Raw genomic sequence first — 144,179 nt, forward strand, 5'->3', positions numbered from 1 at the left:
TGGGATAGTCACATACCGTAATATATGTCGGGGTTAAACATACATGTTAGCCGTATTTTAACCCTTCTCTAACCAGGGACAGTGGTGTTACAACAAAATATATGTCAAAAATATATTGAACGGATGGATACAAATAGAGATACATCTAACAAAACACACAGTGGACGTGGCCGGGTACTTGTACATCCCAATAACAAAAATACATTTGTATTACAGATCTGAGAGTACTCGCAGTTACTGACAACTAGCTCAAAGGCAATGATAACTAATAAATCATGCATCTAAGACTAAAAATACACCGAAAAGCAACAACTGTACTATTTACGTAATGGTATAGAAAGGAGAAGATATGGTATGAGTGAGTGTCAGTTAGACGACTCCACATCAAAGTCAGAATTTTTTAAAAAGTAAACCATTATAGGTCAAAGAACAGCCTATTTAACACGGAATCTGTAGTAATATAGGTCCCTATGTCACTGACCGTGATTGTTACGTACATCCTTTATACCCTTATACTCCTCCCCAAAAATAAAATATTAACACTTCCCCGTCTGAGATGCATTTTTCAATAACCTTCGGATCTATACATATGTCCATATATCCAAGAAATTTTATTCAAGAAATCGTAAGAACCATCAAAGGAGTTACAGTAACTATATAGCTGTATGCTTATTAACATCTATACATTAATTAATATAATAAACCTATAAATATCTCTGTGCAGACAGATTTTCGTTAACGAATAACCATATAATTCTTGCCTGAGTTTGGGATGTCTGGAAAAAAAAGATGACATTGGTTACCTCTTTGAATACTTTAATCCTATCATCATGCCATCAAATAATAAAATTAAATTCATCTTCAACCAGATCATTCTATCTGTCTCTTTCTGGTTTGAGATCATTGGCTACATGTATTCTCATTTCACACCGAAAGTGGTTTAACATGGATTTTTCTTGAGAGAAAAAATGTTGCTTGAAATTAATCTAATTTTAATACCACGCTTGTTACTTTTTCAAGTTCGAAAATATAATAAAAGTTTTACTAAGTTTTTTGTTGAACCGAGCAAAGCACATAATGCATAGTCGGCTATAAAATGCCAAGAAATGACAAATATAGAGAAATTAACAACCTAACTAATTTACAAAAAAAAAATGAACGAAAAACAAATTTGTTGTAACACAGAAACAAATGACAACGTTATATAAAGCTATTAATTTCTGTGTCATGTTGGTCACTTGTGGAGAGTTGTATCGCTGGCAGTCATACCACATCTTCTTTTTTACAATTACCACTGAATTACGGACAGACACTTGCATACAGAATGTGGCGGGGTTAAACAAGTGAACATGATCCCTACCTTGAATAGTGTTGTAACAGTACACTATATAAGAAAGAACTAAAACAAATCAGTTCATCAATTAATAACCTTTGTAATTGTATTTTCTTTGCAGAGAAAAAAAAGAAAAATCTTCGTAGGGATCAGTTGTTTTTGTACGCCTGTTTTATTAACAATAATTTCGGGTTGTTACTTTGTATTCACGTACCTTTGTATGTATCGATGGAGAATGTTTTACGCTGTGTGACATTTACGGGAATTAATTGTGGCTTTAATGTCATTTTATGCGTATCTTCTTGCGGAATCGATAGCTGCGTTAAAAAGAAGATGTGGTATGATTGCAAATGACATAATTCTACAAAAGATCAAAGGACACAAAAATTAACAACTATAGGTCACCATACGGCCTTCAATAATGAGCAAAGCATATACCACATATTAGCTCCGAAATGACAATGTGAAACAATACAAACGAGAAAACTAACGGCCTATAATTTATGTACAAACAAGAATGTGTCAATAGTACACGGATTTCCCACTCGCACTATCATTTTCTATGTTCAGTGGCCCGTGAAATTGGGGTCAAAATCATAATTTGGAATTATAATTATAAAGATCATATCATAGGGAACATATGTACTAAGTTTCAAGTTGATGTAACTTTTACTTCATCAAAAACTATCTTGACCAAAAACTTTAACCTGAACTTCGCACTATCATTTTCTATGTTCAGTGGACCATGAAATTGGGGTCAAAACTATAATTTGGCATTAAAATTAGAAAGATCATATCATGGGGAACATGTGTACGATATAGATTAGACCGTTGGTTTTCCCGTTTGAATGGTTTTACACTAGTAATTTTGGGGCCCTTTATAGCTTGTTGTTCGGTGTGAGCCAAGGCTCCGTGTTGAAGGCCGTACTTTAACCTATAATGGTTTACTTTTTAAATTGTTATTTGGATGGAGAGTTGTCTCATTGGCACTCACACCACATCTTCCTATATCTAAGTTTCAAGTTGATTGGACTTCAACTTCTTCAAAAACTACCTTGACCAAAAACTTTTACCTGAAGCGAACGCACGTACAGACGGACGAACGAACGAACGAACGGAGGCATAGACCAGAAAACATAATTCCCCTCTACTATCGTAGGTGGGGCATAAAAATGAGAGAAAAACAAATATGTAACACATAAACTAACGACTGCATATTTTCTCTACGAGCAACGATTGTCTTCTTGAAGATAACCCGTTGTATTGATCTGTCGAGGAATTTAAAGTGTCTCGGTCCGTATCGAGGTTCAAAGCAATTTCAAATGTGCTACCTAATATCATCGTTCAAATAGTCGTAGACTCGCTTCGCTCGGCATTATATGTTTTCAGGAATTTACGTACCTTTTAAAAAAATCTAGATCCTTCCCTGGCCTTTATGATGGAATTTTATCAAAATTGTCATGGTAGAGAAATTTATAAATTAACCTCATGATTTAATTAGCATTGAGCTGTAAATTACGTGTTAATAAAAAGAGATAACATTTATCAGTGAATGTCAAATCGTGTACACTTATCTCACTAGACATTGGGTGTTATATAATTTAAGGGTTTTCTATTAAATAAAACAGCCAGAGAACCATGTATTTGTGTAGTGGATTGTTTTAGGGAAATTAAAAGGAATTATTCGTGAACCACGGACATAGATTGTCGCATAGATTGAGCTTGATAAGATAATCTGTTTTACTTGTTATCAATTCTAAAACAATGCAACTAACGGTGTGTCAAACTGCACTTATTTGATGCGTTCGACTAATTGATAGTCAATTTTGACAAATTAGTACCGCACCCCATCGCTGAAACATTGAATTTTTCTTCACTATATATAACCATTGCACAACTGTTGAGAATTCTGTGAGAAACGGTGTTTTCCATTAACAAATATCAAATTTCACTACAAAAATGCAATCTGTATATTATTAATAGTTCTGATGAAATGGTACCTACAGAGTGAAAAGATAAACATCCATGTAGGTAACAAGTCTAAACACAGATAAATAGTTTATTTGTAAGGTAAGGAGGATTCATCTTTTTCGTTTATAGTTTTAAATAATATTTGATTCATAATAAAACAATCAAAGCGAACACTTGTAAGAATCTTGTAAATGTAGAAGATGTATATTTATTTTACAATACAGGAACGGTAATCAAATAGATATTTCTTATACTTATTATTACATGTTACAATGTTATTGCAATTTTATTGAATGGTACTCGACAGTTAGTACAAATTCAATCGCAAGGTACGTGGACTCTTCATAATTGATAAAAAAAAAAAAAAAAGTTTATAATTATTTCTATTTTGATTTATCTGAAATCAGATTTCTATGTCTTGATATTAATTTATAAAAATTGCCGTCATAAAGGTGAAATTAAAACATCTGCTTCCATCCACGGTCTGATGATAATATCAATAGGGATAAAGCTACTACTACATGAACTTTGTTATTTGATATAATACTGTACTTAAGTACAACTTTAACTAGTATTTATCATTTCCTCTTTCGTCAATTGGTTTGTCTTCTTACTACATATATATTGTAAAATTACGATATGGAACATTAGTAAATTAGTACAAGTTATCTTGTCCTCCATAGTGGTGGAATAATTTTCTATATTGCGACAGTTATAAAGCTAACGAAATGTTTTGGGAATTTCATCAGATTATTTTTGGATTAGCAGTAATGATCTCGAAGCTCGACAGTTGTTAGGAATGATAATTAATTAATCGCTATTCGGAACAAGATGATTTCAGGCAATTTTCATCAATTAAATAGTATCTTTTGAAATTTACTACTGTACAAGATTATTTCAAATTTGTTACGATAGAAACGAGAATAATGCAGAAATATCGATATTTTTTCTTTGCACTTATTGAATAGTAAGATATACGAAAGTAAACGCGCAGCCTCTGTTCGACCAAAGAAAAATAATGATTACCGGTATCGCCTGTGAAGTATAACAGTTATCAAAGAACTCGTGTTTGCAGTTTGGCTACCTGTCTCTTTGAAGTGTCACCTGGAAATTTTTATGGCGTGTCTCAATCATAAACGTGAAAGTTTATATTTGAGATTAATATTTCATACACATGTGTCGCAGTAGTATTACAGTTGTACTTCAAGATTTAAAACATATTCGATATTTGGAGATGAAAAACTAGTGATGAATTTCATTGTAGAAATTTCAAAGTGTTATTTATTCGTTGACTGGATTTTTAAGCGAAATCATACTAAATATGGATTATTCAGAGTAGATATTTAAATTCCTGACAATCTGATCAGAATTTTTATTTTTTTTAAATTTCAGTGGACAAATGTAATGAGCGACCTCTATCTGAGGGTTATCTTAGATACATACACCCACTTTGACATATTGTTGACGGGTAGATGTGAATTGACGGGTAAAGCATGGTGTACTCTGTGAAGGGACCGTACAAACTTTGGCCATTGAGACAGGAATGGGACCAGTTACTTGCTCTTTACAGCGTTTTGTCATAGTAGTTATATTATTGTATGGTAAGTAATTGTTTTCATTTGATAACAGTATAACTCATTTTGAAAAAAATATTTGATTTTTATAGAAAGGACTATTGGGTAACAAACCAAAATTCAGGCCAGACATGCAGAGGGAACTGAGGGGACTGTGATACAATTTCCTCTCCTTATCCCATCAGTGTATCCCACTCCTACCTTATTTGTCTTTTTTTTTAGAATGGATTTGCAATGTTTTACTTATATTTACTATAGAAATGCTGTTTTTTTAAATAATTATTTTTGGCTGCCTAAATTTTTTTTTTTTTAATAAGTCTGGTAGACTGTCCCCGAAGATACAATCAGCCCAGCAGTCATGGCAGCACTAACGCATTATCATGATTTGAATCTATGATTTAATGTACCTCGGGCAAACTCAAAATGTGCTTACACACTTTGTATTTTTTATTTCAACTTTTGATCCCGGCGACCGTACTTGTTGAACGTTATTCCAGAAATAAAATACATACCGTACGCAATAAAATCGTTAACATTCGTTAGTACTGATATAATAGTCTCATGTTAGTATTACTATCACTCTGTCTTTACAGCTGACGATGATTTGTAAGTCGTCGTAAGAAAATTAGTCAAATCTTCAGTATTCGCCTGATTTAAAAGGTACATATTGGTACAATTTTTAGTCTGTATTTCAACTGTTATTTAAAGGGGGTTGTCCCTCGGTTGTTATATTAAGGGTCATTTATGTTTTTGATTTTTCTGCTTTGGTTCAAAGATCTAACTAGAGGCTATTCCAGAAATACGTGTAGCTCGCAAAATCCCACATTATTCTTTTGAAGCCCCACTTGAAAGTATAAGCCGCAAGAACAAAATTGGCAAATGTGATCCGGCTTTTCTTCAGCTTAATTTCAAAACTGTATGCTACGCTTTTTCTATGTGGCGAAACTAAAATATATAATTAATCATCGAGTCGGAATGAAAAAATCAAGTTAGCAATTAAAGCCAACAAAGTGCCTCTTCAAAGTAATGGATAGAACATATGCACGTTCTGATAGTCAACTGACCAATGGTGGTTAAGGTTTAAAAAGCTAGTTAACCTAGCCACCCCAAACTAAAGTGTCTCCACAGTCAGACATCTCGTCAGTGGTTTTCTTGCTCTATCCATTTTTTTGCCAGTTGTCAACTAGGGAATTTGTCATAACTGGTGGTTCTTAGGTATAGAATCTATATTATCGTTTTCACACTTCAAGATTCGAGGCGATCTAAAGTATAGTATAGACACTACTCGTTTGTTGAAGACAACATGTTGATCACTAGATGTCTAATAGTTTGATTTATGTGTTATTGATGTATTGCCCCATATTTCGGGTCTATACATAGCCCTTGTTCTGGTTACATGAATAAATATGTCCACGTGCACTGAATTCACAGAAGCAAGTCAAACACTTTTTCAGGAGAATTTTCAGGATTCAGAAATATTTATGCTGGTGAAATGTTCTTATCGAACTGTGAAAAGACATTCGTGTTATGATCTCCGAAGTATATAAAATTCAATATCCAACTTCTTTGAAGTATAACATGCTTAATTACGTGTACATGTATTTGCTTACATGTAAATATATGGAATTCGCAACCAATGATTAAGTCAGCACATTGAAAACAAGTGGATCATAATTCTTTCAATTATGCGACGATTATGATGCATCTCATCTTTTAATTAGTTTGTCATACATGTAGGTTTCAATAAGTACTTTGTTGTTTACATGTGAATTACGTAATGTTGATTTTATGAGAAACTATTTTGTATTACAGTGATACATATTTTTACGTTAACCTAAATGGGAAATGTAACAAATAGATGCATATTTGTCTGATTCGTTGGCAATACGAATCACACACAGACCCTTTTCATGTTTTAACAAATATCGAGATTTTGCAATTGTATGTTCTGATTTTGTTTAGAAAGAATTGTCGTAAATCAGACAGATGAAAAGCGACTGGTCGACTCTTTTCCTGAACATAAACGCTGAACGGAGAAACAACTAATACGACTTATGAAACTTTTTGTTAAGGCGACTATCTCTTTTACTTTATGCGACTCGCGGTAGGCCAGCCACCACCAAACCCTATAAAACGATTCTACTTAATTCAGGTCGAGATCAAAATAGTAGGCCAGGACATTGGAATGTGTATATTATCATGTCATAGACGGAACTTTACTTTGTCTTAAAGGGTGCCTTGTTTAAACATTATTGAATGGCAACTTTTCGAAAGAGAGCCAATAAAATCTTCTTTGAACACGACTGTCTCCGACAGCAATCGAAAATTTCGTCGAAGTCCAATTAACGGCCAAATATAGTTTTAAGTGGGTACATTTATTCGTATGATCAATTGATAAACTATTTGATTACCTACATGTTATCTTTATTGTTGTCAAAACGTCTTATAATTTCATCTTATCACCGGTCGTGTCAATAGTTAGTCAATTTTTGCTTATTTATGATAAGATTGCAGACGATTACTTTTGTTTATAATATTTTCTGGGTTTGGTCTCCTATGAGTAATAAATTCAAATATACCCTTAAAGAAAAAAATATTCTGTTGTCTTAAAAGAGACAAGTCAATCCATAGCATTTAGCCTATCAGAGTTAAACTATATATCATAAGTGTTATATATTGAAACAGAAAGCATGGACGTTAAATAAACATTGTTCTTATAGGGTTGAAATTTTGGGAAATCTACTAAACTACAGTGTCAAACCAGCCTCTAAAACAAATATTCTGTTCATCGTGACATAATTAAGAACAGCATAAACTACAGCATCATGCAAAGAAATATGTTGTCTATACCCGTAAGGCACCAAGGTTAGAAAAAACGGTTACTCCGGCAAAGGTAATCATGCCGGAATAAAGTCTTAGCCTCAACAAAAGTCGCCTTTCATTGAGAACATGAAACTTCAAAAGGGTGAAGTCGAAATTGGCAAATACCAGTATACTGTTTTCTCAAGATTTTGCAATTCGATAGTCATTCTACTGTTAGAGAGATATTTCTTTAGTATTCCTTATGACGCACCATTCCAATTTTCTGAGCCTTTTGATGTCTCATTTCTCATTTAGAATATAGAGAGGGTAATGAACATTAACCGTTAACAGTATTGTTTTTTGTATGAAATATCAAGATTATCAAGTAATAACCTTTGCTTTATTTCAAAATCGGCGATTCAGCAGAAGCAAAAAAATAAATAAATCAATAATAAATACAAACAAGAAGCAAATAAATATATATATAAATAAAAAGGTAATAAGTAAAAACAAGAATGTAAATAAATAAATAAATACTAATTTCACAAGTTAATTGATTTTTCAGTGAAAAGGTGTTACATTGCTCGTACAAGATATGTTATCTGAATCAATTGGCCGGAGATAAAAAGTGTTATTTATTTACATATATATACTATACAAACAAACAATATTTTCTCTATAATAACGAATATTTGAAATAGATTACCAGCAGCGTTAAATCATATTCTCTGAGCAATAACTAATAGCATTGATATAAAACTTCGATATTTATATGATATTCATTGCAGACTTGAACGACGGTTTTTTTTATGTTCCTTTATTCTATTTCACAAATGCGACAGATTTGCAAGAAATGTGGAACAGCTGTCCAGAAAAGTCTGAACTTTTGTATCATAGAAAAATAATCCAGGTCATGGATAATTTTTAATTAAACTAATACAATATGTATATCTTTATTGTATTTATACCTGGCACAAGGGGTCATAAGAGCTAGCTACTGCAATAGACGCTCTGTTGTCTGAAAAAAAAATTCAGTACAATTAGATTAGTATTGTAAAAAGTAATAGGAGGCATAAAACTTTGCTCAGTGCTTGAAACATGAAATCCAGCAATTTGATTGGTTGATTTTCGAGTCTGAGTACAAACATCATGCTCGAAAGTTTTATGACCGTGAGACCTGTACGTGTTCACAACTACTATGTGAATGTCAGGTCGACAATATTAGTATTGTGCATTTGATGTTTTAGAATGTCATAGAATCGTGGCTTAATTTTAACGCTACAATGACCATGGTGTCTTTATGTTAGTTCTTCCAAACTGCATTCTTTGGTATAAGAACAGGACATATGTGTATGCATGTATGTTGAATTGACACAGAAACTTTTCTTGGCTACAGGCTACATATAGAGACCACCAAATAGTTGTTATGTCGGCTCTCTGCGGCATACCAAACCAATCAAACCGTCCCATTCCAACCGGACGCGACTTTGTATAAATATATCCAAAACAAACACTTACCTTAAGCTTGAGTGTCAGTATATTTCTTAAACACCTCAGCCATTTAAAGTTTTGAAAATAGACATCATACTATCTTCATAGCCTTTGATTTATGCTATATTTTTGTGAATCAACAAAAAAGAATTGCTATGCTGGAAAAAAAACTTCGCGTAATAATGCTGATCTAAATGCACTACAGCTCAAAGAGCTTTATCATCAGACTGAAATAGAATGCTCATGCTGGGAGCAGACGATTATATTGCAGTAATGTGCATTGTTGCCAGCAATGTTGGATCACACACTTAGTCCAAATATCCGTCCCAAACAAAACAGTTCACATTCATATATACCAGCGTTATTCGAACATATCACTGGATAACCACAAAACTGCAAATTAGTGTATCATTGATCATCATTCCATTCGGAATCTGTTTAACCCTGTCACATTTTTGCACCTGTCCAAAGTTTGGAACCTCCAGCCTTTGTTAGTCTTGTGTATCTTTTTAATTTTAATTCAATTGTTTGTTTCGGATTTTAGTATGACGTTCTTTTATGAACTAGTATATGGTTTAGGGGACAGTTTAAGTGTGGGATTTTATTGCTGCATAGAAGACCCATTGCTGGCCTTTGTGTGATTTCTGCCTGCTTTTAAGTCGGGTTTTTGTCTTTTTGTCTCTTTTGACACATTCAGTGTTTCCATTCTATATCCTATGCTGTAAGATTTATAATGTCAGGGGCGGATCCAGCTATTTATAAAAAGGGGGGGGGGTCCCAACCCAGAGTAAAGAGGGGTTCCAACTTTATGATCCCATGCAAATGCATGATCGGCAAAAAAAAAAGGACCAACCCCCGGACCTACACCCCCCCCCCCCCCCCCGCTGGATCCTCCAATGAATGTACAATATGCAATGTCTGTGACGATCTGATTGATTACAATCTTGAGATATCAATTATATATGTAAATTGACTATAGTTTAACATTCAACTGTGACTGTACTCTTTAAAAGACACATTCCTTCAAGTGAAAATCAAGTGACACAATTGCATTCTCTGAAATCTATCGTTTATTTGCAATGAGCTAGACTAGCACAAGACAAATTGAGAACTTTCCAACTTATGTAGACATTCTGCAAAACATCATATATCAGCAACTTTCTAAATGGCAAACAATTAACACAAGATTTATTAATGTGTTTCACTTTGGGTGTCTTATTTTCAAATTAGTGTTGCTTTTCTTCCAATTGTTCGAATTAATTGATTCTAAAAAGAAAATTGTTCTGGTAAGACTCTGTTATCTTAATGTTATTATAATACACCAGAGTTCACATTTAGACATCGAAACACTGATGCTTATACTTTTCATGTATAAATGTTTATTTATCTTGACTAAAATTACGGATATTATAAAGGTCCAAAAAGTAGCCGTAATCGTTATTTTGTGCCAAATGTAGGTAACCCACGCCTCAGTGTTCGGGGATTTCTCGCTGTGTCGGAGACCCATTGGTGGCCTTGTTCTGTTTTCTGCTCTTTTGTCTCTTTGACACATTCCCCACTTTTATTCCGAGTCAATTTTACACACTTGTTCAACGTATCCCTTAATTTGAATATAATCTTAAAAGGATGACAGGAGTGCGAGCATATTGATATGACCGGACCGGATTGCATGTCAATAAGTGGGGGAACTAGCTGACATTCTGCGACCCAGTTCCTATCATATTATTTTGTAGGGGAACTAACTCTGAATAGTGATGGTAGAGCATAGGTATCTCATTGTCTGGTTTTCTTCATATAACGCACAAGAAGTCAATAAAACACTAAGTTCAATGATAGTATATTAATTATTCTCGTATAGATAAAGCATTCTTATTTTACAACACAAGAAATACATGTATAAGAATATGCAACATTGCTGCCGATATCCAGGCAGGCCGGGATCGACTGACACCTAGAATATCAAGAAACTCGCTATTGATTTCATAGCGGCTTAATAAGTTTAAATACTAAGTTCTGAATGTCCTAGCAAGTAACAAACAAAAGAATGTATGATTTATGAGTTATCGACAAAATGTATAATACACAAATAAAGTTGCAGATGTCGCTTGACCGTTGTCCGAACTTTTAAGATGCTCTTTATAACTTTACTAGACATATATATAATTTGGTAACTGCTGCAGTCTCATTGTCCAGACAAGATCAATAGTTTATAAAAGTGCTTATTTGACATTGGTTGAAGTATCCTACGCTTGAAATGTATAGAACATTTAAACAATAATTTTATGTAAAATAGTTTACAAAGTAGAACCCGCATACATTAACTAATAAACCATATGAAATAAAATAAACTACATTTTTCTATTACAATACAAAACTATTCAAAAATATTGCTAAGGAAAAATACCTCATTTTTCCTTGGTGATATACTCTCCCTTCTTCCACAAAAGATTTTTTTTTTCTTATAGAAAGAAGAAATAACAATAAAAAAAAAAAAATCTTTTCATACATGTGCATAATAAATATACTACATGGTAACACACATTATTTAAATTAACATTATTTCATTAAAGCAAATTATTCTACAATAATTGAAATATCCTCATTGAAAGTAAACACATCCTGAATTATGTACATGAATATCATTATTAACGTCATTGAACAAAAAATGTATTGTCATTCGAACACAGTCTTTTGGTTTTGCTTCTATTGATACGAATCTTTTGATATGAGTCTTTTGATACGAATCCTTTGGTTTAATATCTCATTATAACGTAATGAATAGTTATTTTAACACAGTCTTATGATTTGAATCTTTTGTTATGAATCTTTTGATACGAATCTTTTGGCAATAGTCTATTGGTCTGAAATTTTCTGGAACATATCTGTTCTGTTGCGCAAACACGACAAATCTTCTGGAAACAAACAAACCTTCCTCTCAGAAGAGAGTGGTACCTGAAGGATGTTTTATTAGCATAAACCAGTGGCCTGGTTTGAAGTCTCAATCCACATGAAACTTCTGAATTCCCATTTCTGCATGGCGATTCATGCCCCAAAAGTTGTGCTCCACACTAACCAGTCGCCTGGTTTGAAGTTTCACTCTGCTTGAAACTTCAGGATTTACATATAGGCTAGATGTATGTAAATTGTGAATTCCATATTTGCATGGCGATTCATAGCTAATATATGGTTTTCTTGACCTTCGAAGTTTCAATCCGCATGAAACTGAAGAAATTTACATATGACGGATGTAAACTGTGAATTCCATATCCACATGGAGATTCACCTGATCCACTGATGTTTTACATCAACGAATGTAAAACTTTGAAATCCATATCCACATGGAAGTTTAAAAAAAAAACACACAATGAAATGTTACATATTCCGAAATGTAACATGAAATCCATAACCTAATGAATTTTTCCTTTATATAATATTTGACAAGCATGAGGAACCGACACTAGAATGAGGCTGAATATATCTCTTTTTCCCACGAGCAAAGCACAGAACTTGATTGCTTAACTGCAATTTACTTTGAAAATGTCTTGTATTCTGGTTCTTTTCTGTACTAGAATCCTCTGAAATAGTCTAATTTGATAATCATAAATGTTATTGAAACTTCTTCCATACTACTGAGTATAATGAGACACAGCTCACTAAAATCACCTTGTGACAATATATTTTGGCCTTAATTCTTGAAATATTAATATCCTATAAAATTGAGAATGGAAATGGGGAATTGAAAAACTTCATTCTTAGCCTTTTGAAAAACAATGAGCCAAGTCTATATTTAATAGAGAAACGTTTAGTTTCTACATGTACATAGCATTAATATTATTCTTTAGTTGATCTTTGAATTTATTAAAAACTATAAAGTACAAACCCTTGGGATTAACTAACACATTACTTAAGAAATATAGGGTAAAAATAAATTTTCGGACTTTTATAACTGACTGATTAGATATATAGATATAGGAAGATGTGGTGTGAGTGCCAATGAGACAACTCTCCTATATATATTAATATATATTAATACTTCAAAAACCAAAATTAACAATGATGTATCATAATCTTAAGAAATCAATGAAAATGAATTTCCCGAATTTGATAATAATTCAGCATGGAGTCGTCACTTCCATACTAAACTGCCTGTAAGAAGTAAGGTTTGGTTGACGAGACCAACCCTTACTCTACAGTTTAAAAATGTTTCTAAATATTTGTCATCACATTAAACAATCATTGTTATTTTTAATTTATGTCTTATTACTTTATTTTAGTGTTGAATGATAAGAACAACAAAAATTACATGACTATTAGAAAAAAAATTGTATTCCATGGTCTTTGTCTAGGACAAGAACATGAACAATGCTGAAATAAGTATATAGATCCTTAAAAACTTATACGAGCATGTCTTTTTAAGAACAAAAGCTCGATTAAAGCAGAACCTATAACATACCCAGTTTTGGTAAGGAACTAGTACAGACTTGGATCATTGCCATTAACCCTTGCATAATGTTCAATAAGTTTTAATCTGAACCTGTTAATGCCATGACCAGATGAATATTGAGTGGGTATTGCTCTTCGTGTTGTAGGTGTAAAATGGTGCATAAATTTCATTGTTTCAATATCAAACTGGGATACTGGCACAAAATCATTTGGTTGTACTGGATTTTGAGATTTTGCACATATATTTTCTTCTTGTTTTAGGACTTTTAAGAACTGCCTAAACACATCAGGTCTTAAATCCTCACTCATAAATAGAGTACTTCTTGGACCTTGACAGACATTACCATTTGAAAACTTTACTAAATATCTGGACTGTTTTTGATCTTTGTCTAATAGAACGCTTACAATTTTTTGATTAGGTACTTGACTGAATTGTTGACTATTTCCCTTGTTTTGAAATGAATTTGGATTTGTTTTGGGAAATGCCTTATAAGTTTGTATGACTTGAACTGACGGACTTTTAGTTGACTCAAAAAACTTGTGTTTTCCTGGACGTTTCCGCTTTCGTCCTTTTGCATTGTATTGTCTATGGTAATCCTGTTTTAAATTTTCTGGAATACGTGAACCATCTTGCCAACTAGTTCCTGGCTTACCAGTCAATTTTACTTTGTATATAGGTTTACCCTGATAAAGACTATATTCAACAAGTTTTTCAATTTCATTGGACTGAAATGTGGTATGCTGAGTGTTTTGTAATCTGTTTTGATTTTGTGATGCCCCTTGGTTTGCCTTTTGTGAATTTTTGACCTGTGAATTATGTTTGTCTGGAATACTTGTATCATTTTGAACTGAACTTTGAGTCTGAACTTCATTTTGTGTCTGATTATTGTCTTCATTTTGCATGTTTCGTGAATCAATAAGGTCATCATTACGCTCAACAGTTGTGGCTTCGTTATCATCTTGCTCCTCTGCATCAAGTAGAATGTCTTCATATTCAGGCAGCAGATAATTTGGACGGTCTAGGGGATTATGGTAGTCTTTCAGTCTCTTAGCGTGTACTAATGCCTTAACCTCTTTTTGTGTTTCAGTATTTTTAATCTTAAAGGTATTATTTGGCCCTTTGTACAGAATTCGGTAAGGACCTGTCCATCTTTGAACTAATTTGTGATTCTTGCCTTTTGGTGTTCTGCTACAATATAGCCATACTTTTGCCCCAGCAACGAAAGTTGGTTGAACTGCTTTTTTGTCGTGTTGAAAGGTATATTTGTCTTGTTTTTCTTTCGTGTTTTTAGCAGCAACTTCACGGTAGAGTTTTAATCTGTTTACCAATTCATTTACATGTTGTTTAGTTTCCCTTGGCATTGTTTGTTTTGGTATTAAAGACACATCAATAGGCAGCCTCATTGGTTGTCCAAACAGTATTTCAAATGGTGAGAATTGAGTTGACTGTGTTGCAGGTGTGGACCTGTAAGCCATCATGATTGGAGGTATAAAATCTGGCCAATCTGTCTGTTCTTTGTTACAATATGAACGAAGGGATTGAATGATATAAGAATTCATTCTTTCACAGGCTGCATTGGTTTGCGGATGATAGCTACTTGTATAGTGTCTAGTAACATCACATAACTCGCAAAGAGCTTGAACAAGCTTGGACATGAAATTGGCACCTCTGTCAGATATGATACAACGTGGACTTCCCCAGCGGCAAATTATCTCATTGAATAATACTTTAGCAACCACCTTCGCTTCCATTGATTTCAAGGGAAATGCCTCACACCATTTCGAGTAACTGTCAACCACTAGTAGCAAGTATCTGTGTTTGTCAGGTGTTGTTGATAGTTCTAAAAAATCCATATGCATTCTTTCAAACACATTTTCAATTGGCAAAGGAGTAAGGGGTACTGGTCTCTGATGTTTAGAGTTCTTTGATTTCTGGCACTGTTCACATGTTCTTACGTACTTGTCTATGTCGGAATACATATTTGGCCAATAGTACTTTAAACGTAAGGATGCATGGTTTCTCTCAACACCTGGATGAGCTGCCATTTTACTATCATGGTAACATAACATCACATCACGTCGTAGGACAGCTGGAACACAAAGTTGTTTTACGAAATTGTGGCCTGGAGGAAGTTTTCTTGAATTTTCGGAAACCATATGGTACAAAATGCCTTCAATAATTTCATAATGGTACGCCTTTGCAACAAGAGATCTTGCCTTTTGAGCCTCATCTGGAACGAGTCCTTTTAGTTTATAATCAAAAATTGGTTTGAAGTCTGGACAGTTTCTTTGTAGCTGGTACAAGGTTTGACGTGTTGGTAACATCTCATCAGGATCTTTAGGTTGGTCCTCTTCAATAGCTAGAACTTCAGGAATCCGAATGCTGTTTTCCCAGCCAAACTCAAAGGTGACTGCTATATGTTCTTTCCTTTCAGCATGAAGTGAACCAATCTCTGGAAGGTCACCATCAGATTGGTATTCTTTGTCTTGGCTATCTATGGGATAATCTCTTCGTGACAATGCATCAGCATTTTGGTTCTGGGTGCCTGGTCTATGAACAATGTTGAAAGTGTACTGCTGTAAAAACAATGACCACCTCCCAAGTCGTCCAGTAGCGTCCTTTGAGTTATTTAGCCATCGCACGGTTATACTATCAGTGTAAACTGTAAACTGATTGTTTACTATATACGGTTTGAAAGTTTTTATAGCTTCAATTAGAGCTAACCCTTCTTTGTGATTGATATGCCAACGTTTTTCCTGATCTCTTAAACCTCTACCTCCATATGCAATAACTTTTTCTAGTCCTTCATGATGTTTTTGACCTAATACGTAACCAATTGCTGAATCTGACGCATCTATTGACAGGAAAAACTCTTTCTCAAAGTCAGGAAATGCAAGGATTGGTGCAGATGTCAGTTTTTGTTTTAATGTATTGAATGCATCATCTTGTTTTGTTGTCCAATCAAATTTTACATCTTTCTTTAATAGTGTTGTAAGAGAGGAACAAGTTTTACTGTAGTTTTGAATAAATTTTCTGTAATAGTTGCACATACCAAGAAAGCTACGTAATTGTTTGACTGATTTTGGAATGGGATATTCAGAAACTGCAACTGTTTTAGATTTGTCAACCTGTATGCCATGTTCAGAGATAATGTGTCCTAAATATTTTACTTGTTTTGCCGCAAAATGACATTTTGAGGGTTGTAAAGTTAACTTTGCTTGTTTTAATTTTTGAAATACCAGATTCAAATGTTCAAGATGTTCATCAAAGTTTTTGGAAAACACTAATATGTCATCTATGTATATTAGTGCAACCTTCCAATTTAGTTCTTGTAAGACTTTAGTCATTAACATTTGAAATGTTGCAGGTGCATTTGTTAAACCAAAACACAATCTTTTAAATTGGTATTGACCTTGTGGTGTCATGAATGCTGTTTTGTGTTTTGACTGTTCATCAAGTGGCACCTGATGAAATCCACTAGCAAGATCAAGCGAACTGAAAATTTTAGCTCTTGAATAGCCAACTGTATCAACAACCTCTTCTATTTTAGGAATTGAGAAAGAAACTTTTTTAGTGACCTCATTCAATTTTCGAAAGTCTAAAACGAATCTGTATGTATTGTTTGGTTTTTTCACTAAGATTACACTGCTATGGTAAGGAGACATTGATTCTTCTATGATGTCATTTTCTTTGAGATTTTTGATTTGTGTCTCCATAACTTCTTGCATTTTTGGTGAATATTGAAACCGTTTAGACCTTACTGGTGCCTCATTTGTCGTTTCAATATTGTGATAATGCAAGTCTGTTTTGCCTAATTCAGACGCATCTTTTGCGAAAACATTCCTATTTGATCCTATTAACTTTAGAAGTTTTTGGTGTTGTTCTTTAGTAATGTTATCGGAATCAATTGTAATATTAAGATTTAATGCCTCTTTAATTGGGTCTTGAAATTGAACATCAGATTTTGATTTTTTTTCTACGGCACAGATTGGTTTTGTTGGTGATTTCCAAACTTTTGAAATTGGTGAATTTGCCTTTATAACAATGTCTTCATTTGTTGGATTTAGCACTCTGTAGTAAACTTTTGCATTTTTAACTACACTGAGACAATTTGAACCTAATATTTGTCTGTTTATCAAATTATCGTGTGGCTCTAACAGCACTGTTGTATTTGTTGGGAATTTATTGATAGAAAGTTGTATATCATTCTCTGTATATGCTTTTAAAGTCAGCGTTTTGTTTGTGTTTGCTATGAAATATCTCTCTAAATTCTTTCCAGACTCCAAGGCAGCAATAGTAAAATCATTATGAAATGAAACACAACCATTTGAAAAATCAATGTTTGCCTTATGAGTAGTCAAAAAATCTTGACCAAGGATTAAGTGAAATCCAACATCTCTTAAAATATAAAAAGAAAAGGGCATAACTAATCCATTGACATCTATGTCCAAATCAATTTTCCCTTGAACATTATGTACAGTATTGCATACTCCACGAATTTCATGTAAATCTGTAGTACTTATGACTGGTAATTCTTTCTTATAAAATGCTCTTCTAAGCAATTGCTCATTAATAACAGAAATTGTAGCACCAGAGTCTACAAGAGCATTAATATAAATATTACCTAATTTAACCCTTATTTTATTACTATTTACAATGGCTGTTTCTACATTAGCCATGAAGTTGTTCTTGAACTCAAAAGACTTTGCCATTTTAATAATATAATTTTAGACTTCAGGAAGGATGAAAAATATAAGCCTTATCACTTATCAGACCTAATTATATGTTCAATAAATTAAAATTATTATTATATATAAAAGTGTCACAGGTGATTTAATAGTAGCAGAGACATATAATACATTATATGTCTCTGATAGTAGGCTGTACTCACCCTCTGCAGTTACCAAGGAATAAGTAAATAGCTAAATTCCTATACGGTTTCCTGTCCTGGAGGTCTTCTATATTATGGCACTAGTCCTTAAAGTTCAGCAAGCATCTTCTTCACGAGAAACGAAGCCGGGTCCTCGAACCACTCTATGACCGGACCGGATTGCATGTCAATAAGTGGGGGAACTAGCTGACATTCTGCGACCCAGTTCCTATCATATTATTTTGTAGGGGAACTAACTCTGAATAGTGATGGTAGAGCATAGGTATCTCATTGTCTGGTTTTCTTCATATAACGCACAAGAAGTCAATAAAACACTAAGTTCAATGATAGTATATTAATTATTCTCGTATAGATAAAGCATTCTTATTTTACAACACAAGAAATACATGTATAAGAATATGCAACATTGCTGCCGATATCCAGGCAGGCCGGGATCGACTGACACCTAGAATATCAAGAAACTCGCTATTGATTTCATAGCGGCTTAATAAGTTTAAATACTAAGTTCTGAATGTCCTAGCAAGTAACAAACAAAAGAATGTATGATTTATGAGTTATCGACAAAATGTATAATACACAAATAAAGTTGCAGATGTCGCTTGACCGTTGTCCGAACTTTTAAGATGCTCTTTATAACTTTACTAGACATATATATAATTTGGTAACTGCTGCAGTCTCATTGTCCAGACAAGATCAATAGTTTATAAAAGTGCTTATTTGACATTGGTTGAAGTATCCTACGCTTGAAATGTATAGAACATTTAAACAATAATTTTATGTAAAATAGTTTACAAAGTAGAACCCGCATATATTAACTAATAAACCATATGAAATAAAATAAACTACATTTTTCTATTACAATACAAAACTATTCAAAAATATTGCTAAGGAAAAATACCTCATTTTTCCTTGGTGATATTGACACAAAGTGGCACTGTTTATGATTTATTTTAAAACGACTTAAGTCTTTTGCTCTCTCTTAGTACCGTCTATTCGTGTTATACAGATCCCCGTTAGGAACCTACTGATGTTTTATTTCCAACAAAATTGCTCTATCATTTGGTTTATTTTCAAATTATTCTTGTGAGAATAGATTTGAAGATTTGAAGGCACTTTATATTTGCAGTCCCTCTGTGTGTTCTTATTTTCTAAAAACCCTGTGCTCTGCACAATAATTGCATAATGCATATACATGCCTAGCTCTTTTCAGTTTTACTGGTCGGTCTCAATCACTACATTTAAAAAGCTTGACCAGAGTGAGACTCAATATAAAATAAAATATATAGATAAAAAAGATCAACTTCATGATTTTCCCCTCTATCAATGGTCAAGCTTGTATATGAATTCAAGGATAAATGAAGTATTCCAGTACCAAAGATCATTAAAACAAAAAGGCGTTTATATAATTCTTATGTATACAGCATTCCAGCATGTGTTTTGTAAGCAATTACTGCTTCAGACAATATGGCCACTTTTTAGAAGTATACAGACAAAATCACTAAAAGTGCAAACTCTGTGTATGGCTATAAATAACAGAACCGAGTAAGCTCTAAAGTCTAAAGAAAATGTCATCAAAGAATAACTAACACAACCACTCAAAGGACCGATATGTTCCTTGCTTGGTATAAACACATGAATAAATGACTATAAGTAAGACTAGTTTGTATGTGTGTGTGCAATAAATGCATTTTATTTTAATCTCGATGATTGGAATAAAATTTCCCAATATAAAGCACATAGCTTAGAGAAACACTACAGTTATTCGAATCCGTCACACGCAGGACTCTTTATATCTAAAAAGTAAAATCACAAAAATACTGAACTCAGAGGAAAATCAATTTGGAAAGTCCATAATCACATGGCAAAATCAAAAAACAAAAACAAAACGCATCAAAAACGAATGGACAAGAACTGTCATATTCCTGACTTGGTACAGGCATTTTCAAATGTAGAAAATGGTGGATTAAACCTGGTTCTATAGCGCTAACCCTCTCACTTTAATAACAGTCTCATCAAATTCCGCTACATTTACATGATGCGTTAAATAAACAGTCACAATTAATAAAATAGTCAAAATATGGGTACATCTAAATTGGGTATATATGGGTATATCTAAATTGACTAGGGTTGTTAGTTTTCCTGCATGACAATGGCTAATAGTCTACAAGTGCCATTACAAACCAACCAATAATATAAGTCGGTATAAAGACAGCACTGAAATATCAGATCTACAAACAAAAAAATATCATGCAATATGCCGCATGACTATCAAATTTTCAATGGGCGTGTGAATTAGGCCACACTTCAATTAAAGGTAGATTTGGTAGCGGAGGGGGTAACAGAATAGTAATTTAAAGTTGAAATCATGAAAATAAGACATCCTTAAGATGAAGAAAATGGGTGCGATGCAAAATGAGTTTGCTTTGCTTAAAAGTTCATTTTAATTTCATTCAGGAATATGTACATACAGGTGCTAACGAATTCATTCGGTAAAATCAACAATAAACAAAGATTTAAAGTTGCATAACACAAAATGTTATTAGCTTTTTATATTGCATTACCGATTCCTTCAGCAAAGAAACCACCTGTTTATATATGCAGCAGCAGCAGACAATACTCAATGTACCGAGTTTCTCAGTAGACGAGATAATCTCGGTCACGTGATGAGTCAATCAAAAAAACGAATAGCGTAGATCTCTGGGAGGATTCTTCTGCTTAACTGCATTTAAAGTTTGTTTAATTCAACGAAATTATGTTTAATGGCAGTTTTGTCGCTAATGATAGTATACTGAATGTAAATGAATGATTTTTTTCTGGAAAGATTCTCCAGGAATATCTTTATCAGCTTTAGTTATGTAAGATGCGTGGGTGGGACATAAATGTATTAGCGGTTTTTTGAAGTGATAGATATACAATGTAAGTATAACTAACTTGCATATCATCAGAAGCGTTGTCGAGTTGGGTTTTTTCGGCACCAGAAATTGCAACAAAAGTTACTTACGGTAACGGGTTCTAAATTTATGAAACGCGAAATCTATGTGCATTGAAAGTTTCTGATTTTAAGCCCTTCGACTTAGTTGACAAGTCGAAGTACGAGCGAAGTACAACTTTTCCACCATGGTAAAAATATAACCCAACACTTCAATGAAAAGTTTATGTATTAGGTATATTCTCAGGGTATATCGACGAGGCCGTTAGTCCGAAGTTGGGTGTATCTAATGTACACCGGCCAATAGTTTATGATTGATGCAAATTGATAAAAAAAAATCAATTGATTTCGCAAAGGGTCTTGCAACCATTTGACCTTGTATCAGGGAAACCATGATCAATGCAGGATATCCTATTACAGTTAATCATACACCTCAGTAGTGTTAATAGGAAATCGATGTTAATTATATACAACTTTGTATAATTTTTATACGGGAAAATAAAATGCACTAATTTGTAAAATTTTTGAGATATCATCATTAATTAAAATCTATAAAAATTCAAGGTTAAACCCGGTAAAGAACTCTTCTCAGAATCTTTGCTTACTTTGAAAAGTTGAGTTACAATTGCTAGCCTAATTTAGTCTGAAAAATCCTTGTTGTTAGTGTAATTTCATTTCACATGCTAATTCTAGAAAATTTGTTAAAGTTAAGATAGAGAAATATTTGTGTCAAATGTCATGTTGCAACATAAAATAAAACGATAAAATTGGGACTTTCATGTAAATGATTTCATTTAGCAGACACTGTTGTCACGCCAGCCTCGTTGTGGTTTTCCTTAGTTGGGAGAATTAAGCTATTGGCATTAGATATCATTCAACTTCCTGTTGGTATTTTTGACAGACGATATTTGATTATTGCGACATCAGTCTCGCACCAATGTAGCATATACTAGTAGACAAGTGTTGAACTTCATTCCAGAGTAGATTGTACAATAGATGATCACATTATAAGAGATGGGAGTCTTCAAAGTGGTTAACATAAACAAATTTGTCAATTTGGACACAACCCCATGCCAGGGCTACTTGACAACAAAAAATAACATATCAAGGTCAAAGGTCAAGGTCATAGTATGTTTCCGCTTAGTCTAAGCACAACAGAAGTCAACAATTCCACATTATTGTGCCTGAGTCACAGAGTGATACAAATACTGATGATTTGTTGAATCTTCATTACTTGTATAAATTTGCCCATGAAATGCGGGCAAGACGAAAATCTGATGGTTGTACCCCATGAACATGGTTGCTATGGAAACCAAAATTACAAAAAGGAATTAAGTTTAATTGAAACCTTCAATGTTCAGTCTTAAACCATTTTTATACGACCGCAAATTTTGAAAAAATTTTCGTCGTATATTGCTATCACGTTGGCGTCGTCGTCGTCGTCGTCGTCGTCGGCGGCGTCGTCGTCGTCGTCGTCGTCGTCGTCGTCCGAATACTTTTAGTTTTCGCACTCTAACTTTAGTAAAAGTGAATAGAAATCTATGAAATTTTAACACAAGGTTTATGACCATAAAAGGAAGGCTGGTATTGATTTTGGGAGTTTTGGTCCCAACATTTTAGGAATTAGGGGCCAAAAAGGGCCCAAATAAGCATTTTCTTGGTTTTCGCACTATAACTTTAGTTTAAGTTAATAGAAATCTATGAAATTTTGACACAAGGTTTATAACCACAAAATAAAGGTTGGTATTGATTTTGGGAGTTTTATTTTCAACAGTTTAGGAATTAGGGGCCAAAAAAGGGCCCAAATAAGCATTATTCTTGGTTTTCGCACAATAACTTTAGTTAAAGTAAATAGAAATCAATGAAATCTAAACACAATGTTTATGACCACAAAAGGAAGGTTGGTATTGATTTTGGGAGTTTCGGTCCCAACAGTTTAGGAATTAGGGGCCAAAAAGGGACCCAAATAAGCATTTTTCTTGGTTTTCGCACCATAGCGTTAGTATAAGTAAATAGAAATCTATGAAATTTAAACACAAGGTTTATGACTATAAAAGGAAGGTTGGTATTGATTTTGGAAGTTTTGGTCCCAACAGTTAAGGACAAAGGGGCCCAAAGGGTCCAAAATTAAACTTTGTTTGATTTCATCAAAATTGAATAATTGGGGTTCTTTAATATGCCGAATCTAACTGTGTATGTAGATTCTTAACTTTTGGTCCCGTTTTCAAATTGGTCTACATTAAGGTCCAAAGGGTCCAAAATTAAACTTAGTTTGATTTTAACAAAAATTGAAACCTTGGGGTTCTTTGATATGCTGAATCTAAAAATGTACTTAGATTTTTGATTATTGGCCCAGTTTTCAAGTTGGCCCAAATCGGGGTCCAAAATTAAACATTGTTTGATTTCATCAAAAATTGAATAATTGGGGTTCTTTGATATGCCAAATCTAACTGTGTATGTAGATTCTTAATTTTGGTCCAGTTTTAAAATTGGTCTAAATTAAAGTGCAAAGGGTCCAAAATTAAACTAAGTTTGATTTTAACAAAAATAAAATTCTTGGGCCTCTTTGATATGCTGAATCTAAACATGTACTTAGATTTTTGATTATGGGCCCAGTTTTCAAGTTGGTCCAAATCAGGATCTAAAATTATTATATTAAGTATTGTGCAATAGCAAGTCTTTTCAATTGCACAGTATTGTGCAATGGCAAGAAATATCTAATTTCACAATATTGTGAAATAGCAAATTTTTTTTTAATTAAGAGTTATCTTTCTTTGTCCAGTATAGTAAGCAAGAAATATCTGCAAGAATTTTTTTTAATTGGAGTTATCTTTCTTTGTCCAGAATCAACTTAAATCTTTGTTATATATACAATATACAATGTATATTCACTTTTTACTACATGTACCAACTGATAAATTTAAATAATCTTTACCATTCAGTGATAACAAGCAGTTTTTTTACATCATGTATTTAAATGAGTAGTAATTGTTGCAAACTCCATTAGAATATTTTAATTGAAATTAGTTTTGGAATAAGGGAAAGGGGGATGTGAATAAAAAATTGGGTTAAATTTTTCTCATTTGAAATTTCATAAATAAAAAGAAAATTTCTTCAAACATTTTTTTGAGAGGATTAATATTCAAGAGCATAGTGAATTGCTCTAAGAGAAAACAAAAATTTTAAGTTCATTTGAATACATTCATTCTGTGTCAGAAACCTATGCTGTGTCAACTATTTAATCACAATCCAAATTTAGAGCGGAATCCAGCTTGAATGTTGTGTCCATACTTGCCCCAACCGTTCAGGGTTCAACATCTGCGGTCGTATAAAGCTACGCCCTGCGGAGCATCTGGTTTTTTTCAGAAAAGGGGGGGGGGGGGGGGGGGGGGGGGGGATTCTTCAGCTTATTTATAAGGAATTATAAAAAAAACCTTCTTTATTTTGCATAAACGTCTAGGTCAAGGTATTTTCAAAAAAAAAAAATTTAGTTGTCATTTTAAGAAACAAGGTGACAGAGAACTGAAAAGACCAAGAAGATTCTATTACTGCTATCTGTATACCATTGGGTGGCAGTCCTTTACTGCTATCTGTATACCATCGGGTGGCAGTCATTTACTGTTATCTGTATACTATGGGTGGCAGTCATTCACTGCTAATAGTATACCATTGGGTGGCAGTCATTCACTGCTAACAGTATACCATTGGGTTGCAGTCATTCACTGCTAACAGCATACCATTGGGTTGCAGTCATTCACTGCTAACAGTATACCATTGGGTGGCAGTCATTCACTGCTAACAGTATACCATTGGGTGGCAGTCATTCACTGCTAACAGTATACCATTGGGTGGCAGTCATTCACTGCTAACAGTATACCATTGGGTGGCAGTCATTCACTGCTAACAGTATACCATTGGGTGGCAGTCATTTACTTTTTCTTTGCACTAATAGAGTACACATAATTACAAAAACCAACATTCCTTACTAAAAAAAACAGAAGTGAAACAATAAAAAATTTAGATTTTCCATGACAACAAACAGTCATTAATCAATTATTGATTAGGACTGACAGGGACTTTATTATAAGGCTGATGTAGGTATGGGTATCACATTAACACATTTTACCTGACATTTGGAAAAGTCATAACACAAGATAGACTACAGACATACTGAATGGTAGCATTACCTTTGATGTTTTACTTACATTCATAGAAAAAGTGATTATGTCTGTAGCTATTGGTATAATGGTTGTCTGATTTCGGATGTTAAATCCAAGCCAAGGTTAAAAGTGATGAGAATTGAATTTGTACAGGTAATGGAATACTTTTGGCTTATATACTTGATAAATGCTCGTAGCAGGAAGTCTGAGTTGTTGTATATCCAATGTATACAAAAATTGTGATCTTTGCTTGTTAGTATATCTATACTCTTTAAGCAACTGTATAAGGCTAACATTTTGATTCAATGTGAAAGAAAGTCTTTCTTGTTGGCCTTATTGATTTATGGATTGATGGTTACTTATTTAGTGTCCAGTCGCAAATATTTCATACATGTTCAGGACAGAACTGATCAACAATAAATACAATAGTTAGTCCCATAAAAGAAGCCATCCTGAGGATGAAGGTAATGGAAATTTGGACTGTCACAGGAAAAAGGGGGCATATTTGATAGGGACAGAACTTCAGCCTCATAAATGGCCATCCATCTATGGACACCTTAAAAGAGTTGTTGTAAGGGTTCTGAAAGAGCAAAGAATATGGCACTGTCTTAACAGGAGCACACATATCAGGTCACTCTGAGATCTAACCTGAAGCTGTTTCTATCTGACAGAAATATGTAAGGGTCGTCTTTTCTCAAACAACCCTTTCTGGCATACTTTCTGCTAGCATATCTTTTTCCTGAACAATCTTCTTCCTATACTGTAAAAGTATATATTTGACTTCCTTAGTTCATATTGTAATTTTCATTCATAATATATATATATCAGCAGGAATACCTGTAACCATCTGTTACAGAGAGGTCATAATAAATACTTGACATCTTTGTTAAAAAATCAATTTTGTTGTATGTATAATATTTCTGTCTGGAGGTTACATTGTATTTTTGAAGTACATGATACATTTAACATTGTCAATTACTTTAAATACAACAAGTACTATTCTTTTTCTGAATCTCATTTTTCATCTCATTAACTTCTTGACATTTAAAAGAGATACAATCAAATTTGGTAAGATGTCACTTATTAGTCCATTTAGATGGGTTTATTTACTGGTTTAGGTACTGTTTTGTATATGAATGCATGTATTTACACTGAATTACACATGTCAGTTTAACAAGTTATTTCCTCTATTAGATAATGCTTATGAAGCACTTTTCTAAATTTGCCTTCATCAGGTCAATATTAAACCCAATTCTGAAAGCCAAGGATGTATAACCACTTGTTGAAATCTGTTTTCCATAGTGGACCGTTATTTTTTTATACAAATAAGGCTGTTGGTTTTCTCGTTTGAATTGTTTTACATTGTCATGACGGGGCCTTATATAGCTGACTATGCGGTATGGGCTTTGCTCATTGTTGAAGTCCGTATGGTGACCTAATGGTGTTAATGTCTGTGTCATTTTGTTCACTTGTGGACAGTTGTCTCATTTGCAATCATACAACATCTTCTTTTTCATACTCTAAGCTAACTATCTTGGTACCATCTTTTTGAGAATTCTGAAAAAGGTATCTAAAAAGAATAGCAAAACGTGTTTGAGATTAACTTTGTCTGAGGTAGTTGGAACAGTAGAATAAATGTTAATTATCTTGTTCCTCAGAGAACAGTTGCAAATGTGTATATAATTCAACACATGAGACTATTAGATGTAGATCCATTCAAATTTGTGTCAAGAACTAAGTCATTACATTCAAGCTCTGTTTGACTAAAAGAGAAAGGAAATGCAAATCAAAATGTAGCCCAAACAGTGGAATTTCATAAACATAGAAAGAAACTAGTATCTCTGTAAAAGTGATGTTTTCGAAATGTACTTTGTACGACCTTTCGTTTGATATACGACAAGCATACCTTCTGAAACTTTTCGCTTTTTACACTTAATGACCTCATCAGCCTACATTTTAGAGATCGGAAGTATGATGTATGTAACACAGGATAGATGAGCTTTCATTTGATATGCGACAACGCCATGTTCTAGAAAGTTTGATTTTTGCACTTAATAACCCCATCCAACTAATTTTTGGAGGTCAGGAATTTGATATTTCAAATGTACACATCATGACCTTTTACTTGATATACAACAACCCAATTGTAAAAGAATTTTTTTTGCACTCAATGACCCCATCCAACCAATTTTCGGGGGACGTGAATTTGAAATTTGAAATGTACGCTTTATGTTCTTTCATTTGATATGCGACAACATTACCATCTGAAAAATTTGAATGTTTGCACTAAATGACCCCACCCTTCCCCCTGGGATGAAAAAGAGGTTTAAAATTTTCATTTTTAAGCAGAGTTTATTGAGACCTTCAATTTGATATATCAGTTGACCCCATTTGGCAAAGTGTCAAAAATGATGCAATATCAACGATATAAATAGAAGTTATGAAACTTACAAAGTAAATGCAAAACATGAAAATTTCAAAATGATTTTTTGGGTGTTTTTTCCCATGGAATGATTTTGGTATTTGGTCAAACATATAACTATGCCAACCTCTTCAATTTCTTAAACATTTTAAGTGGTTACTAAGCTGTTGTTGATTCAGAAATACATGCCGCCGCTCGCAAAATTTCAAACTGCATTATCTCTAAAACGACAGCAGATATCTCAAATCTGTTAAATGGTAAATGATCTACAGTTAAAGGACAACATCATAGAAAAAGAATTGGGACAATTTCAATGTTCACCAAGGTCACAATTAATCATCAAATATATGATGCAATACCAAACTTGAGAACCGGAAGTCGTAGAGACATCGGACTATCACCATTCAACTCAAGACCACTTGACCTTTCAAATATCACAAGGCCAAGGTCATAGTATAATGTGAAAGTCAAGGTGAAATTTCATCATGACCTGACATTGACCTCAAATTGAAGGTCTTGAATTACTGATCATCTTTTCAGTTTATAGTAGGTTGATATCTGCTACCTTTAAAAAGATATACACAAAATACTATACTTTTAATAATCATCCCGTTGTAACTTTTGAACAGACGGTCGGACATTTTTGGTCTTATTATATAAAATGTAGAGTTCGTCGAGAGGAACATTTTATACGCTGTATGTAGGCGGCAAAGTCTTATCGTTTTCCTAATATGTAAGCTTGAAATTGCAGCGTAATTTTTTTTTGCACTCTGTGACCTTTGACCTTGGGTGCATATTGAAGGTCACATGAATTAAAGATTATTGGTGAAGGTCCCAAGTCTCTACAACTTCCAGTTCTTGAAATATATTTTTTCTAAAATTGTATACAATTTTTCAAGGGGAATAACTCCTTATAAGGGTTAATAACAAAATGATTGTATATGTTCATTAACATTGCCATCTGTTCCTGTACATGTTGCCGTTTTCAAATCGATTCTATCTCTAACATTTTTTGAGAAATGAGCAAAGGAAAGAAATTGTTTCAAGGGGAAATAACTCTCAAAGGGGATGATGAAATTCTATGCAGCCTCATATGGTAATACATCATGATGAGATGTACCTATTGTCCAAATAAGATCATGATATCTTTAAAAACAACGAGGGGGGGCCATGTTGAAAAAAATCAATAAAAGGGAGATAACTTCTAAAGGGGATGATGAAATCCTACACAGCCTCATCTAGTAATACTTCATAATGAGGTCTACCGATGGTCCATATTTGGTTTTGATAACTCCAATAGAAACGAGGGGAGGCCATGTCAAACAAATGCTGGATGAAAAAAAAAAATGAAAAAAAACATGCGAAAAACAATAAGGTCTTTCCTCGCGGAGAGGAAAGACCTTAAAAACAACCACTATATGGCACTTGTAAGTCAGCTATAATGGTTATTATCACTCATACAATGATTGTCCCAATTTCGTTATCTTAAATTATCTTTTAATCCATCAGAAATTAAACAAATGATTGATCAAAATGATGAATAGAACCTAAGGTAACATTCATCATTGACCCAGCAGCCATTGACACCTAGCACTGGTAACTGATAACCTTCCTTCAGATCTCAGAGTACTATTACACTATTATATGTAATAGAAAACTGTCTTAGTTGAAAATTAACCTTTGTTTACAATCATTCATTCATTTACCCTACAATTGGGTGATTCGAAATGCCTTTTATTGATTGCACTTGCTTTGAGGTGATACAACTTAGAGCAGGGGGGTTCCAAACAAATGTCCACATTCAAATGTATTGATCGTCCAAAAAAAAGGGGGTGACCAACCCCTGGAACCCTCCCTCTGGATCAGCCACAGATTGTTGGAAATGAAAATTATAATGAAATAAAAGCTGTAGTAACCCTTCAAGACACATTGCGTTGTCACTTCCTTCCATGAATCCTGCATTTCTGTGCATTGGTGAAAGCAAGGATTTGTATAGCAAGTCTTACTGTACAAATCCTTAATGAAAGCAATTAACTTGTGCAGAAATGCATATTTGTTGATTTCTTAAAATTCTTCAATTTTGTTCACTTGCCTAAAAAGCAGAATGAAATTTCTTAAATGTATTATTTTCTCAATTATTTAATTTAGAACATGGGATTTTGTCTTGTTTTCTCTATATTCTGTTTCTACTGTAATTCATGATAATAAATATGCCTTTGACTTTTTCACTTTCAGGTGCCACTTTGGAACTGCATTCAAGGGATGTTTTGGACCTTATACCTTTTCTGAATACAACACATCAAGGATTAACATTTACTGCTGGCGTTGATAACACAACACAAGCTTTAGTTTTAACAGGTATGTACAGTACATGTATGATTCAATTGACTACAGGTAGAAAATAAAAGGGCAAATGTTTTGTCTATTTAAAAACCTCACCTACCCTTTAAGGCCAGTGTGTTTGATGTGTGCTTTTCAACTGTTAGCCTCTGTTTTGTGAGTTTAACAATTAAACTTTTCTTCTGAAACCATAAAAGCCATTTAAAAACCATTTTGTGCACATACTGTCCTTAGGATGTAAGTTTTATATTGATACACATAATATGACAGGTGCTCTCTGAAACAAACAAACATTTGGGCTGAACAGACAAATAATACAGATAACCTTTAAAATATATTTCCCTATAATAGTTTGATCTACTGTAAATTAACAAATCATTGTGTGCATTTATTATTATGCATTGCCATTTTATCATTTAAGACTAAAATGCAATTATTATTTTATTGCAATGTTGAGGAATATCCTGTTTAATTCATATAAAAAAAAATTATTTCGATTATAACCATGTTGCATTTTCACCTTGTTTCACCAGTGAAATAAGTAGTTACAGATCAGATGTGTATTTCGATACCTATTAATGACAATTGAATTAAAGAAAAATGAAAAAGATTTTTTTTTTTTAAATCAATGTTACTGGCAAGTAAGGTCGTTTGTGTGATTCTTTTAAATTTTTCGCTCACTCAATTTTATTATAAAAAGAAATGCACTTTGGGATGCATATTTACATGATCACATTATGTTGAAAAATTACCCAAGATTTCCATTTAAACTGCACTAAATTTTAAACTGAGTTATCTTGTGCACTTGGAGTACAAAGGTCTTTTTTTAATTTTGACAAGTGAATGATATGATTAATAGACAGGAAACCAGTGTGTAGAGGTGGTCAGTGATCTCACCCTGGGCAACCAGTACAAAAAACATTAGTTTGTGATGGCAAATTGCATTGTAGCAATATCATCTTTAATTTAATAGCTGTTTGATGGAGATTTCAGTTAAGGAGGATTGAAAGATGGTACTTTTATTACTTGAATATGCCTTTGATTAATTAACTTGATATGGTTTGTTAATTAAGAGTATAATATGCTACAAATGTATATGGTATGTACCGGATGTATATATTTTTTTTTCTGTGGCTGTGTATTCAGATGAGTGCCTTGTTCTGCACCTTAAAGAACCCTTGCAATTCAACTCTAAGGTATCTGCAGTAATGGCCTGCTACTATGTATATGTAGAAAAAATTCTGTCTCTATCCAAAATACACATTTTTCCAGTAGCATTCTAAATTTACTGCTCTTCTTCCTATTGTCGTAGAACCTACTTTTTGCAGACATTTGATAAGTCTCAACTAAACCTGTCAGCTCAGAATCTTGCTATCATGTTATATTATCCTTAGGAATATTTTAATATATAAATTTACTATTTTTCTTCATATCCAGAGTCCTCAAATAGTGGTGGTTGACCAAAGGTTTCAACATCAAAATTTTGTAGAGGACTTACATTGATTTTATGCTTTTTTGCAATATAAATAAAAGGGAGGACAAGCCGATTTTCGAATATTTATTATATAGATGATTTTCTTCTACGACAATCAGGGGGAAAAAAGATTTGAAGAATTCTGCATGGTATCCTACAATTTGTTAATGTCAGATATTAGTCTGTCCTACTGTTAATTGCTACTTTATATTGACTTGCATCTACAAATACATGCAGACTTGTCTTTTTTTAGTGTAATGCACTTAGTAACACATACCATTGTCTAATTATCTTGATGATTTTTTGGTATCATAAAATGTGCAGTGTCTCATCATTATACTTACAGTCACTTCTAACTTTACATAACTACTGCACTTATATATGCATCAGAAATTATATTGAGAATGCAGCAAAACCTTGGGAAAATCCACTTTGTAATGTAAGAGAATTGAACTGTGTTTAGATGAAAGTGATTATTTTTAGTGTTTTGGAATGTGGATTTTCTACTCAAAGTTGCAAGGGTTGTTTTAAAGAAGTGACACAAAAGCAGTTTCTTTTTTATGTCCTACCTATCCTCCCTATGCTAGTAAGAGGCATTTTTTTTCTGTCTTTCTGTACAAATACACATGATCACTATGATGTGAAGTCTAAAAGTAAATGCTGAAATAAGGTTTTGACATAGATTTTGCTGAACATGGAAATGAGCCAGTGTGGTCTCCATTGTAATTTTTTTCTTATTTAATTCCAAGTAGAGATTTTGATGCTCTTCTTTCCATTAAAGTTCTCTGAATAAGCTGCCAATGGTAACAATGATACTGTTATAGGTTTTAAAAAACTTTCCAGAAAATATGTTCTTTATAGCATACTTCAGATTATTAATTAAATTGTCTTTTGCACAACAGTACTTTATCAAACAGAATGCACAGTACCCCTAGCTAGCTCAGAGATTAAACACTGTATTAGAATAGTATAAAAAGGAAAAAGATTGTGTTTTACATTCGCTCTCAGCAAATGTTTCAGGGAGGTCAAAAGTTTATGCTTATATTTGATTTGCCATGATAAGTTGAAGTTCATTAAATAAATTATGGAAATGACAATGGCTTGAAGGAAATTTCTTTCAGATTTAATTAAAATTTTGTCCTAAGAGGCTAAATAACTAAGCCACGCTTACTTTATAGTATTTATTCCAGCATTTTTTTCTCTAAATGGATTAAACACACTTTAAGCATGAGTAGTTCATGTAAATGAAAGATTTTGAGATATGCGTATTAATTTGTCTTTCAAGTCAAAAAGCCGATGACAAAATGATTAAGATTTAGTTGTTCCGTCAAGTTGTTCTTCCAATTTGCACAAATTATTAACTAAGCACTTATTGTGTTTTACAAATTCAGAAGTAATTTTCAATCCAAGAAACCAATAAATCCATATTGTTTGAGCATGGGAAGATGTGATTAAAATCAGTATTTATTCTGTTAAAAGTACAAAATCACACATTATTAATATTTCTAGGCTGGTTTAAAGACAGATACATTTATTATTAAGTTTTGGTCGGTAATTTCAGAATTCAGCTGCTATGAAAGTAGATTCATCTGTGTTATATATGACACTATTATAATGTTTTTTTTAAAACATATTTTGTCCAGTTAACTAATATGAACAAACACTAATAAAACAGTTTTGGTAGCTTAAATTAATATTTAAATTAGTATATTAATGATCTCAGTTAATGATAGTCTGCAATTTCTTGTATGATTATTTAACATACACAGTCATTACAACTTGTTAAAATGCAATGAGTTAAATTCTTTGATTTTGTATTGCAGCATAACCCATTAGAAAGTGCGATAGCACTTATTCTAAGGACATATACACAAGAGTAGCTTAGACCAAGAAAAATCATATCAATAAAATTGATACCAGTTACGATGAAATTATAGATAAAAGATGCCAAAAACATGTTATAAATATTTTAATCCTTGAACAAAAAGTACAGCAGTAAGAAATTGATAATAAATTAAAATTGGCATAAAATTCATTTATTTTAAAAATTTTGCTTGATACAAAACTTTGTCTTTATCTCAATTATCAGATGAAAAATAAATAAAATTAATCGTTTTCCATAATTTTATATCATTAGTCACTCTGTGATCACGCAAGTTTGCATGCCTTAAGGTTTATGTACCCTTCTGTAGCCATTTTTGTACGAATTTTTCAAACCTCAATTGTATCAACACTACAGATATAATGAATAAAAGAGATAGGCCATTTAGTACATATTCCAAGGGGAAACTTAATGCAAAGCATTATATTTTACTGTTTTATTGCATTTGATAGAAAAAGAGGACTTTGCGCCAAATAAATCAAGATTTTTGTAGAAAATCCACAGCCTTTAATACCGAGATTTTTGTTTTAAAATTTGAAACATGAATTACTCCCTTAATTTTCTATGATGTGCTAGTGTTTATTTTTCACAAAAAGTTCTAAGCAACCTATAAATTCTAAAACACCTCGTGCTGATTCACTAAAGTCGAGTGCACCCTAAAGATTTTGACCATATTTATATTTGTTTTCACCAATAACTACATTAATAAACTTGTTTTAAGGAAATCAATGCTAGCACTGCATGCAATAATCCTATATCTATCAGCTATCAAATTGCCAAATATGAGAGTACAAGGATAAAGGCTGTGGATTTTCTATAAAAATCTTGATTTATTTGCCACAAAGTCCTCTTTTTCTATTAAATGCAATGAAACAGTACAAAATAATGCTTTGCATCAAGTTTCCCCTTTGAATATGTACAAAATGGTCTATCTCTATTATTCATTATATCTGTAGTTTTGATACATTTGAAGTTTGAAAAGTTCGTACAAAAATGGCTGTGCTTTCCCCAATGGCGGATCCATCCATTATAAAAAGGTGGGGTACCCAACCCAGGCCAAAAGGGGGAGATACCAACTAAATGTCCCCATTCAAATGCATTGATCAGCCAAAAAAAGGGGGTCCCCCCTACCTGGATCCACCACTGGTTCCTTGTCTTAATCTTGTTCCTTTCACACCAAACACTTATTAAAATATAGTCAATGCAATATATGATTGTTCAACTAATTATAATTAAAAACTAGTATCTCAATTGTTTGTAAAACAATTGAAAGGTCTTTCCTGTAAAAGTGATGTTTTCGTTATGTTCTTTGTACGACCTTTCGTTTGATATACAACAAGCATACCTTCTGAAACTTTTCGCTTTTTACACTTAATGACCTCATCCGCCTTCATTTTTGAGATCGGAAGTATGATATATGAAACACATAGTAGATGAGCTTTCATTTGATATGCGACAACGCCAAGTTCTAAAAAGTTTAAATTTTGCACTTAATAACCCCATCCAACCAATTTTTGGAGGTTGGGAATTTGATATTTCAAATGTACACATCATGACCTTTCATTTGATATACAACAACCCTATTGTAAAAGAAATTATTTTTTTTGCACTCAATGACCCCATCCAACTAATTTTTGGGGGACGTCAATTTGAAATTTGAAATGTACGCTTTATGTTCTTTCATTTGATATGCGACAACCTTACCATCTGAGAAATTTGAATTTTTGCACTAAATGACCCCATCCTTCCACCTGGGATGAAAAAGAGGTTTAAAATTTTCATTTTTAAGTAGAGTTTATTGAGACCTTCAATTTGATATATCAGATGACCCCATTTGACAAAGTGCAAAAAATGATGCAATATCAACTATATAAATAGAAGTTATGAAACTCACAAAGTCAATGCAAAACATGAAAATTTCAAATTTATTTTTGGGTGTTTTTTTTCCATGGAATGTTTTTGGTATTTGGTTAAACATATAACTATGTCAATCTCTTCAATTTCTTAAACATTTAAAGTAGTTAGCTGTTGTTGTTTCAGAAATACTTGCCGCCGCTCGAAAAATTTCAAACTGCATTATCTCTAAAACGACAATAGATATCTCAAATCTGTTAAATGGTAAATGATCTGCAGTTAAAGGACAACACTATAGAAAAAGAAATGGGACAATTTCAAAGTTCACCAAGGTCACAATTAATCATCAAATATATGATGCAATACCGAACTTAAGAACCGGAAGCCGTGGAGACATGGGACTACCACCATTCAACTCAGGACCACTTGACCTTTCAAATATCACAAGGTCAAGGTCATAGTATACTGTGAAGGTCAAGGTGAAATTTCATCATGACCTGACATTGACCTCAAATTGAAGGTCTTGAATTACTGATCATCTTTTCAGTTTATAGTAGGTTGATATCTGTTACCTTTAAAAAGATATACACAAAATACTATACTTTTATTAATCATCCCGTTGTAACTTTTGAACAGACGGTCGGACATTTTTGGGCTTATTATATAAAATGTAGAGTTCGTCGAGAGGAACATTTTATACACTGTATGTAGGCAGCAAAGTCTTATCGTTTTCCTAATATGTAAGCTTGAAATTGCAGCGTAATTTTTTTTTGCACTCTTTGATCTTTGACCTTGGGTGCATATTGAAGGTCACATGAATTAAAGATTATTGGTGAAGGTCCCAAGTCTCTACGACTTCCAGTTCTTGAAATGGATTTTTTCTAAAATTGTATACAATTTTTCAAGGGGAATAACTCCTTATAAGGGTTAATAACAAAATGATTGTATATGTTCATTAACATTGCCATCTGTTCCTGTACATGTTGCTGTTTTCAAATCGATTCTATCTCTAACATTTTTTGAGAAATGAGCAAAGGAAAGAAATTGTTTCAAGGGGAAATAACTCTCAAAGGGGATGATGAAATTCTATGCAGCCTCATATGGTAATACATCATGATGAGATGTACCTATTGTCCAAATAAGATCATGATATCTTTAAAAACAACGAGGGGGGGCCATGTTGAAAAAAATCAATAAAAGGGAGATAACTTCTAAAGGGGATGATGAAATCCTACACAGCCTCATCTGGTAATACTTCATAATGAGGTCTACCGATGGTCCATATTTGGTTTTGATAACTCCAATAGAAACGAGGGGAGGCCATGTCAAACAAATGCTGGATGAAAAAAAAAAAAAAAAAAAAAAAAAAAAAAAAAAAAAAAACATGCGAAAAACAATAAGGTCTTTCCTCGCGGAGAGGAAAGACCTTAAAAACTGAATTGAACTATTGATGAATTTATAAAAAAGAAGATGAGGTATGGTTGCCAATGAGACAACTGTCCACAAGAGACCAAAATGACACAGACATTAACAACTATAGGTCACCGTACAGCCTTCAACAATGAGCAAAGCCCATACTGCACCATTTTGGCCATGAACAGTCAAACCTTTACGACTTCTTATTACATGTTTTATAAATCATAATTATACTAGTATCTCAATTGTTTGTAAAACAATTGAAAGGTCTTTCCTGTAAAAGTGATGTTTTCGAAATGTTCTTTGTACGACCTTACGTTTGATATACGACAAGCATATCTTCTGAAACTTTTCACTTTTTACACTTAATGACCTCATCAGCCTACATTTTTGAGATCGGAAGTATGATGTATGTAACACAGGATAGATGAACTTTCATTTGATATGCGACAACGCCATGTTCTAGAAAGCTTGATTTTTGCACTTAATAACCCCATCCAACTAATTTTTGGAGGTCAGGAATTTGATATTTCAAATGTACACATCATGACCTTTTACTTGATATACAACAACCCAATTGTAAAAGATTTTTTTTTGCACTCAATGACCCGATCCAACCAATTTTCGGGGGACGTGAATTTGAAATTTGAAATGTACGCTTTATGTTCTTTCATTTGATATGCGACAACATTACCATCTGAAAAATTTGAATGTTTGCACTAAATGACCCCACCCTTCCCCCTGGGATGAAAAAGAGGTTTAAAATTTTTCATTTTTAAGGAGAGTTTATTGAGACCTTCAATTTGATATATCAGTTGACCCCATTTGGCAAAGAGTCAAAAATGATGCAATATCAACGATATAAATAGAAGTTATGAAACTTACAAAGTTAATGCAAAACATGAAAATTTCAAAATGATTTTTTTGGTGTTTTTTCCCATGGAATGTTTTTGGTATTTGGTCAAACATATAACTATGCCAACCTCTTCAATTTCTTAAACATTTTAAGTGGTAAGCTGTTGTTGATTCAGAAATACATGCCGCCGCTTGCAAAATTTCAAACTGCATTATCTCTAAAGCGACAGCAGATATCTCAAATCTGTTAAATGGTAAATGATCTACAGTTAAAGGACAACATCAAAGAAAAAGAATTGGGACAATTTCAATGTTCACCAAGGTCACAATTAATCATCAAATATATGATGCAATACCAAACTTGAGAACCGGAAGTCGTAGAGACATCGCACTATCACCATTCAACTCAAGACCACTTGACCTTTCAAATATCACAAGGTCAAGGTCATAGTATAATGTGAAGGTCAAGGTGAAATTTCATCATGACCTGACATTGACCTCAAATTGAAGGTCTTGAATTACTGATCATCTTTTCAGTTTATAGTAGGTTGATATCTGTTACCTTTAAAAAGATATACACAAAATACTATACTTTTAATAATCATCCCGTTGTAACTTTTGAACAGACAGTCGGACATTTTTGGGCTTATTATATAAAATGTAGAGTTCGTCGAGAGGAACATTTTATACGCTGTATGTAGGCAGCAAAGTCCTATCGTTTTCCTAATATGTAAGCTTGAAATTGCAGCGTAATTTTTTTTTGCACTCTGTGACCTTTGACCTTGGGTGCATATTGAAGGTCACATGAATTAAAGATTATTGGTGAAGGTCCCAAGTCTCTACGACTTCCAGTTCTTGAAATAGATTTTTTCTAAAATTGTATACAATTTTTCAAGGGGAATAACTCCTTATAAGGGTTAATAACAAAATGATTGTATATGTTCATTAATATTGCCATCTGTTCCTGTACATGTTGCCGTTTTCAAATCGATTCTATCTCTAACATTTTTTGAGAAATGAGCAAAGGAAAGAAATTGTTTCAAGGGGAAATAACTCTCAAAGGGGATGATGAAATTCTATGCAGCCTCATATGGTAATACATTATGATGAGATGTACCTATTGTCCAAATAAGATCATGATATCTTAAAAAACAACGAGGGGGGGGCCATGTTGAAAAAAAATCAATAAAAGGGAGATAACTTCTAAAGGGGATAATGAAATCCTACACAGCCTCATCTGGTAATACTTCATAATGAGGTCTACCGATGGTCCATATTTGGTTTTGATAACTCCAATAGAAACGAGGGGAGGCCATGTCAAACAAATGCTGGATGAAAAAAAAAAAAAAAAAAAAAAAAAACCATGCGAAAAACAATAAGGTCTTTCCTCACGGAGAGGAAAGACCTTAAATATGCTAACAATACTGATAATGAAATTTCCTAGATGAGAACGGTAAAAGAACCACTTAGAATTAGTGGTTTGCCATGACTAAGGACTCACAGTGGCTCTTCTACAGCAGTTTGGTAAAAAAAATCTGACAGTTTGATTTAAAAATGATACAAATTGAAATTGGGTCTGAATTTGAATCAGAACTGCAATTGGTGGAGTAAAAACAGTCAAATCACTGTTACATCTTTTACCTGATATTTAATTTAAATATAAAAAGAGTCGTATCTTAACTATAGCTTTGTCGGTTTATTTTCGATCTATGAGTTTGAATGTCCCTCTGGTATCTTTCCCCCTTTATTAAGGAACAAGCCTATGAAGGGACTTGTATCTAATACTTTTCATTAAGACTTTGCCAAATTTTGTATGTTAAAGAACCAATCAAAGAAATGCTATGTTGGGAGGTAAAGAAGGTGTAGATTTTGATGGGCGATGACAGTTTTAAAGAGAATTGGTTTAGTTGTGGTTGCCAATTTTATATTTTCTCCTAGACATTACAAAAAGTTCAAGGTCCCAATCTTTTCAATATAACTAAGCAAATTATTTCATTCTAAAATAAGCTATCAGTTCTTAGATCTGTTTGAACTGGCTGCCCCTGTCTTCCAATAGTCTAAACAGAGTACATGTGACCCAGTCGTTTGTCTTGATTTAAGATATAACAGGTCGACATAACATTTTGTGTTGTATAAACAATATCAAGGCTTGTTACTTTTAAAATTTAATGTTGAATCAAAGTTACAATGCATTTATACTCAATCATAGAATTTATTTGATGTATATCAGTCAGTAACTTGGATTATCATTTCTGTTACATAATTTACAACTTTTTCTTTGATTGTATCTGGGTAAAGGTTTAATCTCATTAGGCTGATATACTCATTTCAAAAGATAATTTTCATATTTATTAATTCATTATGTTCAACTAATTTCTAAACTGAAAATTTATTGTTCAATTAAGATAAAAAATGATAGCAATTTATACATATCATTTTATTTATTAAACATGGAATTTTCCCCTCTTTAATCATTGCTTTCATAGGTGTCGCTACTTCTTTGAGTTATTGCTGATTTCTGTTCTTAATATAGTTTTTACTGGAAGTAACACAGACATTTTACATTATACTGACGAAAGTTGGTCACATATATGTGATAATTTGCTATACTCAGGGATAATTGCATTTATATGAGGCTTTTTTCAGTTTAAATTATTTCAAGAGCAGATTTATGGGTGCATTCTTTCTAAATCTTGGAATCAAGATTCTTTTTTTTAAGATATCTGATTTTTCTAAAATTAATTTAAATTTGTTGGGTACATGAGCAGTACTGTAAATTTTTGCTTTAAAGGTCATAACGTTTGTTGTCTGCATTAATTTTATTGATTTAGCAGTTTGTATACTTTTATTTCCGGTAGTTCAATGAGGAAGTCCCTTTAAGATGCTGGCTTTGAACTTAGTAACACTTCACACACCATAAGGCATGCTATGTATGACCTTGACCGAAGGTTTGTTTTGAATGTCAAGGTCAAGGTCAAAGCATGTTAACTGTATGGTGTACATATCATATAGTTTTGTACTCCTTGTCCCTGTTAGGATCTTGCTAATTATTTCTTACTGAACCTGATGTGTGTCATGACCTTGACCTTTGTCATGTCGTTAGGGTTCAGATCATAGCAGAAAATGTACTGAATTCTTACTTAAATCTAGTTAATTCTGTTAAAGCTTAACATAAATTCTCCTTTATACTTTATTACACACAATTTAGGGTAGTATGTGAACTGAGTTTGTAGTTTGTATGTCAAGATTGTAACCCAGTTACTGAAGAGTAGAAAATATTTATAAGGGGTTAATTTCCCCCTATTTGGTGAGAGGAAATTGAACAGAATTATCCTTAGTGTTGGATTTTAATATTATTCATATTACATGTATTGCCTTTACTATTTCAGATTCAAAAAGAAAATTGGCACTGCCAGATTTAGTTTCACAAGAAGCTTTAGTCATGTTGAAGGAACATAGTGAGATTACATTTTTAGCTACAATAAAACAAGACATTGGAGATTCTGGTAGTATTATAGCATTCTCCTCTGATGTAATGAGGTAAGCACATTAAAAGCTGTGGATTTTTACTCATCGTAGATAGTCATGGCCTAAAAATTTATGAAGAGTTTAATGACTTTAAAAGCCAATATCTCATTACTTATAAGGGGCATTAAGTTTTACCCGTATACATGTACATCTGTTATGTAGTCCATACATCCTAAATTTGGTTTCTGTTCTCTAACTTATGTTTGCCTCAACCAAATGTTACGAAACCTATACACAATACTTATTACCACAAAACTCAGATCAAATTTAGGTTGCATCACTTTTACCGTTCTAACTTCTTCAATTATAAAAAAAAAAGATGTGGTATGATTGCCAATGAGACTACTATCCACAAGAGACCAAAATAACACAGAAATTAACAACTATAGGTCACCTTACAGCCTTCAACAATGAGCAAAGCCCATACCACATAGTCAGCTACAAAAGGCCCCGACATGACAATGTAAAACAATACAAAACCGGAAAACTAACAGCCTTACTTATATAAAAAAATTTGTAAGGGTTCCGCGGAACCCAGTGTCTCGCCTATTTTTGCTGTAAATCGCAGGCTCAACAACAATGAGGAAAAAAATCAATAAAAATATTCCTCTTGTTACTATTTTATGATTGTAAGAAAATCTTAGTCCATTTAAAAGTAAATTACAGAAAAAACGGAGTAATCTTTTTACAAACTTTACTTCTGGATACAATCTTATGATCATAAATAAGCTTCTGTTCAAGTTTGGTACAAACCCAGGATAGTTTAAGAAAGTTATTAAAATTTTAAAAACTTTAACCACAGAGTGAATGTTATGGTTCCCCGCAGAAAAACTAAGTCCATTTAAAAGTAAAATATGGAAAAAATGGATTTATTTATTTACAAAATTTACTTCTGGATACTATCTTATGATCATAAACAAGCTTCTGTCCAAGTTTGGTACAAACCCAGGATAGTTTAAGAAAGTTATTAAAATTCTAAAAACTTTAACCACAGAGTGAATGTAATGTTTCCCCGCAGAAAAAACTAAGTCCATTTATAAGTAAAATATGGAAAAAATGGAATTTTATTTTTCCAACATTTACTTCTGGATATTATCTTATGATCATAAACAAGCTTCTGTCCAAGTTTGGTACAAACCCAGGATAGTTTGAGAAAGTTATTAAAATTCTAAAAACTTTAACCACAGAGTGAATGTTTTGTTTCCCCGCAGAAAAAACTAAGTCCATTTATAGTAAAATATGGAAAAAATGGAATTTTATTTTTACAACATTTACTTCTGGATATTATCTTATGATCATAAACAAGCTTCTGTCCAAGTTTGGTACAAACCCAGGATAGTTGGAGAAAGTTATTAAAATTTCAAAAACTTTAACCACAGAGTGAATATTTGTTGACGCCGCCGACGACGCCGACGGAATGTAGGATCGCTTAGTCTCGCTTTTTCGACTAAAGTCGAAGGCTCGACAAAAATGAATGAAAAACAAATATGTAACACATAAACAAACGACAACCACTGAATTATGTTCCTTTTATATATGATATTCAATCAGGGCATCATCTGTGTTTCATGGACAAACCTAATATGTTTTATTGAAGATCTATTTTAAGTTATATACCCTACATATACAGACATTCAGAACCAAAAGACTTATCATTAAGTCATAAAATCATCATATGTAGAGTTATTGCCCTTCCCAGTAATATAACCCACAGTACAGGTGAGCACTGACCTAATCCATTAAATTATAGAAAATCAAAATTGTTTAAATAAGAGAACATCTGTAGGCAGAGATCTAAGCTACAATAACCTGTTAGTGGTTCCTGTTATAAAACAAACTCAAATATACAGAAGTTGTATATTTTTATAGGCTAAAAATAGGAATTACAGGATCAACTCAGGAGTGGTCAAATAACTTTTCTTTGATTATTTCTGTTTATAATCTCACTCTTGCTTTTAGTTGTGGTTTTCCATGGGTCATCAGATATGTTTGATTAAATAAGTCCAGGACTTAAGGTACAGATTAAGTAAAACAGTTATTAGTATGTAAAGGTATAATGTTTTCCTTTTTACCTGTATCAGAGGTAGGTCCAGCCATTGTTAAAAGGGATTCCCAATCCAGGAGAAATATGGAGTTTTAACCACATATTCCCATTCAAAAAATGGACTGTCCAACAATAAAGGGGGGTTCCAACCACTGGAACACCCCTTTTGAACCGCACTGTGTATGGTATTTTGAATATTTGTGGATTTAGAAAATAATGTATTTTCATGAATATTTGATTTTATGGTCTTTGCAAAATCTTGCCTATAAGTATATATACAGTATAGAAACTTTATACTTCATTGACATTTAAATTCATGGTTTACCTTTACCCACTAATGCCACAAAAATTGGTATCTAATGAATGAATAATGTTGAAACCACAGTATTTATTAAAGCAAAAATTCCATTTGTATTTTATCATGGGGTTACAATAATTTTCATTGAGTCCATGTGTTAATTGTTGAATGAAATGTCTCCATTGACAAAACTATCATGTAGGCTATCATAACTGATTATACAATGCAGTACACAAATTTATCTCTTTACATTCTTTTACTGTAGATTCTGATGTAAAATCATCGCATCGCTGCAGACCTTCTGTTAAATAGGAGTTACACAGCTAAAAAAAGCAAAGCTATCTCTAAGTTTCCGGTACTTATGACTGTCAAGGGCGGAATTTCTCACGTCTGAGAGTGCTGTTATTGAATGAAAGAAATTTTTGCCCTGATAACATTTCAAGAGCAATAATTAAATATATATATTGAAAAGATCACCTCCAGGGAGTCATATATTAACCTAATCACTTGAAAGTTTTTTCAGAGGTGGTAATGTTAGCTAAGATAACACAGGCTAGGTAACAAAACAAATATATCATTTTTGTTTCATTTATTAGATTTCTTTTTCATCAGTTTGAACTCCTCCTTTGTAACTGATGAGTTGAGTCATTCAATGATAGAAAATATTTAATTTAAAGAAATGTTCAATTTTTTTCTTAACTCTAAATCTTGAGATTTGAAATTTATTTGGAAAAGCACTCTACAGACTGCCAACAGATTTTTTTCTGCAGATATGGTTATAGATTTAAACAATTATTTTTTGAAATTTAATTACTTTGAATAATACATTTGATGATTTGAAAGAAATTACATAGAAAATAGACATCATACACTGCATAGTAACTATGCAGCTGAAAAGTAGATTTTATATAAAATTCATTTGTAGTTACAAAAATTAGATTTGTCTGCATTACCAGCAGCCAACAAGTTTCTGAAAAAAATGTAAAAAATCAAGGATTTTATACATGGATTGGATTCTTATAACAAGAAGAAACAAAATTAAAAACCTTTACTACTTTAGTATGGAGGCTGAAGTGAAGTCAAATAGAGTTAAAGGATAAAAAATGTCATGTGCTAATGTTTTTGCTCTTTATTCTGAATCATTCAAATTCACAAGAAAAAAAATATTGTCTGACAGACTCAGACCTTGGCATCATGATTCTCCTATAGCTACTAAATGATACAAATAAGAGACAGCATCTATAGCCTCTTGCATCACTGACATATTTACTATAAACGTATCAATGCTCCCCCAACTTAACAATGTCTATAAAGTCAATGTAAAATCCTTATTTTGGTTATACAGTGTTCAATCAAATGCATGCATCTGGTTTTGGTTAATGATTTGGATGAGAAATTGTAAGAAATTACTTCCTGTATTAACTTCCTGCTTTCTGGATACTTGAATGTGGGGAATCCAAATAGTCCATAACTTTACATCAGAGTGATCAGACACACATTGTCAAGTTGGGGGAGATACTTGAATGTGGGGAAACTAAATAGTCCATAACTTTATAGACATTGTTAAGTTGGGGGAGCATTGATACGTTTATAGTAAATATGTCAGTGATGCAAGAGGCTATAGATGCTGTCTCTTATTTGTATCATTTAGTAGCTATAGGAGAATCATGATGCCAAGGTCTGAGTCTGTCAGACAATATTTTTTTCTTGTGAATTTGAATGATTCAGAATAAAGAGCAAAAACATTAGCACATGACATTTTTTATCCTTTAACTCTATTTGACTTCACTTCAGCCTCCATTTCCCCTTTCCATTAATTTTAAGCCCCCACCATAGCCATATAAATCTAAAAAAAACTTTTATTCTTTCTGATTCCTTCTTTCATTTAACTTCAATTCCCTTTTTCTTTCATCTTTGATTCCCTCTTTCTTTCAACTTTTTATTCCCTCTTTCTTTCACCTTTGATTCCCTCTTCCCATCTTTAATTCCTTCTTCAACTTCAAATTGTTTCTTTGATTTTCAAACTCATTTTCTGCATACCTTGGTAACATAACTTCCAATTGTACCCTAAAACATCTGAATGAATAGCCTCTAACACTAAACCATCTGAATGAATAGCCTCTAACCCTTAAACATCTGAATGAATAGCCTCTAACCCTTAAGACAACTATTTACCCCACTCATTCATATTTTACATCAGTTCTAAAAGTATGACCTATTATCTGAATACCACATCTGCTGATGTTTGACAGGAAATAAACATTATCACCCTACATCTGGTTCTTGATAGACGGCACACCACAAAACAAGTACTGTGGTATTTCATTTGCTCCAGAAGTCAAATACTCTGACATTAATTGAAATTTAACAAGGTGATTGGGTTTTATGAGGTTGTAGTGCGGTTTGCAGACACATGCTCAATTAAATTTTGTTGCATTTTTGTGTGTTGGAAGTTATGGGCTTTATTATAATGTGAAAAAATAGAAATTATTATTTTTCAAGTCGTATTGAACTAAAAATTATATATTTTTATTTTGATATGCAAAAGCATGCCAAAAAGTTTGAACTTTATGTAATTTATAACCACGAATTATGTTATGAAATTCCACATTTTACAAGTGAGACAACAACCCAACTACACAGTAAGACTATTCAGAGCTAAATTTAGGGGTCAGCATAAGGTCTTGTAAAATACTAGTCCCTTTACCACATGTAAATTTCTAAATCACCCTGATTCTAGACAAAAGAAGTCAACAGAGAACAAACAACCAAGAAAACAAATCAATACTAAATTATCTAGTGAAAAAAAAGAAATATTTAGGATAGGTACATCAACATTAAGCAAGATTTATTTATTGAAATGCCCACTATCATCGCAGAATAAAAAAATAAAATGTTAAAAAAAAACACATGTACAATTCAATTCAGAATAAAATGCAATTACCGGTAACTCAATAAATATACATACACTAGATGACCAAAATACAGCTACAATATTATACAATTCTGTATAAAAAAAAGGGTGATATCATACACCAGATGACCAAGATACAGCTTCAATAATAACTGTATTCCAATCATATTCAGTATTGTTACTTTACGCTGAAATGGTGACGAACTACGTCTCATGAAATGCCTCACAGCTCTTTGTTTTTATACTTAAAAACTGTATATCTGTGTTTTAAAAAATTATATGTTTGTTTTTTTCCAGGTTTTTAGAAATTGAGAGTAGTGGTAGGAAGGATGAAATTCGTTTCCACTACACTCACAACCGACAGATTCGTGTTGAAACATTCCCATATAGACTTGCCGATAATCGGTGGCACAAGTTAGCTCTCAGTTTATCTGGAACACATTTAACTTTATTAGTAGATTGTGTTAAAATATATGAACGTGTTATACAAACTGTTGATAGAGTACCGATCTTAGGAAATATAAAATTATACGTTGGACAAAGAAATGGTCAACTTGCACTTTTTAGGGTAAGTATCACTATGGCTGGTTATTGTGTATTTTGATGTCACTAATAAATTTAAGTAGACCACATTTATTAGATATTAACTATATTTATTCTGTTTATTCAGAAATAAGAAAATGAGTCTTTTTTTCTGTAAGCAGAATTAAAAGCAAGTGTTTATATGTTGAAACAAGAAAGATAATTTGTACTGTAGTGATTTAATTATCTCCCTTGTTTTTCAATGAAATACTTTTTAAGATAAAAATCAGATAATCGACATACTATTATCTAAATAATTATCAATTAAGATTCTATTTTTTCTTTGGTCACACAATAAATAGAATTTTGTCCATTAAAATGCAGAAGATTCAAAGAAAATTCTTTAAACACTTTAAACTGGCTAAATACAGTATACAGCAATGAATAACATATCTTTTTAGAAGAAAATTTGATATTCAACTGGTTGCAATGCAAGAGAATTTTTCAGTGAAATTGTAAGTTGAAAACTCCAAAAGTATAAATGATATAAGTCTAGATAATTTCTATTTATAAGAATATAGTTCTGAGGGGGAAATCTCAAAACTCATTAACCTAAACTTACATGTGACAAAAGTGTCAAACAGCCATTTCAATTCAGCAAGAATTCACCAACCATCATCATGAATGGCCTCTTTTAAAAGATCTACATATTGCATTTACTATAAACTTGTTCTCATACTGAATGTGCATGAAATATTTGCCACTGGATGTTAAGCAATCAATAACCAATCATTCAGCAAAATTGTCTTTTAGTGCTTAATGTAGGAAATTAAAGGAAATAATAAAGCTTTTTTAGATACATGCATAGAATCCACATTACTTGAAGAAATAAAAATATGCTATAACATATTGGAATGTTACTGGATTCCTACACAGCATTTGCTACCATCCAGATGATGTAGTGATGATTTCATCCAGTTCATCAAAGAAATGACTGTGTTGTCGTATAGTAATTAGTATATTATACCACAAAAAAACATTTAAAAGAAATACCTCCAACACTTCAGATAACATGCATTCTATACTTTGTCTGCTACTAGACAAGATAGATTAAGAATTTAATTGACCTGTCCTTACTTTGATTCATATAACTGATTGGGTCTAGGATCAAAGAGATATTATGTAACGGCAGAAAAAAGGCTAGGTTCTATATATACTCAATTCCAAACTAAATGATACATGTATGAATTCCAACTACTGTGAATTCAGAGATTATTGCAATGTTTTTATTAGTGCAAAAATGTGACTGGATTATGATTGCAAAAATGTAAACTTGCATTTTGAAATTTTTTTACATGAACACGACAGGATTTTTCTGAATATTCCAAAAATTAAAATCACATTTTAGACTGAAATGACTAATTCGCAATAATGAATGCAGGCAATAATTTCTTAATTTACAGTAATAAGTAATCTCAACTTTTCTTTTAGTCACTAGATTTATAGTTAAGATTTATCAGTTGGTTGGTATTGTTCTGCATCATCTAACTAACAGATTGCACTGACCATGAATTAAATACTATTAAGGTGGCTCAGGTGAATAATAGGTAGCTAGAGTGTGCAAGCACCTGTCTATAGTTGATGACCTTTGTTGACCTTTAGAGACTCTCTTTCTGTGTCATTGGGTTACTGTCTTATTGACGTGTACCATACATCTCTTCTTATTCTATAGGTTGATGTAAATTTGGCAGGTGCTTAATCCTGTAGGAGAAGTTATATAAATAGTTTGAAATCATCAGCTTGAATGTCTATAGTATTCTATGGTGGTCATTGCTATTCACTGTACTGATGTCACAAATAGAGAAACAGAGGCGGATTTAGGGGATGAAGACAGGGACCTGGGGCACCCTTTTGAGAACAAAATTTGGTTGATTATATAGGGAATCACTGAAGCGTGACAGGAGAGGGTCCCTTCTTAGGCAGCCAGTGGGCCCCCACTTTTGAAAATTTCTAGAACCGCCACCGATTAATAATTCAATTTTTATAATGACAATTCTACCTTTGTAATACAAGAGTGCATGTATGAAGTATATTTTGACCCAGAAAACAGACAACATTTAAATACTGCATTGGCATGCTTTCTATGTTATCCTGTGTTTCCCCAGTACAGTTGTAAAACATCTTATATTATAAATTCTATTTCTGAATTCCAATTGATAAAATATCAGTTTCACCCCGAATTAACCAGAATTTAATAGTCATTTTATGTAAGAAAATGTTATCAAGAGAAACATATATCTTTGGCTTAATGTTCAAAATGGCAAGTTTGAAAGTTAGATAACATCAAAAACATGAAGTTAGAAGTCAAATAAACTGAGATTTTAGCTTAGATCATGTCTTGTCCAGTCAAGATAAGCTTTGAAGAATAGATTGATTTTGAAAGATATATCAATTTTTCTGGGGTCACAACCTCAGATCACCAATCAAAATCCTTTTCATGTTTAAATGAAATTCTATGTTGAAATCAGTCAACAGAACAGCTTGTTAAGCCAAGTGGATGTCTTCATTATTGACAGCCAGGTTCAATCATAATTTATATTACTGAACATACCTAAACATAAGTAACAATAAATTCGCTGAAACAAAAATGAACCTAAAAAGAACTAAAGAATTGAAAAATTTGATGTTTCAATAAGCTTGAAAAATTCAAAGATTAATTAAAAAGCTCATGATCATATGTCGAAAATCTATATGCTGGTATAAAAAAATAGACCTGTTGATTCTGTATGTTAATTATTTATATTAACCATACTGGAATGACTGTTTAAGCACACATCAGATTGAGCTTAATTAACATTCTGAAAACCAGAGGAAAATCAAAATTTAATCAACCTGTGTTGTTATATTGCTGTCACAATGATATTTTATCTAATATTTCGTAATCGACCTATTTCTTTTCTTTTTTCTTTTTTTGCATCTGAAGAAAGTACAGACGAATTTTTTTTTGTGTTATCACTTATGCAATGAATGCAGGATATTATGTAATGCTATTTATTGTCATCTTTTATTGACAATGTGTTAAGTATTGTCATGTTATGTTGACAAGGTGTAACTTTATTGGCATGTTATAATGACAAGGTGTAACTTTAACAAGTCTAAGTATTTATTCCTTCTCTTTAGTCTGTCTGCTGGAAGAGTTCTTGGACAGAAGATTGATTAGGGTCTTATAATTGGATATGCATTTGGTGTCATTTATTAATGCATGTCAGTAGCCAAGTAACAAATACCATGTTATATTTTAGGAAAACTATCAATTTTAATACAAGTGGTTGCTTTTGTCTTTTAACAGGGCCAAAGTGTTAAGCTCATTTGCCCCTGTGTCTAAAAATAGAACAATTTTTGACAAATTTAATTGTTTCTGTCCATCCATCAGACTGACACTATAAACTCTAACTTTAGTTTGCCTTAAACAAACTTTACTTTTACTGTTCTAGAGTTATGCCCCCTTTACAAATAGAAAAAAAGATGACTTTTTTGTTTCTATACTTTAACGTAAGTCAAAATGTTACAAAACTTATACACAATATTTATTACCTTGAAAAACTTGTATCAAGTACAAATTTGGGTAGCTTCACTTTTACCCTCCTTCAGTTATGTCCCTTTATAAATTCATATGATATGCAAGCGGGGGCATCATCTGTCCAATGGACACATTCCCCATTTGTTATGGGTTATTTCAACATTTCTGTTACTTTGTCTGATTAAAAAATGTTCATTCTGTCTAATTACAAAATGTGGATTTTTTGGTTCCATTTTTACCTGGTTTTCTTTGATGTCCCATGCTCTATGAGTGTTTTACATCATTACCCTAATTACAGGTAACCAAGAATAATATTTACTGCCAAGACCTACCTGTTAGAAATAATAGGTTTACTGTAACTGGTAAATTACTCTATTATCAACTAATATTTCATATGAGAAAGGTGGTTTTGAGACAGATTTTGTGGTTTTCAGACAATCCTTGGAACATATTGCACCTAGTGATTTCTAACTGATTTTTTCGTACCTGGCCACACAACAATATAAGCATTGTAATGACGATCTAATACAGTCTGTTTTTGTCATTAGAAAGATTTGAACCAACTGAAATGGTACAGAAGACATATAGTACAGTTTCATTTCTGATGAATCAGAAGGATTTTTTTTTAAATCTTATCAACCCTCCCACACAGAGATCAAAGAGTATACCTGCAATGATACATTTTTTTTAACACTTTGAAATAAACAATTACAAACAAAGCATTAATGTTTCCAGAAATTTAACCATTTTTTTGGTGTGAAAATCATGTGTTTCTTTATTTATAGCAGCATAAAAAGTGTCTGAACATCATTCAGGTTTAGATTTGTTTACAATGCAGTTCTAATAAAACAAATATGCAGGTTTAACTAAATATAATCTAACATTTTGTATCACTCTCAGCTTTTGAAAAGATGTTTTACATAGACCATTGCACACTTGCCATAAAATTAACTCAACAACTAAAATTTTAAAAGGGGAATCGGTTAGATTTTATTTATGAGATTGTATTATTCAGATGAAGAACTTTTTAAAAAAGTATTGCTTAAACTACCTTCAAAGAAATGCATAATATTGGAAGGAAAATCCTTTTGGCTAAATGTTCATTTCTTAAAAAAAATTTAAGTACTGATTAATATAGTGTAGAGAAATCTTTTTATTTTATCAGAGTAAGATATTATGAGATCAGATTTATCACATCCTATGGTTTTAGTATTTCCTTCTCAGTAAAAAACTAAGTTTTGAACAAAATCCAGAAAATTTCATGCCATGATTTTAATGAAACTTTAAAAGTTGGTCCTAACAGCCTTTTAACTTGATAGCGAAGGGTTCAAGGTTATAGCAAGAGTACAAAATAGAAGCTCTTGTCCATTAAATAAACCTCGTACCCCAGCCTCGTACAGTTGTATAATGTGTTAAGATTTGTTTTATTTTATTTGGCTGGTCATCAGAAATAAATGTTAAAGTATGAATGGGCAGCTTCACGGTAATAACTTCCATATTGTTGGCCAAGGCTTTTGATCGGAGCGGATGGTAACCTCATCTTTTCAGTATTATTTATATCATATATATTGTTATGTTTATATATCTGGATAATATAATGCTATAAACTTTATTTAGTTAAAACGTGTGTTTGGCATAAAAAAAAACTTTCGCAAGTTATTCTCTCAGCAGAATTGCTTACGCTTAACCAGGAAAACTAAAAATTGGAAAAAACAATAACTGTTGTATTTACAGTTCCCTCAATGATATGATAGCAACTATTTTATTTTATTACAGGGGGCTTTACAAGATGTACAAATAGTAACACAGACACATGGGTACCTGTTACAGTGTCCTAATTCAGATACAGGTATGTAATGTACTAAAACTGTTATGCACCTAATAAGTCAGAGGCAAAAATAGGGGGGGGGGTACCTAAGTTGAACAATTTCATTACTTGTATAGATCTATGATATAGGTCATTAGTCAGTTGACTTACGTGGAATAATTATATAAGGGCTTGCCCCGGCTGATAAAAAACTTTAGAGAGAAAAGTTTGCACAGAAAAAAAACCACCCAAACAACACTTTATTAACTTGTTGAGTTAGGCCACGGTTTTTATATTTGTTGGTTTACGGATTTTCTCCATGAAAAAGTCGGGTCGGTCGGTCGGAAAAAAAAAGAAAAAAAAGATCTTTCAAGACAGAAAACTGATATGCAAAATAAAAATATATATATCACCTTTCTAATAATATGTTTGTCATACTATTTTTTCATCGTTCTTAAATTTTAGTTTGATGAAATATTATTGCTCAGCTGTAAACATCGCATGCCATTGTCTAATAATTTCCCGTAAAAAAAAGGGGGGTACACTGACAAAGACGAAATTAAATCGTCATTTCACGAACAAGAAAAAAAGATTTACGTCAGTTATTTGACTTAGCTTTTAATCAAAACTTGGTGAAAAATAATAAGCACGAAAACTGATAAAGAAAGAAAAAAGTAAAAACGTCGTACGAAAATAAGTTCCAACACACTAGTCAAAAACGTAATAGACTCGTCCACTGGAAAAACGAGAATATCAGGTTAAATAATCTGTTGTCATGCATTCCCGTTTTTTATCCAAATGGACGATATTTTTTTATTATCTATAAAACAAGAAAATTTCAAATGATTTGTTAAAATTCAGTATTTTAACTTGATGTCTTGAACTTCCACCTGTCCACATTTGGACAAGTCTATTTATATGAGAACATGCATCTTACGGACTGGTGACAAATAAAGGGAAACGAACTTATTATGTATTTGGTTTTAAACACAGGTTTCGTTCCGCAAAATTATTTGCGCAAACGACATTTCAAGGTCATTAATAATTGATTTGTCTATTTTTAGAAACGTAAACTGAAAGTTTCATTTTTCACAACAGAAAGTGTCATCACTTCTGTTAGTGATTAATGCATTTCATTTCATAAAAAAGGATATTTTAATTATTTTTCAGGGATAATGCATTTGTTAGGGTCGGCGAGAATTAAAAAAAGCCTGAAAATTCGATTTTATTTTTATTTTGGAAATCGGCAAAATCGGGTCGGCGGATCCGTAAACCAACAAATTAAAAAATCCTGGCCTTAGAAGCGCTTTTCTATATTTACCATTATTGCTCATACCTAAAAAATGGAAAGTAAAGGATGTAAAACTTTCTTAACTTATACAGAGCTAAATGAATAAAAGAGAATCAAAAACTTTTTCAAATGATCCTCAGTCACATGGACCAATAGACAAGCATTGTTAAGATCAAGAGGTATATACAACTGTACAAAATGAACAAAAACAGATGAACATTTGTTGATTTAAACACACAGTCAAAATCTTCTAATAATAAATAATTTCTTTTTAAGTTGATGTAATTTGTCTTAATTTCAGCGTGTCCTACTTGTGCCCAATTCCAAGCCATGGAGCAACAAGTGAAAAACATTTATTCCATGTACCATAATCTTTCATTAGAGGTATGTAATATAAAACAGAATTATTCATTAATATTTAAGAATACTTTTTCCTAATATTTATGCCCCTGCTGTAGCAGAGGGAGCATTTAGTATTACCCTTGTCCCTCTGTATGTATGTCGGTCTCAAAGTTGGTTTTCGTTCTCAAACTTTAGTCAGTACTTTATCTATTTTAAAGTTATGCCCCTTTATAAATGGAAAAAAATTGCTGAATTTTTTATTCGGTTTTCTAACTTTACTTTGCCTCTACAGAATGTTATAAAACTTATACACCATGCTTATTACCACAAAACACAGATCAAGTTTGAAATTTGGTAGTGTAACTTTAACCTCTAGAGTTATACCCTGTTATAAATTGAAAAATTGCTGAATTATTGGTTTCTGTTCTTTAATATAAGTTTGCATCAACCAAATGTTATCAAACTTATACACAATACCAATTACCACAAAACACAAAAGAATCAAGTGTAACTTCTGCCGTTCTTCAGTTATGTCCCTTTCTAACTTTATATTAAATGCAAATGTGGACATCATCTTTGTCCCAACCTACCGTGCTAAGGCTGAAAAGCCAGTCAAGTTCGTAAATCACTTCCATCATCTGTGTCCTTATGGACTCATTCCCCATTTATTTGTGTTTAGCATTAGTGAGACTTACAATAATTACACCCATAAGAAATAATTGCTCAGTCTAGAAAAGGGGTGAACAATTAAGCATAAGCTGTTAGAGATTTGCTATCTTACACACGATTCCCTAAAATGACAAAAATACATCAATATAAGAAAAGAAACTATTCATACAAATAAACGAACAGGTGGTTGGGCTAAACTTATTTTGTTCTAGACTCTCCCAAATCTTAAGCTTGTATAATTAGACAAAAAATACTGGCTGGTTAGTTGCTATATGTAATATTTTTCATAGACATTCAGATTTCATGTATATTTTAATCAGAATTTGTAGTTTCATTTACATCAACTTTGATCATAAAAGCAATACCTCTTTGTTACCCATAATTAAGGCATGATAAAAATAGATAATTTCTTCAATTAAAAGACCACACCAGTTGAAAATATTACCAATATTGTTCAAAAATTTTCTGTAAACACAACAGGTTTTAAATCTATACCTCATAAACTATTGTCTGAATTTAAAAGACCAGACAGCGCTCTAATTCATTTTGAATTAAACTAAATTCAATTTGTCTGATAGAACAAATGAAATTATAAGCTTTTGCTTTTAACAGATTCTATAATGTATAATTTATTGCCTAGTGGTGTCTGTATCTTAAAAAATATCAAAGTGATAAAGTATTACTTATTCAGCGGTAGTCAATTTCATTATGTCTGATTACATCAATAATCAAGCTTGAAAAAGATTTCCCTTTGAATTTCAATTGAAATGAATTATCTAATGGTAGTGGTTACATTAGGAAGAATAAAGCAGCATACTCCTGTGTCTGAAGTGTGACTCTCAAGTCATAGATACCCGAAAAAAATGGCAAAACATGAGAGTTTGCACGAAATATACGTCAGTGATGTCAGTAATAGGTTTTCCTTTGTAGCTATCTGCAAGATGTCGAGAACAAATGAAAGAGAAAAGACGTTTTTTTTCCACATTTCGTATGTGTTTACAGTGCACATTTATAATATTTTTATACACCAATTCACACTTGTAATATTTGTATATACCAATTCACTCTTGTAAATATTGCACTAAGTTGCTGTTAATACTTTGTACTTTATATATATACCCATTCATACTTGTGAAATATTGCACATTCAATTCAGATGTGGAGAAATTAGATGACCTTGACTTCTCTTTGAAAAAAAAATCAGTAGTGCCAATGGGACAACTCTCCATCCAAGTCACAATGTGTAAAAGGGTAAACAATTATATGTAAAAGTATGGTCTTCAACACGGAGCCAATGGTTTAATCTAAATAAAATAAAAAACAGGGAACACTTATAAATGACACCAACAAGCAACAGGTTCATTTATTCATATGTCTTTTTTTGTGAAGTTGCTGTCTTGACTTATATCTCTGGATTCTTCATTCATGACTGAGTGGTTTTACTTTTAGCTCTTTTAAATTTGAAGATAACATATCATTTATGTTTTCTACACATATTTAATATGTTCTACTGTTTGTATTTTAGCTTCAAAGAGCAAAACAGAGAATAGCAGAACTTGAGCAGTGTGAGTGTCATAGGAGTTGTATGTTTAATGGTACCATGAAAAAGGAACAGGAAGTTTGGAATCCTGATCCCTGTACTGTCTGTATGTGTAAGGTATGTACTGGTACCTATAAGGCTGTTTGTAAAGGTTTTATCCTACTATGGGATAGTCAGTTGTCTGAACACATCGCCATGAATAGCTTGATGTTTGATACCATCTTAAACATTACTGCTCTATTTTCTTTGCATCAATTAATATCATTGGCATTATAAGAACAAGTTTTATGATTTCCCCATATCTCTATTTATTCTTATGTGTAGTGAGTGTACACTCTGTTTTAGATGAGAAAAAGAATTAAAACTCTTAATTACACCTTAGGCAATCAAAGGCATTTTATTTTGAAAAAAAATCTACTGTTTGTTAGGATAACATATTGTTCACACATACACTCATGCACAGATTTGTAGAAAATAACAAAAACTAAAGTTTCCAATTAAAAGGTGTCTTTTAGCAGAATATGGTTATATGATTGCCTGTGATAAGTATTTGTGTGGGAAGTCTTGGTTAGTCAGAAGTATTGACCAAAATGTTTGAAGTGACTATCATCAACACTAATGAATTGTTATGATGTGTTAATAGGAATCACTCCTAAAGTATTACATGCTTTCTCAATGGATCCCTTTACAAACATATTTTCAATCAGATCTTGACAGTTCTAACATTGTTCCTCCATCAAATAATAAGGATGGGTCACTTTTAACAGAAAATGTGGTAAAAGTAAGCATCAAATAATAGGGATGGGTCACTATAAGAAATATTTTTGTAAACTGAAGCATTCTACTAAAATTTTGGCATTAAAAATGAAGAAACTTTGTAAGGCCTTCAGTTAGAAGTTTAATGAATATTGGAACTTTATGAACTGCTGTCGATGTTAGTGTGTAGGTACTACCAATTAATCTATCCATCCGTTCCTACTTCCCACCAATGTTTTGCAATTTCTCAAGTAGGCTTCCACCAAGTCTTTGTCTCACATACTGTCAAAGGGCCTATACTGAGTCATTAGTAACTAGATCTTTTCCCTGTTTTAAAAATTTTTGTGTATCATTCCAGAATGATTATAACTTTTTAACATCTGAAACTAGACAATTTATATAGTTTTGTTGATGAATTTAGTTAAATCTCATCTGAGTGTTGTTTAACTAGAGTTCGTTGCATGATTGACTTTTTTTTTCTGTTAAACCCATTCACTGAGATAGAAATATGGGGTTTACAGTGCTCAATAAGCTGGGCCTGCTGAGTGTTCATGTACTTGTCTCACGTCTGGAGCACCTTTTGTTGGATTTTGCTGTTTGGTTATTGCTTGAGGATTTTTATTGAAATGGTTCGCTCCATGTGTAGACTGGCGCAATTTGGGAAATGATTTGTTGATATTTGAATGTTTTTTTAAATTTTTTTTTTTTTTGTCATTGGGGGTAATGGTTATCTCATTTACGTATATTTCAAACGTCTCCTTATATTCATTTATAAGTGCATGTAAACATAACATATACAGTGACTACGGAAGGAAGTGGAAACCACTGATTGTCCTTAAACAATGATAGTTTAAACCATTGATGTAATGCCCATCTATGTATTACATCAATGTTTTAATTCACTTACATAACAATGAAATCTGAGTGAAGTAGAATGTGGTTCAAATACTTAAAATTCAAGGTCAAAGGTGAAGAGCACTTGATTCTTTATCTGTAGTAAGTTCTAAGCTGTAACTTCCTCATTCCGACCATCAGAATTCTGACCAGGCTAATGGCCATATGGATGAGCATCAAAATTCTACAGAACACATAGGAAATGATTTTATAAATAACATATGTATTTTACCATGTCCTATAATATTGTTCAACAAATCATCGTATGCTAACCAAACCACAGAGCACCTGCCTACTAATTAACTCATTAGTATTGTACATTTGGTAGGAATTTGGAATTTTATTGAATTGCTTTCAACCTTCAATACTGATTATCGGTTATTAAATGCAGATTGTAGATTTCCCTCTTCTATATTTAGGTTACTACATCCTTGCCATTACTTATACATGACAAACATTATTAAGCCATAATCAGGATAACAAAAAGTGGCTTAAATGATAAAAAAAAGAACTCAAAATAATGCTTTCCTATATCAAAAACTAGTTTAAAAGATATTAATTTACCTCTGGATGCAAACAAGAAATCTTATTCCATCGTAATGTAGGCAGTTATTGAAATATAATAACTATCAAGAAATGTTTATTGTTTTAGGAAAATTACTATGCATATCTGATGCATATTTGAACATTGCAGTTGTTGCACTTTCTGACCTAGGTGCAAATTAAATTCTGTATTATTGGTGTTTAGTTTGGCTAGTTGCCTGACCACTGCATCATTACTGTTTGTATGAAAACACCTCTTTGATGATTTATACAACCATAACCAACAAATTGTTTTTTCTCAGTTGTTTTTTCTTTCATCGAACATTAATCACCTGGTATAGGTCAAGCTCTGCATGTGTAGACAAGATTATCACACAATTTTCACCTAATCATTGTCCATCTTGAAAAGGTCTTTAGTTTTGAAGATTCAATATTATGATACGTGATCTGGGTACATTCTCATTAATCATTTTGACCACCTCAATTTTCTTAGCCTCAGTTCTTTGTTAAAGATACTGTTGGTATCTGAGAGAGATGGGAGAAAAAGAGAAGGCATTTTCTGACTATTGATAAGTTTTAGTGCAACTTTTATGAACATCTTGTTTTGGAATGGAGTTTTTATATAAAAAATAAAATCACTTAAATAGTGAACTCTGAGGAAAATTCAAGAGGAAAGTCCCTAATGAAATGGCAATATCAAAAGCTCAAACACATCAAACAAATGGATAACAACTGTCATATTCCTGACTTGGTACAGACATTTTCTTATGTAGAAAATGATGGATTAAACCTGGTTTTATAGCTAGCTAAACCTCTCACTTGTATGACAGTCACATCAAATTCCATTGTATTGACAATGATGTATGAAAAAAATAAACAGACATAATAGGTAAAAATGTCAAAAATTTGGATACAGCAATCCAATCAGCATTGTGGTATAATCTTAAATAGTCTTGAATGTTTGGGCAATATTAACATATACATTTGCTATAAGAAATAGACTTATCTCTGAAGACCAAATTCCCAGTATACTTGACTAACATGGTCAGAATTTTGTTCCTATAAGTTATGTCCTTGGCTTGATCTATCCCTTCACAATAACTGGACAGACTTTTACTTATTTCAGAATGGAACATCAGATTGTAAAAGAATGGATTGCCCACCTGCCCCCTGTGAAAAACCTGTGTATAGAGATGGTGAATGTTGCCCTGTGTGTATAAGTAAGTATACATCACACTTGACACCACAAAATATTATAACTTGCAGGCTTCAAAATTACCTAAAAAATAAGGAGACTTGATTTGATGTCAGGAAATACCAGGAAAGAATCTAGCCATTTTAGACAGGGGGTTCCCTACCCAGGATAAAGGAGGGAGTTCCAAACATATGTCCCCCTTCAAATGCATTGATAGTCAAAATAAAAAGGGGGTTCCAACCCTTGAACCCCCCTCTGGATCCAATGCTGAATACAGTGAGTAATAGATTCTAAATACAAAACCTGTGTTTGTCCTGATTGTGTCAGAAACCTGTTGCATTGAATTTGATGAATGAAACTCAACATGCTGCACATTTATAAAAAATAAATTTTAACATTCTATAACAGCTCCCAGCAGAAATGTCAGAACATATATGACATTGAACAAAACATTGCATTTAACATGAATGATGTGTGGATTAATGGGAACGATTGCATCATCAATCAATTATCAAATTAATATCTATCATTTTAAATATGCTAAAGACCTATATTATGCAGTAAAAACAAACAAAATGTGTGGATTTTGATAATCATATCTTTATGAAAGGAAGTTAAAATGGCATATCATTTATCATTTTTAAATTGTTCTCTGAAACCCTGCCCAAGAACTTTTTATAACAGCAAATGAAATCACTTCTTTAAACAGTATATTATAAAAACATGGAAAAATGACAAGAGTTTTCATATTTTGCGATTTATTCTGGGAATCCACCTTGAACTCCTCGGGTAATATATGTCAGTTTTGTTTAAAGACATGCTTCCAACATTTTTGAGAGAAAATAACAGAGCAAATAAAAAATAACCACAAAAAACATCAAAGTAAAACAACTGATACAATTTCATATTCATCAGTTTGATTTCATAGATAATTTGTCAATATTGATAAATTTTGTGTCAAACATTTGTTTGGATGGGTGTGTTTGATTATTTGATAAGTTACCATTACAAAACATACATATAAATCTTATTCTTCTGTCTAAATATTGAAGATGGTGGGTTTTATGGCACTTTTCAGCAATATTGACCAAACAGCGTGCAATTGATTTGTTATGACAGAATCTTTTTGTTTCACATCATATCATTTAATCCTGTTAGAAATCCTGTAATTCTGACAAGTTCATAGAACTGCAACTATCAACGTTAAAGAAAAATATTTATATAAAAATCGTTCAGTCACCCTTTTCTGTGTATTATTCTAAACCATTTTCTCCAATTTGCCAAAAACTTAAAACATAAAACAAAAGTTGCCGAGTTTTTTTGCACCAAACAATTGATTATTTCTTTCAAGATTAGTTGCGTTCTTGACAATTATTGTTTCACCTCTTTGAAGAAAAACATAATTTCCATGTCTAAACTATATCTTCCAACAATCTCATTACCAATGTTAAGTTAAAAACAAAATGTGTATTATCTCATTTTAAACTTTTGATGTTTAATTTTGAATAAGTGCATTTTCAAAAATAAAATATATAGTCTGCTCTTGTTTATTGTCATTGACGTAAATCAATTTGAATAAAAATAGTTTTACGATAAATGTTATCCAATATAGGTTCAGGTGGTTGTCGAAAAGTTCATGTACCAAGTCACTTTAATACACACAATAATATTAGCTTGTTCACTTTTGTTGAACTCAAAAATCTTTTTAATCAACTGCATTATTTGTATGGCCCTGTCTTTGGGGAGGCAGCATTAATTTGTACCCTTGTCTGTCTGTACATCCATTTTTAAAGCACATCTAAACATCCATAGGTCCCAAAATTAGTTCACTAACTTTAGTTAGCAATAGACAAATGTTATGAAACAATGCTTTTTACCACAAAGCACAGATTAAGTTTGAATTTGGGTAGCGTCACTTTTACTTTTCAATAGTTATGCCCCTTTAAAAATGGAAAATTTGCTGAATTTGTCCTTTCTGTTCTTGAACTGAAGTTTGCTTTGACCAAATATTATGAAATTTACACACACTACTTATTTCCACCAAACCCAGATCAAGTATGATTTTGGGTAGTGTCACTTATATCTTTCTACAGTAATGTCCCTTTGTAAAGTTATTTACAAGTCACGCAATATTTTGTGTCCCATATTCACATGCCCCTTTTATTGTGCATATATAGAGTTTAATTGTCTGGCTGAAATGCATTAATGAATTCATAAAAGAAGTGGTATCTACAGGTTGAAGCATCCTTTTAAAAAAATTTAAACACTTTAAAATGGATAATTAAGATTGGAAGCTCCCTATTAAAATGAAGTGAGGATTTGGATAACTTTTTTCATTTCAGATTTCTTTTTTAAAATTCATATTAAATGTAAACATATATATTTTTAGATTTATGTGCTATATATCTGTAATATATCTTTCACCATGTTCTACAATTAGCCTGTCCATAGTCCAATTTATTTTTAGCTTGTTTTACATGTTTCTATCAATATAAATTCTTACATACCAGTGGAGTTTAGTTATGTAACCCTTATAAACAACAAAGGAGGGAGTGAATCTTGTCAGGGCATCCTTGTCTAAATATTATTCCTCCTGACATCTCAAAATTTACCTACTTACATACACACATCTAAATATTTTGCTTTAAACAGTGTTATATCAAAACAGGGGCGGATCCAGCCATTTAACAAGGGGGCATTCCCAAACCAGGATAAAAGGGGGGTGGGGTTCAAATGCATTGATTTTCAAAAAAGGTGTTCCAACATCTCAACCCCCCCTCCCCTATTTTTGAATCTGGCACTTCAAAATGCAGTTCTCAATCTAAATGTCCCCAAATATTTTTGTTTCAAAGCTTGTGTTGAAAGAATTTTACAGTCGAAAATTAATCTATTACTTCATTAAACATTCTAACATGCATCACCTGAAAGTTGAGGAAATGATAATATAAGAGAATTTCTCTAGATCATTAAAAAAAAATTTTAAAAAAAATATACCAAACTTCAAGTAAAATATACAAGGGAAAGTCTCCAATCAAAATTCCGAAAATACCCCCCCCCCCCCCCCCCTTTCCATAAACCAACATGGGTCATAGCTAATATAAAGAAGTAAGACTTTTCTTTTTTATGCCCGCACCGTAGCGAAAGGGGCAATATGTTTAATCCTTGTCCGTCTGTACATCTGTATGTACCTATAAAACACTTTTTCTCTTAAGTTGAATATTGAAAGAAAGTAGCCAATCTTGATATTGAATAAAGAGGAAATGTTATAAGAAATTAATTCAACCATCAACTGCACCAGATTTACTTTGATACACAACAGAAAATTGTATAATTTGTTATTTGATTATTTTTCAGCAAATTGTTATTTTAGTGGTAAATATTATGACCATGGTGCATCGTACAGTCCTAAAGTGTGTGTTACATGTACCTGTAATGTAAGTGTATATTGATTATGCATAGAAAATTATTAGCCAAATTAACTGGGTCAGTATGGATTTGATGTAATAGTTATGTTGTCTGCTATCCTCTAAGGAATTTAAACCTGTTTAAGATCAGAATACATTGTATATTTTCTGGTATTCACACCTCTAAATACATGGTATATTTTCTGGTACCTCAATTGTACAAACACCTTTTGTACCAGTGCTCTTTTCATCAATTAACACAAATATTTCATTGACTAGACAAGAGAATTCCAACAGGAGAGCAATTATAGATTACCTATGTATAAATAAAGCAACAGCATTTATAAACTACATGTTAGATTACCTAACTATCTATTACGTTTGTTACAACAAGATAATCAAAAATTCTCTCAAAGTTTATAAATTTTAATAAATGGCGCAATGAAAAGCTGATGTGAGGTCTGAACGTGATGAAATTGTGATTTACAGTAGAAGTTTAAAGTTTAGATTCGTAAATTTTTAATATGTCTACTTTTTGTAGATGTTTTATTCTGATTTTAAACATTTTTTTTCTCCAAAATATGAGCGGGATTTGGCAGACGACAGTATCTTTTATTAGAGCCCTCCCAAAAGTATGTCTTCACTAAGTGCATCACTGTCATGGTTTGGGAATCTGTTAGATTAGATGGTTGTAATTTTATGGAACTTCAAATGATTTAAATACAATATTTTATAAAAAGCTGTGAAGAAAAAAAAGGATCTATCATCTTTTGTGACCTAAACATCAACGAAAGAAAATAAATTGAAAATTTCAACACACTTTCTGAGTGTTTTATGATCAATTATGTTAAAACTATGAAGATAAGTTCAAATTCGATTTCACTGAAATTATCATTAAAAAGTCATTAGTAAATCCACAATAATTTTAGTTTCATATTCCAGAACCCAGTTCTATCTTACCTATATTTGTCTACCTAGACCTGAAATTAGAATTTATTATAACTCCTGCAAGCAGTAGATGAATTATTAAAATTTAATCTTTCATTTGAAATTCATTATTCATTATAGGAAGTGGCTAATCAGTGTGACCAGAAACTTTCTTGTATATATTGTTGATATAAACCTGTAAAATGAAGGTAATAAATTGTATCTATGATACTTTTTATCAATATGGAACATTTTTAGTAGGTTGTGTTGTTAGGTTGCTGTCTCATTGGCATATTTCTGAAATCTCTTATGTATATAAAAAGAAAAAGCCTGATTTTAAGTATAAATAGCGGTCATATGTGTTTTTTTTGCTTGGATCAAATTACTACAAAAGAGGGACGAAAGATACAAGAAAGAGTCAAATTCATAGATCGAAAAAAAACTGACAATCTATGGCTAAAAAAAGAAAAAGACAAACAGAGAAATATAAGTACATAAAACACAACATATAAAACTTCAAATTTGGGTCACCATTTTGAAAAATTCTAGTTAAACGTTCCAGAATAGTGGAATTACGTACATTCAAAAGCATGCTAATATTTAAATGCCTAATCCTCTTTTTCTACAAAACCTTTTCACAGATTTTTTGTTTTTTTAAAAGTCCATTTTTAAAATTCTTGCAACAATTTCAATTTGCAACAAACAGGGTGTAGCTAGCATGCTCTCCTGACAAAGAAGTTTTTTCAAAAACAAAAATCTACAGCTCTCAGTCTAAGTGCAAGAAAAGGTTAATGTTTTCACCAATGCAGACAAAAGTTTGAAGAACTACAAAGCCTCCTTGTGTCTGTTTACAAACTTTAGCTGCTTTTGATTAACCTGGCCATATGGAACTATCAAAAGGTTCTCATCTTTAAGATATTCAAAATTTGGTTAAATTAGAAGGAACCGTTCATCTCTTTAGTAATTTGGTTTTTGACATGCATGGTTTCATTTGCATTATGATGTTCATATTAATATTAGATACATCTGCAGTTTCTTGTTAAAATATATCAGACTTAAGATAAACAAGTTATTTTAACAATAGAATCACACCCAAAGGTTAGGTACACTTTAAATAGATAGTTTTTTATGTAACATGATGTTCAAGATTTTGTTTCTACAAACACATCTATTGGCCAATGTTATTGGTTTTCTAAGCTCTACAAAAAAATTGAGAATGGAAATGGGGAATATGTAAAAGAGACAACCACCCTACCAGATGTTTGTATTAGTTTTAATTTAAATATGGTTTAACCAGAGCATCACTTAAAGACCATATTTGTTGAAATGTCCATCTAGTGCAGCTAGATTGTCAATGTTAGCTGTTATCAAAGGAATTTGACAACTTGCAGGAACAGCTATAGCTTTCTGTTCAATGTGAGCCAAGACTGTACCTTGACCTATAGTGGTTTACTTTTATAATTTGTGACTTAGATGGAAAGTTGTCTCATTGGCACTTGTACCACATCTTCTTATATCTATATATTGTTTAAGGTGGATAATAAGTTTTTGAAAAAGAAAAAAAAGTTATAAAATTCACACCAATCAAGATTTTTGTGGTTGAGTTTTAAAAACCACATTTGCATTAATTATTTGACTAGAATTACCTTAATTGATGATTAACCCCTGTACTATGACAAACTTTATCACATCCTGATATAAGAAGTTTAAGTCTGAGCCAGGTAACTATTGATATAGACTGCAGCAAGGCAAAGCTGTCGTTTCAGTTTAATAATAAAACAAGATGTGGTATAATTGCCTATGAAAACAATCCACTAACCAACAAATGGACAACTACAGGACACCATCTTCTTTCAATGAAAGCAAAACCAATATAGTTTTAATATTTGTGAAAGTTCTAGGACACATTTTATTTCCTCTTACCTCTTGAAAAGAAAATCTTAGTAGACTAGAGGCCATCTGGTGTAATTTATTTAAAGCATTGTTTCTAGGTGCATGCGTTCATGAGAAAATAAACTTCAGTAGTTCCATCCTTAAAACATTAAAACAGTTTCCCTAATAAATCGGTACAACATAATTGAAGCATATACCTCATATCTATTTTACTTCAAGTTTTGAAGTTGGACAAAGTTCAATTTCTAAACCACCTGTAGTATTTTAACTTTAGGATTGAACACATCAAAGTTTTTGCCAAGCCTTAAGATTGATATAGAATCATATTTCATATACATTTTATTGTGTTTCAAAGGTAATTACGTTGTTACTGACTTTTGTCTGATATCCGTGGATAAATGTCATAACGATGATTGAAAAAGAGGCCACACAAAATACTTGGCATTGTGTTGAACATAAAACACGTTTGATGAGAACCATATCCTCTTTTATTAAAAGTTTTATCCACATATTTTCAAAAGATTTCTCTCTTGACTTAAAATTGCATTCAGAAAGACAAACCTCTTAACAATTTAAATTTAGATTGAGCATATAGCATTACATTTTAGTTCTATCAAGGCATAGATATACAGGAATGGATCCAGCCATTTTAATAAGTGGGGGTTCCTAACCCAGGATAAAAGGGGGAGGGGTTCCAACCATATCTCTCCATTCAAATGCATTGATCTTTCAAAAAAGGGGTGTCCAACCTCCAACCCTCCCCCTTCCCCTCTGTTGATCCACTACAGGATACAGTTTGCTATGGTCAATTTACTGACTTCCTCATTGGAATTTGCAATTAGTTCAGGAAAATAGATCTTTTCTACTAAACTAGTAACATCTACTAAGTACTGAAGAGAAATAAATAATTTTTCAGTATTTGTACATTGAAATTCTGGATTTATTGTGCCGTATTGGTCATTTGGTCAGCTAATAAAGAGCTAAATATTTTTGACAGAACATTGGTTTGTAGTATTTTACTAACTTTTTAAATATTTGTAACTAAATCCTACTTTATAATCATAGCTGAATTTGATGGGTAACATAAAGAAGTAAAAATCCGACCAGATGAAAAACCAAGATATGCTTTTATGACCCTAATTTTTTTGCTCATTCAGCACTTTCTGAAATTTGACTATTTTGTTTTGTATTTTCCTTCAGCCGTTTGAACTTGTGGTGGCATATTCTTTAGTTATTATGACTTGGATCCATATTTTGGTTATGTTGTTTTGTTGATTGGTTTGACTTGGGTCAATATCTGTTTATTTCATTTGAGAAGAAAGTGCACTTTGTGAAACCTTGAAAACCTTTGTCTAACCTTTGTAAAAATGGTATATTTTAAACACTAATTGCTGCACTGTCCTAGTTCTGTGAACAGACTCTCTTGTATGTATCTCCCACCCACCTTAGTGAATCAATGTTTTGTCTGTATGCCAGACTGATTATTCCTATAGCTTTTACAGAAACAGATCATCCATCATTCACTTTTTGTGCAGTTTTAAATTTCTTTGTTTGTGTAATTTGGAACTGTTGATTGCACATCGTCAATACTCCTGAAAGTGATAATCTCTACATCAGGGCGATGATCAGGGATTTTTTTGGTTTCTACAGAAATATATAAAGACAATCAAGTAGAGCTTACTAACTGCATTCGAAACTCCTCATTCTCTCCATTTTTAAATAGCTGATGTATTTTAATAGTTATAAAGTTTATATTATGCTATTTATACTGTAGAAACAAAATTTATTCTATTGGATTTAAATTTGAGGTTTAAAGTTTGGTCTCAATTTAGCCCTATTTAACATAAAACTTGAAATGTTTTTATATTGTGACAGCTACTGAATTTCTGAAAAAGTTAGTATAGTTAGAACATGTATAGAAGAAATTCAATAAAAGATCCTAATATTCCAAAACTTTTACTGTACAAAGCTGTGTGTCGTATTTCAAAGTTGATATAGACTAAGAGAATGAAAATCAGTTTCAATTACAGCTAATGTTAGTTAGTTAGTTTTGATGTTTGCAAAATCAATTTAACCCATCTCATTGCTTGCCCCAAATCAGGAGCTTTGTAGAAGTTGGTATTTCTTAATGGATTGTTCATTTATAAATTTGATTTTTATGTCAGATCTTTAACAGTTTGTTCGTTTATTGAAGCACTTGTCTACACTCAGGGTGATTATAAAACCTTGACATACTTTATGGACACTTGTTAATCATTGAAGATATTGACCTCAAGATATCTTTTTTGCTCTGACTATCTTGGAGTATTTCTGTCTTATTATCATTTATTCTACATTTCATTATACATGCATTCTATATGCACTCTTTAATAATTGAGCTTGAGATATCTATTTTGCTCTGACTATGTTGGGAGATTTCTGCCTCTTTGACATTTTTTCTGCATTTTCTTATATTTATATTTTTACAGGATGGAAGAATGGAATGTAAAAGAATGAACCCTGAGACAGAATGTCCTAGACTGGATTGTCCGAAAGATAAATTCATTCATATACACGGAGAATGTTGTCCGATTTGTGAAGGTAAGACAGGAATGTCCTAATTGGAGTGTAGAAAAGAGGAAAATCACTCTCAGGACTACTGTCCTTCATTTGTGTGCCTTAAGTTGGATAGTTCAAAACCTAATGCTTTGATTGATTGATTGTTGTTGCTTAACGTCCAGTGGCAAATATCTCATTCATGTTCAGGATGACCTAATGAGAATGATCTATATGTGAAAATAGGCAAAAGAGTCCTAAAGGAAATTTTCCAAAAAAAAACAACCCTACTTTTTTATATTCAGAGTCTTTACTATGTGTACATGTAAGATAGAATTCCTAAATATGCTGGATGGAAGACAGATATTGATTTGTAGTGAAAATGTTGTCTTTTTAATCACTTTAAAAAGATATATTAAACTTTTAACCATGTATTTGTTTCAACTTCTATTACATCGTAAAGCCTTAGAATGATAATTCCAGATTTATGATGTTAAAGTGATCATTTCTAATATATTTAAAACCAACAAAAATTCAATTACTTTTCTAAGCACAAAAATGTTAAGGTGAAAGGGACTCATAATAATCTCTTTGAAAGAATCTAACTTAAGAGAATGGAGAAGAAATGCCTTCGTCATAATGGTTTAAGTATAAAAAACATGAGTGGTAAAAATACCTTGCAGGTATAAACACTAGAGTATGATTGTTTAGAAAGCAGAAACTTCTTGTTATCATAAAGTCTGTTACATTTTTAGCTGTAACCTTCAAAAATATTTTGCATTGTATACGTAGTCACCAGAATATTTGTATTCCTGAAACTTTGATCTAATAATAGCTTTATATTTTTAATAGGTACAGACTTCTGTGGACAAGGCCACAATTGCCATCATAATGCCACATGTTTTAATCTAGCCACAAGATATGCCTGTCAGTGTAAGATGGGTTTTAAAGGAGATGGTGTATTTTGTGAAGGTAAGGGAGGTAACTCTAATAAAATGATGTAAAGTAGAAAATTATCTCCCTTTCTGTGGAATGACTCAATTACAAAATTAGTTTTTCAATAATGACTGGACTTTAAAGGGTCCTTGATTTTTCCGATGACCTCTCCACCAAATGTTATAGAAGTGATACACAAAACTTATTACCTCAAAACACAGATGAAGTTTCAATTTTTGTGGTGTAACTTTTCCCTCTCCTGAGTTGTGTCCCTGTATAAATGGAAAAACTGCTGAATTTATTGTTTCTGTTCTCTAACTTAAGATTGCCTCAACCAAATGTTAGAAATCTTATGCACAATGCATTTTATCATAAAACACAGATTAAATTTGAATTTTGGGGGTGTCACTCTTACAATTCTCTAGTTATGTTCCTAGTTTTGCAAGCTGGGTATTATCCTTGTTCCATGGCCACATTCTCAATTTATTTTCAATTCAAGATGAGGATATGTTAATGGTCCAAATGTAATCTTCTAACCTTGACAAAATTATGAGCTTAACACGAACCCACAAAACACAGTACTTTGCATTTGATATTTGGTAAAATGCTTAGGGAAAAAAATTAAATTATCAAACCAATAAAATATATCATTTATTCCCCCCAAAGAAAGTTTTAGTATAATTTCCAACTGCTAGACAAATACTTTGCAAAAAACATAAAAGAACATTTTTTACTTTTGAATATAAAATCTGGTTAAATTGATTTAACTTCCACTTCTGCCATGTAGGATTCAAGAGTTATCAACTTTAAAAGATTATTCTTTGAACACTGAGTTTACCATGTTCTATTCCAAAATAACTCGGCATTGAATTAGTAATCACCCAGTCTACATAGATAGTATAGCAATTTATATGTCATATTTCATAATCTGTCTGCATGAAGAGTTATTTATGGAGATAATGTTAATTTGTTTATATAATAAAGGAACATTAGTAATCTTAAGTCTGTATTACACACATAATTATCATTTAATATCTTTTGGGTGTAAATTTCTTTAAATGTTGAATATAAAATCTAAGCATTACCACCTGTGAAGGGTATGATTGCTATTGAATTCATAGGGTTCTTGTCAAATCAAAGTTACATTCAAGAATTATTGGTAAACTTAATATTAAGTACGATTAGAGCAAAGTACACTTCACTTTCCGCAGAGTTTTACCTTTTCTCTTTATTGAAAGTTTTGACGTTAATTAAAACTTGAACTTTTTGGTTATTATCCTCAGAGCACTCTTTGACATTGACCTTTGGGAAAGAGTCTGTTTGAATAAACTATGTTTCAGATTATCATCCTATAACACAAACCCTTAGTCAAGGTTATTACAGTTTCCTGTCATATGAATAGAACAATATGTAGTTAGAAAAAAAAGATAACAACAAAACTAAAAAATAAACTAAAAAAAGCCATTTGACTAGTCATTTTTTACCTGATTTAGTCTGAAATTACCAATATATGTCTCTGAGAACAAATACTTTAAGCTATATAAATATAAAGAAGATGATATATGAGTGCCAAGGAGACAATTCTCCATCCAAGTCACTATTTGTAAAAGAAAAACTGTTAAAGGTCAAAGTAAGGCCTATAACACAGAGCCTTTGCTCACACTGAACAGTAAGCTATAAAGGCATATCAGAGCTCAAGGTTTAAAAAAAAAAATCTTTCATTTCATTTCAGTTCTGTTTTTGTTTGTTATTGTTTTTACTATTTTAAAATCAAAATAATGATCTGACAATCAAATATTTACCTTGAAAAGACCTTCAAGGGAATACATTAAGATGATTTTAACAATATTTGAAGTATTTGCTGTATTGTTAGTGAAGGTTGAGTTTTTCTGTTACCAGCTGTGATGCCTTATTTTGTAAACCAGTCACTCATTTGTTTGACATTTTAGTTATCCTTCTTTTTGTAAATACATCTTTTCAACATACTTGTGGTGAAATATTTTGGCAACAAGTTTTAGATCGCAGTACCTCAGTATATACTTTTCTTGTTTTAAAAGCTTTCTGTTGTAGTTTTCAGATAATCTGAGGTGTGTAATTGGGTTAATTTGAGATCTTAACGAAATATGAATTTGAGTGCAGATTTGCTTAGTCAGCAGAACACTTATTAGTTATTACATTTTGCAGCTATTAGGATTTGATTGCCTAAATCGCTCCTACAATAAACTTATGTAATCTCTTTTGGGTTTAATCTCAACTAACTGTGTTGCTTTCTGGTCATCCAGTATCTTGAGATATGTATTTAGAATGTTAATTCAATTTATCATGAGAACATGATTGTCTCCAGCAACTCTTTTTACCAAAAAATACATGTTTATAGAGATAAGATAAGTGGTATGAGTGCCAATGAGACCATACTCCATCCAAGTCAAAATTTGTAAAAGTAAACCATTAAAGGTAAAAGTATGGCATTGGCTCACATTGAACAGCAAGCTATAAAAAGCCCCCAAAATGAATAGTGTAAAACCATTTAAACAGGAAAACAACGGTCTAATCTATATAAAAAACTAGAAATGAGAAACACTTGTCACAAATGACAACCACTGAACGTCAGGTTCTAGAGTTAGTTCAGAGTCAAGTAAATGCAGCTTGTTTCAATGTTAATATTGGAACCAACCCTCACCGTTACCCTACCTGTGTGAAGTTCTGGCCATTCAGTTTCTTGAGATATGATTAAGGAATTCTTTAAAGTTGTACTGAATTTTCCATGGTTAACAATTTGTATCTCTACTAGAGAGATTTTGTAAAAAAAAAAACTAATATAAGAGCTTAGTCTACACATGTTTCTATTCAAACCTGGTTTACTTTAGACAGGATTTTACACTATAGTTATATCCCAGTACATGCAAATGTACTGACTGACATAACAAAGCATAAATAATTTGAGTCTTTCACAAAAAAAACCTTTCTGACTGAAACAACAAATCATAACATTTTAGTCTTTCCCAAAAATTATGAATGATATATTTATTTTACAGATGTGAATGAATGTCTGGTTAAAGGTGGAATTCATGGACATCATTGTAATGGACAAACAAAATGCCACAATACAGTGGGTTCCTACGAATGCCGCTGTGCTAGTGGCATCAAACCTGAGGACCCGTATAATTGTGACGAGGGTAAACTTTCCTCACCTTCTACTACTACTACTACTTCATCATCCTCATCATCAGCGATTTCTGTCTCTATGTCGTTATGTTTATTATTGTGTGCCTTATTTAGCATCAAATGTGTTGTTGGTCATTAGATCTACAGTCAAAAGAAATACATATTATAGTATTCTGGTGATATACTGACTGTGATTAAAAACATGGAAATTCTAACAATCTATACAAAAAAATTTAGGGTTTATAAAGTCTTGTACTTGCCCATGGGAGGGACAACGTAAGAGTTGATAAAATAATTAATTCGTTAAATATTTACTTGACTTCATTAAAAAAAAAAGGCTAATTACTAAGGGAGAAATATTTTTAAAAATCTTTGTCAAGACATGGTATGGATAATTGACATGCTGGTCAACATCAAACTTTTTATTTTAACATGTTTATATCAAAATAATATGCCCTGGTGTATACTTTACTGACAACTTAGCCAGCTATCCTATAAGGTAACAGCCATCAGAAGTGCTTAACTGCAAGCACACATTATTTTAACTCCAAGCCAAAAAGTCTTTTTTTTTTAGTTCACGATGATAATAAAGAAAAATCTTTCACAAGAAAGATGTTTTTCTGGATTAATAGTTAACAGTGTGCAATAATTTTGTAAAATGAATGAAACAGAAAAGATTTCTAAGCAGAGTACAGTTTTGGTATTTTCTTGTTCATGTTTTTAAAAAATAAATTAATGATTGTTGGAATTTCCATGGTGAATATTTCCATTTATACACATGGATCCATGTAAATATTACACACTTTTTGAAGTGGGGTATCATTCCATTTCTAATAGGTTATATATATAATCATTTTGATAATTTTACATAATTGAAAAGTGCTATTTTCATCTGATTTCATGTTTTTATATTTAAAAAATTTGCAAATGTGATTAAAATTTATGTGTTTAATTAGTTAGATTTATAAAATTTGTGTCATAATATTTTCATTTAAACTGCAAACATATGTAATTATAGTATCTTTTAACATTTTTATCAAGCATTTTAAAGTGGATCTCTTTAACTGATTCTTTTGATATTCAAATACAATCCTATGACAAAAAATGGGGGGTCCTTTTTGATTTTTAGAAAAGTCAAATATAGGTTTGAAAATTATAATTAAAAAAAAGACATATAAAAGTAATTTGATAATTAATTTTGTAATACACAGACTGCATTGTTTATTTCATATTTGTTGGTTTTTATCTAAATAATTGGTATAAATCAGATTTTGTTATAAATTAAGATTTTTAATGTAACTTAAAAATACTTTTTGGTTTTACAAATGATTAAATTACAGAAACATATATAAGTAGGCTAATACACCAATTCATATTGAATTTCTAACTTTTCTTTACCTCAAATCGTAATAATGTAGAAGGTTTAAGAGAAAATATTCTCTTTGATTTACAAGAAATGTATATATATTTGCTTAAAATTCTATGTCAACATTTTATTATCAGGATGAAAGATGTCACTGCTAGTCTTAACGTCATTTTTCATTGGTCAATTTCAAAATATTGCTGCATATTGGCACCAATGAACATTCACTTTAACTATAGAATTATATAGAGAGATCCAGTAGCAATTTGTTGTACACTTCAGAAATGCATTGTACAGTAAACTGGGTTCCTTTCATGTAATTCTGTTGTAACCTGTTTGGTGCCATTTTATAGCAATATTTTGGAATATACATTGTTTAGTAAAGTGCATGGTCAGATTGCAGAAGAAAACTTGGTTAACATTATTTTCCTTCAGCTACATATCACTGTGGGAGAAGCATAAACTATGAACTACATATCAGAAATTGTTTTCTTCAAAGTTTTGCCTGAAGTTTGTATAATGAACAGAAACAATAAAAAAAAACATGGATGCATTGATGAAGGTTTTTCAGTAATCAGTAGAGTACTATTCTATATAAATCTCTTATTAACCTTATTTGGGATACCGTATTCCGCCATGTATAGTACGCAGTTATGTATAGTATGCACCCTTTTCATCTCCTTAAAATCTTGAAAAAAGATTTTCATTTTAATATATTTCAGACATTGTATTTGTATTACAAAATGTATTACAATGCTCCAAAAAGTTAGTCTTTTTCATCCCAGTAAAGGAATTTATGACGTCTGTGTTGGTCTACTTTTCAAATGGTCTCAAACTAGAATATTGAGTACATGCAAGAATGCATAACTAAAATAACATTTAAGGTTCCACTAAAGTCAAAATATAGGACACTTCATAAACATCTAAACTTTGCCTGTATTTTTCAACCTATAATGAATAAAGTCATAAACTATGAAAACATATGTTCATTAAAACATACTTTACATATACACACTGTTTTAATTGTAAATAAACTTGAAATTGTTATGTTGTGGCCAAACCGGTTCTTGGGGTGAACACTAAATTTTCAAAAAAATCTGCAGGCCTGCAAGACGACTTAATTTGCTTAAAATTGGTATGGATGAATACTATTACATGTAATGCAGGGCAAGCCATTGTTGATTTTTTATAAAATGTATTGATTTTCGAGTTTCAGTTAATTTCATGTATCTAAGTGAACGAATATGGAAGGTACAATACAGAAATTGGACAAATATGCCATTAAAACATATGTATGTGACAAATCAGCATTAGCTTGCCCTGCATTACATGTTACAGTATTCATCCATACCAATTTTAAGCAAATCAAGTCGTCTTGCAGGCCTGCAGATTTTTTTGAAAATTTAGTGTTCACCCCAAGAACCGGTTTGGCCACAACATAACAATTTCAAGTTTATTTACAATTTACACTGTGTGTATATGTAAAGTATGTTTAAATGAACATATGTTTTCATAGTTTATGACTTTATTCATTATAGGTTGAAAAATACAGGCAAAGTTTAGATGTTTATGAAGTGTCCTATATTTTGACTTTAGTGGAACCTTAAAGCATCACCTCGTTTTCAAATTGAAAAATGGTTCTCGAATGAGCTTAACATTTTTAACAAAAAAGTTTTTAAAATAGTGTCAATTGCTAACATCCATTTCAATGGAATTTGTTGTGGAGTTGTATCATTTGCAATCATACCTTATACATTCTTAGATTTTTATACGGCCGCAAATTTTGAAAAAAATTTCGTCGTATATTGCTATCACGTTGGCGTCGTCGTCGTCGTCGTCGTCCGAATACTTTTAGTTTTCGCACTCTAACTTGAGTAAAAGTGAATATAAATCTATAAAATTTTATCACAAGGTTTATGACCACAAAAGGAAGGTTGGTATTGATTTTGGGAGTTTTGGTCCCAACATTTTAGGAATTAGGGGCCAAAAAGGGCCCAAATAAGCATTTTCTTGGTTTTCGCACTATAACTTTAGTTTAAGTTAATAGAAATCTATGAAATTTTGACACAAGGTTAATGACCACAAAAGAAAAGTTGGGATTGATTTTGGGAGTTTTGGTTTCAACAGTGTAGGAATAAGGGGCCAAAAAAGGGCCCAAATAAGCATTATTCTTGGTTTTCGCACAATAACTTTAGTTTAAGTATATAGAAAATAATGAAATTTAAACACAATGTTTATGACCACAAAAGGAAGGTTGGTATTGATTTTGGGAGTTTAGGTCCCAACAGTTTAGGAATTAGGGGCCAAAAAGGGACCCAAATAAGCATTTTTTTTGGTTTTCGCACCATAACTTTAGTATAAGTAAATAGAAATCTATGAAATTTAAACACAAGGTTTATGACCATAAAAGGAAGGTTGGTAATGATTTTGGGAGTTTTGGTCCCAACAGTTTAGGAATAAGGGGCCCAAAGGGTCCAAAATTAAACTTTGTTTGATTTCATCAAAATTGAATAATTGGGGTTCTTTGATATGCCGAATCTAACTGTGTATGTAGATTTTTAACTTTTGGTCCCGTTTTCAAATTGGTCTACATTAAGGTCCAAAGGGTCCAAAATTAAACTTCGTTTGATTTTGACCAAAAATTAATCGGTTGGGTTCTTTGATATGCTGAATCTAAAAATGTACTTAGATTCTTGATTATCGGCCCAGTTTTCAAGTTGGTCCAAATCGGGGTCCAAAATTAAACTTTGTTTGATTTCATCAAAAATTGAACAAATGGGGTTCTTTGATATGCCAAATCTAACTGTGTATGTAGATTCCTCATTTTTGGTCTTATTTTCAAATTGGTCTACATTAAAGTCCAAAGGGTCCAAAATTAAACTTAGTTTGATTTTAACAAAAATTGAAATCTTGGGGTTCTTTGATATGCTGAATCCAAACATGTACTTAGATTTTTGATTATGGGCCCAGTTTTCAAGTTGGTCCAAATCAGGATCTAAAATTATATTAAGTTTTGTGCAATAGCAAGTCTTTTCAATTGCACAGTATTGCGCAATGGCAAGAAATATCTTATTGCAAAATATTGTGAAATAGCAATTTTGTTTTTAATTAGAGTTATCTTTCTTTGTCCAGAATAGTAAGCAAGAAATATCTAATTGTTAGAATTTTTTTATTTGGAGTTATCTTTCTTTGTCCAGAATCAACTTAAATCTTTGTTAAATATACATTCACTTTTTACTACCAACTGCTAAATTAAAAAAATCTTTACCATTCAGTGATAACAAGCAGTTTTTTTTACATCTTAACATTTTATGATGTATTTAAATGAGTAGTAATTGTTGCAAACTCCGTTTAAAAATTTTAATTGAGATTAGTTTTGGAATAAGGGAAAGGGGGATGTGATTAAAAAAATTGGGTTCAATTTTCTCATTTGAAATTTCATAAATAAAAAGAAAATTTCTTCAAACATTTTTTTGAGAGGAATAATATTCAACAGCATAGTGAATTGCTCTAAGAGAAAACAAAAATTTTAATTTCATTAGAACACATTCATTCTGTGTCAGAAACCTATGCTGTGTCAACTATTTAATCACAATCCAAATTTAGAGCTGAATCCAGCTTGAATGTTGTGTCCATACTTGCCCCAACCGTTCAGGGTTCAACCTCTGCGGTCGTATAAAGCTACGCCCTGCGGAGCATCTGGTTTTTGTTAGAATCCTCCTCATTTAAAAAAAAAATATTATTAAATGTTACATTTTATTTAAAACGGGCATTAGTCCTTGGTTTTACAAGGAACATCATGTTTAACTGCAATATGACCATGCCAGCACTGTACATACATGTAAATAGCCAGATGTTAATTTATCATTGATTCAAGAAATCATTATTATCATGATTAGTTGAATGATTATTGTGATTGGTTAATATGATTATTGGATGATTGTGAGATTTATTAATATTGTATAAATGAGAAAAAATTATTTTCTACCTCTGTTTCAACAGCTGTAGAAGTTTTTATTACAGAAATAAAACATTTTTCCTACAATTTGTATATCTGTTTCTTTACGAATTTATATTTTATTTATAGATTGAATGGTCAATGGACACCTCCATAGGTTTTTTACATTCTTTTATAAACAATAATGACCATGAACAGGCTGTGTATTGAAGCAATGTTATCAACACAATCTTGCTTACTACGGATTCATTTATTTTCGTGGATATTAATATTTGTGGACTGCTAAAACTTTCGTTTTTGTGGATATTTGATTTTGTGCTTTTGCCAATGGCTGTATATAAAGCCTATTGAAAATTTATCATTCCTTGAACATATGAATTTGTGGTTTACTTGTATCATGGTATCCATGAATAATAATGAATCCATAGTATTAAATCAAGAATCAAGGGTACTCAGATGAAAAAAAAACTTAAACCATACAGTCACAAGTAAGCAAACTTTCCTACAAGTCAGCAGTTCAATTTGATTTATCACCAGCAATATAAAAACAGTTAGTATTTATTCTTGCTTTAAGGTTAACAGCTTGTTTCAGATAACTTTATCCTAGATTTATCCAAGTTCCAAGTAGGGTTTCTAAATCTATCAATGAAGGCCTTAATTTACAAATTTTAGTAATTGGTCCTAGTTTCAATGGAAATAAATAATCTTTTTATCCAATTTTGTTGGTAAATTGGAGGATTTAAAATCAGATGTCTATATATAGTTTATAAGAATGTTAATGGAAAATCTATAGGAATTTCTAACAGTAACTTAGACTTGATCAATAATTCAAATCTTAATGAAATTTTCCTTTCTTTTGGAACCCTTTCTCTATCTGTTTTGTATAAAAAAAAAAATGGATATTTTCTGCCCTTTGGTCAGGTTATTTTCTCTTTAACACATCCCCCATTTTAATTCTCAATTTTATAAAAGATTGAGAGAAACACACAAAAAAGAAATTGAATATGACAAGACCTAATAACACAATGAAATTTTACATGCAGATAAATTCTTTGTATGAATTATGATTTACTGGTATATTTTCCTGATATTGTTTACCAAAAAAGTGTCTATTAGGTTTAATAACCATATTTCTTAGGAATTTTTAAACCTAAATCTGCCAAATTCTGTTTATTTACGCTCATTATTTCTTTTAATTTCTATTTACAGTATATTGTAGTCCAGCATGAAGTGTTATGATTTATAATTTAAATTTTACAATAAAAATTATGTTCAATAGATTTAGAAAATAGAAAGTTGCATGTCTTGGTAATGGAGAGTTTTTTTACATACAAAATGTAGGAAAAATGTTTGCCTTCTGTTATATATGATGAAGTAACTTTATAATGTGTTGTATTTGTTTTTCAAAAAGTATCATTTTCTCCATTGCGACATGTGCATCTTTCATCCGTCAAATTGAATAAATACTATTTTTTAGTAAATATATATTTATTTTTAAAGACAATTGAAAATTATAAACTAAAATAAAAGAATTGTTAGAAGTAATGAACAAGTGGATATTGGCACCTTTGTCACATCTTAAGAACTATTTTGGGAGTTGAAATACATTTGTAGTAGCATACCATAGAAAGCCAGTAAGAATAGCACTTTTTAACACCATGTTAAGTTTGAAATACTGTGGCTTTATTGTATCCTCAGGTTCAGAGCTTTTCTGATTTTGTTTTAATTTCATATTGAAATATCATGTAATAACCAACTTCTGTGATCACAACAACAACAACAAAGCCAAAACCAATACCAAAACCTAGGGTATTAAAACAAAATCAGAATACCTCTGAGCCTGAGGATACAATCAAGCCATTTTGTAGATTTAGTATTACCTGGTAAACCAAGAATTTAGATGTTTAACCAAGCATAACAGCCTTTTTTAAAGGCTGTTATGCAGAATTTTGTGTAAATCTAAGAAATGAAACATATTCAAAAATTGTTTCCCTAATTCCAAGAAAAACAACAATAATTGAATCCACATTATTATCATGATTATGACCATTTGATGCTGAAATAAGAACATTGGTATTTTTGTGTTGATATCTTGCTTCCACACTTCTGTTTTGCCAGTCATTTATTCACTAACCAATCAAATAGTATTAATGAATTTGCAACTGAAACCATACATGTCTCAGCCAATTTTATGGCTTGTAATGAATTCTATTTCATTAGATAAAGAGCTGGATTAACATAATCTTAACAATACTGATTTTAGAAATATCTATTTTTTCAAAAGCTCTCAATAAAATTGAAAACTGATCTTTTGCTAGAAAAAGTGGTTAACACTTGTATGGTTTCAGTTGTAAAGAAATAGAAGATTGAATGAGTCAACCAAGGAATATTACACTATCAAGGTTTATATTAGAACTTTGTCATTGAAAACTTTGTTTGAGTTTTCCCTATCACTTGGCATATGCAGTCTGTCATCCCATGAAATCCTGTAATAATCATCTTGGTCTTCTTTCCTTTTCCCAGTAAGTTAAATCTTCAATCATATGAAAATTTAACTTTTCTACTCTGCCTTTGTGTAAGAATTAGGCCATGTAACAAAAATAGCACAAAACTGTTACATCTAGACAAAATATTACAAATATTCAAGTTAAAAAAAACCAAACAAAAGCTTTCTGTTTGAAGTCAGACATTTTTAAAATCAGATAATACACATACTTGCACTTCTGTTAAATAACACGACCTAGCTCACCTCCATTCATAAAAATAACCCAAATCATGTCAGTTCAAGCAAACTGTATTGACATTCATAATTCAGAGCATCTTTGATCAGCTTATCATGGTGCAAGATACATAGATTCTCTGTCAGAACTACAGCATACCTTCCTAAAAACAGAATATTACCACCATGGATGAAAGCATTCTTCTCCAGACTCAGCCTACACAATGGTATTGATAAATTTAATTGTCTGATCACTTTTAACCTCTTCAAGGTCAATGGGTTACCATTTAAGTTTATGTTGAGTTCATGGTCTTTTTGACCTGCTATATTTGTTTAATATTTGAATAAGGAGTAAACAGAGAAATACTACAATTAGCCATGCTATGTATTCACAATCCTTCTTTTTCATAAAGGTCAAAGGTCATTTTGTCAGGTACAGTAAAGTCTTTGCATAGAAATTTTCCTTTTTTCAATGAAATAAAATATAAGTGGTGAATTCCTCCCTTTTGAATCAAAGGATATATGGTATTATGATCTTAACAAGGTCTAATGTCTCAGACATGTTGGATCACCTTTAACCTCATTTTATGGAGCAGAGTTCAAGGTTATGTGTATGGAATGATGGTATGATCGTCAATGTTAAGTTTTCATGATTTGGTTCATTTCTCAGATACTGCTAACAATAAGTCCACTATATTTGGAGAATTGGATGATTGTAAGATGAACATATTTGTCTGGCAGAGTTCATTTGACTGTGACCTTGTTTTCATGGTTCATTGGTGAATGTTAAGTTTTTGTGGTTTTCAAGATATTATTAGCAATAGGTCACACTGACTCTCTAAGAGGGGGCCCACTCCAATTATGCTTCAGTGATTCTCTATATAACCAACCAATTTTTCACCACAAAAGGTGGAGGCCTAGGCCCTATGTGCACCCAGTAAATCTGCCTTTGGGTCACTTATATTAAGTGTATGGTAAGAATTTATGGTGTACAGATTTGCCTGGCAGGTTATCTGACCGTGACCTCATTAACATAGATCATTGATAATGTTTAGGTTTTAAGACATGTAATAAAACCTTTATTATAAAGTCTTCCAACATAAATTCAATCATGATTGGTAAAGCAAGCGAGACATTTCAGTGTGTGCCCTCTTTTTCTCGTTTATTTGACTTTTTTTTTTATTTCAATGAGAATATACTTGACAAATTGACACCCAAATGGCAAAAGTTTAACTAGAACAAAAATAATGTATGAGGTGGCTAAAGTATTTAAAGTTATGTATGCTCTGCAAAAGAATAACAGAATTGAATTTCAAATGTTTAACTTGACCATCTCTATGGAAATTCAGTGTTGTTACACAGTTGTGTTATGTGCAGTAGCCTTCCTTGTACATGAGGTATCTATTTAGTACATAAAATTTATCAAATTATGAAGGGCAGGGCTGGCTGAGTGGACTGTATAGTTCAACAACTGTTCCAATAGTCTGTCAACACTAAGGGTGTGAGTACAAGACTTGTATGTGGCAGATGTGTTCTGCTCCAATCTCCATCCCCTATCATTACTAGTTTTTCCTGTGGAACTTTTGTGGTTTTCTCTAGGCACTCTGGCTTCCTCCGACCACCAATAAAAACTGGCCCCCATGAATAGGCAATAGTGTTTTTTTTTCTCTTTTAGTCATTGTATACACCCCTCCCCTCTTTCCTAGATTCAGGATCATTCCCTGATACATGCAGGGACAATTTACAGGCATAGCAAATAGATGAGTAGCAAATGACTGTTTGATTCCTCCTGAGTTAAGTGTTGTGAGGGCATGCTTCTGTCTAGATTAAGTATTTGTTTTATTTAGATTTGATCACATTCAAAGATTAAAGATTAACCTTTTACTGTGAGGTAATGTTATAAATTCCTAGAGATTTTTTCTGTCTCTTGGTAACACAAAATAATTACAGGAAGTTGTAAAAAATAACTGTTAAGATAAAATTAAAAATAGCATCTTCTTTTGATTGAGTAATTTTGCTGAGTATGCAGGAATGTACAGCCTTTATCTTATAAATATTTTTAAATGCCTCTTGCAAAAATCATCGTCTTGGTTTATTTGTTAAAAAATAATGGATTAAAGAAAATTTGAAGGCAATTTATTTACATTTAAGTAATCCAGCGATAATTCTGACAGCTGAAGACGTTTCTTCGTATAATATGCAACAACAGGTTGCAAAAAATCTGTATACATCTTGCACCTTTTTGAAAGAAGACATTATTTTTAAAGTTAATTCATTATTATAAATCATGGAAATTTGACACTTGCAATAGAATAGATGGATTTGCTAATGGTATTTTTTAATTAGATTTACTTTCTAAGTACATTGTAAATATGATTGATTAATATATAAGAATTTTCAAAAAAGGATGTTTTGAAATGTGGTTTTGACAAGGAAAAATTTTCATATCTTGAAATCTGATTTATGTTATTTTTAAATAGGAAACAGAGATACATTCGATCCATTATTGTTTTTTACGATATTTTGGGACATATATTGCTTTGACCTTGCCTTTTTCTGCATCAATTTTGAAAAAAAAAATTTATGAAAGAAAAAACTTCAAGTAAAAGAGCAAAACAAACTATGAATCCTAAAAGATAATACTATTTTTTTAAGGAAAAAATTGAGTTATTTTTAGTAATTTTTGTAGGGTGAAATTTAAACTTTAGATTGTTACTTCTTAAAAGGGCAATGTTTTTAGATTGAAATACAAAATGTATTCTGTATCAGACATGTGAGATACATCCTAACAAAATATTCTTTAATTTGCCATTGTTTTAATAAATAGATTATGACTTAATATAAAAGATTTCGTCTATATCATCCAATATCTTTAAAATAACTAAAGAAGCAAAAAGAATAAGAAATGATTATAAGATTTTTTTTGGGGCGGCCTAATGTGTGGTAGGTCATAGACATTCTGACCTTTAAGTTAGAAAATAAACATTTTTTAATACTTTGGTATGTAAGAAATAGTGAATTACCTATCTGGTTAATTGGTGTCTGTTAATTGTGTAAACACTTTATTTCAAGTATTACAACAAAAATGACTTAGGTGTTCCTGCTCTTGCTCTTGCAATATTTAAGTTTTACAGTGTTTTCAATAAGTATGAAGTGTTCTTGAAGGTCTAAGTGACTAATGCATGCTAAAATTAATTGCTAAATAACGAGGACTACAATAATTACATTTCAATATCAGTCAGTTAGTGCTAAGATCTGCATTTTTTAAGTTACCTTGAGAGTTGGACAAGTCAAGGGCTTTTTTCAAATTACTTTATGTTTTTATCACAATTCTGTCTTTTCTCAATTTTTCACAATATTTTTTTTGTGATCTTCTTTCTTGCCTCTACTCACTTTTCTTTTCTTACATTCTTTTAAAAAACAAAATTGCCATTATGACCTCTGGACTTCTAAAATTAATTATACAATATGTTTTCATGAAAATATTGATATGTCATGAAATTCTGAAATATTATTAATTTAAGTCTTCTTCAAATTGACTCAAAATCAGCAATTCAAAAATATCAAAAGACCAAAAAGTTAATGCTTAGAACAATTAGGTATCTCCTCTGTCAGAAAGCAAACAGGACATGAAAAGAATTTGATGGGTGTTGCTAAATAATTAGAACCTCCATATTCTATTCCCTCCGATTCAATCATAACAGACCATTATATCCTAATGAATTTAGGATCGTGGCACAGATGTTTGTATAAATATCTTACTCTGTTTATGTGTAGAATTCCAGAAATTGACCACATGGCCATTCTGCAAGGTGATGATGGTTAAACATCATAAATATGTCTTTGAAGTGACATTATGGTCAGTAGCTGAAAACATGGGGGTAAGGGCATCTACCGAAACATGGACTACACAAACATGGAACTATTACAGTAACTTCATATAATGAACATAATTATACCAGTCAAATCTTTTTGTTCTAGGATGGATAATCTTTACCAGTATACCTTAAATTGTATCCCAAGTCCATTTAAAATATGAATCTCTTTCATTTAAAACAACACAATTAGAACATTTAAAAAAAAAATTATGGTACTTTTGTATTAAATTTTTAAAATTGAGAAAGGAAATGGTGAACATGTCAAAGCGACAACCACCAGACCACAGAGCAGACAACAGCCGAAGGCAACCAATGGGTCTTCAATGTAGCGAGAATTCCCGCACCTGTACTAGGTGTCCTTCAGCTGGCCCCTAAAAATATGCATACTAGTACAGTGATAATGGACGTCATACTAAACTCGAATTATACACAAGAAACAAAAATTGTCTTTTTAAAGTAGAATGTCTATGATATCATAGCAATGTCATAGTTACATGCCAGATCAATGAGATGATTAGATATTTATTTTTTTTCTTTTCTTTTTAAAACACAGGCACTTGACACTGAAATAAAAAAAAAATATCTGTATAGTGTTATCTTAAGGTAACTTTTTTCATCAGATTTTTTTTCAGAGAAAAGTGCATGTGACATCATACAAGGTTCAGTCAAAACAGTAAAGGTAGTACTTTGAAAAGAGATCTTGATGTTATTGGGCACTGTCATTTCTCTTCCTGAAATATTAAAAAGAGACCAAATAAAATCAGAAGTGATAGTTCTATTATACCTATTACATTAATTGATTTACTTACAATTAATAAAAATAAATAGCCCTAGGCTAGCATAGCATCATTAATTCCAGTTGTGTGCACCAGACAGTATTTTAGAAGTTTTCAAACTAGTACTTAATGTGTATTGACTTGGAAGTTTATTCACTGGCCATCAGAATCATCAAATGTTCTGCCCTGACCATTAATATTAGACTGACCTCTATTTCAGGACAAATAATTGACAAGTAAATATTTGATGGCTATCTGTCTGCATTAGTTCATTATAATGTCTGCAGTGGGTTTTCATGCACATCAAACTTAATTAAGATGAAAGAAGTTAACCTCAGAATAGGATGGGTAAACTCTTGTCCAGTTGTCCTGGTCAGTCAAAAGTTACAAGAGTAGGACAGACAGGTCTGAATTGTTATAGCAATATAAAGATAGACTTGGGGAATTTATGAATGGGTTCGGTTCACACAGTAACAAACACTGTTACAGTCATAAGAAACTATTTATCTTCAATCTTAAGCCAATATCAATAGACAAAATATATTATAATGTATATGTACTGGCTGTTTGTTTTTACAATGACATGCTCAATGGTATGAATATGTAGACAAATACAGAAAACATATATCCCTATGATCAACAATTATAAACATTTTTAGTTATCTTGACTTTCTTAAAGTGTCCTTTTGTTTAACCCAGAGACATATATACTGTGTTTATATGTCTCTGTGTAACCAAATAATAGTAATAAATTGCTAGATTGCCAATTGAAATTCTGATTTCTAATTGGTCACATTTTGTAAAAAATAATTAGAAGGGTAAAAAACTAAATTATTTTCCTTGTCACAATTATGATTTCATTATTGTTCAATATAAATTAAAATCAAAATGCATGTTTTTATTCCACAAAGTCTTTTTGGCATTAGTTTGTTCATTCCCCTTCTCAGAAATGATACTACTATAACATTATAGGTGTGTGTTAACTTGTAGGAAATCATGTAGTAGCCAATTCAGCTCAAAATTACCATCTAATTGTTGAATTATCTCCCTTGACCTATTCATCATCCAATTTTATTTTGCCTTTTCATACTTGAAACCTTCACACTTGCACATAGATCTATAATTAAAGTATTGTTGGAGATGGCAAGTTGTATTCAGATCAGTAGATGTCTTATTAAAATATGAGAACACATGCCTTTGTTTCTCTCCCCTTTTATTTACTCTCTCTTAAAGCTGTGAACTGCACAGTAACAGAGACAATAATACAGGTAGATACTTTAACATATGACAATACTGTGGCAATGGAAAGATTGTCAAATAATTTGAACAGAAGATGGGGCGCACTGACTGCATAAGAGAGGGCCCGCTCCAGTCATAGTTCAGTGATTCCATATAAAAGCAACCAATTTGTCCCAAAAAAAGGGGGCCCAGGCACCTGCCCCCCTTAATCCATCTCTGGGAACTTCTACTGTATTATATACTGGGTTGGAAACCCTCCCCTCCCCTTTTTTAAATTGACTTGATCTGCCACTGAATTATAACACTACTACACCTAGTAATAGATCCCTGTTGTTTTGTCTTTTGTGGGGAGTCAATTTCTTCACAAAGCTTACCTATTGTATTAGTGTATCTGACATTAATAGGCCAGTTTTATGGGATCATTGCAGAGGTTAATTCATTTGTTCACACTGCTAAGCAGTATTCTTTGTTAAGAATTTACCCACTATATATATAGTATCAGCATAAAAATATTGCTTAACTCATTGACATCTTCACAACCTGTTGATTACATTTCTGTTGTTGTAAGTATAAACTGTGGTTAGATATACATGTCCATATCTGCACTTCTTCAAAGACCTGTTTTCCTCTGGTGATCCTTGAGAAAAAAATTATGGTCACTATTATTTCTATTGCAAAATACTAAAAATGTGATGGTCCTTGGCAACTTTTGGTAGTCATATCCTTAGGACCACCACTTTTCTAGGTTCTATCCAGTATGTAAAACTTGTGCTGGAAAGGGGTCTGTTTTCTTGGCTGTGTTGTATTTTTAGAGGCGGACTTAGGGGGGAGGGACAGAGTGATTATATAGCGAATCACTGAGACTTGAATGGAGCAAGCCCCTGTAAGGCAGTCAATGCAAATTGTAGATCAGCCACTGTTTATTGATATACAGCCACATCCAGTTGGAATAGGCAAGTTAAATCTGATACCTCTTGTATGGAGCGTGCCACACTCTCTGTACTTTAGAGAACCCTTTCAGCAACAATTTTATTGGTCTGTAGGTTGCCTTTTTGGAGGCTAGAAAACTAAGTTTCCAATTATTTGAACCTATCTTTTGAATTTACTTTGTATTTTTTATTCTTATCCTGAATATGCATGAAGTATTTGCCACTGGATATTATATAAAAGCATACACAAATTAAATTACTTGAGATTATTGTCAAGTTCATCAACCCAAGGATATTAGGAATATGTTTTTCAAATAAAATATCTGTTCCGTAACCCACCTGTTCAGCATTACATTAATGCAAACCTTTCAATGACTGTAAACCAAAGCCACGGAAAGTGAAAACAAAACAGTAAATTGTGTACTCAAACTTCATAGCAAATTACAATACAGGTTGGAGATTACTTAATAGACAAAATGCAAAACCACATGAAAGAAATTACCAACTTTCTGAATTGCTTTTTTGCTGCGATAATAGGTTTCATATGATTCTAATTTTAGTCTTAATTGTTCCTTAGTAATTGGCCTTATCAACAAATTATATAATATTTGTATTTGTATTATCTTGTTTCCTTTGATCTTTTTTCACCTGACTTTCACCTTTAACAGGTACATAAAAAATAGTCTACCTTGTTTTTTATGTTCCTTAACTGACATCTGTCTTTGATGTTTAGCAATCATTGGAATTGATTTACCAGTATTAGATGGATTAACTGAAGGATATTAGTTAATGAATTTGAGTAATCAGTGTTAAATAGATGAAAGTGTATGCCAGAATTAACCGTAACATAACTGCAGAATGGGTTGACAGATATATAGGCTAGAGGTATAGAAGGGGGGTGGGGGTGCGATCTCAGAAAACATGTTTAACCCCACTGCATTTTTGCATCTAACCCAAATCAGGAGCCTGTTGCCTTTGTTAGTCTTGCATGTTTTTTCAATTGAGTTCATTTAAATATGTTGTGGAGTGTGACATCCATTTTCACTGAGCTAGTACACAATATTATTTAGGACCAGCTCAGGACCACCTCCGTGTGCATGATTTTCTCACTGTGATGAAGACCCATTGGTGGCCTTTGGCTGTTGTCTGCCATTTGGTCGGGTTGTTGTCTCTTTGGCATATTCCCATTTCCATTCTCAATTTTATGGGTATTCTCTTCCAACATAATATCCATTGACAAATACTTAATGGGTTTATTATGTTGTCCTAAAGAAAACAATAACATAGCTTCCTCTTAAGACTTGAAGTTGAATACAACTATAAACTATAAAAGATATTTGCAAAGTTTTTGAATAAGTCAAATAGGAATTGGAGTTTTGTAGACCTTCCATTATATACCATCTTATTTGTAATTGTTGCAATAACACTAAAAGGCTGTGTAGGATCCCTAAAGAAATAATACTTTTTGTCTTCATTTGATATATGAAAAGTTCTGCTAAATTGCAAATAATTTCACCAAAAGTAGATACAAAAAGGGAGATAAGAGGGAGGAAAGATTAGAGTTGTCTCCCATCATTCCAAATTATTATTTTTTCCTTTGATTTTTAAAAGGAATATTTTGTCATAACTTTTACTTACATTATAGTATTGAAGCTTCTGATAAATCATATTTTCTGATCACGTAGGAAACATAAAAGTCTATTATATTGTATTTTAATGGTAGACCCTTTAAATTTTACAAAAAACAATTTGAAAATATTTTTATTATTATAAATGATTTTGACATAAGTTTCCTCCACTGCCCTCTTTTAATATCCAATTTAATAGTCTATTTATTCCTTTACAGAATAGTTCAATTTTACTTCTTTAGTGTTTACGTAGTATTTGTGGCAGTTATTAGAATTTTGACAAACTTATTTCAAGAGATTGTTAAAGCAGACAATTGCAAAAGTAATTTGTAACAGTACTAATGCACAATTTCTAGTATTTAGTAACTCTTTTGAGTCCGGGGACATAACAAAAAAATGTTCACCACCACAATCTTGACAAATATATAATTTATTTAGAAATTTTTTTATCATACATTTATATTTATAGAAATTTGATATTTCCAAACTTATCATACTTCATAAGACAAGGATAATGTTAAACATTAATTTGACATGGCCTAATACTTATTATATATCATTAAAGACCTTGGCAATGATTGTATGTACTTTGAGTATAATTGTTTTGTAGGATACCTACCATTCAGAACTCATTCATCAAATACGTCACAGAAATTTAATTTATTGCACATTCAATTGTTCACTAAGCTGTAACCCCCTAAACTCTTTTCCACTTATGATTTTCTGAATGACGCAAGCATGTTCTCTACTCAGATTCTTTCTGTATATTCTGGGTGGCTGATGTGTTTTTGCTTGTCTTTTCTCAATAAGGGTTAGATAAGACTTCAAAATGAGATTATTTTACCTTGAAATACATTGAAAAATATCTTTTTTCCTACATAACATTTTGATTCCTAGTGGGCATAAAATTCTTACATAATTTATATTTAAGTAAAATAGGCTAGCTACAGGGGTTTTCTGGAAGTTCACAATAATGTTGTGAAAATGCTTGATGTGAAATAAGTGTTTTGTACGAAGCTAGGTACACATTTAGTCAAAATTATAGGATTTAAGGATATATATAAAAGGACCTGGATGATTCAAACTGAGATATCCTAAAATATTTAAATTTCTCTATGATTCAATTTCAAGATATCCTGAAACAATTTGGCACCTCCACAATTTCTTTACCAAAGTTTTGTCATTTTCAGTGCATAAAATGATCAAATATTTAAGAAGAATCTAGTGGGAGATAGTTGCATGTAGTATTATATCTCCGAACCTGTATGGAAACTTCTTTGTCCCCCTCCCCCTTTTTATACGACCGCAAACATTTTTGGTCGTATATTGGTATCACATTGGCGGCGTAGTCCTCGTCAACATTGTCTGAAGACATTTGGTTTTCGCACTATAACTTTAGTATAAGTAAATAGAAATCTATGAAATTTAAACACAAGGTTTATGAGCATAAAAGGAAGGTTGGGATTGATTTTGGGAGTTTTATGAATTAGGGGCCAACAAGGTCCAAAATTAAACTTTGTTTGATTTCATAAAAAAATTAATTATTGGAGTTCTTTGATATGCCAAATCTTACTGTGTATTTAGATTCTTAATTTTTGGTCCTGTGTTCAAATTGGTCTACATTAAGGTCCAAAGGATCTAAAATTAAACTTTGTTTTTAACAAAAATTGAATATATGGGGTTTTTCAATATGCTGAATCTTACCATGCATTTAGAATTCTAATGTTATGCCCGGTTATCAAATTGGTCCACATTGAGGTCTAAAGGGTCTTAAAATGAACATTATTTAATTTCATCAAAAATTGAACTCTTTGAGTTTTATGATATGCTGAATCTAACCATGTATTTAGATTTTTAATATTGGACCATAATAGGTAAATGTCCAATTTAAAAATTTTAAGTTTTTAAGTTTAAGTTCTTAGACCACATTCATTCTGTGTCAGAAACCTATGTTGTGTCAAGTATTTAATCACAATCTAAATTCAGAGCTGTATCAAGCTTAAATGTTGTGTCCATACTCGCCCCAACTGTTCAGGGTTCGACCTTTGCATTTGTATAAAGCTGTGCCCTGCGGAGCATATGCTTGATATGTATAGTCCAGTTAATGATACATAAAAAAGGTTAACGGGAATAACAACAGATAGAACAGTACAACCAACCCCACATACAAGACAAGTACAAAGAAAGAAGGACACCCCACAACATGGTAATGATAGCTTGGTACACAATTTGGGTTGGGCTGATATTGAAATAAGGAGATGTGGTGTGTAACTGTTAATGAAGCAACTATCCTCCAGATTTCATTGATGTAAATTTAAGAAAAGAATGTTCATTGTACAGCCTTCAACAATGAGAAAAACCTGTAGTCTATATCATAGTCAGTTACAAAAGGTTCCAACATGAAAAGATATCAAACAATTGAAACGACATTAAACCTGAATGGCCTGACAAAAAAAAGGTGAAAAACGGTGAGCAACCCCTAATTACCACTGAATTACTGGCTTCTGACTTGGGACAGGCAAATACAGAATGTGTTCATTATCACTGAACAAGTATATATTTGTTTAGGGGCCAGCTGAAGGACGCCTCCGGGAGCGGGAATTTCTCGCTACATTGAAGACCTGTTGGTGACCTTCTGCTGTTGTTTTTTTATTTGGTCAGGTTGTTGTCTCTTTGACACATTCCCCATTTCCATTCTCAATTTTATTTGGTTCTAATAAGTGATTAATAAATGGGTTTATAATATGCCTAGAATTATATATAAACTAAATTCACAAACATTACTTAATAAGGGTTCTGTGTTTGTACTAGCTGATAAAGCAGCCAACAATTATATAGATTGATGTGATAACTTCCGTCCTTTTTCATATCTTTACTTTGCCCATGTTGATTTTAAGAATGTGTGTGTGCTACATAGCAGGCTTGTGTTTTCAGTAAAGTCTAGTGTGTGATTTTGTTATTTTTATGTGTATTTCAGACCCACATGATGTTTGTTTAACTGGAGACCATGATTGCCACGAGAATGCTGTGTGCCACAGTACATACACTAGCTACAGTTGTCAATGTAAAAAAGGATATTCTGGTGATGGTTATGATTGTGAATGTAAGTTACTGTAACCTTACCTTGAGTTCAATTACTAGTATCTCATTAAGTAACTGTCTGTTTACAAATGTAGTGTTTTTAAAGGTAAGTAACTGATTGTTTACAATTGTTTGATGTCAAGGTAAGTAACTGTCTGTTTACAATTGTTTGATGTCAAGGTAAGAAAATGTCTGTTTACAATTGATTCAGTTTGATGACAAGGTTAGTAACTGTCTGTTTACAATTCAGTTTGATGTCAAGGTAAGTAACTGTCTGTTTACTTTTCCATTTGATTTTAAGGTAAGTAACTGTCTGTTCACTAATGTAGTGTTTATCAAGGTAAGTTATAGCCTGTTTACATTGAGTTTGATTGTCAAGGTAAGTTACTGTCTGTTTACATTGAGTTTGATTGTCAAGGTAAGTAACTGCCTGTTTACAATTCAGTTTGATGTCAAGGTAAGTAACTACCTGTTTACAATTCAGTTTGATGTCAAGGTAAGTTACTGTTTGTTTACATTTGTAGTGTTTATCAAGGTAAGTTAAAGCCTGTTTACATTTGTAGTGTTTATCAAGGTAAGTTAAAGCCTGTTTACATTGAGTTTGATTGTCGAGGTAAGTTACTGTCTGTTTACATTGAGTTTGATTGTCAAGGTAAGTAACTATCTGTTTACAATTCAGTTTGATGTCAAGGTAAATTACTGTCTGTTTACATTTGTAGTGTTTATAAAGGTAAGTTACTGTCTGTTTACATTTGTAGTGTTTATAAAGGTAAGTTACTGTCTGTTTAAATTTGTAGTGTTTATCAAGGTAAGTTACTGTCTATTTACATTTGAAGTGTTTATAAAGGTAAGTTACTGTCTGTTTACATTTGGTTTCACTGCTAGTATTATGGTAAGTTACTGTCTGTTTACCTGATACATTGAGTTGATAAATTGTTTACTCCCTGTTTACAATTGTTGTGTTTATCAAGGTAAGTTACCGTCTGTTTACATTTGTTGTGTTTTTAAAGGTAAGTTACTGTCTGTTTACAATCAGTTTGTGTTTATAAAGGTAAGGTATGGTCTGTTTACATTTGTTGTGTTTATAAAGGTAAGCTACTGTCTGTTTACATTTGTTGTGTTATAAGGTAAGCTACTGTCTGTTTACAATATTTGTGTTTATAAAGGTAAGTTACTGTCTGTTTACATTTGTAGTGCTTATCAAGGTAAGTTACTGTTTATATATGTTGTGTTTATAAAGGTAAGCTACTGTCTGTTTACATTTGGTTTGACTACTAGTATTATGGTATGTTACTGCCTGTTTACTGTGTACATTGAGTTGATAATTTGTTTTAGGCCCATAGTCAGAGGTATTATTTAAAAGTTATACTAAATTGTATGTTTACAATTTATGCAAGTAATTGCAGTTATCCATAGAACTTAGGCGTAAATGAGATAAACATTTGAAAAGGTATTTAAAACTGGAATATAGATAAACTGACAAGTCATTTCATGGAGTAATTATTGAAGTAAAATAGTTGATTTTATCTTTTAAGGTTTATTCCAGATATTCATAACTATTTCTTTAACAGTAATTTGATATATTTCAAATTTATTGATATTCTGTCAAAAGATCATGAATTTAATTTCTTTGATCTAGAAATCTAATGCACTATGGTATTGCTCTGTCAGAGGAAAAAAAGTCAATTTTCACTATCAGAAGATCTAAAGATGTATATTACAAATTGTCTGTCCATTTGACAGAATTGATGCTGATTTGAACTCTGATTACACATTAGCAGTGGGAAATGGACATTCCATATCTTTGTGTCAATCTTAATGAGTAAGGAGAAGAAAATGTAGCTTTAATGTTATAATTATCCTGGACACAAATTATACAGACCATTAGAAAATTTTCATTGTAGGTTTGAAATAGAATAGACTTCCTAAATGGTCTTAGATGAATTAGACTTGTCAAATTGTTAGGCATCTAGCACAGATTAAAGGAAAACTGTTGTAATCTTATTATAAACAGATCTATACAGTGCATATATGTTACGGGTACAACTGCACAACTGTCAGAGGCTGCTCACCTGTCACAATGGCCAGTGTGAGCTTTTGCAATTACTTGGCATCAGCAAAACAATGGAACAGTGATTACTACACTGTTCATGTGACATAACAAAAATCAATGAGAAAATTCTAAAATTTAAAGAATAAAGTTTACCAGCACAATGGAGGTTTGATGGTTCTCTGTAGTTTAGTGTAGATGTTTTAAAAATAAATGATATTTCACTTTTATATCATGTAAACTCCTATGTGTTAGTCCTTATTTTGTTCCTTCATATTTCAGCTGTTTGTCCAGGTGGTTGTTTGAACGGTGGGAAGTGTGTTTCCCCAAATGTCTGTGAGTGTCGCCATGGATACATTGGTATAAATTGTGAGCTAGGTAAGTGTTGCTATGATTACATCAATATTACTTCAGGTAACCAAGCTTAGTATCACCATGGATATATTTGAATCAATTGTGGTCTGCATGATTGTTGCCAATGGTTACATTGCTATTAATTGTTAACATAATTGTGTAACCATGGCTATATAAATTGGTATTACAAAATGTCTTTAAAATTTGAATGTACCACATTCAGAAAGTTGGGGGAAATTTTTGACCATATACGATACTGAAGCAAAAGCAGATGATAACACATCTAAATATTACATATTTTTGTAAAACAGCTAATGATAAATATTCAAATTGAGAAAAATACACTGGAATCATCCAGTTGGAATGAATTTGAAAGCAGTTGCAAAGAAAAATAGATACATATACTTTTTAATTCAAAGTTTGTTATCATTAAGAATTTCAGGTAAATGACAGTGTTTCCTTAATGTTGTAATACCTGCCTATACTGTATAAAGAATATTATAAGGAGATTTCCAATGAAAAAGTAACCAAAAGAAATCTAGAATGAACTGTTATTTTTTAGCATCAAAAAGACTTTTGGGCTCAGCCTTAAATATTTTACCTTTTAGTCAAATTTTCAAATTTAAGAAAAATAGAAAAAAAAATAGAATACCCTGAACCTTGCAGATGAAAAGCAAACAATAATCTCTAAATACATGTATGATAAAAATGATCAAATACATATCAAAGTCACAACACTTTATTGATGTTCCTCATCTTACCACTTTAAAATTTCAAGTAATTTAAACTAAAAATTGCAAACTGATATGTAAATGATCAGTTCCTACAAACTGTTTATTACAGAACTTGATTCACATCAATCAAACTCTCCATTAAGTAAGTAAACAAGGTCATATTTGAACTAAACATTTTTCATTTCAATAATAATACCAATATATAAAAGTCATTCCCATTGAATTATATATCAGACATTCTCTACATTTAATCTGTAAAAGGAATAAATAAAATTGAATTGATGAAGGAATTACATAACTATTTAAGACAGTTCTCTAGACTTTAATTTGCTATTTCATCAAATATTATGCAAGTTTGGTAATAAGAATTATCTGTCATATTGCAGGAACATGTACTTCTTTAGAACTATGAGTCATGTTCAACTTTCTACACTTGCAAACTGTTTCCTTATAAGGATATAAGTTGCAGCTGATATTTTTGTCAAGCCTGCAGTGAATGTAATGGAATGTGGCTGACATAAGAACTTTATGGCTGCTGCAACACTATTTGCATTTTGCATATAGTTAAATTTCATACTATATGTAGATGCCTTATGTTTTTATACGACCGCAAATTTTGAAAAAATTTTCGTCGTATATTGCTATCACGTTGGCGTCGTCGTCGTCGTCCGAATACTTTTAGTTTTCGCACTCTAACTTTAGTAAAAGTGAATAGAAATCTATGAAATTTTAACACAAGGTTTATGACCATAAAAGGAAGGTTGGTATTGATTTTGGGAGTTTTGGTCCCAACATTTTAGGAATTAGGGGCCAAAAAGGGCCAAAATAAGCATTTCTTGGTTTTCGCACTATAACTTTAGTTTAAGTTAATAGAAATCTATGAAATTTTGACACAAGGTTGATGACCACAAAAGAAAGGTTGGGATTGATTTTGGGAGTTTTGGTTTTAACAGTTTAGGAATTAGGGGCCAGAAAAGGGCCCAAATAAGCATTATTCTGGGTTTTCGCACAATAACTTTAGTTTAAGTAAATAGAAATCAATGAAATTTAAATATAATGTTTATGACCACAAAAGGAAGATTGGTATTGATTTTGGGAGTTAAGATCCAAACAGTTTAGGAATTAGGGGCCAAAAAGGGACCCAAATAAGCATTTTTCTTGGTTTTCGCACCATAACGTTAGTATAAGTAAATAGAAATCTATGAAATTTAAACACAAGGTTAATGACCATAAAAGGAAAGTTGGTATTGATTTTGGGAGTTTTGGTCCAAACAGTTTAGGAAAAAGGGGCCCAAAGGGTCCAAAATTTAAACTTTGTTTGATTTCATCAAAATTGAATAATTGGGGTTCTTTGATATGCCGAATCTAACTGTGTATGTAGATTCTTAACTTTTGGTCCCGTTTTCAAATTGGTCTACATTAAGGTCCAAAGGGTCCAAAATTAAACTTAGTTTGATTTTAACAAAAATTGAATCCTTGGGGTTCTTTGATATGCTGAATCTAAAAATGAACTTAGATTTTTTATTATTGGCCCAGTTTTCAAGTTGGCCCAAATCGGGGTCCAAAATTAAACTTTTTTGATTTCATCAAAAATTGAATAAATGGGGTTCTTTGATATGCCAAATCTAACTGTGTATGTAGATTCTTCATTTTTGGTCCCGTTTTCAAATTGGCCTACATTAAGGTCCAAAGAGTCCAAAATTAAACTAAGTTTGATTTTAACAAAAATTAAATTCTTGGGCCTCTTTGATATGCTGAATCTAAACATGTACTTAGATTTTTGATTATGGGCCCAGTTTTCAAGTTGGTCCAAATCAGGATCTAAAATTATTATATTAAGTATTGTGGAATAGCAAGTCTTTTCAATTGCACAGTATTGTGCAATGGCAAGAAATATCTAATTTCACAATATTGTGAAATAGCAAATTTTTTTTTAATTAGAGTTATCTTTCTTTGTCCAAAATAGTAAGCAAGAAATATCTTATTGCAAGATTTTTTTTTAATTGGAGTTATCTTTCTTTGTCCAGAATCAACTTGAATCTTTGTTATATACAATATACAATGTATATTCACTTTTTACTACCAACTGATAAATTTAAATAATCTTTACCATTCAGTGATAACAAGCAGTTTTTTTACATTTTATTTACAGTTTATTTTATGATGTATTTAAATGAGTAGTTATTGTTGCAAACTCCATTAGAATATTTTAATTGAGATTAGTTTTGGAATAAGGGAAAGGGGGATGTGATTAAAAAATTGGGTTCAATTTTTCTCATTTGAAATTTCATAAATAAAAAGAAAATTTCTTCAAAAATTATTTTGAGAGGATTAATATTGAACAGCATAGTGAATTGCTCTAAGAGAAAACAAAAATTTTAAGTTCATTAGAACACATTCATTCTGTGTCAGAAACCTATGCTGTGTCAACTATTTAATCACAATCCAAATTTAGAGCTGAATCCAGCTTGAATGTTGTGTCCATACTTGCCCCAACCGTTCAGGGTTCAACCTCTGCGGTCGTATAAAGCCCCTGCGAAGCATCTGGTTTTAATTGCTTTCTGGCATATGACATTTTTTTAGTACACTTAAACAGTTTCATCTAGTTATTGTGATGTTCAATTTTATCTTGCCTATGAAAATTGGTTGTAGATTGTAAGACGTTTGAATCACAGGGGTACTGTAGCCCTTGATTAAGCATTTGTTTGAAGCTTCATATTTCAGAAGGACAAAGAGCTGTATATTTTATCAGATAAATGTCTCATATTGTCTGAAACTTGTATGTGTTCTCATTTCAATAGTTGATCAATGTAAAGTTTTCTGAATTAAGTCTATTTCTCATATACTACAAGTATAAGTAAAGGGTCAAATATATTTTGTTTAAAGAATGACCTTGACTTCATTGGTTATGACCATGAACCCGTAGATGGTCCTTAATCTTAAAGATTTTCAATATAAAATTAAAAGAACCATGCCAATAAACCAGGCATTTCAGCATGTGCACTAATATATTCTATTTATAGATTTTACCTAAGAGTGTCTTGTAAATAAGTGTCTCTTTTACACCCACCATTTTGAAAGCACTGAGACAAGCACTTCTATTTATTGCTAATGTATAAAAGATCAAAAGGATTGGATAAAGAGATGATAATTACAATACTTCAACCATTCTAATGCATATTGATGAATACAAAAGAGACCTTTTTAATGGATATAGAAAATCTTTTTTCCTAATCTCAGCATACATTACATCACAAACTGTGTCAAGAAAATCACGATTTTGTATAACAAGAAAATTAAGACCTATTTCCATTTTACCAGTTTTTCTTTTAGATATTTATAAAAAGATTGTCCAGAAGTTTGATACTGACATCATCTACATCAGATAAATTGTTTGAAGCCTTAAAATTGCTTTCAAATATTGGTAACATTTTATCCTGATTATGGCCATAGAAAAGAGTAACCGGTAAAATTATTGCAAATAAGACTAAAACTGAAAATAACTTACTAATGATACCATTCTAAACTTCTGTTTTATATAACTGAAATCATAATTTTATTTGAATAACATGATTGTCAATGTATCTGATCCTTAATCTGTGACAGCCAAACAGGATTAAGCACTCACTGATGAATTTGTTTTTGATCGACAATAATGCCATTCATGTTCCAATTATGTATGGAACTTATATACAATGTATTTTGATGCCATCAACTTGTTCTGTGATTATTTGTATCTATAACTAAAATATCAATCAGTACACATCCAAAATCCACTGGATTTAGTGTAAAGAAATCATTACCAGTATGCCATTTGCAATGTAGCGAGAAATTCCTGCACCCAGAGGCATATCCTTGAACTGGACCCTAAACAAAAATATACCAGTTCAGTGATAATGAGCGCCATACTAAACTCCAAATTGTACACAAGAAAATAAAATTAGAATAATACAAGACTTACAAAGGCCAGAGGCTCCTGACTTGGAACAAGTCTTAAAACATCATATCTGCCTTACTCTTGTCTATTTCAATGGAAAATTTACAACATTTACTAATGTAATAGATATTCAAATTATTATATTATGATTACCAAAAGTGCATATTTTCAATATTCTGAGAAACTGCAGATTAAGTATTCAGTCATTTTTTACAAAGTAATGTAAAAAATTATACAAGCTAAAGAGTGTGAAGTATTACGTTGTCTTATTGGCAATCATACCACATCTCTTTATTTTGTATTTAGAGTGTCAAGTTTACATATGTCTAGCCAGCATCATAAAAATCTAATTTTGTCATCCTTATTCTAATGCTCTTATACATTGACTCTTTCTTGAAGACACAAGCCACTTCTACAGAAGAACACTTGTAAATGTGCACTAAAGAAGTTTCATTGATATTCTTGGTTCTAATTGATACACTTTGTTCAGAATATCACGCATTGGTATTTTTACCCTAATGATATATGAATGAAGGGATCTTAGACATCAGAGTTCTTCTGATACTGTTTTATTACTTGTGATGCATTACTCTTTATTCAGTAAAGCTTAAACTGACCCTTGCAGTTCCAAATACCACGGAGTTGCTGAAATTTCTCCCCCTTGTGACTTGGAAGAACTTGCACAAAAATATAAGAGCTATATATATATAATTGAAATTGAAATGTGCATTGCAATAATAACACATTATTCTTTTCTAAATTTAGATATGTTTTCCAGATATCATAATTTAAAGTAAAACAAAAGCCTATTAATGCTTTTAAAAGCACTCTATACATTTATAATTGTATTTCACAAATTTTGAATAGAATGTGTCTCTGACAGTATTGATGTTACCCTACTCCTTTTGAATACCTAGAATTATTCATTGCAAAGAGAAACAATGTTGTCTTGTTCTGTAAGTTTCTTTCTTTCTTAGGTATTGTTCAGTCTATAGTTTTGGCTTTTAGTTTGTAATCTTTCAATGTTTTTTATTGCAAGCTCCCTCTACCAATAAATTATGAACTGTTACAAAATCTGATTCCTAGTATGGCAGCACTTGATGTCCTTCATGATGAGTCATAATTGTAAACATCCATTATTCCATATTTGATGAAATATTTACTATAAGATAAGTCTGATATGATTGTAGCGGACTGCCTTACAAGTAATAATTATATTGGCTAGGGAGAAAATCGTCCAGACACTGTTGCAGAATGTTTGTCTATAAGACAAGAATAAAATCAATCATTTCCACAAAATTCTGTCAAATCTTAGACTTCTGTTATTTTGCAATCAAATTTTGTATGAATCATCAGGTATTTTTTGTTGTTTTTGGAACTAAATTTTGTTAGCCATTTTTAGAGTGAGTCAGAATAACCTTTCCTTGACCTTGAGTTTATGTCAATATATCACTTGTAATTTACTTAGTATCTACATAATAATATCTTGCAATGTTACCCAGGGGTAATGGTCCAGTAAGATTTGACAGATTATAGTCTTTATACTTCCTGGAAGCTCCAGCATGAAGTGCAACAGTTCTTATTCCAGTCTGGATTTGGAATTTCCTATCCTGTGCAACAAAGCAGAAGAAACTTTAATAAACAGTATTTTAATTCTGATGGGATGCATTGATTTAAAGTCTCTTTTGAATATTTGAAAATATAACCTATTTGTTTCATTTAATGTGAATTCAAATTCTTATGGTGTAAAAATGTACTTTGTTTTCACATTTATGTCCATTCTTTATTTTGTAGTCATTAGCTATATGGGTTGGTAAAGCTAACTTATTAAATCTCATGTTAAAGTACAAATTGCCCTTTGACATATTTTTAGTTCTTTTATTTTGAATTTCGAAACTTCCTATATTTCAAACATGAAATTTTATTAAGATGCCATGTGACAGTTAGAAATGGTTATAGCTTGAAAATCACAAGGTCTCTAGAAAAATTGGAGACACTATAGCATTTCAGGCATCAGAACCCTGAAATTGTCAGTTAACCTCTTGCAGGAGTTATTGCCCTTTAATGACAATTTTTACCAATTATTTGGATTGTGACCTAATACACTTACACTGTAATTAACAGATAGAAACAATACAAGGAAATATGTTTATTTTACTGTATTAGAACATCACCACATAACTTGTTTAAAATTATTTATTACTGTTTTATAAGTGAGAGGTTTAGCTAGCTATAAAACCAGGTTTAATCCACCATTTAATACAACTTAAGAAAATGCCTGCACAAAGTCATGACTATAATGACAGTTGTTGTCCATTCCTTTGATGTGTTAAAGCTTTTGATTTTGCCATTTAATTAGGGACTTTCTAGAATTTTTTACTAGGAGAAATTCGCTTTTTATATCCATTATTTCTTTTCAGACATTGATGAATGTGCCATTGGTATATCTAAATGTACAGTGAACAGTGTGTGTATCAATACTCCAGGCTGGTACCAGTGTGATTGTCTAGAAGGTTACCATAGTACCTGGCCAGATAATAACTTTGGAAGTCTATGTTTGGGTATGTTAATATAAAAATAAGATTACCATAGCAACTGGTTAGATAATATCAATCTGGGTATTGTAAATGCAGGTTTTTAACATAAGGTATAGCAACTGGAAATTTGATAAGTATTGGAGTCTTTTCTTGCTATTGTCCCCTGCCAATGTTTAGCAGGGACATATAATTAACAGGTGTCTGTCCAGTTGTCCATAGATTTGTATCATAGATTTTAATCAGCAAAGTCATCCAAAATAAGTTCTGATCAAATATTCATTTTACTAGTTACGTCCCTTGGAACAATTTAAAACCTAATGGCTATCATATCTCCTTGGTCTCATTTTCATGGTTCATTGGTCAATGTTTTATTGTCCTGGTTAAGTCTGTTTCATAGATAGTAGAAACAATACGTGAACTATATTTGATTTATAGAATGATTTTAGGGTTTACTTGCATGTATCATTTGACCTTGACCTCTTGGTTCATAACTTCATAAGTCTTTGTATGGTAAGTTGTTTTTAATGGTTTGATCAGTTTCTTTGATACAGTAAGTGAATGGTCAGCTATAATTGATGTAGGGAATAATTGTAAGATGTACATTTCTGTCTTGCATGGTTTATATGACTTTGATCTTATTGTCATGGATCATTGATAATGTTAAGTTTGTGTGATACTTGTTGTAAAATCTTTATATTTTAAGACTTTCAACATTATATTAATCATGGTCAGTAAAGCGGGCTATTTCAGCGTGTACACCTTTGTTCTATAAATCCTTAGACTTGATGACATGTATTGTAATGTTCAAGCCAAGGACAAAATATTTTATAATTATCCTTTATAAGTATTCTCTTGTCATGAGAACGTCATATTAAGATTGATTAGCAATGCAAATGATGCTCTAAGAAACTATTCATTTTTTTTCCAATCAAGTCACATAATAAAGTGTATTTGAAGAAGATATTAATACCAATGTCAAGACACTCTGTAAGCAAGATAGATGACATCAAGGTTAATGTTACACATAGACCTTGATACCGATTGTTATATAACGGTAAATTGATCAAGACTAATTGTCTGGTCTTTGACTTGACCGAATTTATCTAGGGTTGGAAAATATGGGTTTCATGGTTTTGTGCTGATTTGCAAGATTATCGAATTGGTTTACTAATACAATAACATTGAGAATGGAAATGGGGAATGTGTCAAAGAGACAACAACCCGACCAAATAAAAAACAACAGCAGAAGGTCACCAACAGGTCTTCAATGTAGCGAGAAATTCCCGTACCCGGAGGCGTCCTTCAGCTGGCCCCTAAACAAATATATACTAGTTCAGTGATATGAATGCCATACTAATTTCCAAATTGTACACAAGAAACTAAAATTAAAATAATACAAGACTAACAAAGGCCAGAGGCTCCTGACTTGGGACAGGCGCAAAAATGCGGCGGGGTTAAACATGTTTGTGAGATCTCAACCCTCCCCCTATACCTCTAACCAATGTAGAAAAGTAAACGCATAACAATACGCACATTAAAATTCAGTTCAAGAGAAGTCCGAGTCTGATGTCAGAAGATGTAACCAAAGAAAATAAACAAAATGACAATAATACATAAATAACAACAGACTACTAGCAGTTAACTGACATGCCAGCTCCAGACTTCAATTGAACTGACTGAAAGATTATGATTTCATCATATGAACATCAGGCACAATCCTTCCCGTTAGGGGTTTAGTATCATACCATCATAACATATATGAGAAGAACATAACCCGTGTCATGCCAACAACTGTTTTTAGAATAGATGTGTTTAGTTCCGACGCAAAGACCTTATCAGTGACTCAATATTAACGCCAAAATATGCAATCTTTAATGACTTGACAACAGTATCGTAATTATATCCCTTCTTAATGAATGACATCTGTCTTTTGGGATGTCTGAGTTTCCGTAGAATCTAAGGGCATACATACAGTTTTGATTTCACAGTTATTTTTTTACAACAATTTGTGTGCATGTTATTTCACACCTAGTAAATTCAAATATGTAATAAAACAAAGTAAAATTCAAATATGTAATAAAACAAGAATGTGTCCCCAGTACACAGATGCACCATCCGCACTATCTTTTCCATGTTCAGTGGACCGTGAAAATGGGGGAAAATATCTAAAAATTAAAAAGATCACATCAAAGGAAACCTGTATACTAAGTTTCAAGTTGATTGGACTTCAACTTCATCAAAAACTACCAAAATTTTTAACCTGAAGCAGGACGAACAGACAGATGGACGACGGGAGAACAGACCAGAAAACATCATGCCCATAAATGGGGAATAATAAATGGGGCATACAAATGTACATTCATGTGCTTCTTTTAGAGATAAATGGGTCAAGTGTTATGGAATTTTGTAAAATATTGGTCTTTTAACATGATAGTGCATATTTATGGAAAACTATATGTTGTTTGACCTGACAAATGATTTTTGTTTATTTGAGATATTGGACTGCTGTCTATTTGCAGATCATCTTTTATTTATATACAAAAATCACGCCAACCTTTTTTTACATGGAATTCAATTATTATATAAACTGCACTTCCTCAGTATAAATATCATTACTTATATGTGGGAGGGTAACTTTCTCTATTATTTCTCAGCATTAATATATTAATGTAATTGAAACGATTAAGATTTTTTGTAAATTTGCCATTTTACTAAATTAACTGTCATTTGATGACTTTATCACCTATGAAAAAGATAAATTACTAACAGAAAAAGTAATTTTATTTGCAGTTATTCATGAAATGAATACCATGAATCGCCAAAAATAACGCTCAGTGCATAAAGACCACATCAACCTTCAACCCTAAGCTCTTCACAACAAAATATAAAAAAAGGCATAAAAATAACAACAAAGTACAGCACATGATTTAGTTTATTAAACTTGGTACAAGCATAAAATTATATATATATATATCTAAAAGCTATATGTGTTTAAACTTACAAGTCTTGAAAAAAAAAACCAATAGCAAAACAGGTACAGTAAAATTGTTGAAAAAATAATGTAATATTTCTGAATAAAACGCTTACTTGGCCAGAAACCATATCTTCTTGTTTTACTTTGTACAATTTTGGTATATAAATCATTATATTTTATCAGTTAAATGCAAACAAAAAATAAGTTTCTTTTACCGTTCTGAGGTTATGCCCCTTAACAAATGGAATAACTGCTTAATTTTTTGTTCCTATTCTCTAACTTAAATTTGCCTCAATTAAATTTAACATATACACAATGCTTAATACTACAAAACTCAGATAAAGTACAAATTTGGGTAGAGTCACTTTTACAGTTCTTAAATTATGTCCCTTTTTGTCAAGCCTTTGACTTTAGTCGAAAAAGCCAGACATAGCGACCCTACATTCTGTTGTCAGCGTCTTAGTTGTAATTGTCATCCGCAGCATCCGCAAATATTCACTCTGTGGTTGAAGTTGTTGAAATTTTAATAACTTTCTTGAACTATCCAGGATTTGTACCAAATTTGGACAGAAGCTTGTTTTGATCATAAGATAGTATCAATAAAGTAAATTCTGTAAAAATAAAATTCCATTTTTTCTGTATTTTACTTAAATGGACTTTTTCTGCCAGGAAACAATACATTCACTTCAAGCTATCCTGGATTTTTATCAAAGTTTTTTTTTAAATTTTGTACCTGTTTATCCTAATTTTACTTATAAATGAACTTAGTTTTTCTTCCAGTTAACATTACATACAGTCTACACTCTACAGTTAAAGTTTTTAAAAAACATTTATTAGATTCATAAACTATCCTGGATTTTTACCAAACTTGAACTAAAGTTTCTTACAATCAAAAAATAGTTTCAAGATGAATATTTTTATTGATTTTTTACTTCATTTTCTTGAGTTTGCAATTAACAGCAAAAGTAGGCAAGACAGTGGATTCCGGAGAATCCTTACAAATTTTTAATGTTATATACAAGCAGGGGCATCATCTGTGTCCAATGGACACATTCCTCATTTATTTTCATTTACAAATGGTTGTCAAAATGACTTATACCTTTGAACAACAATAAGGGTTAATCAATTATCATGTCATTCTAATAGACTACCAGAATTGATGGAAGAAAGTTTTCTTTCAATTTTTTTTTTTTTTTTATTTTTGGCTTTGTCATTCAAGAGTTTTTAACCATTTGAATTAAGGCAATTTTTTACACATCAGGAACAAACTCCATATTGCCTGGATTGATTTCATAAAAAAGAATTACATTATTATTGGAATTGATGAAAGAATGGTCTTTATTGTTTAGAATTTTAACCATTTAGATAAAGTTATTTCAGTAATTTTCATTCCTGGTGTCAAAAAATAGTCAATGTCTACTATTATGGTTTTCTGCTATCACAATACTGATATTGCATTTCAAAATATTGTAGACCTCCCCTGAAAAACTTCGGATAAGAAATATTCAAGCTCTTCATTATTTATTGCATATAAAATATAATTGCTACTCACACTTTTGAAGGTTATATTTTAATGCATAAAATAATAAGGTCAAAAATACATTTTCCAATTCAGATCTAATAAATATAAAAGTTCTATATAAATATACATTTTGATGATAAATTTTCCTTTTCTTTATAATTTACGTTTTCTTTGAGTAATATGTAATAAAATTTATAAAATTGAATCATAAAACTTTATTTAAACAAAAATTATGACGTTTTCATATAGATAAAATTATTGTTGAAGTGGTATATATTTAAAACATTAAGAGTTTTGTCTATAAATCATGTAAATATGATATGAAAATCTGTATCTTTCTTCCAGAAATCAAATTTGAAAGTGCCGTTCTGCAGAATATTCATAAATAAAAGGAGATATGGGGTGTTCTGTGTTTTACAAATAAAGACAGCAACCCCAAAACACAAAAAATATCATAAATATATAAGGATCCAACTAATATAAAAAATTATACTTCAACAATAGCATGAATAGAGTGGGTCTCATTGGGGTCTAAGCGTGATGCGGGATTGCCGATTTTTGGTAAGCATGACACAGGAAAGTCAAATTATTGTGTCGTGAAAACGGGAAATGAGGTCTAGTGGGACCTGGGAAATGACAAAAAAATTAGAATTGCTTACTTACATAGTGTAAGCGGGATACGGGAATCTGACAAAACAGTAAGCGGGATCCGGGATCGGAACCCCCCAATGAGACCCCCAATAGACAAATGTCAATGCTATATGTCAAGTTATAATCGCCTCCAAAGTTGAAACATAAATATTATGCATGTTCTCCCAGACTAAAGTATCAATTATGACACATCCAATGGATTGTGGATAAAGACTTCATAAACATTCTGAGAAACACATGTTATCTTGTGTAATGCCAAAATATAAATAAACAGTATCAAAAAGGACAAAATATCACAAGTTCCCATAACTGTACATATGTAGCAATACATGATCAGCAAGCTTAGATAAGCAAAATAGTCTCTGTAACTGAAATTATCAGTTAACTCCATATTAGAGTGATTCTGTTGAATGACCATTTTGTACAAAAGTTTTGGCCTTTGGTCATTCTTTAAAAAAACATCTATCAATTTTCCATACTTATGGCACAGAAATACTGAAAAAAGGAGGAAATAAATAGCATTCACATATTGACACTTATGTCAAAGAACAACAGAGTTGAATTAGAGTTTTGGCTTCTCCACTGGAGATTGTTTACTGATGCTTTTGATGTTCATTCAAATCAGATGATAAAGTTGCTTAAAAATTTACAAATTAGTGCAAAATTGAATAGTAATTTTCTGCAAGAATCTGTGTCAGACTATTTAAAGTTTGTAATGGTACTAGTATCCTCAGTTCATTGACCTGGTTTGTATAGGTGACCTAGTACATAAAGAGTATTACGTAAGGCATTATCCTTAAAGGTAAAAATTGTAGGGAAATGAACCTATAAACTAATTAGATATATAAGCAAACGGGAAATATTAATAGATTTGTATCTGATAATAATTTGTATCTTTTGAGCTTTTTTGCTACTAAATTATTACATATTACAGTATTTAGATTCAACATTGCTCTACTATTGCTACTACAGATAAATGCTTATCATGCATTTAAACTTAAAGACAAGGCCATTCCAAAGGTCCCACTGAGACACAGCATAACTACCCATCTCCAACCCCAATCCATAATCATCAAAAGAAAAGACAGAAATGAGATAAAAAGGGTTTGAATGTTTGCAGCAATGATGACCACAATAAATGGATTTGTAAAGTATATGTAATATACAAATCCTTGGTAAGAGTGAAATCAGCACAAAGAAAGATAACTCTATTTTAAAATCTGTAATCTTCATGCTCAGTATTACATTCAGAATTACCTTTAGTATAGTTAACAGTTGTTTGGTCAATCATGTCCAGCAAATATATTACCCCAAATGAAGCTGTTTTGTGATATATTTCTTTCTGTTTTATGATGAATTCATTTTCAAGTTTTTGTTTACAGTGTAATACAAAGATACTAAGAAATTAAGGAAATCTGAGTTGACTCTGTGAAAATTACAATGTAAACGGTAGGAGTTCAATAAACAAAAAAAAACTATACATGAATATTTTGTTTCAGTTTGAAATATGTTTGAACTTTCTATATATGTGTATTGACAGATGTGAATGAATGCCAAGGAGAAGGCAGCGGTCATACATGTCACATGAGCACAACATGTGTCAACACAGAAGGAGGCTACACATGTGCTTGTCAGATTGGAATGCCATGTATTAATGGTAATTGTAAAAATTAATTATTATGTTAATGTTAAAATAGAAACAGAATTTTAAGTGGCCAATTCAAATTTATTTTTCATTGAAAACCATTGGAAAACTTTCCATGTTTAAAATAAAATAATTTTTATTCCCAATTGGGGCATTACGTTTTTCTGTCTGTTTGTCCTTTTCGTATGGACGTCTCATCCATCTGTCCCTCTTTAGGTTAAAGTTTTTGATGAAGGAGAAGTCCAATCAAAGTAAAACTTAATATACATGACCCCTATGATAAGATCTTTCCAATTTTAATTGCTTATTAGAGTTTTTACCCTAATTTCACAGTCCACTGAACATAAAATATGTCATCAACTCTAATAAGCATTAACATTAGAAAGATCTTATCATGTACTATAATAGGATGAATATACCTAATATCACCCTAAAAGTGGGTGAAGACAAAATGCATTCAAAATTAAAACTGGGAAGCAGCTTAAAATGATAAACATTAAGGAGATTGGATAAAATGTGGTTACAGCTTGGTCACAGGAAAAGATCATTTCTGCTTCAATGTCAGATGGGCATCCGTGTACTATGGATACACTCTTGTTATGTTAAACTTACTAGTCTACTAAGTAATTGTTGAAAGATAAATTTACTTTCCATTCATCGTAAAATTTGCCTTCCTTATCCTTAACTCAGAAATTGGACATTGAAGCAGAAATTATCTTTTCCTGTGACCAAGCTGTAACCACATTTTATCCAATCTCCTTAATGTTTATCATTTTAAGCTGCTTCCCAGTTTTAATTTTGAATGTATTTTGTCTTCACCCACTTTTAGGGTGGTATTAGGTATATTCATCCTATTATAGTACATGACGTATTTATAAATAAATAAAAAGAGATAGAAACCCAAATGTCACTCTGAACTCTGTTATTTTCAACTCTATTATGACCACTTCACAAACTAGTTTTAATAGATAATTTTGTAATAAAGTAAAAACTTGCAGATTAATGGGATAAAACCTTGTTTCCTCACTATATATATATATAAATATTTGTCTATGCAGATTGTATGAGGAATGGTGAATACCACAGAAACAAAAGTGTATGGACAGACGAAGAAGATAAATGCATACAATGTCACTGTCAGGTAAAGGTTTTTGTAATAAACATATGTTATCATATACAGTGCCAATGTTAAGAAACCATCCTATGTGTTCATATGCACAGTGCAAATGTAACTAAAGTATGGAGAAAATGTGTAGACAATGATATTTCAAAGACACTGTCTGGTAGGGAGTTACAGTCTTTTTATATGCAGGGATAGGGCCAATGTCCATTTAGGAGATTAAATTATACACACAGCCAAAGTAGGGTAGGAAGACACCTTAAAGGTAACTTTTCGTAAGGTGGCATCTTTAGCATAAAAATTATTGCCTTTTAAAAATTATTTCTTTTGATATAATGTTGCACAAGTTAATAACTGTTTTGATTTAGAAATAATCTAGAAAAAGGTGATTAGATTCTGTCAATTTGCCTTCTGAAATAAAATTTTAAAAGGAGAATGTAGACCTAGAAATTTCAATCGTTTTATACAATTTTAATGTTTTTTAGAATGGTGTGACAAGTTGTCATAAGAAGCCATGTGACTGTTCAGCACCAGACGTTGATTTTGAATGTTGTCGCCATTGTGACGAGAGCTCTAAATGCCAACATCAGGAAGTGCCGATTTTCTTAAAGAATGGCGAGCGCTGGATTTTCCAGTGTCAGACTTGTGAATGCTTGGTAAATATTTGCTCTTAATGAGTTTCTAGTTTTAAACCATAACCAAAATATAAAGTTAAAGTTATATACACAATTTCCTATTGGTTTTCCTTTTGTTAATTGTCAGTGTGAATCTCGATCACTATCTAAAATCTTTCTCTCAAAACTTCACATATCTGAGTTGTTTTAAGACTTAAATGATAATTGATATATGAGTATAATATTATATTTAAAATTGTTGGGCATTGTCAAAATATTATTTATAAATGTTAAAACCACCTTTGTATGTGCCTGTCCCAAGTCAGGAGCCTGTAATTCAGTGGTTGTCGTTTGTTTATGTGATACATATTTGTTTTTCGCTCATTTTTTTACATAAATAAGGCCTTTTTCTCGTTTGAATTGTTTTACATTGTCTTATCAGGGCCTTTTATAGCTGACTATGCGGTATGGGCTTTGCTCATTGTTGAAGGCCGTACGGTGACCTATAGTTGTTAATGTGTGTGTCATTTTGGTCTTTTGTGGATAGTTGTCTCATTGGCAATCATACCACATCTTATTTTTTATATTTATTTTGAAACAAAATCTGTTTCAACAGGTTGTAGATGATTTTGTTGATTTTGTCAGAGAAAACAAAGCAAAAGGGAAATTGATAAAGAGTCTTTATTTCTAAATGATTTTGATAATTTTATAAAGTGCTCTAGTTGAAATTTTCAATTGATGAAACAATGTTTAAAATATCTGATATAAACAAATACAGCCAGTTTTACCAGTTGCATCTTTTATTATTTTTCGCAATGTTTTTATATTCATGAATTCTGCAGTAGGTATATTTTACATAAAAACCATCGGAGTTTACATTCATTGTTACCTTGTTTACAATACAATTATCTCCATTGAACTGTGAAACTGTTAAAACAATGCTAGTTACCAGTAAAGAAAACCAATTAATGATTATAGTACAAAATGGTAACTAACAATGTCCAAGATCAAAATAACAACTTTGTGTAACTAACAACTTAATTGATATAAATGGATAAAATAACAACTAAAAAGACAACTGTTTTGATAATTGAATAATCTTTGATAATTTTGTTACATATTATCATAAACAAATAAAGACTTATTTAATGAACTTTTAACATATTTGCCTTTAACTTTTTTTTATTTGATTTAACATGTTGGCCTTTTCGACATTTTTTTTGTGTGCAAGAAATGTGCTTCTGGTGTACAAATGCATTTAATGACTTTCATATTTTAAGTCTGTTTTGATATTTTATGAAATACATTAAATAAAATACACATGATTTCATCAGCAATAATTTAATTTGTAGAAATAAGTACATGCCAGAAAGTACTTTACCATGTGTTTACAGTATATCATTATGATGACCAATATCTTTATCGATAGCCTTAAATTACGATAGTTTCAGTTTTTGACAACATGTACAAATAAACATTTTTATAAGTGTATGTCCAAGGCTCTTTCCTATATTTGCTGGAAAGAAATATATATTTGAAATTCATTGAAAAACAAATCCCACCCAAAAACTAAAAATAAGAAATATATATTTGAAATTCATTGAAAAACAAATCCCACCGAAAACTTCGAATCATAATATGACACTTTTAAAGCTTTAAGTCCACTGTTAAATTCAGTCCTCAGAATTTACAATGTTGTTTTTTTTAAAGATAAAATGATAAGATATTGGTCAAATTATGGCCTTTATTGGTTAACCATTTATTTGACTGATCTACCCATATTATAACAGTAGAACATTTAGGCTTGGTTAGAAAATCAGCTTTTATGTACTAAGTTTTCTCACATCAAATCACCTAAGAAATTATTTAAAACTGTCTAGTGTTGTCTCCCTTTGTCCATCTTTTCATTGCTGAATTTTATGAATAATATATATATATAAATATGAATATAATATTTGCTGCCTGGCATAAAGCAGCCACAATCATGGCTTCAAAGACTTATTACCACAGAATAATACAAAAAAGTGATACTGTTATTAAAAAATTGTGGCAGGATAGGTTTTGCAAAAATAAAAACACACTTTTGAAATTTTTATTGTATAGTATGTTTGCAGCATTTTCTGAAATTGCAATGACTTATTATTCATGTATACACATTTGTGGTCATTTTTCAAAATTCACAGAAATAAATACACATCAAATTTCTAAATTTACTATAATAATTCTTTATATGTCTGTGCTTTTCTATCTCTGCAGGATGGTGAAATAGATTGTTGGCCATTGACCTGTCCTAAAGTAGCATGTCATACTACTATTCAGGAACCAGGAGACTGTTGTCCAAGATGTGTGGAGGATAATCCATGTCTCAGTTTTATACATGAAACAGGAGGGGCAGATAACTCTGCATCATCTTGTCTATACAAGGGTCATAGATATACACATGGTGACAACTGGGTGTTGAGAGAAGATACTTGTACTTCATGTGAATGTAAAGTAAGTACCGTATTTAGCGGTGTATAGTATGCAGTTGTGTACAATACGCATCCCTTTTCATTACTCCAAAATTGTAGGGGAAAAAGTTTTAAAAACAAAACAAAAAATTCAAAACAACATTTGAGTGATAATCAATAATAAAAACACAAAAATACTTAACTCAAGGAAATTATAAAAAAAAAAAGATGACACAAACACATTAGGCACTGAAAACATTATTTGTCCAAATATGCATCTGGTGCCGTAAAATTGTTAATTTAAATACTAAGAATAGATCTTTGTCTTAGACTTGCAAAATCTTAATAACGACCTAGATCATACCAATTTTTATATTAATTTACAAAAAATGAAATCATTTTCTATTGATTCAGCACAATAAAAACACCAAGTCTATTCTTCTTCCTATAAATCTGTTTCTGACATAAATAACTTTAATATTCTTCTGTTGTTTTGTTTTTTTGTAGGCTGGACATATTTGCTGCTTGTTTAACCACACATGTACATCTTTACCAGAAGAATATCACAACTCATATACCCTAACTTAGCTGAACATGCAATAACCATAGGATGTTAGCAGGAGAATTACATAGACTGGCAGAAGAAGTAAATGAGTTCTAGAAGAAATTATGTAATAATTACTAAAAAAGTGTCAATACTATTTCTTACTTGTAGTGCCATGACAGCCTTTTCAAGGATTTGGATGTTGCTTCAATGCAGTTAGCTTAAGGTAGAATGTCCATTGTCCAGAAAATATGGTGTTATTGATATTAGATAGGTCAGACTCTGACATGTACTGTACAACTAACAGTGTACCATATCATTAGCTTATTATATTGTAGTGACTAACATGTGTCTTAACCTAGAACAACAGAAGAAAGATGGGCTCTGTGTTTATTATAAGCATTCAACTTAAGAAGCACTAACTTTAAAGACCTTATTATCAATAGTACCCAGTATAAAGCTAAATATAGTGTTTTCAGTTTTATTAGTTGTACCTGACTTTAGGAACAAATCTTTGGTATCTTAAGTCATGTTGTCACAGAATAGAAGTTCCTTCATAATATAAGTTCCAAACGGAAAAATATTCTGGAATATTATTTCCACAGGAATAAATATTACAGTAGATGTTCCTAACGGAATAAATAGTATAGAATATTTGTTCCGACAGGTACAGGTATTATGACATTGTTTATAATTAAGTTTCCACTGGAACTTCTGTTAGGTGGAACAAATATACGTTGACAATGTCTTTATGAATAGCTTTAGGTAAATATCACAGCTTCAAAAGTGTCATTTTAGACTGGCTTTACGTCCATTTCATAGCTTACATGAGTATCATAGGAGAAAACAGCTTTATGTACATATCGTTGGTTTCTTATATGTTGTCTGTATACATACTTAAGTTAAATATCAAGGCTTTCTTGAGTGTTATAAGAAGGACACGCTTTAGGTGCATATCATGGCTTCCTGGAGTGTCATCAGTAGGACAGGCTTTAGGTACATATCATGGCTTTCTTAAGTCTCATCAGTAGGACAGGCTTTAGTTACATATCATGGCTTTCTAATGTGTCATCAGTAAATCTGGCTTTAGGTACATATCATGGCTTTTTTAAGTGTCATCAGTAGGACTGGATTTAGGTACATATCATGGCTTTCTTATGTGTCATTAGGAGGAACAGACTTTAGGTTCATATCATTGCTTTCTTCAGTGTCACCAGTAGGCCTGGATTTAGGTACATATCATGGTTTTCTTATGTTTCATCAGTGTGAACAGACTTTAGGTAGATATCATGGTTTTCTTATGTTTCATCAGTGTGAACAGACTTTAGGTACATATCATGGTTTTCTTATGTTTTCATCAGTGTGAACAGACTTTAGGTAGATATCATGGTTTTCTTATGTTTCATCAGTGTGAACAGACTTTAGGTACATATCATGGTTTTCTTATGTTTCATCAGTGTGAACAGACTTTAGGTAGATATCATGGTTTACTAAAGTGTCATCAGTAGGAAATACATGTACTTAAGTGTCATAAGCAGGAAAGCATTGGAGTTGTTTATTGGCTATGAGTTTGTTTACTAATTTTGGTTAATAAATACCAAGGCTTTGTCTTTAAAACTGTCCAAACATTGGGACTGCCCTTAGTTTGAATATCATTTAATGTCACCAGATGTATGTAAATTTAATTGGTGTACTAATGTCAGTAATGTTAGTTGATAAAACATAGGGTGTAGTTATCACAAAAATAATAGTCTGAGATAGTGCATATTATATCTGCTTTGAAAAATTATTCATTTATTGTTGTAAATTTCTATTAAGTAGGATTTAGTCATATTAACTGAATAATTCTATCAATTCATTGTGAACGAAAATATTCACATTTTCAGCTCGCATCAGCAGTAGGCTATCATAAAACAGACAAAAAACACCAATACTTTTTATTAGTCACTGTAAAGAAAACAGGAAGTTTTCATAGAATATTCCTGAAATTTAAGAGTTATAGAAGACAGAGTTCCTTGTTGTTATTTCAGACATAGATCGATTATATTGTAAATGATATAGTTTATATCTATTTCTTTTTCATGTGAATACAATATTTAATGCAACCATTTTTGCATAAAGTTGTTAGCCAAAGATTTATGAATCTCAAGTTCTATGCATTTATTGAAGCCTTTCATACAAAAAGTGCTTTTACTTAGTCATAATATAACAGTGCGTATCAAAATGCAAATGTTGCCTTCAGACACAGTGTTTATTTACTTTTTTAGCAAAATATTTTACATCATTTATAGATTCTTTACTTTTGTACTTTTTGATCTGAAAATGTTATAGTTTATATCATTGTGTGTAAAATACTTCAGCATTCTTAATATTGCATGTTTAAATGTCTAAGATAAAACAGTCAAGCTAGTTTTTTGCCATAAACATTACCATTAACTTTGTAAGGTATAATACTAATAAGTCTATAATGTACGTCATAACCTGTGGGTATTGATCATGGAAATGGGTTTTAAATCCAAATTTTACAATAGCATTACTGTATATAGTTTGATGTTAGAAATGCTTCCTGTAGCTATTTCAAGAGCTGTATATTATATTGATTAGCTACAGCAGTAATTCCATATCATGTGGAAGTTTTTAGCCTGTTATGAAATGTTTCATCAATAAACTGTATAAACTTAAACAAAATATCAAAATGTAGAAAGAAATCAAAATACTTTGTCATTAATTTCTTGCTTATTTAGATCAATTAAAAAATAATGCATATAGGTTAAGGTAGATCTAAATTGATTAAATTGAATAGGTCTGAAACTTGGAATCTTGGTAACTTTTCTGATGCTGTTAATTTTATTCAGTATAATGAAAGTATTATTCAGTATTATTCAGTATGAGAAAAGGCTGCTTATATCATATTATTTTTTTTATACCTAAATATGCAATAAATATTTGTGGCTGGCAGTTAAGCAAGAAACAATTAATTAATCCTATAATTTTGATAGGATTTTCTGGATTTGAAATGGAGAAAATGGTAAAATGTACCAATGAATTTACGTTATTGATAAAACCAAAGTATTACTAAGCATATTAGATATTTAAAAGGTTTAGGATTTTTATGATGAATTAGTCCTATTTATCCTATTTGTATACTAGAATTACTGCCCTTGTACTGCAATGTGAAATTGATGTTTTAGTATTGTACATTTGTTATTTATATAAACATATATAAATGTTGTGTTATTTAAATCAAAAGTATTTATTGATGTTGTAAAATCACAAAAATGTTTTATTATGTATGTTTTAACGGTATTTTTGCAAGTTATTATATTCTAATATAAATAAAACTGATACTCTAAGAAAAGAATATTACTATTGATATTCAGGGTACCAGAATTAATTTGAGAACTAGTCAGGGAGGATTTCCCCCACATTTCATATTGTGCTGAATAAGAAAAGATGCAATATCCTTCAAATTTATATTATCCCCTTGTACATTTTTGTTTGTTTATGACTTTTACATTTTAAACTAAAAATAGAGTGCAAATTTTAATTATCCTTAACCTATTTACCTCAAATAATTAAATATTAGTTTGGATAAGTGAAGGATTTTGTTTATAATAAGCTTACAATAATACTCCAATATAGAATCCATTCATTGGTATGAGATTAGTTCATGTTACCAGTAAAAATGGATTTAGTTGGATATCAACACAGAGTCAAATCAATCTTTAGGGAAATGCGCAAAAATTCTGAATCTCATTGAAAACTTTTACATTTTACATTTTCCAGGGCTTTTTTCCACCAAAAAATTGATTATATGTTATGACTTATGTTTTTTTTTTTCTCATAAACTTTTTGGCTACAGACATTTAAAGATTGTAATATCTTTGTTGGATGTGTTATCATAGTGTTCTTCCATCTTTATGATCAGTGACTCCATTTTAGCTTTAATAATTTGTGCCTTTTCTGTTCTATATTTAGGAGAGGATCTCACACTTCAACCAGAAAATTTCTAATCCATTTAAAAAATATATAAATCTGAGGGTTAAAAAGTTTAACTGAATTGGACAACTAAAATTTCAAAGAATTTTTATAGCTAATCTACAATAGCAGAGGGGCATAAAGTTTTCAGGTCTGTGCGTCCATTTGTTTATGTGTAGGTCCATTCACTCGTCCATCTGTCTTAGTACACATTTTCCCTTCCAATCTTTAATGCCAAATATCAGGTTCTACTGAACATGAGAAAAGCCCATTTTAGATTTTTACAAAGTTTCAGATTACTTTGAGATAGTTAGTCATTTCACACAGTCATAATTAAACTGCTTATATTGCATTGTTGCCATGGATATTCTTTGTAACAAAAGTCAAACTTGTGCCAAAATGAGAAGAAATTGATCATTAGAATCATGCCATGTTTTCATCATTTGTTCATTTATTTATTTCATTAGTAGTTAGAACATCTGTTTGATATTCTTGAAGAAATGCAAGGAATTTTTTCATATAATCCAACTTATATTTACGAAAAATCCTTGTCCTCTTAAAACAAAAATAATAATTTCTAATATTATGAAAGCATTAAAAGTCAAATCATTCAGCATTATTTCAATTTTGTAATTATACTTTATACTTTTATATATCTTTGTTGTTGTGTTTGTACTAGTAATTATAAGGAAAGCAAATATATGTGTTGTATTTTATTGTACAGTGTAAGGAGTCAGTTCAAGAATGTTTTTATGGTACAGTGTAAAGGGTCAATTTAAGAATGTTATTTTACATCAGAATATTGAATATCAAAATTTTTGTCATCCTTGTCCTCCTTATAAAATAACTACTTATGAAATTATTGTAGATGAAATAGACTTTGCATTGTGGGTAATAAGATACTGGTTAAAAACTGAAATGGATGAAAAAAAGGGTTTGAGTAGAGACTATATTGGCAGATAAGTCAGCTGGTAGGGGGTTGGAAGTCAAGGGAAGTAATTGAAGGTAACCTACAACATTTTCATTTAATCATTCTCATAGAAACATTATGATGGTGGCCTTAGGCTGTTATCTGTACTTTGTTCTGGGTGTTGTCTCTTTGACATATTCTCCATTTTCACTCTAAAGTTTATCAAAGTACAAAAACATAACAAATATTATTGCGCACCCTATTGAACCTTTCCATTGATTCACCTGCAAGTTACCTGTCCATTTAAACTTTTGGCAGTTCTATTGTCCCATCTAACAAATACAACAGGTATTGTTCTCTGTATAGTTTATTCACTCAGACCTTTAAATTTCCTCTAAGAGAAATCTATCACTCATTGATTAATTTACCTGAGCAAAAAATGTATCTGCTTAATTGATGGAAATAACATGTTTACTATTAAAACTGTATATGAGTTTGAATGTATTATATTTTCAAACTGTTGAATGTAAACACTGATTCAAACATTAATAAAAGTTGATTTCTCAAAAACTTCAACATTATTCCAATTTCCCCCAAAAAATTGATAAAAAAACTCTCTAAAAATTGTGATTTTTAATATAAAGGCCTTCTTAAAAGTATTCTATAACTTAACAAAAACTGAAAGAAGCAAATTTTCATACGAACAATACTTTTTTTTTAAAACAAACTTTTTATGATTAAATAAATATCTATTTAGATTGAAAAAAATATTATAAATGTTCAATAAACCTGAAACCACAGGCATTTTTTTTTTGAAACATGTAATTTCTATCAGTTTAACAGATAAACTTTTTACTCTGGTAGATTAATCAATGAGTGATAGATTTCTCTTAGAAGAAATTTAAAGGTCCTGGTGAATAAACTATACAGAGAACAATACCTGTTGTATTTGTTAGATGGGACAATAGAACTGCCAAAAGTTTAAATGGACAGGTAACTTGCAGGTGAATCTATGGAAAGGTTCAATAGGGTGCGCAATAAGAATCTCAGTCAAAAAGTACTGAGAATATAGTTTAAATTAACTAATCCATGCAGACTAATTCTGAAGTACAACATTTTGATGGTGAATTTCAATAAAAGAATTCAACTGTAATATTTGATGATAGCTGATCTACATGCATTATTAGAATAATAGTGATATTTGAAATTTAAGTTCCAAGAGTATAGATAGTTGTGATCATTTGATGATGTTTGGAGGATAAACAAATCTGGTTTTTGCCAGTGTAATCATTTAGTGTGGTTCCCCCCTTCCCTCCCTTTCCCCCCAAAAAATGTGTTTTATATTTGAAGACAGTGTATTTTTAGTTCAAATTGCTCTTTTACTGTTAATCTTAGTTTAAACATATTGAGTGGATTGGGAAACAAGTTTTGCAACTTATATAAATCCCTTTCCACTTTGCGGGAGCGAGTGCTGCCTTGCAGCGGCATTAGCCTACTCTTTTTCGAAATCTACAAGGGTGTCTTTAACATGCAAGAGATATGGCTCTCTCTAAACACAGGTCAGTCATTTATCGTCCCCTTCCGATGGACTATCATTGTTTCCTTAAGACCATACTCGCAAATTAACATTCTGATATTGGTCAATGATGTAAAGATGTTCAGTAAAGAACTGATCTCCAGATGGGGTAAATTATTCTGAGTTGATCCTTACACATGTTATAGAGTACAATTGTATTGCTGTTGTTTTATATGTTGTAAGTTAGCATAACATTTTACCAATGTAGAACATATCACTTATGTATGCTGCTATGTATTTGTAGTATAGTGTAAAATCTTAAGATAAAATGTCTGTTTCTTGCTTTCGTCAACTTTTGTCAACTTTTTTTTTATAAAAATGAGTGATGTAGATATTTTCATCCAGATAAATTATTAAGTCAGTAAATTTGGGAGATTACATAGAACTGGTGGTCTACTCTTAGATATGCTTCTGCAATGCAAGTTTATTATTGATGTTATAAATGGTCTATTAAAGCAATTCCATAAGTTTTTTCATACTCTCTTTTTTACCCTGGCGTCACATAATTTGGTAGTTAGACTTATCAGATTAATTGTGAGTTTTTCTTCTGCTTTTTATTTCAAATACAATAAGGAAACATATTTATTGATAACCATAATCTTTGTCAATTTATCATTTTGAAATTGAGGTTCGATTATGTTACATAATGTTCCATTGTTACACTGGAAGGTTCGATATGATTATCTAATATTTACGACGTCAATAAACTCCAAAACATTCTTTCTGTGTTGTAGAATGTACAAACTTTAAACTCATATTGAGACAAGACTTCTATATATAGGTTTTAACAATGTTTACAATATAGGACAAGTTTAAAATTCAATATGTTTTGTTTATCCAGTGTCAATAACGATTTTAAAAAGCTATCGTTAGTGTTAAATAGATACCTATGTGTATTGTCCAAACAGTATTATTTGTGCACTTTGTTACTGTAAAGATTTTTTATATCTTAACTGTAAATTTCGTAATCTAGTGTGTTTGTCTTCCTAGTCTTAAATGGATAATTTTCTGACACTTTTTAACCTGATTGATTTCTAATATTTTTTTGGAATATTTCGAAACTTTAATTTTCACAGAAAGAAGTACCTAAGTGTTTAACTAATAAGTAAATAAGCCAGTCTATTTTTCCAGCTGGTAGCTTAACCTGGTACATGTATATGCTTTTCTCAGGCTTCATCAGTATGGTCAATAAGAGAGCTTTCACGAGAGATACTTCATCCTGACAGTCAAACGAAATACTTCAAATTGAAGGAAATAAAATGACAAGGTTTTTTTTCAAATATCTTCACAGATGACTTCAGGTTTGAAAGATTTTTTAACCTTGAACTCCTTACTACAATAGAATTGAGAATGGAAATGGGGAATGCATCAAAGAGACAACAACCCGACCATAGAAAAAACAACAGCATAAGGTCACCAACAGGTCTTCAATGTAACGAGAAATTCCCCACCCGGAGGCGTCCTTCAGCTGGCACCTAAACAAATATATACTAGTTCAGTGATAATGAATGCCATACTAATTTCCAAATTGTACACAAGAAACTAAAATTAAAATAATACAAGACTAACAAAGACCAGAGGCTCCTGACTTGGGACAGGTGCAAAAATACAGCGGGGTTAAACATGTTTGTGAGATCTCAACCCTCCCCCTATACCTCTAGTCAATGTAGAAAAGTAAACGCATAACAATACGCACATTAAAATTCAGTTCAAGAGAAGTCCGAGTCTGATGTCAGAAGATGTAACCAAATAAAATAAACAAAATGACAATAATACATAAATAACAACAGACTACTAGCAGTTAACTGACATGCCAGCTCCAGACTTCAATTAAACTGATTGAAAGATAATGATTTCATCATATGAATATCAGGCACAATCCTTCCCGTTAGGGGTTTAGTATCATACCATCATAATATATATAAGAAGAACATAACCCGTGTCATGCCAACAACTGTTTTTTTAATAAATGTGTTTAGTTCCGATGCAAAGACCCTATAAGTGAATCCATATTAACTTGATATCTGTTCTATTATGAATTTTTTATCTTATGATTTAAATGACATAGCTGAGTAAGAGAAAGTTAAGGTACTGAACAATTATAAACTGTTGAATTTCACATACATTTGACTACTTGCTTGCAAGGTTGAAATTATTCTGGTCCAATCTACCTTTAAATGGGCCTATATGTCTGGTCCTTTATTTATCTTTAGTCCATTATATAGCAATATTTGTATTTATATTGTCTGGGTATTGTTATCGAATGTTTATTTGTTGTTTTGTATTTATCAGTATATAATATGAAGTTTAATACCTAACTTGACAGTTGACCTACTGGGTTTTATCTATAGGTATATATATCTTGAAGATAAAAGTTAAATGGACTTTCTGATAGGCTCGATTTATTCATATACTTGGAATGTAAACTTAACAGGAATAGAATGTTGAAATGAAACAAAATGTGACCACTTTTGCATTAAGAAGAAATCTATAAGCAGCTAATGGGATTCAATTATCTCCATTGAATATAATAGAAAACTCAAATGAATAAATTTATGATATTGAATTTGTCTTGAAAATCCTTTTATGTTTTACATTATTTTTAATGGACTCAGTAAATAAAGCAAATTGACTTTGTAAGTGGTCAAACATTCTAAATATAAACAGAAATTTGAATGATGTATATGTGTGGGTCCTAGATTACTGGCAAGCCTAAAATAATAAAAAAAAGTATATAAGTATTAAAACCTTAGTGATTTATCTCCCTTTATTTCTAGAAGAAAATAGATAAATTGTCAGAATTTAGTGATAAGAGAAAAAATAAATGTTCAAGATATACATATGATTATATACTTTACATTTGTTACAAGCTGACTGAGTGTGATAAATAAATGTAAAATGATAAAAACACTGGATATCAATTATAAGTTGACAAAATCAAAAAACCTTTTACCAACTCATTTCTAAACTTTAAAATTTAAAAGCAACCACAAGTTTAGATGATTATCTTTATATGAATAATACTTTAATAAGTTTACATATACTATAGTGCCATATTTGTGTATCTAAGATATGCAATACATTAAAATATTTTCTCTGTATTTAGCAATTATTTAGTGCCTTCAAATAAGTTTTTTTTTATTAATAAAGATTTACATTTCTGTGCTTTCTGATGTATGTATCGGAATATTGATAAAAATAATGCTTTTATCACTTATGCATTTGTGATTTAATCTTATTGATTAAATATTTCTGCCTTTTTGGTCACCAAGATGCATAATCATACACAGTTAATTTGTTTCACTTAAATCATAGTATTATAAAGAGATTTGTATACTGGCATGTTTTATACAGTTTAGCTTTTAGATTTATAGTTTTGATATTGTTAGATCTATGTAGATTGTTTATTGCTTAATAAAATATACTATATGTGTGTACATGTCTTTCTCTGCAAGGATTTAAGTGTCATATTACAAGAAAGCGGGACAAGATTCTATTTAAAGGGTTAATTGTCATATTCCAAGAAAGAGAGGGGACAAGATTCTATTTGATGGGTTTATTTATGAGTAAATAGAGAGATGTGGGGTCTGTCAACCCAGTAACAAAAAAATATCACAAGGTCAACAGTCTTGAACAATAGACAGGTTTCTATACTATATATCAAGCTCTAGAGCAATGTGATGTTATTCGTCCTTTAGACAGCAACACAGTGACAAAAGTCACCATAAAACATCTAGAAGGCAAATGTCACCACAAAACATCTAGAAGACAAAATTCACCACAAAACATCTAGAAGGCAAAAGTCACCACAAAACATCTAGAAGGCAAAAGTCACCACAAAACATCTAGAAGACAAAAGTCAAAACAAAACATCTAGAAGGCAAAAGTCACCATAAAACAGTTGCAAGGCAAGAGTCACCACAAAACAACTAGAAGGCAAAAGTCACCACAAAACATCTAGAAGACAAAAGTCACCACAAAACAACTGCAAGGCAAGAGTCACCACAAAACAACTAGAAGGCAAAAGTCACCACAAAACATCTAGAAGGCAAAAGTCACCATAAAACAGTTGCAAGGCAAGAGTCACCACAAAACAACTAGAAGGCAAAAGTCACCACAAAACATCTAGAAGACAAAAGTCACCACAAAACAACTGCAAGGCAAGAGTCACCACAAAACAACTAGAAGGCAAAGTCACCACAAAACATCTAGAAGGCAAAAGTCACCACAAAACATCCAGAAGACAGAAGTCACCACAAAACATCTAGAAGACAAAAGTCACCACAAAACATCTAGAAGGCAAAAGTCACCACAAAACATCTAGAAGGCAAAAGTCACCATAAAACAACTGCAAGGCAAGAGTCACCACAAAACAACTAGAAGGCAAAAGTCACCACAAAACATCTAGAAGGCAAAAATCCCCACAAAACATCCAGAAGACAAAAGTCACCACAAAACATCTAGAAGACAAAAGTCACCACAAAACATCTAGAAGACAAAAGTCACCACAAAACATCTAGAAGGCAAAAGTCACCACAAAACATCTAGAAGGCAAAAGTCACCATAAAACAACTGCAAGGCAAGAGTCACCACAAAACAACTAGAAGGCAAAAGTCACCACAAAACATCTAGAAGGCAAAAATCCCCACAAAACATCCAGAAGACAAAAGTCACCACAAAACATCTAGAAGACAAAAGTCACCACAAAACATCTAGAAGGCAAAAGTCACCACAAAACATCTAGAAGGCAAAAGTCACCACAAAACAACTGCAAGGCAAGAGTCACCACAAAACATCTAGAAGGCAAAAGTCACCACAAAACATCTAGAAGACAAAAGTCACCCCAAAACAACTGCAAGGCAAGAGTCACCACACAACAACTAGAAGGCAAAAGTCACCACAAAACATCAAGAAGACAGAATTCACCACAAAACATCTAGAAGACAAAAGTCACCACAAAACATCTAGAAGACAAAAGTCACCACAAAACATCTAGAAGACAAAAGTCGACACAAAACATCTAGAAGACAAAAGTCACCACAAAACATCTAGAAGGCAAAAGTCACCACAAAACAGTTGCAAGGCAAGAGTCACTACAAAACAACTAGAAGGCAAAAGTCACCACAAAACATCTAGAAGACAAAAGTCACCACAAAACAACTGCAAGGCAAGAGTCACCACAAAACATCTAGAAGGCAAGAGTCACCACAAAACAACTAGAAGACAAAAGTCACCACAAAACATCTAGGAGACAAAAGTCATCACAAAACAACTAGAAGACAAAAATCACCACAGAACATCTAAAAGACAAAAGTCACCACAAACTATCTAGAAGACAAAAAGCACCACAAAACATCTAGAAGGCAAAAGTCACCACAAAACAGTTGCAAGGCAAGAGTCACTACAAAACAACTAGAAGGCAAAAGTCACCACAAAAAATCTAGAAGACAAAAGTCACCACAAAACAACTGCAAGGCAAGAGTCACCACAAAACATCTAGAAGGCAAGAGTCACCACAAAACAACTAGAAGACAAAAGTCACCACAAAACATCTAGGAAACAAAAGTCACCACAAAACAACTGCAAGGCAAGAGTCACCACACAACAACTAGAAGGCAAAAGTCACCACAAAACATCAAGAAGACAGAATTCACCACAAAACATCTAGAAGACAAAAGTCACCACAAAACATCTAGAAGACAAAAGTCACCACAAAACATCTAGAAGACAAAAGTCACCACAAAACAACTAGAAGACAAAAATCACCACAAAACATCTAGAAGGCAAAAGTCACCACAAAACAGTTGCAAGGCAAGAGTCACTACAAAACAACTAGAAGGCAAAAGTCACCACAAAACATCTAGAAGACAAAAGTCACCACAAAACAACTGCAAGGCAAGAGTCACCACAAAACATCTAGAAGGCAAGAGTCACCACAAAACAACTAGAAGACAAAAGTCACCACAAAACATCTAGGAGACAAAAGTCATCACAAAACAACTAGAAGACAAAAATCACCACAAAACATCTAGAAGACAAAAGTCACCACAAACTATCTAGAAGACAAAAAGCACCACAAAACATCTAGAAAGCAAAAGTCACCACAAAACAGTTGCAAGGCAAGAGTCACCACAAAACAACTAGAAGGCAAAAGTCACCACAAAACATCTAGAAGACAAAAGTCACCACAAATCATCTAGAAGACAAGAGTCACCACAAAACAACTGCAAGGCAAGAGTCACCACAAAACATCTAGAAGCCAAAAGTCACCACAAAACATCTAGAAGGCAAAAGTCACCACAAAACATATAGAAGACAAAAGTCACCACAAAACATCTAGAAGACAAAAGTCACCACAAAACATCTAGAAGGCAAAATCACCACAAAACATCTAGAAGACAAAAGTCACCACAAAACATCTAGAAGGCAAAAGTCACCACAAAACATCTAGAAGGCAAGAACTGTATACAGTAATAAACAGATTTTTATGCTGTAGACATCCTTATGTGTAATGTTATTTGTCTTTGAGACAGAAACCTAATGACAAAAGTCACAAAACATCTAGAAGGCAACATACTGTATTCAATAATTAAGACCTGTTTCTATACTACATGGCAAGCTCTATTTGTGATGTTATTTGTCCTTGAAACAGCAACCTCAGTAATGACAAAAGTCAATAAAAACATCAGGTACTGAGGCAACATACTGTATTCCATAATAGCAGACTGGTTTCTGTTCTATTTCTATAGCTGTAAAAGTATACCCTGTTCTAGAGAAACTCAGACCAATAGATGAATTCACTACTAATATATTTCTTGCACATTAAGAGTAATTTAAACCTTAATTACTAGTTGTTATGAACACTAAGTGCTTGAAGTAACCATATAAAACATGGTATTCTTTGTTTTTCAGTATAACACAAAGAAAGGAGGCAACAGAGAACAAAAAAAATGTTGACAAAAAATTTCGGAAAAGTATGATTGTACCTCAAGAACTCTTTATTTGTTATCTATATATTGGTTTGTATTTAGTCATACTTTAACATAACACTGCAAGTAAGTCAGGCTCTCATCAGAGTGTTAACTCTAGTAATTTAATTCATAATTTAAAAACTAAAATTTATGCATTCAATACCAACAATAAAAACGTCACCCTACGTTTTCTTGTATGTTTAAATTGATTTTAAAGAGTTTTAAACCATACAACAGTTTAACAAATATTTAACAGTCAGAATTCATATAGCTGTGTATTGAATCTTTTGAAATTAGTTTTTTAAATTTCAAATATTTGTTTTATGTGTATTTGGTGCACGTCAGTATAAATGGATATTTACATTAAGTGTCCTTATATAAATCAAAATGTTTTCTTCATTTTCTGGAGATAAAAGAATAAGGATGTTTCAATCTGTAAACTTCAGATATTTGTGAGAATCTTGTCAATTCTTGTTCACAAAAGATTTAATATTTATGTCATGCAATTTATCAATCTGTTTTATTGAAATAAACATGTACGCCCGACTTAGATTAGGTCTTCGTTCAAAACGCGTATAGTTTCTAGTGACAATTTCAGTATGATTCAATTCATAATAAAAACCAAACAGTAAAGTGCATGTGATAGTCCCAGGTACTTATCAGATGATTCAAAGACTTTGCAGTGGCGGATAAACTTAGGGAGTCGAGTGTTGGACCCCCTCTCCTTGTCCCTCATTCGGACCATCTGCATTTGAACGGGTATATATGGTTGGAAATTCCTCCTTTTATCCTGGGTTAGGACCCCCCCCCCCCCCCCCCCCCCCCCCCATTTTAAACAGGCTGGGTCCGTCTCTGCTTTGGTTTAAAATTCTAAATGATAAAACATGGGACTACTGCACTTAGAATATTAGTTCTAAATTATACTTATAAATGGAATTGTGATAGTACCACGGACACACCATCTATACTAAAACTCGACCCCTTATTGACGTACAAAAAAGACTAATGGACTGTCCACGAAATAGTGGCGTGTAACCAAAAGTCAGACACATCGAACAACACATGTTTCAAAATAATACATGCACGAACTGCAATAGGCTGGGACTATCCCAATAATATATCAGCCCTATGGTAGGTCGAGGTTTAAGAAGTTATAAATACGCACAAACCTCTGTTTTACTATATAAAGACCAAATGTCAAATGATAACTCAAAACAAAGCTGCACAGTACAAGTATCTATATCTTCATTACCAAAGTCTATATAAACTATAAGTACAACATGATGATTATTAACGACAGCTTATGTTTAAGAAATCAGTGTCAAATTGTCGACGCTACCCGAGACTAAGCGCTCAGTCTGTAGAAAGCAGTGTCAAAATGTAGACGCTACCTGAGACTAAGCGCTCAGTCCGTAGAAAGCAGTGTCAAAATGTAGATGCTACCTGAGACTATAAGCGCTCAGTCTGTAGAAAGCAGTGTCAAAATGTAGACGCTACCTGAGACTTAGCGCTCAGTCTGTAGAAAGCAGTGTCAAAATGTAGACGCTACCTGAGACTATAAGCGCTCAGTCTGTAGAAAGCGGTCTCAAAATGTCGACGCTACCCGAGACTAAGCGCTCAGTCTGAAGAAAGCAGTGTCAAAATGTCGACGCTACATGAGACTGAGCGCTCAATCTGTAGAAAGCAGTGTCAAAATGTAGACGCTACCTGAGACTAAACGCTCAGGCTGTAGAAAGCAGTGTCAAAATGTAGACGCTACCTGAGACTATAAGCGCTCAGTCTGTAGAAAGCAGTGTCAAAATGTCGACACTACTCGAGACTAAGCGCTCAGTCTGTAGAAAGCAGTGTCAAAATGTAGATGCTACCTGTGACTATAAGCGCTCAGTCTGTAGAAAGCTAGCCAAATTAGCCGCTACTAGTTTTATAAAATTTACCGTTGATTGCAGAGTAGCTTTAAATTTGGCAAAGAAAAATACTTTTTGGTCGTTCACCAACGACTTGTACATGTATTATTGGAAAAAAGTTTCTGTCTGGTTTGGCTTGCTATGACCAAAAAGTTTTTGATCATGAGATAATTATTAAATCAAAGTTTAATATGACGCAGCTGTAAAAATACTCGCCATTTACATAATTTTCACGTTAAAAACCACATCCGGGATTCCTGACTGAAAATGACTCTTTTACTAATGTTGAAGCCAATTATCCAGGCTTTTAATTATTAAGTACATTAATTCTCTATAGTCTGATAGCTTGATGAAGATAAATTATACTGAATATTCAATAAAATTAGAAAAGTGTAGTCACGCTTCAGATCTAGAGGAATCCGAACAAATCCATGTACAATTTATGTAAAACATGTCTTTTTAAGATAATATAACTATATTGATTACGGAATTATAGTCTTTTATTTGTGAAGAAATTTACATTTTACTATAAACGTAAATAATGTTGTTTCAGAATTCCGAATCTATACAACGACATCTTTGTATATTGATAACAATTCCTTCTCCGTTGTATTAAGCTTCCTTATTAGTAACCAGCATTAGAGGTTCGAACACAAAGAAAGATCGAAGAATATGTTCTAAGAACGAACCTTGGATACTATTGTTAAGCCATGGCAGAAACTACGAATCGCCTTTTCCTTGGATTTATCTGTTGATACTGACTTTCATATGAAATACCATAGAAAAGCTGTGTTTTGTGTTTCATCTAAGAAAAGCATGTTAGTATAATAGACACATGTTTCATTAACATTCTTTCTAAGTTCAATTCAGAATATATTGCCAAATTTATACATGCTAACTTAAAGTTACATATGTTGTTATACATGTTGTTAATAGTTCGGTTTTTTTGCTTTGAAAGTCTTTTATACAGGGCTATACAATATTAACAATGTAGTATTAGTATATTAGACACACTCAAAAACGATAGAGACACATGGTCTTAAAAAGTGAAGAATGCAGAAATGGAGATCCTCTTTTATATTATACTCTCGTAGCTTAACGTTAAATAGTTCGGGCTTTTTTTGCTTTGAAAGTCTTTTTTGTCGTTTTTGTCTGGTTTTTTTTGTATGTATCTTCACTATATTATTGCATACACAGATAACGGAATAAACCTAAATCATGGCATTGTATACGACCATAGCAACCATCAACAACAACTGAATTCTTCGAACAAAAATAAGAGATCTCAGTAAAGTATGCATACAGTGAAGTCATACTACGAAATCTAGTATATAAATATATCTTCTTTTTATATTGAGAGACCAGTAAATAAATTGCTTTCTTCTGAGTGATATAAATTGTTCCTTCCTCTGACTATTTCAAATTTGCACCGTAATGAATGCATTGTTTGGTGTATGTTAAACACCCAGTGGCAAATATTACATATATATCAGAAAGGGAACAGGTAATGATAATCTGAATATGAACCCTTTTTTTGTTCGGTATAATAAAACACCTAATGACTGCTGTTCAGTTTGTCTCGAGCATTAATTTGTATTTCAGGTACAACAAACAATAGGTGTATATTATTAACTTTCAGATTTTAACACTGTCAGGAAAATTAGACATGTTTGGATTTTTGCTTTTCTGATTTAGACTAGACCTTTGCATGCATGCAAGAACCATTTGCACTTTGATCTTCATTGCCATTTCCAAATCGACCCTCGCTTGGGTATTAATAAAATCTACCCAAGTAGGCCTCTTGTTTAAGTCAAAATAGAAAAACTACCCAAAACTTTTTCATATTAATGAATTTGCTACACTACAACTATCTGAACACAAGAAAGGCCATACCTTTCTTTTTTTTGACTATACTGGTTTTTATACATGCCAACTATATCATGGTTTTTAGACTGTACTTGACACACCAATGCATATCAAATTTGAAATAAAATTCAAGAACAAAAAAATGAATACTCAAGTTGGTGTTTTTGGTAAGAATATTGATTATTTGTCACACCTAATCACAATATATAGTTTTCGAAAAATTATACTTTTTCAACAAATTTTATGTTTATTATTTCCTTTTTATTACAAGAGGCGTAATCAGATGTAGCAAGTGTACGAAAGAGTCAAAGTATACCATTACATGCACTTTGTGATAAGTACCACCAAGGAGTTAGTAGAAGAGTACACACTTTGCTTGATATAAAACTAGCGTCCCTATATAGGATAGCAATTCGATCACTTTTGATCCATTTACAGATTTTAGTTTTTAAAGTTTTGTTCGCTGAAATTCATTTTAGCATCAATTAAATAACCTGAATATAGAACGAACTTTTTGTCGCCAGTGCAATCGGACCTAAAACGTTGATGGCCTTGCATTGCAAATACATTCGATACTGAGTTGTTTACCCATTAATAAAACAATTCGAACAAACTAATCAATGATATGGCAGCAATCCTGCTCTTTATTTGCGCTCCACAGAAGTACGTGTCAAAGATCAAACCGCAATCCTGCTCTTTATGTGCGCTCCACAGAAGTATGTATCAAAGGTCAAACCGCTCTACAATCACTACATTCACACATATGTGACAAAGTACACTGAGTTAACATGGATGTGGTTGACTGAGGTTTCTTTTATAGTAAACTATAATAAGCTGTTGGGTTTTAAAGTAATAAAGTCTTTCAAATTATAAGCTGTTCAATTTGTATCACTAGTATTTAACTACTGATTGCCCCTTGGAGACGTGTTTATAACGACCAGCATTGCTTGGCAAATAAGTACATTCATATTCATATATTTATACATTTCTATGTGTATGAATATGGTTTCTATTGTGTTGGTTAATATTTTGACTAACGAAATTGATTATGTGAGTGTGTTGATTTCTCAAATAAATCGAAATGAATTAGTAAATATGTGAACATTTCTTAAGTTTCTACAAGCTCAATAAATGGACCGTAATAATTAATGATCGGTTGTATTAAATTGAATGGGTATTTCATAAATGTAAAATAATGTGTCGATCAGAATAATATACGAGGTTTGATTTTATCAATATATTCTCCATGCATGAAATATATGATCAATGTTTCTAATATATAGCTGTGTTGAGGTTGTAGAGAATTAAACGTATACATATTTTGCAATTAAACTGCTTAAAATTAGCTAGACGATAAGTAACTCAGCCCGTACGTGTACTTATGCACTTTTTTTTTAGAAATTGAATATGTATATATAAGGATCAATTAACAGTGTCAATTAAGACAAAACCACACAGCACCCGGCAAATTGTACACCAGGAGTTAATGCATCAGCCCAGATTTATATGAGAGAACATAAGTAATGTATCTTTCCTCTGTACAATTTCATTGGCACATTTACTAATTTGCATTGTTCCAAATATGAAATCTAGAGCGGTAAGTCATGGGTTCGATCCCTTGCACGATCAATTGATTTTGCATCTTTATATCTCCATCAATAATGATGCGTTTGTGAGTAGTGTGAATACGAATAAGACTTATTACAGGGTTTGCACGAACAACATCACGACGAGTGCCACTTGTGGAGCAGGATCTGCTTATCCTTCTGCATCACTTGAGATAACCCCCAAGTTTTTAGTGGGGATTGTGTTGCTTTTTCTATATTTTTTATATAGTGTATTGTGTAGTCTTTTTCTTTTAAACCCATGACCAAGTCAGTTTATTTTCGATAATGAGTTCAAATGTCCCTCTGGTATTTATAGCATCTTGTGTAAAGACTGGGGGCTAATTTATTATTAAAGCCAGTAGCTCTACAGTGCGTAGTCTTATATTAATTATCAATCTTCGTCCAAACTATGGATGTGATATGTGCCGTTGGACATTAAACAACAATCAATAAGTCAATGAACAAATATCATTGAAGGCTAAAAAAACCTTTTGACAAAGAAGAAAGATACAAATGAAAACACGCACAGACAGGAAATGTGTAAAAGGCAAATGAAGGTACGAAATGTAAATTCCTTGTAAACTTAAAATTACGTAACTGTTTCATTAAAAATTATTAATAAAAGTAGAAGCAGTCAAATAGGATACACATGAACACGCTTGAATGACTAACAAAAGCACTTGATGGCGTTAATGGAAAAGTTTCAATACCTTCCTAATTTTATATCCATTTGAAAGTTATACACAGAACTAATGCTTTTGAAGAAATTAATAAGCCATACTATTCAAATTCGGAGTTTTGTTGATGAACAAGGCCGTTTCCTTGATAGAAAATGTATGGAAATTGTGCTAACAATAGTAATGTATAAAGATATAAGTTAGTTTAACAATTCGTGTCTGTATATGAGGTTTTGCATTATAAAGTAGGCATGGTAGTTCATGGTTAGTAACTATCAAAGTCCCGTATACATGGATGGAGCGGTACCATATACTATATACATGTATCTATAGCAACTTATTTATATTCTGGAAAAGCCACTAAACAAATGAGCTTTTCTATAGTTTGATTCAATTAAAACATAAAGACAAAAAGGGTCACATTAAGTGCATATTAAAGAGAACACACAACAAGAAACAACAATTAGAATCTGTTTTGTAAAATTGGCTCCTCTCTAGATAAACACGAATTGTATATCGTATACCAGGAATATTTGCTATCGGACATAAAGAAAATGTAACAACCAATCAACCATACATTATAAACATCATGAATATTTTGGATTTGTGGTAAATTTTAATTTGTATTGAATGGCGATGATCAAAGTCATCTGAAAATGTATTTGTATGGTTATATAACCGTAAAACAAAAGAGAGTAAAATGTATATTGATGTCTTGTAGTACTGCTGTCTGCTTAAATTTCTTGTTTTCCATGGTTCTAACACGAACAAAGCCTTTGAAAACCAGATTAATTTATAACCATTGCCATTCTGTCTATGTTTGTGTCAATTCAAAAATAATTTCCATATATCATAAGGCATATCAACTTAGTTTTAGTCTAGAAAATCAACTAAAGACTAGATCCTTGGTCTTCAACTTGTCACATGCATGTCCTAGCATATTCTTTTCTTTTTAAAAGGGTAACCCGAAATGTTTTGGCAATTTTTCAAATGCAATATTTTGTTAAAACTTGATGAACCAAAAGCATGTTTTGTATTTTGCTACTAAGTATTTTTCAACTGTCAGTGGGATTTTTATGCCCCAAGGTAGACTAGTTAGTGATAAAGTTGAAGTCCAATCAACTTGAAACTTAGTGTACACTTCTTCCCTGTGATATGCTCGTTCTAATTTTAATGCAAAAGTAAGTGTTTAAACCCCAATTGCATGGTCCACTGACCATATAGAATGGTAATGCGAGTGGGGTATCCGTGTACTATGAACAAATTCTTGTTATTAAATGTGTTCTGGATAAACTTTGCAGGCACTTATATGTCCAAATACGGCTGTGTTACATTTGCAGTGTTTCTCTGATTCTTTTTATTTCTTATTTGTGTCATCCATAGAATATGATAATTTCCTTAGAATGTACAACGTATATTCAAAAAAAATTCGATTTGGGGTACTCCCAGTTTCTCAACTAAAGTAAAGGTGTTTGTTTTTAAATTCTGTATCCTAGTGTTCAGAACAAAATGTTCTTCCAGCAGAAATATCAATATGAAAACAATGTGGTATGATTGCCAATGAAACAATTCTCCCCAATAGACAAAATGACACATAAATCAACAGCCATGAGTCATCCTATATTTGAGGTCTAACATGTCATGCTAGTTAAGTTTAAATAGCAAAGCAAACCATATAAAACGGCACTATATTTAGGGGTCCAAAATGGAATGCTAGTATTTGTTTATATAGCTTGGTAAACCATATGAAGCTCTGGACATTTTAGGAGACCAACATGCCATGCTTTTTTTTTTTGTTTAAATAGCTAGGCAATCCTTATGACCTGTGTACATTTTAGGGGTCCAATAGTGTTTTGTTGTCCAACATGCCATGCTAGTATTTGTATAAATGAACTAGGCAAACCTTATGAAGCTGTACATATATTAGGTGTCCAACATGTCATGCTTGGGTCTTGTTATAATATACAGGCTAACCAGCTGTGCATATCTTTCAAGCATTGAATTGAATTTGCTGAGAATACAAGCTAAGTGTCTGTTGCATGCATAAGCCTATTTACTGTATGAATATTACTTGAAAAGCAAAGCAAAATCAGGCTGTTTATGATAAATTCAGAAAGCTCATCCAATCACAGGAATGTTTACACTGGTCAGAACATTGAGATAGCAAAATTCAAGATATAAAGTACTAATAGTCAATCCAATCCAATAAGAGGAAGATTAATAAAAGTCCTACAAAAATCACAAATCATAGGGTATTCAATATCTTTCAAAGACGTATAGAATCAAAGCACCACTGTTATTTGTAAACAAGGACTGATTGTATGCCTTAACAAGTATTTCTATTTCATACGACATATGCCAATTTTATTTGATAAGAGAAAACCATGCAGCTAACAATTGTCACATGTACAAAGTATTGAATCCACTGGGTGTTAATGTCAAAGAGTTGACCATCCCTTTAAAATTACAGCAATGAGGAAAAGACAGAGGAAAGATATACAACCTAACACCATTTATATTGAAGATTTCAATGGATTATGCAGACATACATGTAGGCCCTAGAGATATTTTTCAGTGTAAACTTGATTAATATCTTATAATGTGGATTCATTTATTTTCGTGGATACCAATTTTTGTGGATTAAGGAAAACTTGCATTTTCATGGATATCTAATTTTGTGATTTTGCCAGTATACAAGCATGACTTTAGAAATTGTAATTCATTGAACATTTTAATATATGTTCTCCTGTACCCACGAAATCTATGAAATTTTTTATCCAAAGAATAATAATGAATCCACAATATTAGATATATTTTAGATTGGAAGAGCTTTCAGATCAGTCAACTAAAACATAAGGCATATATTTTATGACAAGGCATTTATTCTGTTAGTTATACATATACATTATGCAGTTGTAGCCATTTTTTTTATACTGATCGATAAATTGAGCAACAAACCTCTGTTAAATAGATTGTCATGTTACCAGTAATCACCTATTCATAATTCATTTCCTCAAGTATACACTGTCAGATGTTCATTTCATTTTATTTGTTTACACTTCTAAAGAAACTGCTTTTTCACAAGAATACGAAAAACGAAAATTGATCAAAAGCAGCATTAAAATCTGAAGATTTCAGGTTCAGATAAAGCTTAGATACCAATTGAATCCAACTGTAAATTTATTCTGGGATATATTTTCATAGAAAAAGGCAGTAAAACAATTCTGATGAAAAAGAACAAACTTTAATGATATTAATGGAATTTATAACAAACTATTACAAAAAGTCTTAAAATTAAAAAGTGTATGAATAAATATATGAGAAAACAGAATTACAAAATGCTGGACAAACAATATTGACTACAAAAATCGTTCACAATGAGCAATTATAAATACATAACAAAGTTGCACAATAAAATGATGCCAATCAATAGTTAAAAATATAGTTTGTCTTTTTTTTCAAAAGTTTCCAAACAATTTTTTGTTATTTTTTTTTAATCGTAGGTATTCAAGCATTAGTTCAACATTTCAATAATTTAATAACAAAACAATGTTAACAACCACTATCAGAGGGAACAGTTAGTTTCTACAACTGCATGTCTTTACTTAAAATGGAATGTTTGATGTTTTCAATTGTTGTTTACTAACAAATGAAATATAATGCTATAATCTATGTTTGGCAACATTTTCCTTTCGCGCAACATTTACTTTCAACATGCACTCTAAAAGTTTTTAACTTAGCACAAAACTTCTATATATATTTTTGTACAATAAAATTTAAATATACAAAGAGTAAAATTACAATTTATGCAAAAACTTTAAAAAACATACATCTTAAAAAGAGAGTAGAAATCAGTAACAAAAATAGAAAGAAATGTGGTAGTAAAATAAAACCTTATGTGCTTTTGTGTTGTACACAATACTTTTCATTTAAAGAATACTTTTTGGTAATACTGAATTATATTAAATACAAACATTCTTACTTCCATAAAAATGATATCACAGTTTCTTAGAATTTTGATACACAATAATTTCTGGACGGAGTTATACAAGTCATTATATCTGCACAAGCCTCCTGGCATTCTTGAGAGTCCATTTCTCTGAAATTTCATGAACTTACCAATTTTTTTTAAAATTCCAAAATAGGGCAAATAATTTTTTTTTTAATCTTCAGCTCCGACAATTAAAGGAGCTAAATACTGACTGTGTCGTATTCCGAAAGATGGTGCAGGGGCTTTCTGTTTAGTTATGTAGACCTGTAAAAGAAAACAGTTGTTTGTTTTTTAATCTGCTTCAGCAATTATAAGAGGAGCTAAGTACTGAGAATGTCTAATTCCAAACGATGGAGCTGGTTGTTTTACTTTATGCATCCATACCTAAAATATAGAAAAGATGGTTAATCTTCATGAATATACATCGAGAATGCATAACATTTCAGAATCACTCCATCTTTTCTTTATAATTTCTCTTTATTATACAGTTAATAACATTAAATTAACCAATATAAGACAGCATTGTTCTTCTTTACTTCTCTAGTAACTGTTTTTTGTTCAGCCAACCATAATATCTCAAATCATGGTCCAAAATTTCATTCATGAAATTGGGAAAAATCCCCAAATTTTGTAAAAAAAACCCCAATATATCAAATTGACAAAAAATTGTTAACGCTCTTTACTCAGATGAGAATTTGAAGTTACATGTCCCTCTGACCAAAATCATATAATTTTGTCTTCTTTCAATAAATAGAGAAAAGGAATATGAAATAGTGCTCATAGATTTATAAATAACTCAAGTTTAAATATTTGAATGTTTTATTTCAAGTTTTTGCTTTTAGTAAATAAAACATCATTATTGCAACTTGAGAGTTCATAATTCGATGGGCACTCTTTGATAATCTGCATTGTTACATGTTATTAATCATTTTTTTGCATTGACATTGAGAAATAACTACTAAAATATATATTTGAAAACAAGATAAATGTTTTAGAAATTAAATTAATTTATTTGCTAATTCTTAAACAGAAATCTTATCTTCTACAAATAAAAATCATTTCTATTATCTTTATTGAACAAATTGTTCCCTTATCCAGAAGACAATGTGGTCTATTCCCTTAGAAAATGGAATGGAATGTTCTATCATTTGATGACATCCAGTCCATTCATTTTCAAGGGGGATGATATGTTAAGGTCACTATGAATAAAAGAAAGATTACAATACTTACATTTTCTGGTGAATGAGCTCCTGGTCCAGGTTTCTTCGTGGTATCTCCTGGCATAACATTTCTACTGGTCATACTATATAATGGGGATTTATCTTTATAAATACTGGGCTCTGTTGTGTTATATGTTCCTGCTCCTGGGGCCTGAAACATGATAAAGAATGAAAATAAAACATAAAGTTCATGTATCCTAAGCGCCTTTCTAAATGAGGACAAACAAATGGAAAAATAAAAGAATTTCAAAATTAGTTTTCCACTAAAATTATCAAAACCAGCAGTTTGATCTGTTTCCAATAGTTCCAATATTTCTCTAAGATACCTTTAATAGACAGACAATTTTTTTAACCATCTCAGAACCTCTCGTTTAATGAAAATCAGGTATTTTGATTCAGTTCTGTTGCCTGTCTTAAATTGAAATAAATATGTTAATTCCAAAGACTGTTACTGCTACATCTGTGTAACATGAAGTTAATAAAATTAAATTTGTATTTACCTTGGCTAAATCTTCATGGAAGCTGCCAATTGTTGATCTTGCTTTCATTGAGAAAATTGGAGCTTGTTTCTGGCCACTAGTGACAGTTTTTCCCAACATTGGAGTTAATGTGTAATTATTTGGAGCTGAAAATAAAAGTTAAACGATACAGTTTTCTATAGAGATTATTGATACACAAATACTAAAAAAAGCCAGCACTATACTATAATAAACGTCTATGCACTATTCTATTACTGTAATATATGATAAAACTAGCTATAATGTAATAGACATAAAAATCAATGTTCAAAGACTTGATTTATTTATGGACAATGAGTGGAGGTACAAATAATATTCTAATATTGCCTAAGTAATTTTTCAGAACTGGACACAGACTTGAATTGACCATAATAGTACAATATGTTTGGACTATATCAAGGAATATTTATATTTAAGTTGAAGATTGAAGTCCTTAATCCTGTGTTTTTACTCAAACATAACGCTGTTTTGGCACTTTACTACCTTACATCTTTAAAGCTTTAAAACAAATTTTTATTTATAACTACAAGTGAACAATGACCTGATAACCGGACAGTAGGTATCAAAGCCTAGACTTTTAACATATTGGAGAAAAAATGTGCAGCTTTGAAGACATTGCGTTAAGTCAAATAAAATCAAATGGTTTTCATCAAGAAAGTTGGTGACATGGAATTGACACATATACCATAAATTAGGCTGGAAAATATGATGTACACAAATTTTCTGGCGCATTCAATTTTTATTCATTTTAAATCTTAAGCAGACTCTTATGAGTTGGAACACTAGCAGTGTCATAAAAATCTTCCTACTATTTGTTGTTTTTAGGAAAAATTAAGTTATATTTATTTTTTATACTTTCTGACTTAAAAGATTTACCCTCACTATATGTCATTACATCAAGAATTTAATATTCTTCTTGTGAGTATACAAATGTACAAGATTTTCCATGATTACAATCCAGTTAAAGGAAAGAGAAAAAAATCTTATGAGAAAATGATCATCGATTACAGATAAATGATATAATTATAACCAAAAGAGCCATAATTTTTACCATTTAAGTTTTACTCAATATCCTTTTCTGCTGGCTGTGATTAACAATAAAAACAAACTCAAAGGTTCATATGAACTATTCCAGGAATTAATGGAAATATTGCCTCATATGAAACAATCAAAATAATTCAATTCCCTTTAATTATTTACAAGACCGGGTCATGGAAATTGCTGGTAATAATTTGCAAAATATTCCAATATCAAGGGGGAAAAATGAGGTCATTTAAGGAATATAAGGATACTGGTTACCAACAACTTAGAAACTTTGCTGACCTATTAGGTTTGACCATACACATAAGATATAACGGCAGACAATCAAGTGATTCTTGAGTGAAGTAAAAAAAAGTACAAGCTTTTAATCAAAGTTGTAATTTGTACAGTACATTCTTTTCTTTATGTATAAAACATGTAAACTTTAAGGAGATATATTTTCGTGACAGAACATGAATCTTGATTTGTAGGTGAATGGTGCTGTTTTTCAATAGGTATTTAATTGAAATGAATACAGGCGATAATATCTTTATTTATTTTATACTGTTTAAATTGCTACATATTCAGATCACACGCAACCGGAACATTTTATTTATTCATGGCTTCCATGCAAGGAAATTAAAACTCACCCAGGAAAGTTGTAAACAACAGGAGGTCATGAATTTGATTAAATAAATAATAATTTGAACCATATATTATTAAAATGTCATCTTCAAAAAAATAAATCAATTTTCTTCAAGTCTAAATCTTTTCTCAAAGAATCATATCATATTAAAGTTTGAATTTGACCCAATTCATCTCATTTTTTACCCCCCCCCCCCCCCTAATTCAAATTTCTTAAATTTTGAAATAAGATAGTGGCAATCAAAATTTTTCTTCTTTAAAATCATAACTGTTTTTCAGTCATCTCAAGATAGAACAGACTTTATTGGTTCAGGTTAAAAATCCTTCATAGGGCATTCTTTTTATGATCAAGGTACGATAAGATGCCATCATGGCCATAAGCAAATGAGTTTACAACATTGAACTCTGAATGGAGAATTTCACCATTTTTATAAAGCATATTTTTTTCTGTCTTGTGCATTTCTTACCTGTTCTTCTGTGAAAAAAGATTGATAATTTGATATATGTGTAAAATTGTCCATATTTGGATAAAACATTTTTTTTTAATAAGTATTTATGTAACAATGGACTATAACCATGACTTGTAGATAAAATATGATAGAGACTGTGCATAGCTATACCAGTATTTACCAGATTATGATGATTAAAGAATACTACTTGTTTGGTCACATTCCAATACTATATTGTGTGAATGTGTGAATCACCAGTCTGGAGGTATAAATCTGCATATATTACAAATGACAGACATTATAATCAGAACACTATCCATCTTCAAATGAATTTTGTGGACTAATGTTAATTTCTTTCACAAATGCATAAATTTTCAATTAAATCATATAAGTTCATGTACACTCTGCAGTTTACAGTCTGTGGTCTACGGACACACAACTTTAAACACCACTAATTTACCTTAAAAACAGAAGAGCTTGAAAAATATTGAAATAAAATTAATTTGTTTTAGAACCTACCAGGGTTGTTATCTGTTCTCCTGTGTCTGTGTCTTGTTCCAAAGCTGTATTGTGGATGTCTGAAGTGAGCTGTTTGGCCAACACCTTCTGGACTGTAGGCACCGGGGCCTGGAACTTTGAACATTGTGGGATCTCTTTGCCGACTGTATAATGAATATTGAGGTGTTCCATCATTTCCATCTCTATATACTTTTGGATTAGGGTAATAGCAAGGTCCTGGACTGCAGTCATCCTTGAATTTACCATGACGAACACCAAATGGGTATGCTGGTCCTTTATTGTGTGCACTTCTTGGATCGTGAGTTTTCTGTCCCACTAATCCAGGTAGTCCATAACATGGTCCAGGACTGCTGTACATAGCAGCGATTGGCGCACGGGGTTTTGTATAATTGTAAACCATTTTGAATTTTACACGTTAAATCTCACTAAAAATACTGAAAAAGAAAACAGAGATGTCATATGAATAACTGCTTTAATTTCTAGGCTAATTCTGATATAATATGAAATGTAATTGTCTTTGAAGATGCAGAAAGACTTTAATGACTGGATATTTTCTTAATGTCCATCCAATATGTAGCTTTTGGAAATTTGAGGCAGATCCTTTAAAACTTTACAGACTTTCATTTCAAAATCGGTCAGAAATCCTTACATGTACGTTATTTATGTCCTAACACCTACACAAACATGAGCTGGACTTTTGACAGGTAAAAAATTCTGATACCAACTACAAGCGCAGAAGATAAGGTCAACATTGAAATATCTGTTTATGTCCACCTTATTGTTTACACAAAATCTTCTTAAGATTTATTAGGTAAACAAATTTATTAGTTGTGTACACAAAAATTGTTTACAAACCACTTATAAATCTATCTAGCAGTTAATACAAATTTGGAGTAACTATCTTTTATTGACCACTGAAGAGCACTTATTTTAAGCAAATTGGTTATCTTGTTCAATCAAGGGTAGTCAAATTGATAATTTATATATATACAATTATTTAAAAGTTAAACAGTGAAGAAAAAAATAATTTAATCCACCCATGCAGACGATAAATTTTCCATGTATAATTAAACATGTTCATTTAAAGTAAATATTAAGTAAATTATCATTATGTTTTAGAATACATTACTAAAAAAATAAAAATGTAGAAAAATGGCATTAACAAAATAATTATGGAGTACCTTATATTCTATATAAAACATATACCAGTGCCCCACCGATATTAAATTATTAAACACACTAGTACAGACATAGTAGAATAACTGTCTTTACTAACCAAAAACCTATACCTAATTGTGTACTATATATATGTGTTCTACTTAAGGATGTTATTCAAAACCATATCAAATTAATGTTTGGGAAAATTTTCCATTCTATTAGTCTTTTAAGTCATCCATTAAACTCACAATTCAAATATATTTTATGCTAAAACATGACAAACAAACATAAATGTAATTCAATTTCTTACCTTCAAAATTTTATGGTATAAATCAAATAAAAAAGAAAATAAACTGTCAGCTAATGATATCTATCATGCTATATGTATAATTCAACTCTAATTGTATTGTGTTTGGCAATGGCTACCCAGCAACCAGTGTCACTACCTGAATGAACTTGTAAAACATTTAATTATTGGTCGATTTATATGGCTTGTGCCAATCAATCGAACCAGCACAATTAGTGACAAAACCCAGGCATTTAATTACCTTTTTATGTGTGGATAAAAGAAAGTATTAAGTATAATCCAAGTAACACAATCAACCCTAATAAATCTGATATTGAAATATTAGTTGATTATTTGGTAACGATAATACCTAACATTGTTTTTTTAAAATAATTAACCCTTATTTGATGACCTAAAGACAATTCTTTCTATCGTCACCAACAAATAAGTTAATTTGCAATTTAGTTCTGAAATTACCATGGTACCATAAATGTCCCTAAAATTATCAAGTTTATACAAATTTAAATTATTTAATATTATTTTGCCCAATTTCAGTTCAGTCTAGCAGATAAATGTATTAATCCCAGATTCTAGTCACACGTATTTTGTTAAGATTTTATGCCAAAATTTATAAATTACAATAAATCACTTTCAAACTGGAAAATACAATGTATAGTTGAGGGTACCAGATGTTGGGAAGTATGAATATTTTGCATGCCAACAAGCTCCTTACAGGTGCTGAAAGCAATTCTTTTGAATATGTAAACAGTTTAACCCCTCCCTTTCATATCTTGTTGTAAAAAATAGTTACACTTTTGACCTGACTCTGTTGGATATGATACACATACCCCCCCCCCCCCCCTCTACAAAATAAGAAAAACAACCCGTTCATCTCTGAGGTCCAACTACATATTTGCATAAATTTCAGTGTATTGCCATCTGATATTTCCTCTCTAGTAACTTTTGAAGTAATATTAGTTTTTCTTTTATTTAAATGACAATATGAAATAGACATCCATATTTTTTAAAAGTTATTGTTGGGAGTCTTATGTCTGTTAGTCAGAACAATTTTCTCGTGTCACAATACACAAAAATAACTCTAAACCCCAAAAGGCTACCGGTACTTAGAACACAGGAATGGGGATAGGGTGGTAAAATATAAATGATGTACAAATGTATTACCATGAGGCAATGGTCATATATTCAAAATGCACAACTAATGATTAATCTGGTCATTAAACCTAAAATTTATACTATTACAAATATAATTCAATGTTACTGGGTACAAGAAAATAACTTTCAGTGTTTGATTTAATAAAATAGGGAAAACATTAATTTCATAGATTTATGCAGATTCAGGTACATGTATTTCCATCCATTCACTTTCGATAAATCAAAAACTAAAAACTAAACAAAAGACAGTCAAAATTCCGTGATGTTTTTCATTGTAAAGTAAAGCACATGTTGTAGACAGCTATTACTCTGTTAATTGTAACTAAAAATAAAGTATCTGAAGTTTAAAAAAAAAAGAAGAAGGTATTTCCATCCAGACTCCAGTTT

The 144,179-nt window shown here is 31.6% G+C and overlaps 2 protein-coding genes across 4 annotated transcripts in view; one reads left to right on the forward strand and one right to left on the reverse strand.

Annotated features, from left to right (window-relative positions):
- The first annotated feature begins 3,263 nt into the window (after positions 1-3,263).
- LOC134688306 (protein kinase C-binding protein NELL1-like) lies at positions 3,264-113,855 on the forward strand. The gene is made up of 21 exons (XM_063548881.1): positions 3,264-3,403; positions 4,697-4,905; positions 30,253-30,375; positions 41,228-41,378; positions 46,920-47,190; positions 52,501-52,573; positions 54,124-54,206; positions 56,359-56,490; positions 59,693-59,786; positions 63,116-63,195; positions 68,454-68,565; positions 69,373-69,492; positions 72,492-72,632; positions 92,089-92,214; positions 94,525-94,620; positions 101,688-101,828; positions 108,492-108,608; positions 109,655-109,737; positions 110,202-110,372; positions 112,587-112,823; positions 113,288-113,855. Exons 2-21 carry the CDS (start codon positions 4,848-4,850, stop codon positions 113,366-113,368), a joined length of 2,490 nt encoding a protein of 829 aa, XP_063404951.1. The 5' UTR covers positions 3,264-3,403; positions 4,697-4,847; the 3' UTR covers positions 113,369-113,855.
- A 21,822-nt stretch (positions 113,856-135,677) lies between these two features.
- The window catches only part of LOC134688307 (ciliary microtubule associated protein 1B-like), a 10,657-nt gene continuing 2,155 nt past the window's right edge, over positions 135,678-144,179 (reverse strand). The window contains exons 1-5 of one of the 3 annotated variants that reach the window (XM_063548883.1): positions 142,644-142,851; positions 141,176-141,609; positions 138,525-138,649; positions 138,035-138,175; positions 135,678-137,188 (exon numbers count right to left, since the gene is read on the reverse strand). In XM_063548883.1, coding sequence (XP_063404953.1) covers positions 137,096-137,188; positions 138,035-138,175; positions 138,525-138,649; positions 141,176-141,575 — 759 coding nt within the window. In that variant the 5' untranslated portion in view covers positions 141,576-141,609; positions 142,644-142,851 and the 3' untranslated portion in view covers positions 135,678-137,095. Of the gene's footprint in view, positions 137,189-138,034; positions 138,176-138,524; positions 138,650-141,175; positions 141,610-142,643; positions 142,852-144,179 lie in introns of those variants that run through there. The other 2 variants (XM_063548882.1, XM_063548884.1) reach the window with 2 other exon arrangements.

The sequence above is a fragment of the Mytilus trossulus genome, chromosome 10 (assembly GCF_036588685.1).
Source record: "Mytilus trossulus isolate FHL-02 chromosome 10, PNRI_Mtr1.1.1.hap1, whole genome shotgun sequence".
Lineage (NCBI taxonomy): Eukaryota > Metazoa > Mollusca > Bivalvia > Mytilida > Mytilidae > Mytilus > Mytilus trossulus.

What these genes read in the sequence shown, in the direction of transcription:
- LOC134688306 (XM_063548881.1), top strand. Translation starts at nt 4,848, where the DNA reads ATGGGACCAGTTACTTGCTCTTTACAGCGTTTTGTCATAGTAGTTATA. An exon ending in ACAAGCTTTAGTTTTAACAG is followed by an intron (nt 30,376 to 41,227) that starts GTATGTACAGTA and finishes TTACTATTTCAG; the next exon opens with ATTCAAAAAGAAAATTGGCA. An exon ending in TTCTCCTCTGATGTAATGAG is followed by an intron (nt 41,379 to 46,919) that starts GTAAGCACATTA and finishes GTTTTTTTCCAG; the next exon opens with GTTTTTAGAAATTGAGAGTA.